At 42.8% G+C, this 144,179-nt stretch overlaps 2 protein-coding genes across 3 annotated transcripts in view; both read left to right on the top strand.

Moving 5' to 3' along the window:
- The first annotated feature begins 11,217 nt into the window (after positions 1-11,217).
- SLC6A5 (solute carrier family 6 member 5) lies at positions 11,218-71,366 on the top strand. The gene is made up of 16 exons (XM_032240985.1): positions 11,218-11,526; positions 12,928-13,461; positions 16,103-16,241; positions 18,771-18,902; positions 19,236-19,409; positions 26,408-26,549; positions 29,106-29,238; positions 38,117-38,251; positions 39,390-39,493; positions 42,402-42,526; positions 48,308-48,420; positions 49,170-49,301; positions 50,470-50,569; positions 59,289-59,389; positions 64,425-64,592; positions 66,829-71,366. Exons 1-16 carry the CDS (start codon positions 11,524-11,526, stop codon positions 66,982-66,984), a joined length of 2,391 nt encoding a protein of 796 aa, XP_032096876.1. The 5' UTR covers positions 11,218-11,523; the 3' UTR covers positions 66,985-71,366.
- Positions 71,367-82,673: 11,307 nt separating this feature from the next.
- The window catches only part of NELL1 (neural EGFL like 1), an 874,275-nt gene continuing 812,769 nt past the window's right edge, over positions 82,674-144,179 (top strand). The window contains exons 1-2 of one of the 2 annotated variants that reach the window (XM_032240986.1): positions 82,674-82,902; positions 91,065-91,193. In XM_032240986.1, the coding sequence (XP_032096877.1) occupies positions 82,848-82,902; positions 91,065-91,193 (184 nt within the window). In that variant the 5' untranslated portion in view covers positions 82,674-82,847. The remainder of the gene's footprint in view (positions 82,903-91,064; positions 91,194-144,179) is intronic. The other variant, XM_032240987.1, reaches the window with a different exon arrangement.

Here is a 144,179-nt window from a genome sequence, read left to right on the forward strand (position 1 = left end):
GTAGGGAAAAAATATTTTAGGTATATTGACTGATGCACTTTACATACAGTTGACCCTTGAATGATGTGAGAATTAGGGGCACCAACCCCCTAGCGTGAAAAATCCGGATATAACTTTCTTTTCTTTTTGAGACAGGGTCTCTGTCACCCAGTCTGGGGTGCAATGACATGATCATGACTGATCATGGCTCACTACAGCCCTGACCTCCTGGGCTCAAGTGATCCTCCCACCTCAGCCTCCCCAGTAGCTGGGACTACAGGAACATGCCATCATGTCAGGCTAATTTTTGTATTTTTAGCAGAGACAGGGTTTTGTCATGCTGCCCAGGCTAATCTTGAACTCCTAGGTTCAAGTGATCCTCCCACTTCGGGTCTATCAAAGTGCTGGGATTATTGACGTGAACCACCACGACCTGCCTGAAAATCCAAGTATAACTTTTGATTCCTAAAACCTAACTACTAATAGTCTATAGTTGATGTGAAGGCTTACCGATAACATAAACAGTTGATTAACACATTTTCATATGTTGCATGCATTATATACTGTATTCTTACAGTAAAGTAAGCTATAGAAAAGAAAATGTCAGTAAGAAAATCATAAGGAAGAAAAAATATATTTGCTATTCATTAAATGGAAGTGGATAGTTGTTAAGGCATCCTTGTCTTCACATTGAGTAGGCTGAGGGGGAGGAGGAGGAAGAAGAGGAGTTGATTTGGCTGTCTCAGGAGTAGCAGAGGCAGAAAAAGTAAAACAGGCAGAAGGAGAGGGCAGAGACAGACGCACTCGGAGTAACTTTATTGAAAAGTAACACTGTATTTTTTATTGAAGAAAACCCATGTGTAAGTGGGCTCCCATAATTCAAACCCAGGTTGTTCAAGGTTCAACTGTACTTATATGATATTTATAATTGAAGTGTTTACTAAATACTATTAAGTAAAAAATGCAGGTATAAAACATATGAATTCTAGTATCCCAATTTATAAGGAAAAAATGCATAAATAAACATAATCCACAAAGATGTTTACTAAAACATTCAGTGGTTTAAACCTTAAAACCACTGAAGTTTGGAAGTGAGTATCGTGTTTATTGCTATTACTACTTATTATTTAGTCTGTCCATCATCCCTCTTGCACTCACTCTGATAACTAATTTGCTACCCCACTCTGTATTTGGACAACTGCTTCCCCTTTTCCAGATGATTTTGATGAAGCTTCCATTCACAGCATGCTGCCTGTGCACCATGTCTGGAAGGCAGACATATGACCAACCTTGGGCTGATCAAGGTACAGAGCGACTGGCCTAAGGAGTGGGGAAGAAGCTAAAGGTGAGCATAGCGGCTGCTATTGATGTCCCAGCCCATATTACTTTGGCCCATCTGCAGGTTCACCTGCAGTTTTGTTGGACAATTTCTGGCATGCTGACAGCTCCCCACCTCAAGCAACCATTTCTCTCTGATTTTCTACCTGACACCTTTTTTCAGTGCTATAGCAACTTGCTCAACCCAACTGTAGAATGCCCACAAGTGCTGAGGATCTAATACTCTCAGGAACAGTCCTCATCCAATAAGGGATGGGAGTCTGTGGACAAATCACTTTCTAGCTTCCCTGTCCCCTGGAGGGAAAACTTTGACATGTTCCACATAGCACCTCAGAGGGACACCAGAGAGCCTGAATCCAGTTGTCCACAGAGGTAACTCACTTATTAATGCACTCATTAGGGACTCTTCTCATTTTCCTAACTCCCTCGATGGGACTCCCAAATCATCTACCTGCATCAAAGCCCCCATCTCAGCCTCCTTTCTCAAAACCTCCCAAACTGAAGTAGAGATATACAATTTTCCCTTGGATTATCATCTATGAGCATGGGAACCCAGAACTTTGAGTTACATGATACCTACGAGAGTCTGAAAACACATAACAAATGAAGCCACAGAGGCCAAGACTCCAAGAGAGGATCTTGTTGCTGTGGGCAGGCTGGATCCAGCCTACCTGAAGTCAGCTCCATTTTTACCTTGACCTGTTTATTACTTGACACCTAAGCATCAGCTAGTTTTGAGTTGAGTTTCTATTCCTTGCAATCGAAAAAGAGTCCTGATGAAGTGATTTATTTTCTTCTTTTTGCTTAGTTTTTTTCTATAATGTAATACAAAAGAACTTGTAATGCCCAAAAGTGACAGAATAGAGTTCTAGGAGGAAAAAAATCACTCTAAATGCCTTTGACAGTGTCACGTTAATCGCCCATGTGGGCGCAGCCCACCGTTTTTCCTTAGTATCAGTGAAAACAGGCCTTCATGAAACAATGGAATCATTGAACCATGCATCGTCACAGGCAATCACACTCCCCAAATGCTCCCACCATGGGCAATGACAGAGGGTCTTTCCTTTGTCAGTCCCACCAGTCACCCAGACTCTTAAATGGTTTGGATGTAGCTTCTCATTTGGCCCCAAAGCTGTGCCCAAGTTAATGACTTGGAAAAACATGTCATCATCCACATAATCTGCAGAAACCAGAGAGAGCCCTGAATCAGGCATTTCCACTGCAGTAGAAGCATTCACAAATCCTGCACATTTTGTTTTATTGCTTGCAATTGTTTAATTAAATCCTGCGTAAACAGATGAGCTTATTTACTTGGTCCTAATAGTTGTAAAATTTGGATATTGTGCATATTGACAATTACAAATATTTGTATTTATCAAGTAATATTATTTCCATTAAAAAATTTATTTATGCTAAAGATAAAACTGATTTAGTCTTTATGGAAACATACTATGGTCTTTGTTCCCATGGCTTTTTTTTTTACAGCCAGAAGTATTCACAGATTGCTGAACATCATTAGGAAAAGGAATGAAAACAAAGCACAGAGAACTGTCACTCTGTGCTTAGAGCTTGGCTACATCTTCATATACAGCTCCATGTCTGTGTTTTGAAGGCAGTCATCAAAAAAACTGGTCTAGATAAGATGAATCCAATTCTGAAAAATGTGCAATTCCTTTAGGGAGTAATTCCAGAGATAGGAACCTACATTAAGAATCAAAGTCAGAGATGTGAACAAACATGTATATAGATGAAAAGATACAGAATATAGTACTATTTATTTTAAAAATTAGAAATTGCTGGGTACATTGGCTCGTGTCTGTAATCCTAGCACTTTGGGAGGCCTAAGAAGGAGGATCACTTGAGCCCAGGAATGGGAGGCTGTAGTGTGCCATGAATGTGCCACTGCACATTCAAGTGAAAATTAATAAAATACAAATACAAATACAAATAAAAGACAAATAAAATTAATAAAATACAAAAATATGGTTTAGTAAAGACAGTAAGATGGCATATACGAAACCAAGAGGCTATTCTATGATGGTTTAAGTCGCTCATTCAAAAATACTACTGAATTATCAGTACAAGTTGAAAAGAGTCTTTAAAATCTCATACCTCACACTACCATGTGTGTACCTAGGCAACAATCTTGCATGTTCTTCACATGTACTCCAAAACCCAAAATGCAATTAAAAAAAAAAATCTCATACCTCTCTGCCTTTGAAGCATTCGCAATTTAGAACAGTGTTGTCCAGTAGAATTTTCTGCAATAACAGAAATGTTCTTTGTACTGTCTAATATAAGTAGCTGTTGGGCACCAAAAATGTAGTTAGTATGAGTAAAAAAAATGCGGCTATTAGCAACTCTAGTAGAAAAGACACCCATGGAAATAAATAATTAAAATGCACTAGGTGCTATGGAAGCTCAGAGAATGGAGACATTAACTTTGTTCATTAAAAAAAAAAAAAAGTAACCTCTGAGAGGTTGGGCAAAGATAGACATTTATTCTGGAAGGAAGAGCATTTCAGGCAGAGGGTACTGCAGTGGCAAAGGCAGAGAGTTATGATGGCCTTGGCATTTTAAGGGAGGTGCAGTGTAAAGAGATAGAAAAAGGAACCCACACTAAACAAAGAAAAAACAGGCAAAGCCCATTTCCCATCAAGAAAGATGGGCAGAATAAAGTCCTTAGAATGGCCTATTATTTCAAAAGAAGAAGAAGAAAGAAGAAAGAAGAAGGAAGAAGAAGGAAGAAGAAAAGAAGAAGAAGAAGAGGAAGAAGAAGAAGGAGAAGGAGAAGGAGAAGGAGAAGGAGAAGAAGAAGAAGGGCAAAATACATAAAGATTTGGTCAACAAATCCAGGAATACTAAGGTGTGTAGAAAGGAGTCATCTCTAAGGGCAGAGTGTCAGACTTCAGATAGTAACTTTCAAATCTGGTATCTCAAGGTAGAAGGAGCTCTTGCCAGACACCATGCTAGAAGCTTTTATACACTTTATCTTATTTAATCAATCAAAGGAATGCCATTTTATTGAAAAGGAAAGTGAGGCTCTGAAGATAAGTAAATGTTAGTAGCTACACACTGGCTATTAGCTGCCCAAGAGCACATAGCTAACAAATGGCTGAACGTGGTTCAAACTCATGTCTAATGTCTACTACTAGAGCCCTATTTTTTTTCCTTGAAAGACTAGTCAAGTGCAGTAGTGAGAAGGGCAGAAAGAGTAGAACAAGGAGTTCGATCTGTAACTGACTGTGAACAATCACATGAGATAACACTACCTTCGGACCAGCCTAGAGCCCTGTTTTCACGATATAATGTTACCCTCCACCTAGGAAGATGTTTAGACTGAAATAGAAACACCCTGAAATAGAATGCAGATCCTAAGAGATTATTCTAAAAGATTTACAGATCATTTCCAAGCTCTAATGGTGATATTCCAAGGGACAACTACCATAATGATTAACTCTGGATTGTCTGTCAAAAACCGTAGACATAGCTGGACTCCTCCAGGCCATTGTTTGAAATGGTCTTAGAAATCTGGATACCACAGATTGCTAGAACCAACAGTCGCAAATGGAGTGCCAATGTCCGTAATCCCCTAGACCCAATTTACAAGGATGCTACGCAGTGACAAAGTCACAAGGTCCTAAAGCTTGTCAGTGTTGTCTGGCAGTTCTCTACAGGTGTAAAGTGTCTTGAATTTTCCAAGTTCCACTTCGTGGATTAGCATCCTCACCATCGTACCTTTCTGAACCTTCTTCACATTCCACCAACAGCCTTGGTTAACTACATAAACTGCCTACACAGTGAAGATTTCCAACATCTGTTTCACTCTACTTGTGGGAATTCCTGCTAGGTTTGCCTCACATTGAACTTAATTCACCACCCTCCACTGCCCCATCAACTAGGACAGAAAGAGAAGACCAGGAAAACATTTAAAAAAGAGAAAAAAAGAGAATCTCATTTACCAACATTGTAGACACAATATCAATTCTCTTGTATTAGAAGTCTCCTACTTCCAATAATAAACATATTTGAGACCTGATCTCTCTTACAAGACTAGTATCTCTTATTTTTGGGTTTGGGAACTTTCAGCAGATGGATAAACACAGAAGATTCATACCTGGAAGGAGATTACTAAGTAGCTCCACCAAACATACGCAATGAACAAAGCACAACTATCAAAAGGACGATAAGAAAAGGCGGCAGAGGAAAGAGGTGAATGCATCATGCTTACTCAAAAGACATTAATGTTATTATGGAAAAACTAGAAATCAGGAATTTTCAGTTTGGTGTAATTTTAGTGTAAATTATTTTATTGTTGAGTGTATATTATAAGGATAAGGCTGGGAGTAGCAGAGCAGCATCCTATTTTCCAAAACTCTGTCCTCTGAAGGTCTTAATTATGCCCTGGTTCCACCCCAGCAGACCTAAGAGATAGAAACATGAGGACCCGAGGAAGGAGGATTAGCCAAATATTGGTAGCAGGGATCCTTAATTAACTGAATTCATTTTTCTGAGCTCTACTCTTCAGTGAAAGACAATAAAATAGGTGTAGGGATAATACTTCCTAATGAAAGTAGCCTTCTTGGTGAATATTCTTATTAATTAAAGCAATAGAATCTAGTGCTGAATTATTTTCTTAAAAATTTTTATACATATTTTACATAAATTTATAAGTATGACTAATAAAAGTATTTTTGTTTAGGTACAATCTTTCTCACCCTCCTCTCCCTGCTTTTCCTGCTTGGCTCTTCCCTGTCTCCTCAGCTCACATCAATGCCCACATTGTCTACTAGGGATCTTCGTTACTAACTTATGTGTGTTTCCACGTTTTACTGGAACACACACACACACAGAGAGAGAGAGAGAGAGAGAGAGAGAAAGAGAGAAAGAGACAGACATGGGGTTTTAGTTAGTTTATTTTACAAAAATGAGATTGTATAATACACACTTTAATGTAGCTGGATTTTCTCAATACATCATGAAAATCTTTCCTATCTCTGTACGGTTCTAATTCATTCTTTTTAACAGCTGTAAATCATTCCACACTGCAGATCCACTGATGATCTAATGTGGCTATTTCTTTTTTCCACAGGCTTTCACTGTATCAACTATGCTATAGTAAACACTCTTATACTGTGTTTTTTTAATTTTTCTGCGATAGATTCCTAAGAATGAGATTGCTGGATCAAAGGATAATATAGTTCTTTTTTCTTTCTTTTTTAAAGAGATGCTGCTAGCCTTTGTTTTAGTGTGCCAAGTGACCTTGAGTACTCACTTTTCCTCCCTGAATTGGACCTCTGTTTTCTCACTGGTAAAGCAGGCACGTGGGACTATAGATGACCTTGAATGTCCTTTTCATCTTGTCATGTACTTCTCTGCTTCTGCGCTAGCTAGCACTCACTGCCCTGTGTTTTGCTGCAGTGAAGTGAGAATCATCATTACTGCTGACTCAGGAACAAGCATCCTGCCTGTCTGAGTCTTGGAATTTTGAACCTACATTTTGCACACAGACTGATTATTTAACTGAACCACTGTTCCAAGTATGAACCCTTCTGAAATGCTATAATAAGAGATGCTTGCTTTGATTAACTTGTGTTTCCCTGACACCCTGGGTTCGGATGAGAACAGAACAGTGAGACCGATTATGAAGCTCCAAGCTTCTGCCCTTTCTTTATACTGAAATTTACCTTGATATAAACAAAAGTTGCCTCCGGACAAACTCATAGCACCTTCTGTATTTGAGCACTTTTCCGGGATGCTACTAATTTTCATTTAGTAAAGGTAAATACTTGATAATTGGACGACCAAACACTGAATGAGGAGGGCGAAACGTTGCACAATCATTACGTATTTTGTAAGGTTTTCTATTCTATGTAAGTCTACCCATGTTAAACCTTCTGGCCCGGGAAGAGAGATTTGCCTTACTTGCTAATTCTGAGGCGCTTCAAACATATGATTCCTCTAGACTGAATAAGATTAATAACAACAGCTTATTGAAAGTATGCCAGGTAGCCAACCTCAATCTAGGCACTCTGCATGCATTCCTTCATGTAATCCTCAGGTCACACTTGAGATAAGTTACTTCTTTTTTTTTTTGAGCCAGACTCTCGCTCTGCTGCCCAGGCTGGAGTGCAGTGGGTGATCTCGGCTCACTGCAACCTCCACCTCCGGGGTTCAAGCGATTCTCCTGCCTCAGCCTCCCATGCAGCTGGGACTACAGGCGCGCGCCACCACATCTGGATAATTTTTTGTATTTTAATTAGAGACAGGGTTTCACTGTGTTAGCCAGGATGGTCTCGATCTCCTGACCTCGTGATCCGCCCGCCTCGGCCTCCCAAAGTGCTGGGATTATAGGCGTGAGCCACCGTGCCTGGCTGAGGTAGGTTAGTTCTTATTATGCTCATTTTACTAATGGGGAATTTTCCCCAAGGTCACAGAGCTAGGAGGTGGTGCAGTCTGTGTGCTGAGCCCAGCTTCTTAGCACAGAACAACACTGCAGTGGAGCTGGGCAATAGTAGACAAGTGGGACAAAAATGCGGCGTGGCCTCTTGCCTATCGGCCATGCCACCCGAAACCCACACCAAGCCCTCACATCCATCATCTATGGACGTTTTAGGTGTTAACGACTCTTAGGTTAAAATCACGTAAACACAGACACAGGCTCTCATATACTCTATCCTTCATGCAGTGGATGGAGAGGAGTCAACACAGACCGGGACTCAAAGCTAGGCTCTGCCTGCTGACCCTGGAAGCGATTCTTCGCCTTTCTGTCAGTCGCACTAGTAGCTCTTCCTCGCCTGCTGCCCTGAGGACCAGAGGACCGCAGTGCCCAGCTAACGCCAGAGCAAACGCCCTTAAAACACCGGTACCTTTCCCTCCTCTCCTTCTTTAGTGGAAGCAGGGCAGCGACTTGAATGCGCTAGGCCGCCCTCCCATTCCCCTCCTGACTGGGTTGCAGCTCCCCTTTCGTGTCTCGGCAGTAACACTGGCGTCAGGACTGCCACCGATGGCCTGTTTCTCCGTAGGCTACCTCCATACAACCGAGTGGGAACGAGTTTTCAGAAATAGCGATTTATTTGCTTATCTGCAAGAAGGAGGGGAGGGAACAAAGTGATCGAGTACAAAATCAATTACTATTTTTCATCTTTGACAAAGTAATTAAGGCCGTAGTGACTGGCTAATTCAGACCAAATGGCTGCGCGGTGATGGATGCGGATTTACGGCCTGCTTGGCTGCGGCGCGCTGGGCCGGATTATCACTCCAAACAGGCGTCAGCGGAGGGCGGGGGCGGAGGCCTCGCTGGGAGGACGTGCGCCTCGTCTTCTTTTTTTTTTTTTTTTAAAATACTGCGGTTCCATCCTCTGCACTTGGTAGGCGCTCACACAGACCCAATACGCACGACTTACTGCCCCAGGGCCTGGCTTCCTGCCTCCGCACGCTCTCTTCCGCCCCCAAACCCCAACCTTCGAGCCGGGGTAGTGCCCGCCCCCGCGTTGACCTCATAGCGACCCCTCCAGGCCACTCCGCTCCAGACCCTCCCTGCATTCTCCACGCAGCCCCTCCCTTCTAGAATCTTGCGGCTGAAAGTGGGGGGAGGTGCGAAGCCCAAACCGCGCCTCCTCCAAACCCCGCAGCAATTCCTGCGCGTCACCGCCTCTGCAGAGCCTGACGCGCGGCGGGCCCCACGCAAGAACCCAAGTGCTCACTGGGCTGGGGAGGGCCAGCAGGCGAAACGTCAGGCCTGGGGGCCTAGCGGGGGCGCTGGGCGTCATTCAGGCGCCGGGCGTCATTCAGGCCCAGGGCCGCAGCTGGGGGAGGTGAGAAGGCCGGCAGGATTCCGCCGCCTCTGCTCCGACCCCTCCCGGGCTAGCCAGGTTTGCGCGCCCTAGAACAATCGGGCGCAGGTGGACGCTCCATTCGCAACTGGCCCTTTGCGGGGGCTGATCAAATGCAAATTGGGAAACTGGCCAGAACCTTCCGAAGTCGTGACTGTGCTTCGTGGAAGTTGGCCGGGGAACCGCAGAGGGAGGCCTACACGGACCTTTGTGCGCGTCTAGTGGTACCGCGCGGGCCCGTAGCTTTCTGAAGCCCGAGCCTGCCTGCCAGGGCTGCCTTCCAAAGTTCTCGCATCCGTCTTGCGCCCTCTCGGAAAATGGCGACTGTTCAGGCAGAAACTCCTGTAGGTCCCCTGGCCTCCCCCGAAATGCCGAGAGTCTGGGGGGTTTCTTCTCAGCACCAGCCGGAGCGGGAGAAGGCACCCCGCCAGAATTCTCAGCCACACCCACTCAGACGACCCTCCTCCAGCCAGAGTTCACCACAGCCCACCTTACCCTCTTAACCCTCATTCCCGACCTCGCCCTACTAGCGGGCCCCGGGAAGAGCGCGACTGACCCCCGGAAGTGGTTGGGAGCTTCTCCAGGGTTCAAAAGCTACTTTCTGAACCCCAATTTCCTCAGCTTTGCAATTGGTATCGTTTCTCAAAGGCCATTGCCAAAGCTACCTCGGATAATTCATGGATAGCTCTTGCACAATGGTTCAGTCGTGAGATATCAATAGACGTTAGCTCAAAACTGCAATAAAAAGCGACCTGAAACCCTCAAGGCGTCTCAAAAGGAGTATCTCCTCCTCCTGCCCACACCAAAAACAATGCAGACCTTGTGTCCCCAGCCAGCTGCCCTTTAGAGGGGCTAGGCGCAAGAGCCAGCCAGCGGAGGCATCCACGCACTCTCCGGCTTTCGAGAGGGGTAGGAGGGTGCCTCTCAGTGCTCCCGGCTCCCGCTGCAATCTGCCATTGCAGCCTCCGCCTGCGGCCGCCGCCGCCGCGGCATTGTTCTCCAGCCGCGTGGGGACAGCCCAGCCGCTTGCGACGGCGCGGACCCCGAGGCAGTGGGCTGGGCTGCTGGCAATAGGAAAGAGACAACGTGCTGTCTGTAGCTCCCCATCCCCGAGGCCAAGGTTCCCGAGCTAGACCGGCAAGAAAGGAGAGAAGGGAAGCATTTTGCTGACAATCCCCTTCTAGTCTCCAAACTACACCTTCTTTGTAAAGGCGCTTTCTCCTCTTATTATAGCTATTGCATTGTACCAACCAAAAAGTCCTTTTTTTTTAAATCGCCACGTCCACCCCTAATCACATCCCCGCCACAGTACGGTTGACCATCCTCGCACGGCTTTCCAGATTGCCAGCTCTGCCCTCCCCACATACCCCTATTGCTGGACATCCCTATTTGGAGGGTTTCTAAGGTCCGGTGCTGCCAAATCAGGCCTGGCTTTGGTGGGATTTTATTGAAAGTACTACAAAGAAATCATGGGTTTCCCTTAACTTTGAAAGTGACCTAAGAACTAGGTCTGTGTAGGGAATAGATTTGTTTTTATTTCTCTAAAACCTTTTCAGAGGAGCTTTAAAAATGCAACGAGAATGGTCAGTTATACTCAGAATTTTCCCTTGATTGTGTTAAGTTATTTAAAATAGGAACGGAAATACTAGATCCCAATGTTTAAGCAAAAAACAAAACAAAACAAAACAAAAAAAAAACAGGATCCCTCCAAGATTGACTGTCTGGAAGGGTAGGGATGTGACAATCTGAAGTTCACATACATGCAAGGTAGGTCCACACTTATAAAGCAGGACCCATACCTGCTTCAGCCATCGCAGAGCTGTGGGGCTGTGCGCAGACCCTCAGTCTCTTTCGGAGTAATATTTTTTGGAATTCCTGAAGATTGGGGAGGACAGCAATGGAATCTAGTAGAAGGGAAAGAGAAGACAGTGATTTAGCCCCCTCCCCCACGTCTACAGCCCGATCCACTCTGTTGGCGGCTGCGCCTTGCCTTGGGTGCAGTGGGACGTGTCCCTCCCATGTTTCCCTTAATTAGGGGGAGGCAAACTTCTGTCTTCCCCTCCTGCCGGTTTCGGTTTAGTAATCAGACCCACATGAGTCACGCCAAACACGCAGCCCCCTCCTGATGGAGTGACAACTGGTCAGCATACTCTAGGCTGTTGTCCCTTTAAAACTTGAATCCAAGGGGGTAATGATTTATCAAACTTGTATTATCAAGAAAATGTCAAACCAAGGGCACCTTGCTTTGCACTGACGCAAACCCGGCCTTCCCAAGGAGATATAGAAAGCGGCTCTCCTGCAGGAGCCAAGCCCAGTCTTGTCAATAGCGGGTTTCACCCACCACCGGTTCAATCTGTTGCCTGTGTCAGACATGGTGAGTGTTTGCTTTTGTTCTTTCAAGAGGAAAGGGAGCTGAGGGGATAGGGAGAGCAGATTCGTTTTGGGTATTTTTTTTTTTTTTGTTTTTGGAGATGTCTGTGCATTGGGTGGGGGGAAAGGGGGCGACAAGGAGAACAATTCTCGCAGCCGTAGGTATTTGTACTTGTGAGCCTCACCTGAGGTCGCAAAGAGGTTTTCTGAGCTGTAGAGCTGAAAGGTTGGTTGTGGCTTGTAAAGACGCGATCCCGGGTACTGTCCTCGGTGCTGAAAAGCCAGATGCCGGTACAGAGGCGAGTTGTTCTGGGTCCTAGAGGCTATTGAGACAAATGCTGGCTGAAGCCGAGGTACTTAGATTTGTGCAAATTGAGGAGTTCTATTTTTCGTGTTTGTGAAAGGAGGTTAGACGAGAGGCGTGCAGTGGAGGTGAATATAATAGGATTATTCTTACAGTGTAATAGTAATTATTGGTGCTAATGTTTAGGAAGCCCTGAAAGATAACACGAGGGGAGAAAGTAGACAGAAGAACCACCGCTGGCAGTTCTTTTCATTTGAAAGTAAACTGGGAAAAAGTAAACAAAAATTAGTCCTGAGTTTTGGTACTCAAGCAAGGGTAAGGTTGTGAAGGATATTAGACTCCTGTGAATAGTTATGCCAAAAAACAAAAAAACAGAAACGAACGAACAAAAAAACTTTGCATGCTCTTTTACATGTCTGGGAATCTGGAAGTGAATGCAAGTTGTGTAAGATAACAAACCTAGTTGCTACTCTGTGTCTTAAATTTAGTTTATTATCATTGTAGGGGGTTTTTAATGGTTATTTTGATCGTGATTCTTAACCTTGTCTTTGCTACCCGGCGGGAGGAGGTGGGTTATGGAGCGCTGGGACTTGCACAACCAATTTGGCCTGAAGCGCTCGAAGGTGCCAGGGCATCAGCTTTGTGGCCACAGCTTGTCTATGAGGGAAAAAGGCAATGTGCATTGTTGAGTGACAAAGGAAATGGGGCGGAAAATTAAAGAATCTTTCTACGATGGTGATGGGGATGCTGGCACCCACAGCTGTGATGTGAAATCCAAAGAAGAAGGGGAGTTCATGACTCTAGGGCTATTTCCATCACCCCTCCTTTACCCCTACAGAATTACATTTCTGCCTCTTTTCTTAGTTCATCCTCCACCAGGGAGGGAATATTAGCTTCTTTTTGTCATCTGGTTATTGACGAAACGGGCAAATTGAGAAATACGGATTGCAGTCTTTCTTGGGGGAAAAAAACCTCAGATTTCAATTTGCTTCCCCAGAGATTGTGTCTGGACCTGAGTTGCGAACGTCTCCATGTGTAGATACAGGTATTTTAAAAGCTGTTGTGACTTTGTTTTGCACGAACTTGACATTGTGTTTGCAGGATTGCAGTGCTCCCAAGGAAATGAATAAACAGCCAGCCAACAGTCCGGAGGCGGCGGCGGCGCAGGGCCACCCGGATGGCCCACGTGTGCCCAGGACGAGCCCGGAGCAAGAGCTTCCCGCGGCTGCCGCCCCGCCGCCACGTGTGCCCAGGTCCGCTTCCACCGGCGCCCAAACTTTCCAGTCAGCGGACGCGCGAGCCTGCGAGGCTGAGCGGCCAGGAGTGGGGTCTTGCAAACTCAGTAGTCCGCGGGCGCAGGCGGCCTCGGCAGCTCTGCGGGACTTGAGAGAGGCGCAAGGCGCGCAGGCCGTCCCCTCTCCTGGGAGCTCCGGGCCCGGCAACGCGCTGCACTGTAAGATCCCCGCTCTGCGAGGCCCGGAGGGGGATGCGAACGTGAGTGTGGGCAAGGGCACCCTGGAGCGGAACAATACCCCGGCTGTGGGCTGGGTGAACATGAGCCAGAGCACTGTGGTGTTGGGCACGGATGGAATCACGTCCGTGCTCCCGGGCAGCGTGGCCACCGTTGCCACCCAGGTAAGCAGGTTGCATTCGGCCTGCACGGTGTCCTGCTCTCCAGCCGCGCGACCGAGGCCAGCCAGGCAGTGGCGGGTGCACGTGTGCTGATGGGGAAACCGGTTGGCAGTGCCAGGTGATGGATGCGGGAGGCGGCTTTGGGGCTTCGGAAGCTCGCACTGCGCTGGGGTCTGCAGTTCAGGGCGAGAGGGCTGCAGTGACCCTGCCAGAGGGGCCACGACCTGCCCCTTCCCAGCCTTGGTGGTATTGGGAACCCAGGTCCAGATCCAAGAAGCAGTTGAGATAGATGATTCCATCCTTTTATGCAGACAGACTCCCCCTCCTGCCAAAGACTGTCTTTTCTTTTGAAAAATAATTTCTTAATTGAACAAAAATAGGGAGAAATTTCAGAACAAAGCCCGGTGGTGGTGACTGGGGGTGGAGGGGCAGCAGGATATAGTTTAAGTTATGTAGCCTTTACACTGCCGCTTATGCTTATTACATGAGAACGCATTTGATGAGAGGTGGGTTTACCTGAGGCTACTGAAGCTTAAGCTTCAGGGCCTGTCCTTTGCTGGGGCCCTTCCAAAACCTGGTGTCTGATTTTGCCATAAGCTTCTATTTTTTTCCCTAAAGTAACTTCCCTCAATTGCATAAGTTTCAGGCCCCACCAGTCTGAATCCACTCTTGCATTTGATCCTTTATCACTTAATTAGAGGCGTGAAAAACTCACAGGGCAAATCCCAATCCCTGGGTTTATGAATGAAGGCAACTTTTGCTGGTGGCCTCCTATCTCATATAGGCTTTTGTTTTCTTCCATTTCCCTCTAATTTCTCTCCTTCCTTCTCTGATTTCTTCTTTCTTCTTTCCTTTTTCATCCACTTCAGCTCTTCCCTTCTCACTGCCTGCCTTTCTGCCATCTCCTCTCCTTCCCTGGCTAGGGGCTATGCATATATCCAGCAGTGGGGGCCCAGACCAAAATTTGTGCCAGTGTAAGGTTTAGGGTTTATCCAGCCCTTCTATTCTTAGTCACTCTAGTGTTTACACACACACACATACACATTCACACTTATCCACAGGCCCACACAGCAGGAGCTTGTGGTGTCATTGACTTTCCCACCTGCCTTTCCTTTTGGGGTCCACACCTGGAGAAATAAACATTGACTTTCCCACTTGTCTTTCCTTTTGGGGTCCACATCTGGAGTGTTTGTCTCTGTGTATTATCTACCTCTGACAGTATGCATCCCACAGTGTGACCCCAGGTGGAGAAGAATATTTATTTCACTTGTCTTGCTTAACCTCCGCACTGCGGCAGGAGCTGGAACTCCCACCCTTTGCAGCCCTGGAAGGATTGAAGGGTGGTGTTGGAAGTGGAGGTGGTCTGTGTGTGGGAGGATTAGAGGGAGGCTGTTAAAGATGTTTGGTTTCTGAAAGTACTTATTTTCAGCCCTGCCCGTCTTTCTGATTGTGCCTTTCTGACACTCACCCTGGACCTTTCTCCCTCCTTGAGACTTCTGACAGCTGCTGCTGTGTCCTCCACAGCCTGTAGAAAAACATGAGACCTAGCAAGTTACTACAGTAGGAGGTGAAGGGTGACTGAGGAGGTGGAAACTGTGTGCAGTGGCCTGAGTCCCTGGAAAGCTTTCTGTAGTGTCTAGGTGTCCTGAACATTTTCAGAGTTTATTTGAGGTGGTCTCCCCCCATTTTTCCTGCTTTGTAGTGAGGCATTCTAGGACCAGGCACTGCCCCAAGAAAGCATCTTAGTGTGAGCTTGAAGAAATGAGCCTCAAAGATTCATAGACTGCTGGAACTGGCAAGTGCTTCAAGGGACAGTTATTCTAAGCCTCTTTTACAGATGAGACACAGAGGTTCAGAGAGAGCAAGTGGCTTGCTTTGGGTTATCCAGCTGATTAGTAGTAAAGTTTAGACCAGAACCCAAGATTTTAGATGGCTTGTCTCTTCCCATACCAATCTTTTTTGTTTGTTTGTTTTCCCGCTTGTTTCACCCTCAAATCTCCCTCCTGCCCATCTCCCTTGCATTAGTCTTGAAGGATGCTTTCTTAAGTTAGTTGACCAGGCAGGTTTTGGTTTGGTCAAGAAAGTAAGGCAGGGGCTCCGGCTGGCTTCGGCATTGCAGCTCTCTTTCTGGTCTTGGCACACACTCTAAAGAAAGAAAGGGCTGAGGAAGGGGTGTAGTGAAGGCTTTTTTGTGGGAGAGGGTTAATTAGGAAGCTGCTTGCTGGGAACTTCAGGCATGATGTTGGGGGCCTGCTTGCCAAATAAATTCTTGGTGAGGGGTCGGGGATGGAGGGACCTGCTTGCCATCACCTTACAGTTTCAAGGTTTGGGGAGAGCTGCTTGCTGGTGTGCCCTGACTGTATGATCTGGGAAAGAGGGGTTCGGGTCTGTTTAAGATGGATCTTCAGATCAGAACTGGGGGGCCTGCTTGCTGATTGACTCTCAGTGCAGGGTTGAGGGGTGAGGTCCCTGCTTGTAGATGCATCCTTTCTTTAGATTTGGGGTCCTGCTTGCTGATGCATCCTCAGTTGAAAAGTGGGGGCCTGCTTGCTGGGAAGAACCCTTAGCCGGGTGGGAGGGGTGGAAGGGGCCTGCTTGTGGACCTACTGGGGCTGTTATCGACAATGTGCTTTTCCGCCCCCAGGAGGACGAGCAAGGGGATGAGAATAAGGCCCGAGGGAACTGGTCCAGCAAACTGGACTTCATCCTGTCCATGGTGGGGTATGCAGTGGGGCTGGGCAATGTCTGGAGGTTTCCCTACCTGGCCTTCCAGAACGGGGGAGGTATGGCTTTTCCGCTCTTTCCGCCTGTGGCGGGGCGGGGCGGGCACCTGAGGGTTGGATGGGACAGGAGCGCTGAGGCAGGGCAGCCGAGAGGAGAGGCTGAGAGCAGCCTCCTCAGGCTTCAGCCCTTTACCTCGTAGGCATGAGTGCATAACCACAGGGCGGGGGCGACCGTAATCGTTCGGCAATAGATCCGGGAGTCTGTTATCTAGAGAGGGGAGCAGGCCGCCAAATCCCCCACTGACCCAGTTTTGGGGCCTGAGTCCTGAGACGAGTAAGCACGGGCGCTGGCCGTCGTGTTCAGAGAGCCGCGGCACTCTGGGCACGCAGCGCCGTAGGAGCCCGCAGCTGTCCAGTCCTGGAGCCCCGATTCAGGATTATATCCTGCCTTCCTAGGGGATTCCTTAGGCGAGCCAGGAGGTGAGGGGGAAGGGCCGGGGACTGTGCTGTCAAAAACCTCTCAGAAGTGCCCGCCACCCTCGCCTTCTTGTTCTGCTTCTTGAAGCAGAACATATTTTGGTTTTAGTAAAATCGTTCAGTGAAGATGGGTTTCTTTCATCTGCCCTAAACGGGTGGAAGGTGCTTGCCTTCAAAAGAGATGGGGAGGACACCAGTTGGGCTGGCTGCTGGGCCACTATGCTCCCTTGTACCTCTTCTGTACCCACCGAGGAGGGACCTGCACATTCACGAGCCCTCTGGCCCTCCTGACAAGTAGGCGCCCCGGGGCGGCCGCTCTCTTCCCTACCCTGGCTGAGTGACAAGTCGCCCTCTGGCAATGGGAATTTGAACCTAGAGCACCCTCCCACATCTTCTCAACTGGACCTAAGGGACAAGCAATGCACTCCTTTACCCCATAGGTCGGGCAGTTTAAGGGTTTTTGTTTTGTTTTTGTCTCTTGGATCCGCTTCAGGCAGAATTGGGTGCAGCGGAGCGCACGGGTGCTGCACCACCCGACGGTTAAAGCGCATCTTACTTAGGCCCCCACTCCCCTCCTCTCCAGCTCCAAATTAGGACACTTTGACAAGTACTTATGAGGACCGCAGAGCATTTGCCGTTGGGGGTGCCCTGAAAACACACCAGGCACTGGCCACACGAATAGAGGCACCCCGATAGGTTTCAGTCTGGTTTTCTGCAGGGCGCCCTCAGACTAGGAGGTTACTAAAGGCTTCCAGTGCCTAGGAGGGGGCTGAACACTCAGGGTAGAGGATGGGGAGGGAGTTCCAGCAAAAGAAGACTGGCCCGCGCCAGTGCCGGTACCCGGATCCATGGAGAGCGGCGGAGCGGTTCTCGGGGGAGCCAGGCGCTGGGAGGGAAGGTAGCCTGCCCGGCACTGCGGCCCTCAGCGCGGGGTGGAGGGCTCGCCGCTCCTTTTCAGGAGCAGAGGAGGACTGCACAATCCCCATCTTGATAGGATAAATCAGGACCCCGTTTTTTCTGCGCAGCAGCCCTTGGCTGGTCCTGGGGCTTCCTGGCTTGGAGAGCCCGGGGCACAAAAGGCCCCTCCACACAGCAGGAAGTGGGGAGGGGCGGCAGCATAAAGAGTAGACGCGAGAAAGATCAGTGTTCCCTCTGCTGAGGCTGCTCTTCTGCGCTCGAGCATCTCCAGTGCCCACCTTGACGCTGGCCCATGCAACAGCACTTTCTGGTTAAAACCTTTTCAAAAATCATGACCATTCCCCAAGTCCCTCCCAAACAACCTCAAAGAACGTTGAAGGGAAATAACCCTAGAGAAGCTTCAGCGAGTCCGTGGCGGCCTGCCAGGTACTATTGCCCTAGATTGGGCATTTTGAGGAATAAAGAGATGAAGTGCAAACGACATTAGGGACTCACAGGCTGAATAAGACTCACATAAAAATTATCAAGTGATCGGTGCCTGGAGCCAGGTACTGTGGGAAGACACAGAAGGGAGACTTTCTGGAGGAGGAAGCATTTGAGTTGACCTTGAAGGATGGAAGGAACTTCTCATATGGAGAGGGGTGTTGAGAAGTGTGTGATGGGGATGAGGATGAGTTTAGGAAGAAGGATGGGTATCCCCCAATGACTGTCTGGCAGAGCAGGCCCAACCCTGGTTGGCAGAAGGTGCCCAGGTAACTTATGATTTATTTAAAAAAAAAAAAAGGGCTCCTGGAGTTTAGCTTAGAAGATTTTAGGTCCTGGGAGGGCTGAGGCTCTGATAAGATTTTACCAATCTGGATCCAGTAGTGAGTAAAAGGCATGAACTGGTTGAGCTCTGGGAGTGCTTAATTTTGGGAAATTGAAATGCTATAATAAAAAAACAAAAATAATAAAACCCATCAGCACATAATCCCTAGCCATCTGCTAGTGGAGAAGAAATAAGGAGTGTATTTGCATGGGTACCCTTATACTTTTTGGAGGACAGCGCTTCAGTATCTGTGGGTGACTGTTGCTGAGACAGGACATTGAAGGGCTTCTTCAAGAATGGAGCTGAGCCCCACCCCAGAGGGTTAAGGAGGGCCAGCAGCCTGCTTTTGCCTCTCAGGTCTCTCACTTCCCACCTCTCTTTCCAAGGTGCTTTCCTCATCCCTTACCTGATGATGCTAGCTCTGGCTGGATTACCCATCTTCTTCTTGGAGGTGTCGCTGGGCCAGTTTGCCAGCCAAGGGCCAGTGTCTGTGTGGAAGGCCATCCCCGCTCTACAAGGTGAGTCCAGCCTGACTCCCAGCCTCCTCAGGCCCTTCCTTACCCTTTCCGCTCTGGCACCATGCAGCCCCGGGGAGGGAGTCCTGCCTTTGTGATTAGTAGAACTAACTCTTTCCATCCTTCATTGCGTCCTGAATAATGGCCCGAGATCACCTCTGGCATTGTTGAGTTCCTGGCAGAATGCCTTCTTATCCCTGATAGCCAGCTCACTCTGTTATTAGTGCATCCATTCTGTACAAGAGAGCCTAGGCCTAGGTCCCCACCCTGTGCCCAACTCGAAGAATTCCAAAGCATTTGAGATGGAATGAACCCCTGGAATTTTTGCTTCTGCAGGCTGTGGCATCGCGATGCTGATCATCTCTGTCCTCATAGCCATATACTACAATGTGATTATTTGCTACACACTTTTCTACCTGTTTGCCTCCTTTGTGTCTGTACTACCCTGGGGCTCCTGCAACAACCCTTGGAATACACCAGAATGCAAAGATAAAACCAAACTTTTATTAGGTAAGTTTGGAAATATCTGCTCTAGGTGTGTCTATTCTGAACTGTCCATTTATTCAACAAAATAATTGAACATATATTATGCATGCTAGGCCCTATATTAGGTACTGGGAGCACAGAGATTAAATCAATCCATCAAATATACTTAATTCTAACATTTAAGGAGCTCATGGCCCAGAGGAGAGGGTAATCAAATTTTTGTTTGCTCATGAATAGCTGGAATCTTTGTTGAAAATGCAGGTTTCAGGCTCACAAGCTAGTCTGATTTAAAGATTTTGTTGGGCTTAGAAAATTTGCATTTTTAACAAGTCCTTGTAGAATCTTATTTTGTTTCATAGTGTTTCTTAGACAAGTAGCATTACCTGGAAAGTGGTTAGAAGCCTCGCCCTAGGCTTCCTGAGTGAGATTTGCATTTTAATTAGGTTCCCAGGTGACTCGTCTGCAGGGTGCAATTTGAAAAGTGATAGTCTAACTCTTAGAGTCCAGGAGAGCCATCTTGGGGCCAGACTTCACAAGATACTGCTCAGTGCATGAGGTAGATAGACATGAGAGTGGACCCCTAGACCACTCTGATAAAAATGTAGTGTCTAGAAGAGGGCAAGCTGCTGGGGAGCCAGGAAGTGTTCTGGAAGATGTTTCAGATGTGAAATAGATTTGGACTTGAGGCCTTGGGGGAAAGTGTCAGCTTCTTGGGTCCACAGCAAGAGAGTGAATGTAAAGAGAAGGAGGGCAGCTATGTCAGAAAGTCTTTCTGGTCTACATCTCTGTCACTGACTATATGTGTGTCTGGGTCAAGTAACTTCTCTCTGGATCTGTTTTCCTGCTCTGAAAAATAGAAATAAAAATGTTCTTCTGCCACCTACCTTATGGTATTGCTGCAAGGAGAAAAGAAACGAAGGGTGTGATACAGCTGCAGAAGTCTACAACTCTACAAATAGAAGGTGCCAGTATCAGTCACTTTGGAAGCTCTGGTCATTTTAAAGGGGACCTAGAAACAAGTAGTTTCTCCTTTCCCCAGTAGCTCTGTTCCTTCTCCTCAGCTAGCTAGGTCTGTGCCGAGGCCACTTCCTGTGATCTCTGTATGATGGGCTCTTAGTGTTGCCCACCAAAACCAGCTTTTTTCATGATGGAACTGGGACATTATTTAACACTTTGAGTATGCTAAGGGCAAAAAGATGAATTCTTCCCTCTTGCAGACCCAGACAGATGCAATTCTTTCCTGCATTTTCTGTCATGAACGTGTGTTTATTTTACAGTCTCTCTCTCTCTCTCTGTGTGTGTGTGTGTGTGTTTGTGTGTGTGTTTAAAGCAGGCTAAGCATGTTGACTGGACCAGGCACAGGGGTGGAGGCCCAGGAGGCACAGAAGCCCCTGCCCCTGGCTTCTAGTGTGGTTCACTGTCACATGGGAGACATGAAAGGCAGAGCAAAGACTACACAGCTCAGCTCCTAGTCAACTGGTACAAACCATTAAAACTGTGCAAGCTCTGAGCACAAGGAGACAATGCACATTTTTCACTCTGATTGTTTCCTGCGAGTATATGACCAGACTGAGCAGGTCCTATCTCATTGTTAACCAGTGCTTTAATTTTTTTTGGTGGAAAAAAAACCACAAAACAAGGCCAATCCCCACTCTTTCTTTGTGCAACCCCTCCATGTGTCATTCGCTGTGTTATCAGCACATGAGCGTGTTCTGTTCCTGGGACCATGCTACCCCTTGCAGGGGCATTGGTCCTTTGGAATTCTGGGGTGACTTAGAAAAGGTGATGGTGGCCTAATTTGCAGAGCCCCACTGCTCTACTGGACAAATCAAGAGTCTAGACAACAGATGTTCCCAGGCTGTTTCTCAGATGGTCACATTGAGCAAGTTTTTCTTAAGAGATGGACAGATTCTTTCCTCAGCATTTCCCACCAATTGCCTTTCAGTCTCACAACCCCATAACTACTCACAACCTGTGACTGTTGGGGAAAAGGACTCATTCCAGGAGAGACGGACTGAATGGCCAGTATTGTGACCTTCATGTGCAGCGTGGAGCTGCTCTCAGTGCCGCTAGGGACACATTCCATGGAGATACCAGGCACCCATACCCACTCCAGCCCCAGAGGAAAGCCTTGGATCTGTGGGTGGGGAGAGGCTGCGTTTGTCACATCTTTCTCTTATGCAGGTTGTAAGAGGGGCTGCCGTCTTTAGGGTGACTCCACTCTCCAAGTATCTGTAATGGAGAATGACTAATCTGTGCCCTGCCAAGTGAGACCAGCGGCTTTATGTGAAAATAGGAGCTAGCTGGGTCAAGTAAAATAGGAACAACATAAATACCATTTCTATTTCTGGAATGGCTTCATTTTCATTAGAACTTTAATTAAATGATTCCTTTTCTCCCTGGTCTTTCATTTATTAATAATTGCCCAAGTAAAGAGAATCCCATTGCACAGCTTCCAATTTAGCACGATCATTATCGCTGTTCTTTGTTCGGGGTTGCTGGGCCGCAGAGCTCTCTGATGAGACGGCCCATCATTCCTTCGCCGGTGGACCTGAAGGCGCCGGGCGCTGGGAAGCATGCTCCTGCCGCCCGGTGGTGGGAGGGGATATTGCAGGAGGCTTGAGGCTGCGGAGCGAGCGAGCGGGGAGCCTGGGAGCCCCGCTGCATTGCCGCAGGAGCGGTGACCTTGTGCTGCTGCGGCGGCAGCGCTCTACAGACAGCCAGAGACGCTCCCTAGGGAGGCTGCCTGCGTGCTTCACAATTGCGACTTCGGAAGCAAGAGATTTGGTGTTTGCCCTCGTGAGAGTGAACTCTTCAGTTTTGGGTGGACGTAGTGTTTGGCAGGAGGGCGAGAAATAACTTACGTGCTTATTCACGGAACAGAGATATGGAGGGTCTTTTTTTGTTGTTTTTTTTTGTTTGTTTGTTTGCTTTTGAGATGGAATCTCACTCTGTAGCCCAGGCTGAAGTGCAGTGACGTGATCTCGGCTCACTGCAACCTCCGCCTCCTGGGTTCAAGCAATTCTCCTACCTCAGCCTCCCAAGTAGCTGAGATTATAGGCACAAGCCGCCATGGCCAGCTAATTTTTGTATTTTTTAGTAGAGATGGGGTTTCATCATGTTGGCCAGTCTGGTCTTGAACTCCTGACCTTGTGATCTGCCCGCCTCACCCTCCTAAAGCGCTGGGATTACAGGCCTGAGCCACCAAGCACGGCCTGGAGGGTTCTTAATTGTCTTCATTCAGGTCACTGCTGGGAGAAACAAAAGCTTTCTTGGTAAATATTTCATAATGATTAGGTGGGAATCCTCCTCAAACTCTGTTATTTGATTATAGAAGATGCTTTGACTAGAAAGATATTTTGAGGCCCTGCAGTGGAGATTCCCAGTCAGGGAGATTGTGCAGGGGACATTTGGCAATGTTCAGAGACATTTTTGGTTGATGCAGCTGGACGGGGAGGGCAGACGCTCCTGGCATTTAGTAGATGGAGGCCAGGTATTCTGCTAAATATCCTACAATGCACAGGGTGGCCCCCACAGCCAGGAATTATTGAAGCTGTTTTTGCAGGATTAACAAGAATTCTAGACAGAAGTATTGTTATAATTAATTATCAATCAGGTGGCGCTTTGACTCACTTCCTTGAAACCAAAAGTTGAGTAATACTACATACATTTGCATCCCCATTGTTCCTATAGATGAGATTTCTGATGTTAGAATCATAAGGCTTTTGTTTAAAATTTGCTTAAGCAGATCCTGAATTCAGCAGAACAGCTGATGCCAACCAGTTTAAAGACTCCTACCAACTTTAAATAGTGGCTCACTCCTGTAATCCCAGCACTTTGGAAAGCCAAGGGGATGGATCACTTGAGGCCAGGAGTTCGAGACCAGCCTGGGTGACATGGCAAAACCCCATCTCTACTAAAAATACAAAAATTAGCTGGGAGTGTTGGCGCACATCTGTAATACCAGCTACTCTGGAGGCTGAGACATAAGAATCTCTTGAACCCTGGAGGTAGAGGTTGCAGTGAGCAGAGATCATGCCACTGCACTCCAGCCTGGGTGACACAGTGAGACTGTCTCAAAAAATAATTCAGTTCCTCCCACAGAGGAACTGAATTAGTGTGAGAATACATTTCTTCATCTCCCTGTCCCATGACTTCACCCTGCACTCTTCATCCCACTCCAAAACCCTAGCTCTAAACTCTTTAGGGAGACGGATTTGAGGTTTCCTCCTATCTCCTTGTTCAGGGACTCTTACGATTAAACCTCTTTCTCTGCTGCAATGGAGTGTCTTGGTGGTGTATTGACTCACTGTGCCCATTGGGCAATGGGCGTATTGCAGTTACTTTATCTGACCCCAAATGCCATTAGTACAGCTATTGAGAAACCTTGGTCTAAAGAAGTACTGAAAGGGAAGGGATTCTTATGATTGTTTCCGTTTTTATCCAACATTCTAGGAAATTCTGCAGTGTGTGTGGGAGGCAGTAGGCCATTTATGGCAGGCAAGTGGGCTTGTGGGAGATTATGTTGAAGACTAGAGATGCTCTCTCCAGAGTAATACCAGCTGTAAAAAGCTATAACAATGATGATTGAGTTATGGCTAAAATTTATTGAGTGCCAGCTGTATGCCAGGCATCATATGAAGATTTTTCATTTGTGATCTCTCTTCATTTAGTCCTTACTGCAACCCTGAACAACTATGACCAGAAAATGGAGGCTTGGACAAACGGAACTCATTCAAGCTCTCAGGAGTAGTAGAATTCCCGAACCCATATTCTTGCCCACCTTGCTGTTTCACAGAGAGCATAAATTGGAAGCCCTATGCACCAGATCTAGACTGCACTGCATATACTTCTTAAAATTATTTATTTATTTATTTATTTGTTTATTTTAGAGACAGGTTCTCATTCTGTTGCCCATGCTGGAGTGCATGGTGCGATCACAGCTCACTGCAACCTTGAACTCTTGTACCTAAGCAATCCTCCTACCTCAGTCTCCTGAGTAGTTAGGACTATAGATGTACAGTACTGCACCTGGCTAATTTTTAAAAATGTTTTGTACAGATAGGGGTCTCTTTTTGTTGCCTAGGTTGGTCTTGAACTCCTGGGCTCAAGCGATCCTCCTGCCTTGGCTTCCCAAAGAGAATTATAGGTGGGATTATAGGTGTGAGCCACCCTGCCCAGTCACTTTTTGTGGTATTTCAAGACAATTTTAACTCATTTTCAAGATTTTTAAATGGAAAGATTTCGTGTAAGTTTACAGATTTTCTGCATCTTTTGCACAACATCTGGAAAAGCTTGGCCCTAATTGGCTGGAGAGTGCTCTGGTTGGCCACAGTCCCCACCACTCTCTATTAGTTTCCAGTTTTGTGCCTTCCTCATTTGTGTCATCAGCCTGGCTTCTGTGAGTGTTTGAGTTTCTAATCCCTGCTCCCTGTTCACACTGGAGTGCCTAAGTCATTGAGGATTTGAGGTCTCCAAAGGGAGAGCTTGTTTGCATCCTGGGTTGATGTATGGCCTTGACTAGCCACTGCATGCCTCTGTGCCCCAGTTTCCTTATCTGTATCATAGAGATAATGACAGTATCTTCTCATAGGGGTGGTGTGAGGCTTATATTAGCCAATGCATGTAAAGTACTTAAAACACTGCCTTAAAGGCAGTAACTGCCATGTAAGTGTAAGGTTTTGTTGTTACTGTTACTATTTGCTCCTTTACAAAAATGTCCTTTGGGATTAGTCCTGGTGGATTCTTTATTTAAGGTATTTGTCAGTTTATCTGTCAGTTTTGTGCCTTCCTCATTTGTGTCATCAGCCTGGCATTGTAAAATGGTCAGAAAGACTGCAGGTTCTTCCTATTTAAAATGACAATAATAATATATACCTTCTGGTTTTATGAGGATTTCATGAGAAAATAATCATTAAGGTGTTCAACACAGAGCCTGACATACTAAGACTCACATGGTTAAGTTCCTTTCTCCATCCCAGCCTAGGTCAGGCCTTCTCAACCTTGGTATTACTGATGTTTTGGACTAAATAATTCTTTTTTTTTTTTTTTTTTAAGAGAAAGAGTCTTGCTCCATCATGCAGGCTAGAATGCGGTGGCATGATCATGTCTCACTGCAGCCTTGCATTTCTGGGCTCAAGCAATCCTCCTGCCTCAGCCTCTTAAGTATTTAGGACTACAGGTGTGTGCCATCACACCTAGCTAAAGGACTGAACAATTCTTTATTGTGGGGGGCTGTTCTGTGCATTGTAGGCTATTTAGTGTTAGCATCCCTGACCTCTACTTATTAGATACCAGTAAGCACCAGGTTCCCAAAGTTTGACAATTAAAAATGTCCCCAGTTGAGTACCACACTGTTAGGCCTTGTTGCAGGCTCCCTGGTAGATGACGTGGTTGCTGCCTTGCTTACCCACGTGAGAGTAGAAAGCACGCAGCACGTGTATCCTCAGTACTTACTGAATGTGGTGCCAGGCAGCGGGTCCAAGGTGAACTTCTTAGTAAGCCTCTGTAGCAGTACCCTTCAGGAGGTTTGTTTATTTTCTAATTAAATTTGTTTCAGCCATTTATTCATTTTCTTTGGAGTCATAAGGATCTCGGTTTGAATCCTGATTCTCTTCCTCATAAGCTGTGTGGCTTCAGTAGAGTTACCTAACCTCTTTAAGCGTGTTTCCTTACTTTGAAAATGGAAGATTACAGCACCTCCTGCATAGGCTGTTGTGAGAATTTAAAAAGAGAATGCACGAAAAGTGCTTGCCCACCACATAGAGAGTGGTTTGTAAATGGCTTTGTCATCAGTACGAGGTGCAGTTGTGGGGACTGGGAGATCCGATGAAGAAAACATAATTCTGTGGTTCTTTTATTAATATATCTGGCTTTGCTCACTTAATACTTTCCTGAAGTTACTCTCCAATACAGTATTTGGCAAATGGTTTTAGCATTTGTTTTTAAACTGCTGCAGAGAGACACATCTTTATTTTCTGTACAGATTTCACTGTATTTCTATTCTGTCCTCTCCTAAACAGATTCCTGTGTTATCAGTGACCATCCCAAAATGCAGATCAAGAACTCAACGTTCTGCCTGACTGCCTATCCCAACTTGACAATGGTTAATTTCACAAGCCAGGCCAATAAGACATTTGTCAGTGGAAGTGAAGAGTATTTCAAGTAAGATGACTTTCCTTTTTTTTTTTTTGCCTTCTAAGAGAAATCCAGTGAATTAATAAATATTCAATTTGCACTCCAGAGGTGTGGGTGGTCCAAGAGATGAGATCAGAGAGGAAGGTGTTTTTCTCTGGTTTGGATTCCAAGAGCAGATTGTTGTGTCTTGTGCGTCTGGGAAGCAGAGCTGAATGAATGATGGCAGAAGGGGCAGAATCAGTGCAGCTATAATTCGTGATGCTGATGAAAAGGCCATTTTAAAACCTTGATCCAATGTGATCTAAGTGGACTGTCAGCTAACCAGATTATTTTTTCTTCCATCTGCACTTGGCTTCAGGGAAAGGGGCAAAAGTAAGAAAACAAGTCATGTTCAAAGTTTTAGTTTAAATAAGAAGAAACTCATTTTTTTCCTTTTTTTACAGCTTTGTGTTAGTTTTATACTTTTTATATCAGTATGGCTAGACGTTGAAGACAGAGGTTCAGGGATACTTGAAGATCTTCAGCTACCATTGGAAGATTTAGTGAAGTTCATGAAATTATTTCTTAAGGGAGATAAATGTAGACAGAGTTCATCATAGGGTACATAAACAGTGTTCTCTAGCTAAACTTTAATGCAGGGCTTGTAATTCAAATATACTCAGGGGTGTGGCGGGCATATAAATAAGTAAAGTGAAAATAAGTGAAATGATAGGGAGTGGTGGGGACTGCGGCAAACCAAAGGGGTTGCCTGTCACATGTAAGGGAGGGCCCTGGTGACCAGCTCCTCTGATCACTGCCTTGTGAAAACATGGGCCAGTGCTGCCAGAGCTTCTATTTTACAATACAAGATGGAAATAAAATCTAGATTTTTGTATGATCTCTCCCATTTTAAATGGCAGCAAAATAATTCAGATAGAAAACGGGGGTCAAATAAAATGCATAAATTGAGCCCCTGAGCTTGTGGCTTTCACTTAGATAAGAAATGGTCACTGATACCCCCACTCTTCTCCCAATTGTGATTGGTTTTCTTTCCTGTAGACTCAGAGTGATCATGGTTGTTCCTTGCAGAACAGAAGGGAGAGTTACCTAATTGATTAAATAGTCCCCTTTGACCATAACTACCAAGAGGGTATTAGGGGGTCTTTAATTCTCCCTGAGCACTGAGCACCTGAGTCTGATGATGAAATCTGAAAGACCACCAAAGCAGGTTTGCAAATCGTTTTCCCGTACACCTAATTCATGCAGTTAGGTGCACTAGAAAATGATTTGCAAACCTGCTTTTGGTGGTCTTTACTAATCCTTCGGGGCCAGTCTTAATTTCAAAGAAGAAATGTCATCAGGAGTTTCTTGGGACTTGTTTGAGGTCCTGTAATTGAAGCATGGAGCAGTTGTGATGGCTAAGTTGTGAAATTGTTGACTATTTGGTTTGCCATTTTGGTGATGGGACATGGGGAAGGTCCTTTACCTTGTGGTCCTCAGGGTTGTGCCTTAGAACCAAGTTTATTTCCATCCTTGGTCTGCCCTGAGTCCAGGTTGTGCCAGGGTTTGGGCCTGAAAGAGGCTCTGTCTGCACAGAGCTGACCATCACTGTTATGAAAAGCATGGCTATGTGCTGCCAAACAGCCTCTTCAGCTAGCCGGCTGGACCAGGAGTGGGGCTGCTGCCTGCATTTCCCTCAGCAGGCCAACACGTTCTGGACCATCATTCCTACAGTCCTGCAGAGCCTGATTGCTGGCTTGCCTTTCCTTCAGGTCACAGAAAAATGCCAACCTACAAACACAGCAACTTCACAGAGGATGTATGGCTAGGTGGTTGTGGAGTAGAAGGCATTGTCTGAATCTGTTATCAGGCACTGTCCCCCAAGCTGCCTCCTGTGCTCAGGGGTGAGGCTGCCCTGCTAGCCATTTGGCCAGGCAGGCCACGATGTCTTCATCCTCTACACAAGTTGCCAGTAGCAGCTACAGCTGACCAATGGCCTCTTGTTGGCAGCTGCTTACCTGTCTCAGAACGGGTTACTTGAGCAAGGTTTAGGCAGCCCAGCTTTTATAGTGAAGCCAACCTTGCCCTCAAGACATGCCCACATGCCCAACACAACTTGAACTACAATCCAGGGCCACATTTTTAGTCATTTAACATATGCAGTTTCCACTATGTACTAATTTTTAAAATTTAAAATCACACACATACTATTAGAATAAATTCTCATAAAAGAGTAGAGCAATACAGAAAACACACAGAAAACACTCTTGACATTTCAGAGTTTCTGTTGCACTTCTCCTGAGGATGCGCCAGTGACAATGAAGCTGACAGCCTTGTCTTTCAAGGTCATGTGCAGCCCCCCCACACATAATCAAGAGCAGGGTAAATTCAGCTGGAGTCTCTGCAGATGGCTATGGGCAAGAGCCCAGACCAGCAAATCCCCCACAGCCTGATGTGATTAGGTGCCTGAAGGTGGGGGCGGGTGGAGAATGCTGGGGTTTTGTGCAAGGCTCCTGGCTCTACTGGAGGCTTAAAGCCTGCTGCCTGTCACCTTCCTCTCTCCTTCTTTCTATCACTTCCCCTCTCCCTCCCTCCAATTCTCAGGTACTTTGTACTGAAGATCTCTGCAGGGATTGAATATCCTGGCGAGATTAGGTGGCCACTAGCTTTCTGCCTCTTCCTGGCTTGGGTCATTGTGTATGCATCCTTGGCTAAAGGAATCAAGACTTCAGGAAAAGTAAGCACTTTGATTTATCTAAGTAAGAGAAAGCTGTGGAATGCCCAGGGGTGGTGCTTTGGGGAGCAGGAGGAGCACTGGGAAGAGAGTCAGGAGTTGTGAATGCTAATTCTGACTCTGCCCTGGAGCAGCTGAGAGGCTGTGGGCAGGTGAATTCACTCCCATCTGCAACATGGGGATAATAACACCTTTCTTGCAGGGCTGTTTTAAGGGTTAAATGAGACACAGATACACAGCGCTCCCAAGGGGTGGCAGGGGTACTCTGATTAGGGATTTCCTTCCTTTCCTCTCAGGGGTGGCCACGCATTCAGCAGAAGGAACCTCCCTGATATTATTCAGTCACTTTCCCTAAACTCTAGAATTTGTGCTACTGGCTTTTTGCCTATTGGTCTGGCTGCCAGGTGAGTTATTACTTCTGCCGAGAAGCTGGCTGAAGATCTAGACTGTGTAGTGGATTCCCTCTCCTCACTGCTGCCACCATGTTCGTGGCCTTCCTTGCCTTTCTTTCAACCCTAAGCTTGACGGTCTTCTACCTGACGTGCCCCCAGAACTAAAGGAAGACGGTCCTGACCACGGAATTTTGGCTGAGCAATTACTTGGTATGTTTCGCTTAGTAATCGCTTGGCTGGGCCCTTTGGAGATGATGAAACTCCCACCCAAGCTCAATTCCAAGCCACAGAAAGAGAGGAGTTCGGGGAACTTTAGGCCACAATGGGCATTGCTGTAGGAGTCACGGTAACATTTCTTCATCTCCTTGCAGCCTTAGAAAAACCAGCTGAAGGCCGGGCTTGGTGGCTCACGCCTGTAATCTCAGCACTTTGGGAGGCCAAGGTGGGTGGATCATTTAAGGTCAGTAGTTCAAGATCATCCTGGCCAACATGATGAAACCCCATCTCTATGAAAAATACAAAAATTAACCTGGCATGGTGGCAGACACCTATAATCCCAGCTACTTGGGAGGCTGAGGTAGGAGAATCACTTGAACCCAGGAGGTGGAGATTGCCGTGAGCCAAGATGGTGCCACTGCACTCCAGTCTGGGTGACAGAGTGAGACCCTGCCTTCCCCCGAAAAAAAAAAAAAAAAAAAAAAAAAAAAAAAAAAAACTCTGTAAAGGGTTAACCAGTTATTCTGATAACATGCAATAACATTTAATTACCCCAGGAGGTATTTGCATGTTTTAGGATGAAACGAAAATGTCTTTAAGGCCCAAGGAATGAGGATGTAATGGGGGATTCTGAGACCATAGGTTGTGGAGTTGAGATTTGGTCTCATTATCCAGGCTAACGATTTCTGTGATTATGTTACAATCAACCAGCTTCCGAAGGATCGGGTCTCACAGGGAGGATAGTCAGTGCCATCTTTCACCCCCAGGCATGCTTCGAATCCCCCATTAGGCACCCAATCCTGGCACCTATTAGCCACATAGACAAAACTGTTTTTTCCCTGGGGACATGGACATTTTTTGATTACGGCTCTTAGTAGTGCTTTCCATGTCATCTAGTTCTAAAATGACTTGAGTGGTGGATTCTGGCAGGTTTGTCAGGGTTACCTACGGCAGGTGGTATGCCTTAAATCACAGAATGTGGGGAGAATCAGGCCAGCTTAGAGAGAACCAACCCAGGAGTGAGGTGACCTGTGCCTTTGTTCTGAGGACTTCTCATGGCATTTGCTATGTAGGGATATCTCTACTTGGACCGTGAAACATGGCTGAGCTTTTGATTTCCTCTTAGCTTTTTTGTTTGTTTGTTTGTTTGTTTGTTTTGGTCAATAAATGAAAAGCACATTTTCCTAGCTATTTTTAGAAGTCCTCAATTTCCTTATTTCTGTGGTGAGGGCAATTGGACTGGGTGATATCTAAGGCCCTCTAGTTCTAAGATTATTCTGTCTGAACATTTGCTGTGTGGGCTGGGGGTTTGGGAACACTTTTACTCTGGACCTCAGTTTCCCCGTTTGTAAAATGAGAGCTGAGATTCAGTGACCCCTGAGAAAGCTGCTGGCTCTGAGTAAGTACCATGATACTGGAGTGATTGTCCTTCTTTCTTTCTCTCTCTCTCTCTTTCTTTCTTTCTCTTCTTTCTTTCTTTTTTCTTTCTTTCTCTCTCTCTTTCTTTCTTCCTTCCTTCCTTTCTTTTCTTTCTCGCTTTCATTCTTTCTTTCTTTCTTCCCTTTCTTTCATTCATTCTTTCTTTCCTTCCCTTTCTTTCCTTCCTTCCTTCCTTCCTTGTTTCTTTTTTGAGATGGTGTCTTGCTGTGTCACCCAGGCTGGAGTACAGTGATGTGATCTCGGTTCACTGCAATCTCTGCCTCCAGGTTCAAGTAATTCTTCTGTTTCAGCCTCCTGAGTAGCTGGACTATAGGCGCATGCCACCACGCCCAGCTACTTTTTGTATTTTTAATAGAGACGGGGTTTCACCATATTGGCCAGGCTGGTCTTGAACTCCTGACTTTGTGATCCATCTGCCTTGGCCTCCCAAAGTGCTGGGATTACAGGTGTGAGTCACCACACCTGGCCTGGATTGATTGTTTTTCTAAGGTTACAGGGAGATGGGAAATGGTAACTTGACCCTTTGTAACAATGCCCAGCATGGCCTGAGGTTTCCTGGACTTCTTGCCTTCTGTGGGTTGGAGCTGAGCTTGGGTGGGAATTTCATCATCTCCAAAGGGCAAAGCACGCAGTTGCTCAGAGAGACTAGCCAAGTATCTGCTCAATCAAAATCCCATGGGCAAGATTCTTACTTATGGCTAGAAATGGAGACAAGGTGACCTCAACCATGATGTAAGTGCCCAGATAGGTGTCTAGTAGTGTAGGCTGGAAGGTGAGACTGCAGGGAGAGGATAGGTGAGGAGGGTGAGAACAGCACCTTCTTAATGATGTGAGGAAGGATGGCTTGTGGCTCCAGAGTCAGACCAATCTTAGTTCAAATCCTGGCTCTATCACTTTCTAGTTGTGTGACTCTGGACAAGCTATTTAACCTTTGAAACTCATTCCCTATCTGTAAATTGGGGATAATAGTGCATAATACTTAGGATTGCTGTAAGGATTAAGTGAGATATGCATGTTAATACCTGGTGTATGGTCAATTATTAACATGATCTCCTTTCATTTTGATTATTCTGAATGACTGCTGTATTGACTGGGTATTGTCCCACTTTGACATCTCCAGAGTGGTGGCTTTGCTGGGGAGATGAGAAGAGAGAGAGCTTTGTTGAACATGGTGGGCCAGGCACTGTGCTGACTGCTTCACATGCATTGGAAGCACTTTTATTTTCATTTTGTAGAGAGAGACTGAGGTTTGTCAAGGTAGAGTCAATTGCCTGAAGTCACAGAGCTTTTAAGTGGCAGTAGTGGGATTTGAACTCAGGTCTATCTGGCTTTGAAGGCTACACTTCTTTTTTTTAATTGTCACCCAGGCTGGGGTGCAGTGGCATCATCTTGGCTCACTGCAACCTTCGTTTCCTGGGTTCAAGCAATTGTCCTGCCTCAGTCTCCTGAGTAGCTGGGATTACAGGTGCCCACCACCATAGTCGGCTAATTTTTTTTTGTATTTTTAGTAGAGATGGGGTTTCACTATGTTGGCCAGGCTGGTCTTAAAGTCCTGAACTCAGAGGATTCACCTGCCTCAGCCTCCCAAGGTGCTGGGATTACAGGTGTGTGCTACCATGCCCAGCCAGCCTAGACTTTTTTCTGATACAAGACATTCTCTCCCAAGAAGGGGTTATTAAGAATAGATAGTAAATGAAGAATTGTGGAATCATCATTTGGATATAGTGGGGAAAAAATCCCCATACAGTAAATCAGAATCTGCATTTCTACCCAGTCCCTGCTGTCTTGCCGTGTGACTTTGGGTAAGTCACAGGATATATTATGGCTTCATTGTTTTCATTTGTAAAATCAAGAGATAGAATATTCTCTAGGATTCTTTTTATCTTATTAGTCTGAGCTCTTTTGGAATGGCATTGCAGCCAGCTCTTTCCACTGATTTAGAATTTAATTCTTCGTGCTAGATTTTATAGGCTTTCTGGAATAGGAAGTTTTGAGCAGGTCTGTTTTTCTTTTAGATCTGCCAACTTATCTCTCTGCTTCATTAAGAAAAGTTTCCAACCAGAGATAAGTGATCAATTTTTATTTTAAATGAAGAATACCACCAGAAATAATGAATCACAATTTACTATCCTGATGTCTGGGCTGTGCATATATTAATCATGGAACATTATTTGTGAGCCAAGGTGGATGCACAGCTGAAGCTGCTTTATGATAAACTCCTTTGTGATTGAAATCCCATGAACACTATCATTTTTATGCAAAAGAGATGTCCTCCTCCTGCAACCAGATAAGCCCAGTTCCTCTCGTTTAGGGCTTTAGGAGATGGGACTGACAGATTGCTTCCTTTGAGACAGATCTTCCTGTTTCACTGTTGGAGTCTGTTTTCCAGCAGCTAGAATTCCAGAGGCAGGGGCGATCAGCTGGCAGCCTGAAGGTCAAATGCAGCCCACCTGCCCTCTCAGGTGCCTCTGCCTGAGAGTTGTGGCAACAAAGCAAAGCTAACCTAATTAGCTCCTACAGGCCGGTGGACCCTTACCACCTGTTCAGGGGTCCCATTGAGAGGAGGATGCCTGGAAGTGTCAAGCCACCAGGCTCAGATGAGCTAGTCAGTGTCGCTCCTGCCAAGTATAATGCATTACTGTTCAAGTTTAATTCCTCTGACAATACAATGCAGAAACAGGTGCATTCTCAATCTCCCCCGACACGGGAACTAGCTGTGCAGATAGCCTCCGTGCATACCTGACTCACATTTGAGGCATTCCCAGGATTTATAAACCAAACTGTTGGCCCTCTCAGTTCACCACGATCACCATCTAAAAAACGAAGGCATCACCTGTGTGAGGCGAGCAAGTGCCTGGAGTGCAAAATTGGGAGGTGCTCCCTATCCGGTTCCCGAAGTGCAGGGCCAGCGCCTGACAGCGCCTCCGTAAATACTGTGCCCTAGGTGTCTCCTGTCTCACTTGCCTCCCCCAGTCCTGGCCCTGCCATACGCATTTCTGATCGTGTGGCCCATAGAATGGCATTCATGGAAAGAGTGGCTTTGTAGTGGGGAAGCGTTGGGCTTAAATTTTGTCTCAAGACCTTGAATGAGATATTTAATCCCATGTGAGATGCTTAACCTGGACCTCAGTTAACCTCTCTGTAAAATGGGACAAATATACCTGGTCTAGAGAGAGAACTCAGGAATGATGGTGTCTAAACAGCCCCTTAAACTAATGCCAGGCTTGGAGATTTCCTCCTCTAGGCCACTGCTGTCTAGGTCATGTCCTCTCCCTCACCTCTTCCTTCCATCCTCACTTCCCAGCAACCCCAGGTGGTCAGGGGATAGAAAGGATACTCCTTAGTTGTCCCCCATCCCATCCCTGTGCCGCTTTGTGGGGCAGGAAAGTCAGGTTAGTTAGGGCCTGCCCTTGTAGCATCTCTTCTTTCCAGTCCCACCTGACAGCTGTGAGGCCAGCCCTGAGATGTCAGATGCCCTTGGGTTTCCTAACATTGCAGGTGGAGGGGCTTCACTTCTCTTTAGACTTCAAGGGGAGGGAAGGAGAGAAGCAGGTTTGGCAGAAGTAGAGAGGAGCTGGCAGCTGCCCCTCCCTTCCATCCCTAGCACTGCAAGTTCTTTGAGACAAGGAGGGAGGAGAGACTGCTGTTCTGTGGGGCAGGGAAAAGGCATCCTGGTCAGCGGTGTTGGTGTCAGGAGTTCAGCCCATCCCTGGCAGCTCTGAACCTGTAGCCAGGAAGAGGGAGTTTGGGCTTGAATAACTGGGTTTAGAGACAGAAGTGACTTTCCCATTTCAGTTCACGGCAACACCACCCTTTCAGTTGCTGAGGCCAAAACACTTTTGGGAGTCATCCTTGACCTTCTCTTGCACTCCCCAGTAAGTCTGGTGGCTCTTCTTGAAAATATATCTGGAACCTGTTTCTCATCAGCTCCATTGACCACACCCTGGCTGGAGCCATCTCCATTCCTTGTTCCTTGCCTGGTGGCTGCTGTGGCCTCCTTACTGTTATCCCTGTAGTATTTTTGCTTACATAGCAACTGGACGATGCTGTCCAAAGTTTAGATCCTGTTACCCCTCTGCCTGAGTCCCTGCCATAGCCCCCGTTGCCCACAGAGTAAAGGCCCCACCTAGTCTGCCCTCCCCACTCCTACCTTGCCGATCTCCTCTCCCACCTGTGGCCCCTCTCTTGCCACACTGGCCTCTTTGCTGTTCCTAGGAGCCAGGCACACTCCCTTCTTAGGGCCATGTATCCAGCTGCTTCCTCTCTCTGGAATGTTCTCCCAGACATCCAGTTGGCTTACTCTGACTTTCTTCCTTAAACAATTTCTGAAGCCTACCCAACCATCCTCCCCACACCTTGACCCCGCCACCCCGCTCTAATTTTTCATTTTTTCAATCCACATATCACCTTCTAATATACCACAAATAATACTTATCGTGATTATCATTGGTTGACTATCTTCCCAGCTAGAATGGAATCTATTCAGGGCAGGAGTCTTTGCTTTGTTTACTGATAGGTCCTGAGCACTTATCAGTGCCTGGCACATATTAGGTGCTCTAAATACATATATAAATATGTATATTCATTTGAACAAGTGGAGTGACCCCAAGATATATATATATATATGAAATGGAATCTCCCTCTGTTGCCCAGGCTGGAGTGCAGTGCCATGATATCTGCTCATTGCAGCCTCCACCTCCCAGGTTCAAGTGATTCACCTGCCTCAGCCTCCTGAATAGGTGGGACTGCAAGTGTGTGCCACCATGCCTGGCTAATTTTTGTATTTTTGTAGAGATGGGATTTGACTATGTTGGCCAGGCTGGTCTCGATCTCCTGACCTCAAGTGATCTGCCTGTCTCAGCTCCCAAAGTGCTGGACTACAGGTGTGGGCCATTGTGCCCGGCTCCCAAGAATTACTTCTTAATCTCAACTCTAAACTTTCCCAGCTCATCTCCCCCTGCGAGTCCTTGAATCCATCCTTATCCCCTGAAATCCCACTCACCACCATGCTGTAGTCCCCTGCTAGCTACTCGAGTCTATGCAGGCAGTATTTGGCAGGAGTACTCTGTCCCTCTCATGAAGGCAGGTATTCCAGTTGCCCTTGGAAGGAGGACTGCAGGTGGCCCTAAACCAACAGCTGTCACCCCATGGATCAGAGAGCCCAGAATGGGCCTGGGGGGGAGCTTAACCTCACCCTCTCAAGTGTCTTTTAATGTACTTTTTGGAATGAAGCCTACCTGTGAGCTGAGGGTTGTCAGTGCTTTAAGTTGAGGACTGGTGGGTCCTAGGCCAGACTGTGAAATGGTACTAGTGTTTCCAGCACCCCGGGCCTGTTCCCCTTTGTGTGGATTGTAAGTAACACTGTACTCTTCCAACAGCCCCGTGAAGAATCTACTGTTGTTGCCACTTTGCAGGTGTGGACGTTGAGGGTCAGAGACTCAGAGAGGTTAAGTCGTTTTCCAAGGTGACCCAGCTCTAAATGCTGGAGTCAGGATTTGGACCCAGGCTTGTGAGGCTGCATATCCTGAGGTCTCACCCTCTGTTCCTCCCGCTTCTGCCAAATGCTGGTCCTAGGGCCCACTTTCACCTTGAGGTTTGATGGACAGGTATGGAAAGAAAGGTCCTCCTACCCACCCCATTCAATGAACCCCCAAGTTCTGCTAATGTTACCTCCCAAATGTTTCTTGATGCTGGTGCCTCCCTCTTCCAGCACCCAGGAGTACCCTTTGGTTGGCATTCAAGGTCTCCCATGACATGGTCTCCTCCAATGTCTCTAGACCCCCACCCCCACTCTGAGCTTCAACTTTGTACTGTGCTGATAGTGAGTGAGTAGGGCTTTGCCTCACACACCTGCCTTGCCCATGTGCTTCCTTCACCTCCCTTCCTTGCCTCTCCTCCTCTAAGTTGCACTTGTCCAGCTCGGGTTCATGAACCTCTTAGAAAACTCCCAGGTTGGGCACAGTGCCCTTCCCTGAACGTCTATCTTGCCCTGTGTGTAATTACCTAGCCCATTATTCAGACATTGTTTTTGGGTATTCTAGATTAGAAGTCCCTTCCTCTTTGTGCAGCTGGTGCCAGGCACAGTGCCCAGCTCATAGGAGGCCCTCAATAAATATTTGTTGAACCTAATAGCATTTAATGACCCGCTGTTATAAATCAGGCACCATGCTAGGTCCTATCCATGCATTAGCTCATTGAATCCTTGCAACTATCTGTAAAAAGGTGCCATTATCCCTGATTTACAGGTATAGAAACAAAGATTCAGAGAGCTTAATACATTGTCTAAGGTCACACAGCTACTCAGTGCCAGAGGTGTGATTTCATTGGAACCTAAATGTGTCTAACTCTAAGATCATGTTCTTTTCACCTTATGGGATTGCCTCACTTCGGTATGTGTATAAACAGATGGAAAGCTTAAGCTAATAGGATTCATCTCTAATGATGGAATTTTGGTGCTGTACCAGGGGGTGGGGTAGGAGTTGGGCAGGAAGAAGACATGGAGCCTCCCTCCTGCCCTCTGTGGTTCCCTAAAAAGTTGTGTACTCATCAGCTGGGCTGGGTGACATCTCCCTGCAGACTTCTCACCCTTCAGCCTTGGGTATCCCCTAAGATGCTTTATTTCTAGCTCTCTCTGACTTACCTTTGGTTCCAGTGCCTTCCCTGCTTCCCCAGCCCTGGCTGAGTTTGGGGAGAACTACCCTGATGTGCTCCTTGTCACACGCTTGGCGCTTGTGCCGGGTGGCAGCCCCACTCCTTCCCCGAGCGACGCTCCTCCTGCACTGTGCACTCCGCTGCACTGCTCCTCCCAGCCCCTCTGCCCACGGCTTTTCTAGGTGGTGTACTTCACAGCCACGTTCCCGTATGTCGTGCTCGTGATCCTTCTCATCCGAGGAGTCACCCTGCCTGGAGCTGGAGCTGGGATCTGGTACTTCATCACACCCAAGTGGGAGAAACTCACAGATGCCACGGTGGGCTTCTAATTTTACTTATAACCAGCCCTGGGGGGAATGGCCCTCTGGGAGGCTTGGGCAGCAAGAGTTAGACTTCCTCCCACGTTCCCAGGGAATCCCAGTGTGTGCTTTCACAAGCACCTGAGGATCTTGGTACATTATGCACTCAGGTAATATTTAATAAGAAGTGGACAATTGAGGGTTTTGAGATTCCTGGAATAATTGTCCTACATCTCAGGTTGCAGTAGGTGCCGAAAATGAAGAATGAAATCCCCTTATTAGCTCTGGGCCACCTCACACCACTTTCTGTTACTAAAAATAGAGTGTTGGACGTGTAGTTTTGCTGGTGGAAAAATAAAGCACTTAATGTAAACCACAAGCAATTCTATTTAAAAAAATATTTTTACCGGAACCCTTTAAAGGTTCAGACATGTCTGAATACATTTTGAACACCCACACAGGTCTAGCACAGCTTGAACTCTCTCTTTGCATATTCTGTATAGGCACATCTAACTCTAAAATTTCCAATTCAAAAACTGCAAATGAGAGGGTGATTGTTGAAGGGGAACTGAATTTTCTCACTTTAAAGAAAACTCTGCTTTTCCCGGGTGTGCTAAGAATGCATAGCTAGGATTGAGTTTGATTGCACATGAGGGAAAGTCTCCTCTTAATGGCAGGTGACACTATAAAGTCTGCAGCGGCATAGAGGTTGCTTTACTAAGATTGAGGCTACAGAGTTTCAGTAATTTACTACCAGTTGTAATCTGTAGAAATGTCAGTTAAAAAGGGTTTTTATTTTGCATCCATTAATATATTTTGCTGTTGTAAATTATTATTCTCTGAGATTGTATTGACCTAAAGGAAGGACTCTCCCTTCCGTTTAGCTTTACAGGAGCAAAAATATGAGCATGATATGTAGTGTAGTTTATTGAGTTCCTCACCTTTGATAGAGGAAGCTGAAATCTCCCGGGTAATTTACTGCACGTTTGGTTTCCAGCACAAGTGAGTTATGTTCTCATTGATGTCCATGTCAGGAGTCATCTTGTCCCTGATATTTCCTCTGGAAACATGATATGGCACTGGGTGTGTGAGGCTCCTCTCCCCCGGGGCCAGTCTCCTTCACGGACCTTGAATCTCCTTCCCTTTTCCCTCCCAGGTGTGGAAGGATGCTGCCACTCAAATTTTCTTCTCTTTATCTGCTGCATGGGGAGGCCTGATCACTCTCTCTTCTTATAACAAATTCCACAACAACTGCTACAGGTATGTAGAGGGACTACAAGATCTGGGTGTAGCTTGTGAGCAGGACAGAACAATGGACTGAGTTATTAGACACCTGAGGCCACTTCCTCACATTTCATAGGCAGAGCTAGAGATTTGCCTCTGGCCTAAGAGAAACCATCTGCTAAGACCTAGCCACTAACTCCTGAAGGCCTGGGCCCTAATTTACACACCTGACTCTGACACACAGTGGGGGCTCAGTGGCTGTGTATAGGACGGAAGCAAGTTTCTCTGGAGGTCACTGTGTAGTCAGCTGTGTTCTGTGATAGTCATTTGTGAATTACCTAGTCTGCGGATACAATGGACGGTGCCTTCACATGGCCTTCCCTCTGTGTGGGGCTGTGTCCTAATCTCCTCTTTTTTTTTTTTTTTTGAGATGGAGTCTTGCCCTGTCACCCAGGCTGGAGTGCAATGGTGCGATCTCGGCTCACTGCAACCTCCGCCTCCTGGGTTCAAACGATTCTCCTGCCTCAGCCTCCCGAGTAGCTGGGATTACAGGCACCCACCACCACGCCCAGCTAATTTTTATATTTTTAGTTGAGACGGGGTTTCACCATGTTGACCAGGCTGGTCTCAAACTACTGACCTTGTGATCTACCCACCTTGTCCTCCCAAAGTGCTAGGATTACAGGAGTGAGCCACCACGCCTGGTCACTCTCCTCTTCTTATAGACACCAGTCACAAATGTCACAGTGGATCAGGGACCACTCTAATAACCTCATTTAACTTAATTACCTCCTTAAACATCCTATCTCCAAATATAGTCACATTCGGAGATACTAGGGATTAGGATGACAAAATATGAATTTGGTAAGTGTGGGGGAGTGGTAGGAAGACACACTTCAGTTCATAATAGCCTTGAGTGACAGACTATGGTGTTTGAACTTCTTTGGTCACAACTGCTCATTAACTGTTGACCCAAATTAGTCTGAACACCATTAAAGGGTGAAGCATTGCTATCTTCTTTATTAGAAATGAGGCTGTATGATATAGCAGAAATAACCCAGGCTGAGAGTTAGAAAAGTCTAGATTCAAATCCTGGCCCACACTATTAATTAGTCCAATACCATCCCCTGGCCCTCAGTTTCCTAATCAGTAAACCAAGGGGTCAGATGAGGGGGATCATTTGCTGCACTCTTGCTCTGTGCTAGGCTGTGCATAGGACAGGCATCATCTCATTCTGTCCTTACAACAGCCTATGACAGAGATAGATGCATTGCTGCCATTTCAAATCCGACTGAAAAAGAGGCGAATTGCTCAAGGTCATGCCACTAAAAGGCAGGAGAACCAGGATTTCAGTGTAGCCCTGCAGCTCCATCTAGCTGTGACCTCACATTTAAGTCCAGGATGACTGAAGGTAGGCTGGGAAAGCCTGGCCATCTTACCAGCGGAGGACTCTGTGATGAAGCAGGAAGGCAGGGGCACTGGGCTCTCTTCCCTTCTCGGCCTTTTTGGCCTTCTTAGCCCTGTGTGTCCCAACCCCAGGCTACCCTCACATTTTAGGGACAGTTTGCTTTCCCACTGCCTTCTCTTCCCTCACATATAGTTCCTGTCCTGGAGTTGACTAAGACCCCATCTCCTCAATTTCTCTTCTGATGGACAGATTCACCCCATCCCTGGGATAATGTCTTAATTTGTTCAGATTGCTCTAACAAAATGCCATAGACTGAGTAATTGTTTTTCTTTCTTTATGCATTTTTTGCTTTTATTATTTTTAAATGACACATAGTAATTATGCATATTTATGGAGTACAGTATGATATTTTGGTACATGTATGCAATGTGTAATGATCAAATCAGGGTAATTAGCATATCTACCACCTCAAACACTTATCATTTCTTTGTGTTGGGAGCACTGAAAATTCATTCTTCTAGCTGTTTGAAAACATAAATTGTTAATATAGTCATCTTTAGTGCTATAGGATGATTTTTTTGTTTTTCAAGATGGATTTTTGCTCTTGTTGCCCATGCTGGAGTGCAATGGCACAATCTTGGCTCACTGCAACCTCTGCCTCTCAGGTTCAAGTAATTCTTCTGCCTCAGCCTCCCAAGTAGCTGGGACTACAGGCATGTGCCACCAGCTCACTTTTTTTTTTTTTAATTTAGTAGAGATGGGATTTCACCATGTTGGTCAGGCTGGTCTTGAACTCCTGACCTCAGGTGATCCACCTGCCTTGGATTCCCAAAGTGCTGGGATTAAGGCGAGAGCCACCACACCCTGCCAGGATGATTATTAATATAGGCATCCTATAGTGTTATTGAGCACTAGAATTTATTTCTTCTGTCTAGCTATACTTTTGTATCTTTAACCAACTTTTGGCTATAAACAACAGAAATTTATTGCTCACAGTTCTGGGGGCTGGGGGCACTCCAAGTTCAAGGTGCTGGAAGACTCTATCTGGAGGGCTGCTCTCTGTTTCAAAGATGACACCTTGTTGCTGTGTCCTCATAAGGTAGAAGAGGCAGTCACACTCCCTTCAGCCTCTTTTATAAAGGCACTAATCCCATGAGTTGGCTCTGCCCTCATGACTTAATCACTTTCTAAAGCCGCCACCTCTTAATGCCCTCCAATTGTGGATTAAGTTTCCTTTAATGAATTTGGGGTGGGGGGATTCAGATCAGAGTGGATGAGTTGAGACCCAGTTATATAGAAGGTGGAGTCAGAGCTTTGGCCCAGAGATCCTGGATCAGGGCTACTAGGGGAGATCTTTTGAGCCTTTTGGTGCTTTTTAAATGAGCCCAAGGAAGTCTGTGGTCAGGATGTGAACATCCATGTACATGCCTACACGTGTGCTGACAAACACGTGGACACACATTTGTGTGTTCTTTCCCTTGTCCCTTCCCACTCATCAAGCACACCTAATGGACAACTCTGGTCTCTTCCTTCCAGGGACACTCTAATTGTAACCTGCACCAACAGTGCCACAAGCATCTTTGCCGGCTTCGTCATCTTCTCCGTTATCGGCTTCATGGCCAATGAACGCAAAGTCAACATTGAGAATGTGGCAGACCAAGGTACATGACAGTTGTTATCCTGCTGTTGCAGGGCAGGTCCCAGGCTCATGCCACAGGCTCCTAATTTATACTATGCTGAGAAGTTGGCCTTCTGGAACAGGATAGAGGGTGGAGGAGCCCCAGTCCCTCTTTACAGAGGGACCAAGACAGGCTCAAGCAGGAAGCTCACTGCAGAGTCAGAACTGGCTGGTCTCTAGCTAGAGGGATTGCTTTTAAAGCTCTCTTTCCTTCTCCTCTCATCTCCTTCTTCTTCCCTTGCCCCTCTTAATTTAGCTCCAGCCTATAGAAGTAAGGGTTATACCTGTTAGGTACGAGTAGAGAATTGATTAAGCAAACCATTGCACCAGGAGCTGATGTGGGCAGAGGCTGCTGTAGGATGACTTTCCTTGCAGAGGGCCCTGTCAAAACCAAGGCTTAATGAGAGAACTGACTTCAGAGGAGCATTTTCCTTACAAAGCACTTTTCTGATTGTTAGGTCAAATGTGCTTTCAGGGCCTTCTGCTTACTTAGCAATGCAGACCTGCAATGTTTTTCCCAGTGGGTAGAAAGGTTGGATTGTGCTGGGTGGGTGGAGACACATGTGGGATGAATGTTTACTCTCTACCCAAATGGTCTTTTTATTAATGGCTAACATTTGTATGGTGCTTTCAAGTTTATAAAGAGCTTTCATTTTTATCTCATTTAATCCATATTACTAGGACTGCATTTTGCAGAGAGAGTGTTCAAGATTTTTGTTTAACTCTTCACTTTTACCCAGCCTGGTTCCACAAAGGACTTGTATATTTAGTAGGTTTCAGTGATCAAGGACTTTCATTGTGTCTATTGTTTACCGTTATGATCTCATTCTCTAATCACACACTTATGGGATGCCTTGTGTGTTGGTCCTGTGCCTGGTGCTGTGGGGCATGACTGTGGCCGACACCCAGAGGTGTGCCTGTGAGAGGCTTGTCTGGGCAGTTATCTTCCTTCAAGGAGCTGACTGCAATACTCAGATAATGACCTAGATGTGGTGAGAGAACTAAGCAATAGAAATGTCACCTTTTTGAATGCTAAGATCTCTTCTGGCTCCCCAAGGATAATTCATTACTGCTCCAGTTCATGCTGATGGTGCACCAGGGACCTCAAAGAGTTAAAGAGCCAGCATGTTCCAGGGGTGCAATTATCTCTCCCTGGAGGGAGTGTGAAACCTGAGGGGTGTTTGGTTCTGCAGCAGTGCACTAAATTAGAGTGGCCCCAGGAGATAAGCAATGGCTCTCCCTGGTAGAGAATTCTCAGATACCCTGGGAGGGAGGGAGGGAAAGTGAGAGAGTAAGAAGGTTTTGTCATTAGAAGTACCCGAGTCACTTCCAGCTGTCCTGTAACCTCATTTTCTCCTAGCAGAGTGGCTGGAGCAGATATGTTCTGTCCCATTTTCTAGTAGATCTTAGGTGTTTTACTTTTTGTGACATTACTGAGTTCTTTTGGAACCAGTGGCCAAGCTGCTAGAGATAGTGAATCTGAGATATAGACCAGGTTAGTAAACGATTCTGAACTCTTTTCTGCTCCAGGAAAGGGATTTGTGGGGAGATATTGCAAAAATGCAAGTAGAATTTTGTTTTTCTGGTATGTAAAATGCAGCCAACAATTGTCCATGATTGTCTCTGAAATTTCTCCTTTCCAGTGTTTTTTAATTTCCTTTGATTTTAACAAGGATAAGGGCACTTCTAACAGGTTCTAACCTGTTGTGTTAATACTTGTTTCTTGCATAGGGACAGTGGGCCTCATCTCCCACAGGAGAGGGCCCATGAGACCTCCCAGACCCACTGGGGAAGCTTTCCTGCTCATCTGAGCCTGCATGTATTTTTATATGTGCTTTACAGGCTTGTCTTACTTGCCCTGATATAGTGGAGGCTCTGCAGAATACAGGACAGAGATTTGGGGTCAGTCCTGCGTTAAACCCGAGCCCCACTTCCTCCTTGCTGGGCAACACTGGCATATAAACATTCAGGACATTTTTGGGGACCCAACATCGGTAACTAAGTTTTGGTCTTTAATCAAATAGAGGGTCTCCTTAATGACCTAACAGTATTTGATATTTGATTTAGTTTATAACTCCCTTCTGAAAGAGGCATTTCTACCAAAATTGTCATCCTACACCTTGGCCTTATCAAAATTTTGAGGGGTTGAGGATGGGATTGGGGAAGAGACCAAGTTGTCTTTTGCTTTTATGATAGGCGTAGGGAAGGGGGCGTGTTCTTCTATGGGAAAGCTTCCAGGGAAGTTAGCCTTTCAGAGCCATCTCCCCACCATATGCATATCTACCCATAGAGTGGTGAATCATGTTCAGAATCTATCCTGAAGCCAAACAAAGATGTTTATCCAACAACAGAAAGGCTGAGTTAGACCAATGTAGATAAGCACAAATGTGCATATTTATTTAGCGTTCCCAGGTGTAGGTAACTCTCAGCTAACCAGAGCACTAGAAGTACTGCCTTGGTTCCCTTGCCCCATAAAATAGTTCAGATACCTTGCTCATCAAAATAAGCATTGGCAAACAGCGTGGACACCCCACTTCCATGCAGCCAGCCATCTGTCTACCACCTGTATCTCAATCCTTCTGCCCAAAGGCACAGAAGTCCAGGTGGCTTATCCTCAGAGTACTCGTTCAATTTGTAATAGTTATCACAGCAGAGCGGCTACCAAGCTGTGCAATGGGCCTTGATGTATTGCACTGACCAGAGCCCCTTGCTGTGTCTTTAGTTGCACTCTAGGATAAAGGAGGCGCTCATGGTAGAATCTCTGGGGACTCTGCTCAAGTTTCTGAAATGCAGAGCCCCTTTGGTTCCGTTTCACAAGAAGATTAATAACAGTCTCTGTTTTCTGAGTTCCTAGTATGTCCAGGCATTGTTCTAAGCTTTTTACTTGTGTTGATGCATTTAATTCTCAAAGAAGCTCTATAAAAGTAGGTACTATTATTATTTCCTTTGTGTGGATAAGAAAAATAAAGTTTGTCTAGGGAGAACAAGTGACTCCCCTAAGTCCTCAGCTAGTAAAAGGCACAGCCAAATTTTTTTATTTTTTTAGACGGAGTCTTGCTCTGTCGCCCAGGCTGGAGTGCAGTGGTGTGATCTCGGCTCACTACAACCTTTGCCTACCAGGTGCAAGCGATTCGTCCATCTCAGCCTCCCATGTAACTGGGACTACAGGCACCTGCCACCACACCTGGCTAATTTTTGCATTTTTAGTAGAGACGGGGTTTCACCATGTTGGTCAGGCTGGTCTTGAACTCCAGACCTCATGATCCACCTGCCTCGGCCTCCCAAAGTACAGGGATCACTGGCGTGAGCCACTGTGCCCAGCCACCACCAGTTTTTTAATCCATGGGGAATAGAGCCTGTACTCTAGCCACTGGCCTCCCAGTGGGAGAGTTTGGCCTCCATCAGACTGGCCATTTTTTTTTTTTTTTTTTTTTAAAGATGGAGTCTTGCTGTGTCGCCCAGGCTGGAGTATAGTGGCACAATCTTGGCTCACTGCAACCTCTGCTTCCCGGGTCAAGCGATTCTCCCGCCTCAGCCTCCTGAGTAGTTGGGATTACAGGTGTGTACCATCATGCCTGGCTAATTTTTGTACTCTCAGTAGACATGGGGTTTCACCATGTTGGCCAGGCTGGTTTTGAATTCCTGACCTCCTGATCTGCCTGCCTCGGCCTACCAAGGTGCTGAGATTACAGGCATGAGCCACTGTGCTTGGCCCATATACTCTTTTAAACATCTAATGATGTTATTCCCTAGATGACTTAATTGCCCATCTGCCTTGGGTAAGTGGAATCCGCTGTAATTTAGCTTGCAAATAATGCCTTCACCAGGGGACTTTAGGGAGGCAACTGAAATGGAGCCAGGCTGAAATGATTTTTAGAGGAAGGAAATGATTTTGAAATCATTTCCTTCCTCTAAAAAAGCAGTAAAGCCCAAAGGGTCGAATCCTGTTAAAGTAAGCAGCTGAGGCTCTCTGGTAGTGGCCATTCAAGACCTTCCTGTCAGCTTTATCGGCCTGACTGTTGCAAGAGCATTAAACTGACTTCCTTGTTGTTCTGCATTTGAGACCTATTTTGAAATTTAGTTTAATACAGATGTTTCTTTTATGTTCACATAGGGAGCCTTCAGAGACTGGCTCTACAGTCTGTTCGATAAATGCATAAAGCAGGGGTATCTCAGGCATTTGAGGCTTTATATTTTAAATACCCCAAGGCCTTAGGCAACATTAGGAACTAATAACCTGATAAATTCCAGTTTAAAAAAGTGCTGTTATGCTTGAGTTATAAAAATTCTAGGTGCTGCAATTTCTGGTTGCAGACGTGTGCTGGCTGTGGATTATCCCAGTGCCCACGTTCACTTGCCTCTGCCCATTATCAATCAGTTTTCTGCTTACAGGGAAATTCACAACTACTGTGTCTTTAGCCACTCTTGGTTACAGTAATCTTCCCAGTGAGGCCATGAAGCAGGTAGAATGGCTGGCAGGGCTTTATGATAGCAGAGAAAACTGCCGCTCAGACATCCCCACCAAAACCGCATGAGGTGTTCTAGAGAAAACCTGAATCAGAACAACCAGCTTCCAAGTTCGTAGTCCACACATAATAGAAGATAATAATTCTGTGAATGTGGATGATGTGGGAGGTACTGGGCTCAGTGTTTTACTTGGGTTTTCTCATTTGTTCATTGTAACCACCTTGTGAGGTACTATTTTTAGCCCCATTGTACAGATGGACAAAATTGAGGCTTACAGAAATTAAATAACTTGTCTAGGGTTGTACAGATGGTAAGTCATGAAATCTGGATTTGGACCAGATCTAACCCTTAGAGACTAAACCCTCTTACATGATGCTTCATGCCCTGGCCCCCGCTGCAGCTAACTACTGATGTAGCCCCATTTATACCAATAGGGCAAGATCTCCAAAGTGTTAGATTCGTATTTTATGTGAATGTTTTCTCCTGGAGGACTAAATAGGAGGAAGGGTAGTTAAAGAAAACAAATCTAATGCATGCCACTCTTAACACCTAGCTGATGGGTTGCTAGGTGCAGCAAACCACCATGGCATACGTTTATCTATGTAACAAACCTGCACATCCTGCACATGTACTCCAGAACTTAAAAAATAATAATTAAAGTAAGAAATAATGTCATTCTGGTCATGTTTCAACTTTTAGAGCAGCAATTCTCAAACTTCAGCACTATTGACATTTGAGGCAGGATAATTCTTTGTTGGCAGGAAGCTGCCTTGTGCATTGTAAGATGCTTAGCAGTATCCCTTGCCTCCGCCCACTAAATGCCAGCAATTGTCCCACCACTAACCCAGCTGTGAGAATAAAAAATGTCTGCAGACGTTGTCAAATATCCCCTGGGGTGCAAAATCACTGCTGGTTGAGTACTGCTGCTTTAAAGGGTAATTAATTATAATCCCTTTAATTCATCCAACACAAAGACGGAGTTTGTAATTTTATGTACATGGGACACAGCCTAGCCGTGGAGTCCAGTAGAGTTACCTCTGAATCTCTGCCTAGACACTATTTTTAGGCCCCTCCTGTAGGTTCTCCTGGCTGTTGACCGAATTCCCTTGGTCTTTCCCTTCAAGGAGCCTATGGTCCAATTGAGGAAATGGATAGAGATGAGTAAAAAATAACCAACAATGGAAGCGGCATGTAAGAAGTAATAAACGAGGATCTCAGCAGAGAGATGGCCCTCTGGGCTCTGGGAAGAGGGGCCTTGGGTAGGGCCTGCCTGCAATCATCTGTCTGTTTCTTCCAGGGCCAGGCATTGCATTTGTGGTTTACCCGGAAGCCTTAACCAGGCTGCCTCTCTCTCCATTCTGGGCCATCATCTTCTTCCTGATGCTCCTCACTCTTGGACTTGACACTATGGTGAGCCCCTTTCCCATCAGTCTCTATCCCAGGCTCCTTTTGATGACTCCCCTTCTCGTTCCTGGGTTCACCCTTCATGAGAGGGGTTGGCTTAGGGGTGTCTGAATGCTTCTCTCAAGAGATCTAGAGATGGTGAAGTGCCTTTGTAGGGCTCAGGGTCACCTTGTATTTTGGGTGTTCATGTAACGGTGCAAGGGAGTCATCCTCTCTCCTTCCTTCCCTCTTTGTTCTACGTGGCAGCTTTTAGCCTGTGTACTTCCTGCCTTCACATCATTTTGCTAAAGCAAATTCTGTAGGGCTGGATAAAGCATAATATGAAGTCAATTTTAGGGACATTGTTTTGGGGAGTCAATTACAAGATCCTGTTGACAGATGCTCAGAGTTTGGTCCTTGGGTGCAAAGAGGGTTTTTCCTTAAGCAGAAGAGCAAATGCGAGGTAAACTGGAGGAGAGGAATTTACATTTCATGAATACAAAGTGAAACTTAAAATGTCCTAATGGGTGAATATGAATGTAAGTCTCTGGGGGCTGCAAGTGCAGTTTTTAAAGCTCACATCCTGCTTGGGTTCTCTTGGCTGCCCTTGTGGGTTGGACCCCAAGGAGGCCTTTTAGACCCATTGAGGGAATGCTGTTCTAAAAACCAAACCTAACACAAATACAACTCTCCTGGATGGGACACGCGGAGGGCTTTGTGGTACCTTCTGGGTGATACAGTTTGACTCAGATGTTCATTTCCTGACACGGTTCTAGTTTGCCACCATCGAGACCATAGTGACCTCCATCTCAGATGAGTTCCCTAAGTACCTCCGCACACACAAGCCAGTGTTTACTCTGGGCTGCTGCATTTGTTTCTTCATCATGGGTTTTCCAATGATCACTCAGGTAAGCTGCCTCCTGGGCACAGGCTTGGGGTGGGGGCAGGTGGGTGGTAGGCCAGTGGCTATCTGTCCTTCAATCCATAGCTCTTAGACCTTATTAACAAAGGCAAATCACTGTCATTTCCATGTAGATGGCACCAGTTCATTAGGGATTCTGACTGCAGAGGGAAATATGTCATCTTGGCTACCAGTGATGCTTCTAGTATCTTCATAATTGAGATGTAGCCTTATTGAGCCAACAAGACAGGTGTGTCCTACTTTAAGAAAATAGAATACATGGCTGGGTGCAGTGGCGCATGTCTCTAGTCCCAGCTACTCAGGAGGCTGAGGCAGAAGGATTGCTTGAGGCCAGGAGTTCAAGGTTGCAGCGTGCTCTGATTGCATCTGTGAATAGCCGCTATACTCCTGCCTGGGCAACGTCGTGGGACCCCACCTCTAAAAAAGTAAATAAAAAATTAGGAATAAGAAAACAGAATACATGAAAATCTATATTTACTAACCAGATACATTTTCTGATGATTACTGTCATGTATGAGTCAACAGCCACTTCAGTTTCTTCTAGTCCTGAGTGTCTTGGTAAATTGTGTTAGCTCACTCAGGATATATATTGCTTTTGTTGTCTCTGTGGCCTTGAGCAATTTAACTACTCTGGGCTTTAATTTAGTCTTCTGTAGAAAAGCAGATTGGAATGTGAGGGTCTTTAAGCCTCATTTATTGCAGGGAGATGTAAAGAGTGAGGTAGATACATGGGGATGTGTGAGAAACGCCCAGAGACGCCTAAAGGTCGTTGGAGGGTCAATCAAATGCAGATACTTAGGTGGAAATGATCAATTGCTTAAAGCAAAACTGAAGCAATCTGGCTGTTTACACACATACACTTCTTCAGACGTTGACCTTTGCCTTCCAAGAATATGATGTTAAATCGCTTTTTTTGGTGCTTGTTATATTGATCAGCTCAGAGCCTGTAGAGGAACTGCTTTGCTGACACAGCAAGGCCCCCAGCTTACATGCTGGACCAGATGTAGGTTACTGCGACTGAGAGGAGGGGAGATGCATGGATTCCTGTTTGCACCTGACTCTTCTCAGGATTGAGTGAATTGGCTGTTAAACGTGGGAAGAGACAGCCCCGCTCCAGGACGCATTTGATATTGGTTGTTTCTCTCTCCTGTCAGGGTGGAATTTACATGTTTCAGCTTGTGGACACCTATGCTGCCTCCTATGCCCTTGTCATCATTGCCATTTTTGAGCTCGTGGGGATCTCTTATGTGTACGGTAAGGAAATCACTGTGCCTGTTGCTGAGGTGGTGCTTGAGTGTTGGTAAGGCAGTCATGGCAAGGAGATTTTCCATACTTAATAATACAATACAAGGATTAAATTGCAACTATTTAGGAAACGTAAGAGAGCTGCACCTTTGTTTCCAAAGTTGCCTCAAGACCACTGTGATCCAAATTTAATAGAGAAACAAGAGCTGGCTGATGGTAAAACTCAGAAATCTTTGCATCAGAAATTCCTAGGACTCAGACACCCCTTTGGGTATGGTCTGGGTGGGAACAGTTAATGCCTGTGAACAATGGCAGATCAGGGAAGAGGAGACTACTTTGCAGGTGTGAAATTATTTCCTGGTCTTCAGTGCCCAAGCAGCTTGAATTGAGGGGTAACTTTGTAGCTGGTCCCTGGGTAATGTAGTGAGAACAGAGACTACTCAGCTCACAGACCCTTAGGAAACTTTATTAGCATCATAGGAGACTGTGATGCAATATCTTAATCTCAGATTTTTCCAGAAATAAACTTCCAGTTGTCTTACAGTGTAGCCTTCCCATCACAACAGCAACTGGTATGCTGTATCAATGGGGCCATTATCAAGAACAGGAATGGTGAGCTATCAGATGCCATCTCTACCCTTTGTGTGAAGGTGTTCGTCCTTGGGGTTTCAAGAGTTTCTCCTGGTCCCTTGTTATGTACTGTCAGTCAGTTCAAGAAAGTGCTGTTTGATTCACTTCCTTCTGCTTGGAAGCCTGCTCAGAACTGTCCCTAGGCCTCACTAATATAAAGGCCATCATAGCAAATGTCAGGAAGGCGAACATTTCCAGTTCAGACTATCTAACTGTACTTCAGATCCCAAAAGAGAGAGCAACATATTCTAAGCTAAAAGGAAGTGCAAGATATTATTTGGAATGCAGGATATGCTTGAGGGACAAATGTACCATCTGGAGCCCAAAGGAAGAGGAGTCTGCAGAGCTCTGCTCTTTTTTTCTTTTTTTCATTATTATACTTTAACTTCTGTGGTACATGTGCAGATCTTGCAGGATTGTTACATAGGTATACACATGCCATAGTGGTTTGCTGCCTCCATCCCCCTGTCACCTACATTAGGTATTTCTCCTAGTGTTATCCCTCTCCAATCTCCCCACCCACTGCTATCCCTCCCCTAGCCCCCCACCCTCCAACAGACCTCAGTGTGTGATGTTCCCCTCCCTGTGTCCATGTGTTCTCATGGTTCAACACCCACTTATGAGTGAGAACATGTGGTGTTTGGTTTTCTGTTCTTGTGTCAGTTTGCTGAGAATGATGGCTTCCAGATTCATCCATGTCCCTGCAAAGGACATGAACTTATCCTTTTTTATGGCTGCATAGTATTCCATGTTGTATATGTGCCACAGTTTCTTTATCCAGTCTATCCCTGATGGGCATTTGGGTTGGTTCCAAGTTTTTGCTATTGTGAACAGTGCCACAATAAACATATGTGTGCATGTCAGCAATCCCACTGCTGGGTATACACCAAAGGATTAGAAATTGTTCTATTATAGAGCTCTGCTCTTTAAACTGGAGGCCCAGCAAAGCTCACCTCCAGGTGTCCCTGTTACAAGCATCTTATTTTTAATGTAATGGTTAGCCTCCACCCAACAGGTGTTTGACAGCTTCTTGCTTTTCCTGAAAACCCAAAATGGGGTGGAGCGGGAATCAAGATGGAAAAAGGAAGCCTCCTGTGTAAACCTCCTGGTACTCCAGAAACAGGATGATACTTGCAGTCAATTTTGGGCATTGGTGGACGGGGAATTTGTCTCAGATTAAAGATCACATTCCCACTGCAGGGAGAGTTCAGTTCCTGGCAAGAGAACTGGGCAGGTATGCCAGCTGTCCTGATGAGATCAGAGAGCCAGCCGCCAGCACTTTTGGCTGCTAAGACAGCCTGGCTGCTGCAACGATGCTGTGATTGAAGACCTGCTGTCGAAGTTAGGGTGAGGCTTCAAAGGATTTCTACCTGAGCAGAGAGTGGTAGAAACCCAGTGAAATCCACCACAGTGAATCTTAACTTTGTGCCCAGAAACCAAAGGCCTTGCCAGGACAGGCAAGAAGAAGCCTCCAAGGTCCTTCTTTGGCAATGCAGTCCCTCATGGGTCCACATGTAAGTTCAGGTCACCAGATATCTGTTGGCAAAGTCAGGAAAGCGCTTTATGTGCAACACTGGCCCAACTGCAAATAACTGTCTCATTTACATCTTCTGTTACCTATACCCTAACTATTGATTGCCACAAAGGGTATGTTTGCGTAGTTCTCCCTATAAAACAGGGCTGTGCAGTATGGCTTAAAACATCATTGAAATAGAAACCTTTTATTATTTCTGTTTTTAGGAATTAAATAAATAGCTTTTCCTCCGCCGCCCTACAAATCTAGCCATAGGTTTCTTAGTTCTGAAGGGAAAAATAAATCCTGAGTGCTTTCGTCCCTGGGCTATGTTAATTTTCCTTGGGACCACACAAGGAATCCCCTGGTTTCTAAGTAAGAGGTCTGGTGTTGGGCTTGCCTCCAGAATCAGGTTGACTCTGTGCTGGACTCGGGTTGAGCCTGACTTCTGCAGTGCCAGGTGTGGGTGTGTGCCTCTGATTTGAATCTGGATGGATTCTAGGAGTTCAGGAAGAAAAGTTGAAATAAGCTAACATGACTGTTTGAGGTAAAAAAAAAATAAGTCTGCACAAATCTGTAATTTGTATCCCAGAAGACAGTGTATTCTTTATTGAGATAATGAGGCCCCAAACCAGTGCAGGGTTCATTTAAAATAGTAGAACATAAACCTGTGAAGGGTTAAAATGAACCTGACTCACCTGGTGTACTACCTTCCTAGCCAGAATTAAAAAAAGAAAGCCAGGGAATTGAAGAGATTTGTGTTTTCTTCTTGTTTCTAATAATCTCTAGATTCTAGAGGATATCATTCAAACATTTGAAATATGGTAGGTATCATTTTCAAGTTTTATTTATTAGATTGAAACAGTTGTTTGAATTTCTTTTCTTTTTTTTTTTTTTTGTTTGAATTTCTTAAGTCAACATGTCTCAGTTGCCAATAGCTGGCTTTGAGGTATCCAGGTTTAAAAGAAAAACTCCCTGAGTTTTGTGTAGAAGTGGTCCCTTTAGCAGACTTTCACCTAAATAGAGACATTTAAAAAAATATTTTCATTTTCCTGGAGCCAATACAAGGGCCTCCTGGCTGGAGGAACAATGCGATTGAACAGCCACCACCAAGGTCCCCTGCCTGCTAACTGCCTGGCTCTCCATGTGTATTTCCCCAGCCTCAGTGTGGAGCGGTCTTGATCTGTTTTCCACGTCAGCCAGTTCCTTGTTTCACATACCACCTCCCAGACGGCCTCTCCACATTCTTTTATTTTCTTTTATGTCCCCACATCCCCCTTTAAAAAAATTTTTTTTAAATCTACATTCTTGTGAGAAATGTTAGATTCACAGCAGCCAATAACTTTTGCTCGATGGACTCTCTGTCTTCAGTTCTTCCCCATCCTGCTGGCTGAACTCAGAAAGATTTTTCAAAGTACGAAACAAAAAACAGAACAAAAACAAAACAGGACAAAAACAAAGTATCCCCCCAAACTCTACAAATTCAAGCTTAATTTATATCTCTATGAGCCCCCTCCCTGAGCTCCATTTTCCCTTATGTTTTTATCTGAAATATCACTGTATACACCACCAATTTCAGAGTGTAGCGTTCCCTAGCCAACTAGTTGCTGGGACTTAGTACACTATAGGAATGAGCGGCATTAGCTCACTAATAACTCACACAGGTAACTGTGTGTGAGTACATCATGTGGGCTCTTAAGAATGTGGAGAGGAAGGGATAATTTCCTATATTCAAGGAACTTGCCAACTAGCTCTCAAGGAAGAGCACGCACACTTAAGACACTGAGGGGTGCATCCCTGGCTGTGAGCCCTTTTGCTGCCCAGAGATAATGGAGGGTCAGAGTAGTCAGAAAAACCTTGGAGGTGGCATCTCAGAGATAAAATAATATAAGAGAAATAAACACTGGGACTTAGGGAATGTTAAGCTGAGGACCTTCACATTAACTACAAAAGAATAACTTGGGGATTTACTTGTCCAAAAGTATACACAATACTGGAGACATAGTTTGTCGGACATAGTACTAAATGAAAATATACTGTCTCTTGTTAAAAAAAAATATGAATTTCAAGATGGTGGCAGGAGAGCACTAAACCAGGTGTGGTTCTTCTCTGAGCACACAGAACTCTGTGCTGAGATGGGAACCACACCTGGCCACCCAGGAGGGAGAGCAGCCCCATGAACTGTATCCATACCAAGGGCATGGTGTGGTTTAGAGAGGCAAAAGCCACAGAGGTGCACAGGGGTGCATGATTGGCTGGTTAAGCAAGTCCTTGACTCCTCAGTTCAGGACCTTTTGGTCATGTGGAGTTTGTCATGGACCAGTTTCGGAGCCTCCTATCTGTTTGAGTCTAATATAATGGCCACGAGTTCACCACCTTTTTGTCTCCCCTGCTGTTTTTTTGCTAATTCAAACTCATTTTTGAGAAGAAGCTGCTCAGAGCCTTTTTGAGGCCTGACTACTTAGTCTTTTACCCCTCCAGGCTCAAGGTAATGCAGCAGGCAAGTGCCTCTTGCCCATGCTCGAGGTTCCACGAACAATTCCTTTCTCATGGTTGAGGCCTTGAAGGCAAGATGGATTTGGATTAGGGGAAAGGAGAAAGCAGGCAGAGGAAGCCATATAAACAGAGGCCTAAGATGAAAATAGCTGTTGACTCAGAGAAGGACTCAGGTGGGGACTTGGATGTGGGCCAGGGCCTGGGTGCTGGGAGTGAAGCAGAGGCTGGAGAAACTGGGGAGCTTGACTCAGGAATGGGCACGGTGCAGGAGGGTTGCCCCATGGTCCCTAGCATCTAGAGGGCCAGCCCACAAGTGGGCATGACAGGCAGAGCAATCTTAAGATCTGGAGCTAATCCAGGGCACAGGCCACATGTCCAGAGCCCTCCTGTGAGGCCCCGGAGGGCGGGTGGCAAATGACTTTCCAGGGTCTAAACTGGCCCTGGAACCTAAGCCTTTTCGCTCTTGGTCCCAGGACTGCTTCTCTGCATTAAGCTGTCTCTTGCTGCAAACTGAAAACAGCACCCATGATCCATCCCTTCCTACAGCTTGGGGTCCAGCTCTTTATCCCCCCTCGGCGAGCTTGAGCACTGTTGTCATGATCCCCTCCTCTTATAGGAGGCTGTTTATGTGTAGTCCTTGGGTCTAACCTTGAGCCTTATCATATCAGTGCCCCATTCAAGCCACACACCACCAGCTCTTGGGGATGGTTTCATGAATGGGAACAACATGGCAACAGGATTGATGCTAATAACAGAAGTTTTCAGAATCTCTTTTTTTAGAAAAAGAACTGGACCTGCTATTGGTGCTTTACATATGATTTTGAGGCCCTCAGCTTTTACTTCTATTTATTTTATTCTCTCCCCTCACTTATACTCAGAGGGCCTAGTGTTCAGAAGCTACTCATTTGAAGCTGTGTAATAAAAATGAAAGGAGGCTAACAAATCCAAAGATGATCGGATCGGCTGCTCAAAACATGCAGTTCTTGACTGCAGACCCAAGAAAGCAACCTGGAGTGTCCCGGTGTCATGGATTGACCTCTCCGGAAAAGCCCTAAGAGTTCATTCGGCCCAGTCTCCCCAGTAAACAAAATCTTGGGAGACTGTCTCACCTAAGGCCACACCGTGAGTCAGTAGCTGAACTGGGGGTCAACTCTTGGACCTTAACTCCCAGTCCAGTGCCCTTTCCACTGTGCCATGTGTGTACTGACTGCTGTCAGACTTGCCTTAAAGTAGAGCAGGAAGCTCAGCTGCAACCTAAGGCATTTTAGAGTGAGCTGGGAAAAGTTGCCTTGGGTGAGTCCTCATACTATTCCCAGCACAGGTTCCTCGACAGCAGCCCTGAGGCTTGGTGGCCCTCCATGATGGCTATTGTCAGGAGGCCTGGAAACTCACTGTCAAGAGGGGTGGCTGACGTTCTCAGTCTGAGCTTGGTGGGAAGTAAAAGCAAATGTCAGGAGCAGAGGGTCGTGAAGGGTCTCAGGATCCATTATTTTGATAGTGGTGTCTGGAGTGGAGTTTTTCGATTAATTTTAAGACTGAAGTACAACATACATACATGATACATTTTTCATTTATTTATGATTTTTTATTAGATGCTGACAAGTTATAATTGTATCTATTTACAAGGTACAAAGTGATGCTATGTGTTATACACTGTGGAATGATTGAATCAAGCTAATCGACATATCTATCACCTCAAATACTTATCATTTATTCCTCCTGTCTAGCTGAAATGCTGTATCCTTGACTATCATCTCCCTGTTTTCCCCAGTCTCTGGTAACTACGGTTCTGTTGTCTTCTATGTGTTCCTTTTTTTTTTTTTTTTTTTTTTTTAAGATTCTACACATAAGTGAGAACATGCAGTCTTTATCTTTCTGTGCCTGGCTTATTTTACTTAGCATAATGCCCTCGAGGTTCATCTATGTTATCACTCCTGAAATAATTTCCTCTCTTTAAAAAGGCTGAATGGTACGTCATTGTGTATATATTCCACATTTTCTTTGTCCATTCATCAGTTGATGCACACTTAGGTTGATTCCATTGATGCTGCAATAAACATGGGAGTTCAGGTATCCTTTGGACATACTGATGTCAAATCCTTTGGATATACACCCACTAGTTGGACTGTTGGATCATGTGGTATTACTAGTTTTAGTTTTCAGAGGAACAGCCATAATGTTTTCCATAATGGCTGTGCTAATTTACATTCCTACCAACAGCATACTAGGGTTCCCTTTTCTCCACAACAGCATGTATCTTGAGTGTACAGCTCAGTGAATTTTCAACACCCAAATCAAGATATAGAACATCAGCAGGGCCATTTTTTTCTTCTCTCTCTCTCTCTCTCTTTCCCCCTCCATCCCTCCCTCCCTCCCTCCCTCCCTTCCTTCTTCTTCCAGAGTTTTGCTCTTGTTGCCCAGGCTGGAATACAGTGGCATGATCTCTGCTTACTGCAACGTCCACCTCCCGGGTTCAAGTGATTCTCCTGCCTCAAGCTCCCAAGTAGCTGGGATTACAGATGTCCGCCACCACACCTGGCTAATTTTTTGTATTTTTAGTAGAGATGGGGTTTCACCAGGTTGACCAGGTTGGTCTCAAACTCCTGACCTCAGGTGATCCACCCACTTCAGCCTCCCAAAGTGCTGGGATTACAGGCTAGAGCCATCATGCCTGGCCCAGCAGGGCCATTTTTTAAGCGTCTGAATTGAACTATTCCATTCTGCAGAAGGAAAATTCCAGTCTCTGCTTTCTAGCCCAGCAAGAGATTGTCTTTGTACATCACATCCATCCTTCCCCACTTCCAAGTAGTAGAAAGCAGGCATTGAAAATATAGGACCAGGAAGGATCAGTGGGGACTGAGGTGGGGGTGGTGGGGGACACTGATCGGATGAGGGCAGCTGGTACAGGTGGTGGACAGGGAGGTGATGGCAGAAGGGGGAGAGGTGGCCAGTGAAGGCAGGAAGAGGAGCGCCCAGAGACTGAATTCACCTGCTCTTGTGGAACTCAAGGCAAAAGACCCAGAAATCTAAGGAGGCTGGGAAGGCCTGAGGTGAGGAGGAGTAAGGGACCAAGGTCTAGAAAGAAGGCCTGAGAATATGCAAGGAGTTTTCTTGATGGGAGGAGGAGTTGTTGGTAAGTCCCTGTTGACCTGCAGATACCCACTTTTCACAAAAATGATGGAGGATGAAGGAATGATGAGTTTTTAAGCTGAGGCCATATTGAAGTCAGAGCCGCTGACTATGAAGGAGCTTGCACTTGGACACTGTACAGTTCCCTTCAACATCTCAGTCCCATAGTTCTGGGAAGGCCGCACTTCTGATGAGGTCATGAAAAAATGCAAGAAACTGCCCAATTCGAAAATATTTCTCAACAACTTTTTCTTTAGAAGGGTGGTTTTAAAAACCTTCCTAAATCAAGAGGGTGCAGGGATGGTGGTTGTGTAGGGCTGCAAGAGTAACTGTCTCCTCTGTTTTTACTTTAGTGAAGTTTATGAATGACCAAGAAGACAGCAGTCATTTGAGTTCCAACAGAGTGGGCAATGGACACTTGGAATTTATGTTGGCTTTTGCATGCTATCATCATCTTGCACAGAGCAAAGATAAACAACTCATTGGAAGAGTGTCCTTGGGAGGGTGGGAGATAAAAACCAGTGTGCAGTGATTCCCTCTCTGAATTCCAAGGCTTTCGGAAAGTAGTCTGCTTAATGACCACAATCTTCACTGGTGTTGCCAGAGTTGTCACTAAGTCTCTCAGAAAACAGCTGCACATGTGAGATGTCAGGTTGTGGCAGTGCTGAGAGCCGGGGCCAGGCTGGAACTGAGCTTTTTAGATGTCACCGCGGGCTGACATTTTTGAACCTCACTACAGAGCATATTTAATATCTACTTAAGTGTTCAATTTGCCTTAATCTTCCTGGCAGCGAGTCATTTGTCTGATGGTTCCCTGCATGCTAGGGGTCATGTTGATACCGGGCTGGGGCCAGCCCTAGCCAATGGTCCTGGAGTGAGGGGCTGTAGTGCCTGTCCTGCCCCCACCTCACCCTCCTACGACCGTGCCTTATACCTGTTCTCTGCTTTGTTTATTTGCAGGCTTGCAACGATTCTGTGAAGATATAGAGATGATGATTGGATTCCAGCCCAACATTTTTTGGAAAGTCTGCTGGGCATTTGTAACCCCAACCATCTTAACTGTAAGGATTGTGCATGTTGTGTTGTGCAGATAGCACCTTGCATACGTATGTGGTGTTTTACGTTTGAGCTGTGCAGGCCTGTGTGTGAACCTGAAGCTGGTGGGATGGGTGGTGGTCTTGTCTTTCAAATGAGAAAACTGAAGTTCCGAGAATTGAAAAGACTTGCCTAAAGGTGCCTAGCAGGTCAGGTGCAGAGCTGGGACTCATGCGCAGGTTTTTGGAGCACCCCTATGGCACATTTCCCATTGTATCAGTCTGCTTTATATACTAATAGTAGATTACAATCATAGCTACGTTTCCACGTGCTAACCACGCTGTAGGCTTTGTTCACAGTGCTTCCTATGTATAGCCTCATCTCTCCCTCACAGCAGGTCTTCACGGTTGGCATTATAATTATCTCCACTTTATAGATGACAAAACTGAAGCCCAGAGTTGATGTGACTTGCCTTGCATTGTGCATCTAATAAGTAGCAACAGCCAAATACTCAGGTGGTCTGGCTCTAGAATCCATGCTCTTAATCGCTGTTCAACACAGCTTCTATACAAGAAATACAGCATTAAACTTTTATGCTGATTTTTACGGCTTTTGAGAACTACCTCATCATCTTCAAGTGTGATGACGACATTTTGGGATCATCTGACATTCACCTTCTTAAAGATCAGAGCCTTTCACGTATCAGAAAATATGCATAGGGACTTACATCATTTTGTCACCTTTGTTATTGTGCTAGAAGCTGCCAGCTTTGCCCCACTTCGCACTGCAAACACAGCAATTCCTCCTGTCTGGCTTGTGTACGTGTAGTTTTGGGAATGCTGGAGGATGTTGGCTGTAATTCCCAATGAATCCAGGAGGTGGCACTACAAACCAGATTAAGACCTTCATTTATTACTCATGGTACCAGTTTCGCTAAAGGAAAGCAAGACAGTATGATAATAAAACTGCAAAGGGAACGTATTTTCTCTTTATTTCTTCTTTCCTTCCCTCCCTCTCTCCCTATCCTTCATGTGTTTTAATCAGAACATCTCAACTTCTTTCTGAAAAGCTAGAAACGTAAACAGAAAAATCGTTCAGCATGGATCTCCCTTTGTGTTGACACAAACATCATACTGAGGCTGACATGTGTACCCATATTTTAGCGTCTGAAATTTGCCTGAAAAGTCCCACCAGATTTGAGGCATGAGAGTTGAAAAGGGTTGAAAAGGGTAGGCTCTCGGTCTCTTGAATTCAGGACTGGGGTGTATATGAAGAACTCAGATTTACCTAATCGGTGGGGTGGGCACACAGACTCTCAGGCCTCTGGTGTCCCATCTCTACTACGCTTTGCCATCTTCCCCAGATCCTACCACTCATGACTTATGCTTGGCTGAAATTAAGTTAGAACCTGTTCTAGATTCTCTCTTCCTTTTCTTCCTGCCCCAAAGATACTATGCTTCGGAGGATTTTATTATACTCTGGAGAAACATTTTGCATAGTAATAATCAGCACTGCTATTTGCTGTGGTCTATATGAGGCAGGCATTTTATCATCATTGTTTCTAAAGCTTACGACCACTCTGCCTGCTGGGTGATTCCTCTCTCATTTTACAGATGTATGCACTGAGCCTTGGAGAGGTCAAGGAACTTGCCCAAGGCCACTAGATTTGGAGGTGACGAAGCCAAGCATTGAATCTGGGGCTGTCTAAGCTTCAAGCCAATACCTACATGTTATTTCTAAAAAGCTAGTACTTTCATCTTCGATTAGAGTTTGGCCAGTTTGGATTCAAATAGTCCTAATCATTTTTGTGAGCAGAATGTCAGAGAAGAGGAATCTTAGGGGCTTGCTCTGTTTTTTGAGAGAGTTCTTCAACTATATTGTGCTTTATTTGGTTTCTAATACAAACCTTATGACAGAAAGCTGTGGAGAGGTGCCAGAAAATATCCTGAACCAGATTCCCCTCTGTGTTGGCTGGGAACTAGGAACAAGTCAAAGGGGTCAACTCCATCATCATTGTCCACTGATGTTTCTCCCTCCAGCACTTTCTCTGACTGCCATCCTTGCTTTGCCAAAAGAAAAGTACCTTACTGGGTGGCTAAATCATCATCTCTCATGGCTAGTCCCAGCCAAGGACAGGATTTCGTCAAAGTTAACTTGGCAGAGGGAAATTTATGGCAAAGGACACATTTGCACAGATAAGTTTGATGTGATATTTGTGCAACTGGAAATGAGTGTCAGAGGACTTAGCCCAACACTTACTTTTTGCTATCTGCCCTTTTACAAAATGGATTTTTGTGTTGTGTGGGAATAGACTAAGATTATGGGTTTAAATTATTTTGGAGTCCCTGAAATGAAATTGATCATTTTTATATATGCCTTCATGGATTTATAGAGCTATAAATACTCTCCATGCAATTATTGTATACATAGTCAGATCACATTACTGAGTTATATATACATATAAGCAGATGTATTGCTATTTATACAGTAAATGAAATGGAGCAGCTTACCATAATTGCATTAGGCCTGACTTCCAATAGACTGGTTAATGAAGCTTATAACTCTAGGGACAAATATTTAAAAAGGGGCCTAGGGTAGACATCTCTTTCCGTAGGAGACTTTTTTTCAACAGTTGTCTTTGGGCTTATGTTGCTTTGAATCAATATATTGAATTATTGTTGTACCAAAATAATCACTTACCCCAGCTGCTTGGGCTTTGCAGCAACAATACAGACACCTTACATTCATCTAGCACTTCACACTTTCCTAAAACACTTTCATGTAATATATTTCCTGGCAAAATTCCTTCCAATTTCACTTGGGCAGTTATTTTGTGGTTTAAGTTAGGAAGAGAAGGGTTGGGAGAAGAGGAAAGGACTTATATGGGTCAATTATTCTAGGTTGATGTTGCTGTAGGCAGGGTGAATACAGGGAGCCATACAATTTTCAGGGAAATTTCTCCCCAAATGCTTGAATAGAGAAGTTAGAACCTTGGCTCCATTTTTTTTTTTTAAGTTGTCTCTATTTTCTTTTCCTTTTCCTTCCTTCTTTCTTTCTTTTCTTTCTCCTTCCTTCCTTCCTTCTTTCCTTTCCTTTCCTTCCTTCCTTCCTTCCTTCCTTCCTTCCTTCCTTCCTTCCTTCCTTCCTTCCTTCCTTCCTTCCTTTTTCTTTCTTTTTTTCTTTCTTTCTTTCTTTCTTCTTTATTTTTTTTTCTCTCTCTCTCCTTCCTTCCTTTCCTTCTCTTTTTCTTTTTCTTTTTTTTGTTTTTGAGACAGAGTCTTGCTCTGTTGCCCAGGCTGGAGTGCAATGGCACGATCTCGGTTCACTGCAACCTCTGCCTCCTGGGTTCAAGCTATTCTCCTGCCTCAGTCTACCTAGTAGCTGGGATTACAGGCCTGCGCCACCATGCCCAGCTAATTTTTTGTATTTTTAGTAGAGATGGAGTTTCACCATCTTGGCCAGGCTGGTCTTGAACTCCTGACCTTGTGATCCACCCACCTTGGGTTCCCAAAGTGCTGGGATTACAGGCATGAGCCACCATGACTGGCCTGGATGCCTTTATTTTCAGCACATGTATTGTTTTCTTTTTCTTTAGCTGAACTGGTCAAGTCTTCAGAGTTTTCATGGCTGTTGCTAACCCAAGTGTGCAGTGTTAGGAATTACTGGGCAGAAAACACATCATGACCCCTCTTAGAATCGAGGGGGGACTCATGAGTAAATACCACATTGTCATTTCCAGAAAACCCCTGCGTTTTATACACAGAGTGAGATATATCCATTTGATAGCAGGGAAGTCTGAGACACAAAGGTCCCTCAGCTAATTAGTGGTTGGGCCAAGATTAGCTTGCCGTTCTCTGGGCTCACAGCTCACCATGTGGTGATGATGCCTGTTCTCCTTGAGTCATTTAAGAGGAGCTGTGCATCCCCTCTCTTTGTCCCACAGCTTATTATGGGACCAAACTTCCAGCTCAGTCACTGCCTGGGGACCACTCTGAATTTCACTCAGCCAGCGTTAGTGGCAGTTCCTGGATGTGGGCCATTTCTCATTCCAGAAGAAAGCAAAGTAGAGTCAATTTTTTAAAAATAAAATTACATAAACCTAATGGGTCTCCCTTCTTCTCTCCTTTCTTTTCCTCTTTTGACGGAGTCTTTCCCTGTCAACAAGGCTGGGGTGCAGTGGCATAATCTCAGCTCACTGCAGCTTCTGCCTCCTGGGTTCAAGTGATTCTCCTGCCTCAGCCTCCCCAGAAGCTGGTATGACAGGCACATACTACCACATCTGGCTAATTTTTATATTTTTAGTAGTCTTGAAGTTTCACCATGTTGACCAGGCTGGTCTCGAACTCCTGACCTCAAGTGATTCACCTGCCTTGGCCTCCCAAAGTGCTAGGATTTCAGGCATGAGCCACTGCACCTAGCCTGGGTTTCTTTCTTATAACAAAAGCTTGATTATTACCCATTATAGAAAATACCGGCTGGGTGCAGTGACTCACACCTGTAATCTCAGCACTTTGGGAAGCTGAGGCAGGTGGATCACCTGAGGTCAGGAGTTTGAGACCAGCCTGGCCAACATGGTGAAACCCCGTCTTTACTAAAAATACGAAAATTAGCTGGGCATGATGGCGCGTGCCTGTAATCCCAGCTACTCGGGAGGCTGAGGCAGGAGAATCACTTGAACCTGGGAGGTGGAGGTTGCCGTGAGTTGAGATCACACCATTGCACTCCAGCCTGGGTGACAGAGCCCCCCACCTCTGTCCATTTGTCACCTTGGTATATATCCTTTAAACTTGTCTTCTCTTCCTGACTGTATGTATATACATGCACACACATTGCTCTGCTCCCATTGTTTGGCAAATGCAGGGTCAGCAGCTCAGTGTGTGTCATTTCCATCTCTTTGAAATTTAGTCTTTTCATTTGAAAAATGGATTAATACTACCACTCTTTCATGGGTATAAAATAATAGAGACGAAAGCATCAAACTCATAACAGGGGTTTAGTAGTGTTGAATGCATGAATAATTCACGCCACCACCCTAACACGTGCGTCACTTTTCCTTTCCAGTTTATCCTTTGCTTCAGCTTTTACCAGTGGGAGCCCATGACCTATGGCTCTTACCGCTATCCTAACTGGTCCATGGTGCTCGGATGGCTAATGCTCGCCTGTTCCGTCATCTGGATCCCAATTATGTTTGTGATAAAAATGCATCTGGCCCCTGGAAGATTTATTGAGGTAATTCTATCTACCTCTTTCCCTCCCAATTCCTCCCAAGGGAAAGCCCCTGAAAGCTCTGCATGTTAAAAAACAAAAGATTTGGTAAACTTATTCAAGAGGGAGACTTGGTGATGAAGTGATTACAGCTGCCACCGTTTCTATTAAACTCATTTTTATTATGGATGATTCCTCTAATGGAGGGGCTCAGCCAATCTGCAAGCAGAACTGTTATTATGCTAGTCCTAAGTGCGGTTACAGCTCTGGGGAATAAATGATCTGAAGGTCTCCTCTTCCCTGGAGTTTCCTCCTCCTTTCCCCTTACCCACAGTTTAAATCTCAGTGCTTTGTTTTTAACCACACATCAGATTCCCCCTTCCCTGATGCTCCTCTCTGTCTAAGTCTCCTTCCTCCCAAACTTGTATTACCATTAAACTTAAAGTCACTACCTTCTCCTGTTGTGCCTCTGTTAGGGATTGCTGAGGGTCTCAGTGGATTAAAATGTCTCTATTCCCATAGCATATAGTGAGAATTTCAGGACATGGCTTGTATGAGGTGAGACTTGTCTTTCTTTGTCAATTGATCCCTTGCCAGACCCATTTCCCATCTCTAAGGAAAAGAATCCCCACTGTCAGTCCAGAGTGAATGAGAAGGGGACTGCCACTTGTGCCACCAGTGAAGTGCCATCAGGTTTTTGTTATTTATGAGGAATAACTTGCTAACATGTGCTAAGAATCGCTCAGCCCTTCCTCGGTCTTGAGTATCCAGGAACCTGGATTTTGGACTATATCAGGGCTGCTTAGGGTTTGCTCCAGTGACCAGCAGCATCCTCCTTACCTGAGAACTTGTTGGAAATGCACATGTCAGACTCCAGGCAGAAGACTCCTACTGAACCAGCAGAGTGTTGGGGAAGTGGAACCCTGGCATCTACAGTTTAACAAGCCCCCCAGTTAGTGAAGCATTGGATTAGACTCAGGTGATAAAAGGCAGAGAACAGTTTGGGCTTTGCTCTTGGTCAGCTGGGTTGAAAAAGGAATGAAAAAGGACCAGGCCTCTGGAGTATCCCAATGAGGCTCCAGAGGGGAGACAGAAGATGGAAATCAGGCGTGTGGTACGTGCACAACACAAAAGTCTGCTGGGTGGTGAAGTTTTGTCTTCATTAGACTAACAGTGGAGACAGAATTAGCCAAAGGAGGTATAGGAGTCTTCTTACTGCAAATGTATTCCAGTTCCCAACCTCAGGAAATTCTGTTATTTCCTTGAGGTAAATGACTGGCCCCATGGGCCTCCAGGGATGGTTCACTCCTGCCCCACGTAAGCCTCCCCACCAACTGACCCAGAAATCTCTTTCCCTCTGAATAGAACCTGGTTTAGCCTCTGCTACTTTTGTCTTAGGCTAAAATTCTCTAAACTGATGAGTTGGCTATATAAATTTAATATGGTGGATTTGGGACACAAAGGTTACAAACTGATGATTAAGGAGAGATTAACAGCTATAAGAACCAGCTTCACTTTAAAAGGTAATAAACATATAATTGTTCCCTCTTATGTAGTTAGAAATATGTTTTCTTTCCTTTTTCTAGAAAATATTCCAGTCAAGTTATGTTTTCCATAAAATTTCAGCTGAAGGATTAGAGACATTCCCATTATTTTTAGCTTGCCGGCAAGAACCCACACTGCTAAACCAAGTCAGAAGCGTGTATTTTGTCAACAGATAATTAAAATCTTTGCTCACTCTTGGCGATGTATCTTTGGGGTTGGATTTTTTTCTCCTGGTCATTTATATCCTTCTGGGAAATATGCTAAACAAAATCCAATTATTTTGATGTAGCAACCCACTGTTGAGACTACAGAGCAAAAGTAATCGAGCACATGTCTTTTGCAGACTATGTTTGGCAGTGAAGAGAGAATCTTGTGGATTCTCTTCATTTGGAGGGAAAAAATGCATAATTAAAACCTGGGCCCTTTATCCTCTATTACTCTTGTGCAAGGTGAACACAGAGCAATTGCAATATTGCTTGTAGGGTGATGTAAATAATTTCAAGTGACCCAAACTAAGTGTCCTCCTTAATGTCTCTGGCCTAGTTAATTCATGAAGGCTGATCTTCTTAACTGTCTCTCTTGGTAGAGGGCCTCTTGGGTCATGCAAGGACTCTGGCCAAAGTGGTCATAATCAGTTTGGGGATGGGTGGGTTATCCCCAAGGGAGGAAGGTGTATTACTTCTGTGACCATGTCTGTCTTTGGCTTCTTTTGCAGAGACTGAAGTTGGTGTGCTCCCCACAGCCAGACTGGGGGCCATTCTTAGCCCAACACCGCGGGGAGCGTTACAAGAACATGATCGACCCCTTGGGAACCTCTTCCCTGGGACTCAAACTGCCAGTGAAAGATTTGGAACTGGGCAGCCAGTGCTAGTCCAGTGGTGTGGGATGGTCCAGACTTGATCCTGTTTTTCCTCTCTGCCTCCTTTTAACGTTTTCAATAACTTTCCTCCCATCTTTCCTCATCTTTTCCCCTACATCTTGGTTCACGTCCATGCATGAGAGTGATTATGTAGAAAAGTAGGCATAGCGTTGCATGCTGTAGTAAAGAGCTAGACAGACCACCTGAAGCGCTGTTTGCCTGTGCCCATGGTGACTGTTTCTGGTCAGGTTGGTCCCCTGGGCACACGTTTTACCCTGCAGGGGAGGATCAGTTAGGTGAGCGCTGGTAGGTATGCGTGGTTTGGTCAACAGAGATGTATCCACGTGTGATGTCATGGTGGGGGGTGCCAGTAAGGCATATATAGAATGGCAGAATTACAAGACTTAATTTGGGCTTGAATGAAACTGAGCAATGTAGTGATCTTGTTCAGACACAAAAAGTTCAAGACAGTCTTTATTTTCAGAGTCAGCAGTGGTCAGAAAATGTTTCGGATGTAAGACAAGACCATTCAATTTGGACACCACTGAGGTGATTAAGTTTATATTTCCAGTCACCACTGGGGATCTGTTTCCTTCATTTGTATCAGCCATCCCCAGTAACCCCTAACTCAGACACTACAGTCTACACATTGTGACTTTGATTGAACTGTCAGTTCTCTTTCCTCAACTGTCTCGTTTTTGTTTTAAATAACTACGTTGGTGAGTTCTTTTGGTTATTTCTTCCCCCTCTGCCCAAGAAGCCATCACAGAAGGTGTGCCTCATTTTGTACGTCCATAGTGGAGCTCCATGCTAGTTTCTACATGATATTTAAGACCACGGTTCAATGTCATGATCCTGTGTTTCTCCTCTAAATGTCTTTCTACAAGCTGTAGATACCTTGTCTTTTGACCTCTGGGAAAACAAGACTTATCCTGGTTTTGTCTATATATTATATATATAGGACACGAGCTCTTAAAAGACAGATAACTTCTCAATTTTTACGCTTAACTTTTTCATTCACAGTAATGCCAGTTGTGGTCCTAGAGAAATCAAAGAACTGGAGAGTTTAATAGAAAGCAACCACAATATTCACTGCACTGGTAGCACATTTTAGGACATGGTATTTATAGAACTTTCTGATAAATACAGCTTAGGTAAGTAGCAAGTGAGCCAATTAAGACTATAGCTTTTAAGACTACATTTAGCTGATTCAGTTTTAAGAGTTCCCTATTCGCAGTACTCATTTTAACTGCACTCTAATGAGAGCAGATCATATGTCTGCAGAAATTGGTGAATTGTAAGCTTTATTATCTTCTCGTATCCTGAACATGCATATATGAAATTTTTAAAATGTGATACATGTTCATGTAGTGTGTACTTGTAGTGGTGTTTTCTGTCCTTATAAATATCTTATGAATTCTATAGAAATGGTGAGTTTAGTGTAGTGTAGTCTGGGGATTTTATTTTCCCTTACAGTAATAATATCTAAACCTAAAATTGTTTCCTTTAGGGGAGATCATTTCAATCATTTTCTTCATTTGTCTTCATAGTACAGGGTCTCAGGCAAAGTTTTCAGTTCAAATTTTGTATATTGTTGTGACATTTTCATCCTCTTTAACAGCAATGAAACCCAACAGCAGACTTTATTGTAACATTTTCTTTAAAAAAGATTTGTTAAAAAAAGTCTCAACTCATTTTACTGAGCTCTCCCTTTTCTAGGACACGTATCATTGCCATTTGCCAACATCAGTATGAACTTCCAGTTTTTAAGAGTAGCTTGTGAAAGGTTTTAGAACAGGAAACAAAGATGGGTTTTGAACTTTAGGTTTTCATGTCTTTTGTCTGCAGTGTATATTTGTTCTCCCCTCTCCTTCTCCTCCTTTCCCCCCCTTGTCTCCCAAAGCTTGAACTTGCTCGATTCTATCACAGAGACTAAACCCTGAGCTTCCCCTAAACTTAGCTTTAGGAAGCTGAGGTGTGGCCTCATCTGTCTGCCATGAACACAGGCTTCTCCAAATAAGCCATATTGATGAGATGCCCTCAATTACTGTAGCAGATGTTGCATAATGGTACCCAAAATTATCCTCTCCAATTGATAACTGGTAAAGTGAGAGGAGCCGAGAGGAATAACTTAGGCCTGGAAATTATCTGCAGGCTTTCCAATTTGAAGGTTGAGAAAAAGAGCGTAAATCAATTAGCATTATCTCCTGGGACTGGTATGTTTGTGTCAGGATGAATGGTTTTTGGCTTTCCTCTTGCCTCTTGGCTAAAACTCGAGTCTGATGCTGGATGCCGACCCAATTTCTGCTAATTATTGCCTTTGTGATTAAAAGAAGGTGGGTTGGGGGGGTGGTTCCCACAGATGCTGCCAGGTTTGTTTTGTACAAACTGAAAGTTGACTTAATCGTGAGAATGCAGACCTTGTCGCTAGCTGCGTGTTTTGTATTTGGGGGCATTTACATTTGTGTTAATTATGATTTGTCCAGGTAATACACAGTAGCTGCTCCCTTAGTAGCTTCCCCACTCCCCACCTTTCACTATGGTTTTCAAATTTTCCCTTTGTTTTAAAGGGACATTCTGAGGTGAAAGGTTCCAAACTTACCTGGAAATGGTTGCCTTGTAAATTTAGCTTGTCTAATGGATTGTTTCCATGCTATTAAAATGTACAGTCAATTGGAAGAAGAAAATGAATAAAAATATAATGAATAACATTGTTAGAAACTGCCACCTGAAAATTTCCCTTCAGACTGGGGAAAAAACCAAGTAGCTGAGGAAAGACTTCCATTGGTTCACTGTGTAGAATGGTGGAGCATTTTCTACTTGTGAGATTATTTCATAACATCAACAAATGCCAGAAACTCATTCAGAGAAAAAAAGCCATATGTGAAAAACAGTAACCCTGTCATATCCTTAGAGGAGAAAAAATGTATATTTCTTAACAATTGATGTTGTGACTTCTTATGCAAATGTTTGTCTTGCATATTAGTAACTTTTATTATCTTTAGGCCTGTGTTTGTCAGGTACAAATGTGTCTAGTTCTGTTTTATTGTTTCTTTTTCCTTTGTATTTATGTATTGCATGAGGTCTGTGGTCAATGCAAAATCTTGATGGCCTCAATGTCTTTGAAATTTCCAATGTGTTTTTAATATGTAAGAAATGTGATCAACTTATATTTCAGTGAGCAGCACTTTAAAGAGTTTAACATGATGACCTTTAAATGGATAGGACTTGGGTTGTTTTTATGCTAATGTTGCATTGGAGTTGAGTTTTCCTTCAATTACATTCTTGTTTTCTTATCTTTGCGTCTCTCAGTGCTTCCTGTCCACCTTTGCTGTCAGCATGGTTTTCCCATGCCTAAAAGTAAGATTTTCTTTTCTCTTTGTTCCTTGGCCGTAGGTCATTGTCTGCTTCTCAGAGGCTTGCACAGTAACTGTTGTTCAGCGTAACGTGAGATGGTAAGATCACACTGCTGTTGCACCTCGATTTGAGTTGTGACATGCTTCTTGGAGGCAGATGACTTGAGAGAGGACGTGCTGTGTGGCAGAGTGTTTTGCAGGACCAAAAGGCCAAAGCAACAGATGAGCATTTCCTTCTCTTTCATACTGGGTGTCATGCAGAAAACTTCCAGGCTGGGAGCAAATGTGTGGGTGATTCAGCTTTGACACTCATTTCCCCACAAAATGGCCCTAGGATTTGTGAAAGGGAAGTGTTCCATCTTTCCCGGATTTTGTTTCAATTGTCCAGAAAGGCCAAGTAGTTTTGAAATGTGGTCTTTGGTCAGGTCACCTCTCAGTAGCCTGCAGCCAAACAGAAAGTGTTTTCAGATTGGGTATTCATCACCTCTGAAAAGCAGGCAGTGGGTTGACTTGCCTGCCATGGATTAAATACATCTTCAGGTAACCATTTGCCTTATAGGTGTATTTCATTGTTAGGATGATTTTTAGTAATTGAGTAAACACTGTTTTGTCTCTCATTTGCTCGTCTTTTTGTGCACTTTATTATGGACCAGTAAAGGTATACGTTAATTCTTACATTGTGTACTTGGCTAATGTCCTAAATGCAGGCATCTTTTGTGGGTATTGTTGCCCATGAATAAATATATGTTCCCTAATCAGGTCCTTATATTTTTTCATTAACTATACATGAAGAAAATATATTATGTTACAAATGATGCATCATATATATATATATCTTACAGAGTACATATTATATACTGCACATTATTCATTTAAGAAGTCATTATTCTTGAGGCCCTACCTCAAATTTTGTATTTATGTAAAAAATGCAATTTATTGTATTATATATTTGCCTATTATATACTGATATAAATTAGAATTTATCCTAATAATGTGTGAGTTCACAAAACCCTAAATAAATGTTAGTGTTTAAAACATAATGATTATAGTATTGTGTCTGTTCAAAGCCATTACCCATCATCCTTCTTTCTTAATAAACAGCCTTTAGGTATCCACAAGATTGATCTATTTTGTTGTGCAAAACCTGGAACAGCCATGGAAAACTGCCCTCCTGGGAAAACGAGATATTGTGCTGCTGCAGAAACAAATATCAATTATTATATTTTTAACCATCAGAATACACTATTGTTTGCTGAATTATTAATCACTCTCATGGTGGGGAGAGAGAGAGACTGGAGTAGGAGAAAGAGAAGAAAAAGAGAGAGATCTGAGTAAATCTGAGATCTGAACAGAGAGACTGGGCAAGTTAAAACATTCTGTATGTTTTAATGATATTTTGTCAGTCTTCAACTATATTTCAAATTAGCAAACATTTTATGTAGTTCCTGCATTGTGGTAGGCCACAGGCAAAATGGAATAAAACAGTCCCAAATCTTAAGGAACTCAAATCATACTAGAAGGGAAATCTATTTCTAAAAAACAATTAAACAAATGTCATTTCTTGCCTTCTGAGTGGGTGGAGACCTCATGTTCCCTATTCAGAGATGGGGCCCTAGGGTCTGGTGTCATGTTCTCTGCTGTCTGATCAGGTCAGCCCAGTGGCTTGACTCTGTCCTCCTCAAATGAGCACAACATACTCATGCTCTGCTTCCATCTTCAGCTTCAGTGTTGGAAGGCTGCAGAGATGATCTAGGCTAGCCTCACTGGGAAAGAAATGCCCTCACAAGCTGATGCTGAAATCCAGATGCCAAGAGCACAGGTGTGCAGCCTGCAGTCAAGCTCCAGGCTGGGAAAAGTCTATGGTAATAAGAGCTCTATATAATACATTCAGGACTGGCCTTAAAACTGTACTTTGTCAGGTACACAGTGCGGTAAACATGAAACTTAGTGTAATGTCTTATCTTCCCAGCAACGGTGCTCCTGAAAGGGCAAGAAGTGCACTCTGCAGAGGTTGGTGCTGACTCATCATCTTCTATGTCCTTCCTGAGATTCTTTTGATCCTTGTGTGCGTGTGTGTGTATGTGTGTTTATGTTTTTAACTTTTTATCTTGAAAAATTTCAGGTATACATAAAATTGGAGAGACTAGAAAAACTCCCATGTCTGCATCACACATTTTCAACAATTACCAACTCATGTCCAAGTTTATTTCATGATCTCTCTCCCCACCCTGAAATTGTTTGCCTAGAGTATTTCAAAGCAGATCCCAAGTACAATGGAATTTCAATTAGAAATGCTGTTATGTTTTTATAACCTTTCTAAATATTTTTTTCTTTAAGTGGGGATAAGGAGGAATAGGGGAAACTTAAGAGCTAATCTTTTACTTTTTATAGAGATGAGGGTCTCAGTATATTGCCCAGGCTGGTCTCAAATGCCTGGCCTGAAGCAATCCTCCTACCCTGGCGTCCCAAAGTGCTGGGATTACATGCATTAGCCACCTTGCCTGGCCATCTTATGATCGTTTTGATATTGTAGATCATTTAACTCATCCTCATTCTTTTCCAGGACACTTCTGCCCACAGATACTTGTAGGATTAAGAGAAAATAATGACTGAAATATAGTATGGATCAACATTGAAAGAGAATCACATTTTCATTATTATTCACTTATTTATCTTCACGCTATGCTCAATGTCTTATTTATGTGTGTAGTATCTGAGAGTTTGTGACACATAGTAGCTACTTAATAAATACATTTAAAAAATTGAATAAGCAAGTATTGAATATTAGTTCTATACAAGGAACAGAGCTCAGTGTTATAATGTGCAAGGAAAATGTAAGACTAGGTCTCCTCCCCCAGGCTACTTACAACAAGTAGGGATTTAAGACACAGATGCATATTGCCATAACACAGTAGAAAGTACCAAGTGCCACAAAAGGATTTAGGACAAGAACATGCTGAGGAAGAGAAGAGGAAGAAATTTCTCTGGTTAAGAGGATGGGCAGCACTTCATGAAACAGGACATTGGTACATGGTGGAGAATTTTGACAATCAGGAGGGTATTAGAAAGAGTTTTCAGATGAATGAATACAAGTGAATGACAGCATGGGAATAAGAGGCAAAAGTGAATGGTGGACAAGTTTGGAAAGTGTAGTATATGCTGATTGATAGTCAACTACCTTCCATGCCAACATAAAGAGTTCAGACAATTACCTGACAGGCCACAAGGAGTCATCAAAGTTTACTGAATAGTGGAGAGAGATCTTCTAGCAGAGGCAGCCATTGTCCAGAGACAGAGCATTGCCCTGGGTTCAAGTGCCAGCTCTTTCCCTTAATAATGCAATCTCAATGCTCTTATTTGTAAAATTGGAATAATTATACCCATCTCACATAGTTGCTATGAGAATTAAATTAAAATTGTAGCTAAAATTGTTTTATAAACAGTAACATCCTTCCAAGCCCTTGGGAGTTGATTTTAAAAAAAGAAAAAAAAAAAAAAAAAAAAAAAAAGAAAAATCAGTAACACCCCATGTAAGTGTTGGATATTTACTGTTAGAGCCAGATCTGTATGTCTGGAAAATTAACCCAGTTGCAGTGTTGAGGATGGACTGGAGTAGGTAAGAAATCAGCTTTCTGAAATCCTGAAATTTCTGGAGTGAATTTTAGGACACTAGGTCACACATCTCAGGATCTTTTGGAAGAGCATCTCCTTTCTGACTCCTATGACTGGCACCATTAAATTTTATGTTTAAAAATTTGAGCAATCAGCTTGGAGATGAAAGCAGCCAATAGGAACAGATACAGCAGTGAGACCGGAGCACCAGCCTGGTGACTCTTCTCCCAGGATTTGTCATGTGAGTTGCTGGATCATGGCAAAGTCTGGGAGTCCATGGGAGATGCTGGAGTATGTGGGGGTCTTGGACGTGGGCTCAGGGGCCTCAGGATAGCCTAGGTATTTTTATTCCATAACTTGATTTCTCTTGCCTTCTCATTTCATCAGGAAACAGAGGCAGAGGCATTCTGCGATTATGCAACATATTCACTTGCACGATTTGCCTCCAGGCTTCCGGTCATCTCCATCACGTGGCACTCACTGCTGGTGTTCAGGAGAGGTGCACAGAGAGAGGTTTGGGTCTTACCTGCTAAGGTTGTATGAATTTGATCTTTCTGGGCTTAGGGATTTGAGATAAACCATATTTTTTTAAAAAATCCCTCTGTCTCACCTACTCAAAAGTGGAGATTACTGTTAAGCACAGGCCCATGACAGCCTCACTGTGAACCTCCTTTTTTGTTTGTCTTCTTGTGAGTCCTTCTTATTTCTATACACAGGCTTGAGATGAGGACAAAAATGACAGGGAACTTGCACTAGGCCAGTACTTATATTTTATGAAGTTGGTACAACGTGAGGGAGTGTGGGGGAGAAACTGGTAACTGCCTTTGAATTTCTGTTCTTCCCTTTTTTAGTAAAACCTCTGACTTTAGCCAGGATTGTTGCCACCCAGCCAAAGCATGACATTTCCTGGTTCCCTTGCAGCCAAGTATGGCAGATTGACCTGGCTTCACTTATTTATCACCCCCTCTGCCCCTACCACCCATGAACCACACAACCTTGCTATGTCCTCATCGTGGGTGGACTGTATGTCTTGCCCTTGATTTGGGGCTTGGTAATTCATCTGTGCTTTGGCTAATAGCATGTGAACAGACGTGGCAGTGTGCCAGTTTTGAGTCTAGACCTTAAGAGGCCTCACCTATTTCTATCTGCTCTTTGGTGTCTCTTTGGGCCATGAAGAACAGATCTGGCTAGCCCGTCAACCCAAAGAACATGAAAGGCACATGGGACAGTCAGTCAACTGAAACACAGACCTGCAGTGAGAAATGGAATCAGCCCAGCCACTGTAACCTGAAGTAGGACTGTCTGTTTGAGACCAGCATGGATGAACTGAACCCTAGCCAACCTGCAGATAAGTGTTTAGTGTTGTATGACACTGAAATTTTGTAGTTGTTTGTTATGCAGCAACAGCTAACAGATACATATGGAGTGGCCCTTTGACTAGGTTCTGCCCAAATATATACAGAAATAATACATGAGACTCCTAGGCATGCTCCTCTCTTCATTCTCTTCCAAATTTTGCTGTCTGGAATGTGGATATAATGGCTGGAGTACCAGCAGCTATACTGAACCATGAGGACAAGGACTGCATTCTAGGGATGGTAGACTCTCCAACTCTAGAATTCTTTTACTGAAGAGAGTATTAAACACCTAAGTTATTTAAGTTACTATTGTTTGCGAGTTTCCTTGTTATATGCAGCCAGATAGAATCTTTATGGATATAGGATATAAAATGAACACTCTTGGCCTTTTATCCCACTCCCTATTCTCCCATCCCTTGTGGAGGAAGGTGCCAGCCATTGGTCCTCATTTTTCAATGAGGTCTCTTTAGCTTTCTCTTTTCATCCAGATCAGTGACAGCAGATGGCTGTGGCAAGGTCTAGCCTGGAGGTAGGGCAGATGGCCAGTCTGTTTTGGCTTTCACATAGGCTACGCTCTTCCAGCACTGTCTCCACATTAATAAAAGTGATGCTTTAGCCTCCTGCTAACTGATATCTTGTTTCTCAACTGGTTCAGAACTCAGGCAGGGAATTGGGCTGTTATGAAACTGACTTCGCAGGCTTCATCCCAGGAGAAATAAATAGTAAAGTTCAAACGGCCTGGGCTTGGGTCTCAGCAACTTACTTGGTCAATGGCTCACCTTCCACATTCCTAAGATGGGTATAATAATGCTACCTGCCTAATTGGGTTGTTTTATAAGAATAAATCAGTTAATCCTTGGACAGTACTTCGAGCAGTAACCACTCATAGTTACACTTAAGAAATGTAGCCAATACTATTCTGGCCAGGGTGAGGGTGAGGCCTGTTTCTAGGGCCTCTTTGAAGATAGTGTGCCCAATTTTTAATGGTTTGTTGGAATGGACATGTGATTATTTAACATTTAATAAAACCTAGATATGTGCACACCTTTGTTCTTGTCATCAGAAACTTGAAACTCATCCAAATTCTTGATGTTTATGGATTAGAATGGTTTCATCCAAAGAATTATGAGATGTCTTTATCTGTATGTCTGTATGTTTTTCTACCTATTTTCCTACAGATCTGTACCCAGCTTCTTCTAAAATGTGTTTGAAGCTATGAGACAAAAGGACACTAGATAACTTAGCAAAATACGGATCCCTCTAATTTGGATGTCATTGAAGTAGACTGTGGTAATTAGAGAAGAAAGTTTTCATACAGAGTTTATATATCCACATAGAAACACAGGTTCACAAATAAATACATTCATTCAGCCTCTTTTTATAAATGCACGTGCATTTCGGGAAATGAAAATATCCACCCAAGTCAGGCTTGCACAGTTGCAGAGAGCACTGGGGCTGTTGGGTTTGTGAAGGAAACTTGGGTGCTTTTGCGCTTTCCTCAACTCCGCCAGCAAACTGGCACCTGTGTTAGTTTCCTACGGCTGCCAAGACAAAGCACTACAAACTGAAAGATGTAAGACCAGAGAAATGTAATCTCTCACAGTTCTGGAGATTAGAAATCTGAAATCAAGGGTTGGCAGGACTGTGCTCCCTCTTAAGTCTTTAGGGCATAATCCTTCCTTGCCTCTTCCAGCCTCTGGAAGATACCCCATGGCTTGCAGCTTGTCTTCATTTTCTGTTACTTTTAACAGAATACCAGAAACTGGGTAAATTTTGAAGAAAAAAAAAATCGATTTCTTACAGTAATGGAGATTGAAAGGTCCCAGGTCGAGGGTCTGCATCTGGTGAGAACCTTCTTGCTAGTGGGGACTCTGTAGAATAGAGTAGCACAGGGTGTCATGGTGAGGGGCCTGAGCATGCTAATGTGTTCACTGATGTCTTTCTTCCTCTTCTTATAAAGCCACCAGTTCCCCTCCCATGATAATCCATTAATCCATTAACCCATTAATCTATTAATTTCTGCCCTCATGATCTGATCACCTCTTAGAGTTTCTTTCAATACGGCCACTTGGGTGTTAAACTTCAACATGATTTTTGGAGGGGACAAATAGTCAAACCATAGCACGGCTATAACACTTTAATCTCTGCATTCACAGTCACTTGGCATTCTCCCCGTGTCTCTGTCTTCCCATGATGTTTTTCTCTTCTTATAAGGATATCAGTCATATTGCAATTAGGGCCTATAATAACGACCTAATCTTAACTTATTACATCTGCAAAAACCCAATTTCCAAATAAGCTCACATTCACAGGTACCAGGGGTTATGACTTCAACTTATTTTTTGTGGTACAGGGAAGGTATACAACCCAGTCTATACCAGGGCTACTTTCTCATTTTCTCTTGTTTTACAAGGAAACTTGTTAAGTGTCCACAATGTGAAGGTAGTTGTGAAGATAGTTAGGCTGGGTGGACAAAGAAGAGTGGCTTCAGGAGGGGAATTTGTAAGGCAATAAACACAATAGATGATTTCTTGTGCTTGGAACTGCTTTCAGTTTGCACATTCAAAAGGGAGTCCTTCTTACTCTTCCTCTATGGGATCTGCTGCCCCACATAGAGTCATCAACAGAGCAACAATGGGGGACAGAGAGACAAGGCCTTCTGACTGTTGCCATGGTGAAAGCCAATAAGAAGTGTTCATTCTCCATGCTGCTTCCTGGCAGAACATCCATTGATTCATTCATTCAATGACATTTAATGAGCTCCTAAAATGTGCTAGGCACTGTTCTAGGTGGAAAAATACATTGGTGAACAAGAAAGACAAAATTCCTATTCTTAAGAAGCTTGCATTATATTGGAGGAGACAGACAACAAATAAGTATATAAATCACATTATTTTAGACAATATGATAACACATAAATCATATTTTAGACAAGAATTCTAAAAATATCTAAAATATATAAATCATATTTTAGAAAATAATGAGCACTCTAAAAAATAAAGCATGGTAAGAAGGCAGAGAATGTTGGGAGTAAAGTGAGAAGCAGATTCTTTAGGCAAGGTCTCCTCAAAGGGTTGACATGTGGGACTAGATTTGAGTCATGTTAAAAGTTAACCTTCCAGGTAGAGGGGACAGCGAGTGCAAAGACCATGAGGATGGTATGAACTTGGAATGTTTAAGGAACAAAAAAGCCCACCTGGAGTGAGTGAGGGGCAGAAAGGGGAGAGAGGGACCTGTGAAGAGAAGCAGGGATGATATAAGATGTTTAGATTTTTCTAAAATATGATGGAAAACTCCAAGAGGAATTTTAAGCAAGAAAGTGTGACCTGATGCATATTACGCAACACAGACTATGACTACTGAAGGCAGGGGTGACTGAATCACACAGGGAAAGAACAGAGGCAGAGAACAGCACTGAGACTACAGCTGTAGCCTATGGAAGAGATAATGATGGGTTAGAGGAAGGTGGGAGAAGGAGACCTGGTGAGAAGGGAAATTTGATTTGGGATTATTTCTTTAAGGTATACTGACAGGGCTTGATGCTTTGTATGTGGGGGCACAGGGCAAGTCAAGGAGGACCCTGAGTTATTTAGTTGGATCACTTGGTGAAGGCTCATGTCATGTCCTTAGAAGTCAGCAGTGAGAAATTTAAGAGAAGGGAAATTTCAAAAGTCCTTATTTGGCCATATAGCTATTTGTCATGATCATTAAAATATTTTTTAAAAAGCTTTGAGATATAATTCACATGCCATACAATCCACCCATTTAAAGTATATAATTCAATGTTTTTTACTACATTGTGAATACCTGTGAGAGTTTTACATCCATCACCACAATCAAATTTAGAGCCTTTATATTACCCCAGAAATAGCCCCTGCATTTTTAGCCATTACCCCCTAATCCTCCCTAACCCCAAGCCCTAGACAACCACTAATCAGATGTTTTGTCTCTATAGATTTGCCTATTCCTGACTTTTCATAGAAATGAAATTGTATAATATATGGTCCTTTGTGACAGACTTCTTTCACTTAGCATGATATTTTCAATGTTTGTCAATGTTGTAGTATGTGAATGCTTCATTTCTTTTTATTGCTAAATAATGTTCCATTATATAGGCATACCACATTTTATTTATCCACTTATTTGTCAATGGACACTTGGTTTCTACTTTTTGGCTATTTTGAATAATGCTCTAAACACTTATGTACAAATTAGTATATAGACATAGGTTTTCATTTACCTTCTGTGAATATCTAGGGATAGAATTGCTGTATCATACAGCAACTCTACGTTTAACTGTTTAAGAACATTTTACATTCTAACTGGCAGTATATGAGAGTTCCAGTTTCTCCATATCCTCACCAACATTTATTATCTATTTTATTCTAGCCATCCTAGTGGGTGTGAAGCGATATCTCACTGTAGTTTTGCATTTTCCAGATGGCTAATGATGTTGAACATTTTCTCATGTGTTTATTGGCCACTTGTATATATACCTTGGGGTAATATCTATTCAGATCTTTTGCCCATTTACCTGGCCTTTTATTGTCTTGTATTATTTAGTTGTAATAGTTTTTTAGTAGACACAAGTTCCAATCAGATGTCTTACAAAAATACTTTTTCATTTCATGCATTGTCTTTTTACTTAATTGATGGTGTCCTTTGAAGTACAAATGTTTTTAGGTTTGATGATGTGACCATATTATATTCAAGATGTCTAATAGGCAGGTAGATATGTAAGCCTGGGGTTCAAAATAGAGGCTGGGGATAGAGATGCACATTTGAGAGTCATCCATGTATAGATATTATTTAAATCCGTGAGGTGGGATGAGCTTAACAGGGAGGGAGGAGGAAGTGTGGCTGGAAGGGAAGGGCTGAGGAGTGAGTCCTGGGGCTCTCCAATACTTAGAGATCAGGAAGAAGAGGCCATACTGAAGGAGAGGGAGGACTTGGGATTTGGCATCAGGTAAGATGTTTCAATGGGGCTTCCACTAAGCACAGGTCTCACTGTACCATCTCACCATCAAGCATATACATAGCCATGTGTACCTTCATTGTCACTACAGAAACTTGGTGGGCCCATTCTATGAAGGTAACCTTAGCTTAACAGGCCTACACACTCAAAATCCCTCACTTAAGGATTGTACTTATAGGAGGAGACTGCAGTACTTAGTTATCTAGGAAAGTTTTATGACCTTGTTGAGATTAACTTGTGTTACTGTTAATGGATGTTATGCTGCAAAGCTATGACAGAACATGTGTCTTGCCTTTTTTTTAATGGAACAAGTAAAAGTCCCATCCCACAGGACCAGCTAATCAATTACACAAATACTTTAAAGATAGAGAGCTCCAAAGATCTTACCCATACCACCTTTTCCCCTTGCTGGGATGACTGTACTTTTAAGGATTCTGGGCTTTCTGAAATCAATAAAAGGGCCTTGGAAACAACAGTCCAAAGCACTTAAGGCTGTTCCTGCTAAGGTGTACTTAAAGAATGCAGAGGAGAGAGAGGAAATGGTTCTTACAACACAACATGAAGTATGGTGGCCTTGTCCACAAAAGCCAAAAAGTCTTGGGAAATCCTATTTTCTTTAAGATGTGTCATTTTAATGTTAGCTTTAAATGCAACACGCTCCAGGTGGAAGAAAAAACATGTGGACTCCATTAACGAAAATAGAGTCAAGCAGACAGATTTCCTCTGGGCCTTAGTTGAATCTGAGCTGGAGTCAGCTGACATCAGTTTACCTCTTAATCATTCAGCTCAGCTTCTGGATTGCACAGCAGACTTCTTGAGTTGGAATTCACCTGTTTGTTCGCTTTCTTTTTCATCTGCCAAAGGACCACAACATAAAGAGCCAAGTGGGACAGTGGCTTGCACACAGAAATATCTAGAAAAATAGGGCAGAGACCAGAAGAGCATGTTAGTGAAACCTTCTCTTTTTATAAGCTGCGCTGCTAATTTTGTGAACTTCCCTGGAGTACTGGGGTCAAAGTTGTGTAGGGGTTACGGATACACGAAGTGAAAGTGGGTGCAAGAAGTGAGAAGGGCACATTCTTATTAGTGAAGAGGATTCTGAAACGTTGGAATTGGTTTCCAGGAAATGAGGGAGGGCTGTTTTGAGGTTTCCACGGACTCCTCTGCGATCCCTGTTGTGAATAACAAAGGGATAGTGGTGGTGAGGTGGGGCAGGGGTTCAGAGAGACTGGGAAGACTGAGCAAGCCAGGTAACTTTAAATTATGTGGGCCTCATTTGGCATAAATTAGAGGCTGTCATTTCAGATTTCACGACTTTACATATCCAGTTAAAAATAACATTCCTAGATGTTAGTGGGACAATTAGGAAGTGGGACAGAAGTCTCAAACCTGTGGGATCTTCATAGGGAAGGTCAGGTCCTGAAACGGTCGCATAGAGGGGAGAGGACGCATTCTCTTCTTGCCCATAAGTAGAAACAAAGCCCAGCTTTTCTCTCCAGAGAATGGTGTGGTGGTGGGGGAGGGAAAAGAAGGTGGAGGTCCCGGAGAAATTGCAAATGAGGCCAAAATGTGACTATGAAAGAAGAGTGGGCTTTTGATGATACCATTAAGAAAATCAGGCAAGAAAAAAAAAAAGATGGTTAGGAATTACCCCTATGTGGCAGCATCTGCCCTGCAGAATGAGGTTTGCAAATAGACTTCCCAAACCCCAGCCACAGCTCGCTCTGCCTAGAGAACCCCTTTTCTGCACCCCAACTTCAGCGCCCTCTTCCTGCACCCCTAAAGAGGGTACTCAGTCATAGGGGTTCACCCGGAGTGCGGAGACAGAAGGTACAGGTGGTGAGTGGGGATTCAGCCATCATCCCCCTCAGGTCCCTCCCCACCCAGCTGACAGGGCGAATCCCGAGTAACTGTTTTCCGAGGGGCCGTGCGCGCTCGGTGGCGCCGCCTCCGTCTGGGTTCCCCTGAGGAAAATTGCCCACCCGCGAGGGTTCGGCGGCTTTTCCACTCTGCGGGGCTGAACTGTGGCAACTTCGGCGGCCCCCACCGCGGTGCGGAAGCAGAGACCACAACCGCGGCTCGGCGGGGCTGGAGCGCGTGAAGCCGTGGGGGTGCCGTGCGCCTCGCGCTCCCTCCTTTCGGCCGCAGGTCCCGGGACTCCGACTTCGGTGCTCCGGATGGTAGCGGCTGCCGCGCCAGCAGTCCAAATCCTAGCAGTTCCGCGGGCGAAGGAGGCGAACTGAACAGGCCCCCAGTGCGGAGCGCAACCAGCCAGAGTAGCCAAGCCCGCGCTCGCTCCTGCCCCGGCTCCCAGGCGAACGCAGCCGCAGCGGGGGCCGGGCACCGAGCCCCGCGCCTCCGCCGCCGCCCGCGGTGGGGGCGGGCTGGGGGCGGGGCGGCCGGGACTGCCTTAGCGGGCGCGTCCCGGAGCGCAGCACCCGGCGCTGCGTAGCCACCTCCCCCGCAGCCCGCTAGCAAGTTTGGCGGCTCCGAGCCCGGCGCGCCTCAGGATCCGGGCTCATTTGTTTCCACCTAGCTTCGGTTCGCCCTGCTAGGCGGGGACCCTCGGGAGCGATGCCGATGGATGTGATTTTAGTTGTGTGGTTCTGTGTGTGCACGGCCCGGACAGGTAAGCAGTACTGGGGCGGTGAGAGGGATCCGGGAAATGGGGGAGCCCCGCCGCTTCGCCCAGAGCGCACAGCTGCGTGGGGAGACGGAACCGAGCTCTGCGCTGGCCTGGGGAACGGCAGTAGCGTGGACAGCTTCCTGGGGTCTCTTTGCCCTGCTCGGAGTGACAGGGTGAGAAGCGGGACTCACGGGCTTGAAGGTGTCCCCGCTGAGTGCCCCTTCTCGGGGGACGCGGCCTCGGGGACGCTGGTGTGAGGGGCGCGGCCGAGCGGGCGCACCCTCTTGCAGCTAGTAACCAGCTTTCCGGTCCCAGGGAGTCGAAACCCGCAGCAGGGCTGGCCTGCGACCTCCAGGTCCCCAAACTTGAAAGGCGCTGTGGAAACTGCTCTCGCCGCCCCCGGCCAGGCTGGGAAGGGGTAGATGCGGGAGTCGCGCCCGTAGAGGGAGCGCTTCCGGCTGGCGGGCGCGGCCCGGGCCTGGAGGGCGCGGCGCGGCGACCGGAGAGAGCTGCGGGAGAACCCTGGGATCCGGCGATCTCCTCCTGTCCCTTCCTGACTACCCCTGAGAACTCCAGGAGTATTCTTCTCCAACCCTCTTGGCTCGCAGGAGATGGGCGAACAATTATTTGGGGGAAATGGAGCAGTGGAGACAATCTGGGGAAATTTTCTCAAGCTCAAACCAGTTTTCTCTTGCTATAATCGCAGGGTTGGGGTGGGGAGGGGGAACAAGGATGATGCGTGAATCTGAAGTCCCCACTTGGTTCTGCCTCCGGAGACGCAGTTGTGAGGACTCTCAGCGCGTCTTCCTCCTTCTGCTTCCACCAGCTCCCTTGCCCACAAGTCCCCTGGGGTTCGGAGACAGGCTTTCAGCCGCTTTCTTCAAAGAGCTAGTAGTAGACGCGGGGAGACTGGGGTGAGGTGGGGTGGGGTGTGATGTGGTAGAAAATTGGCAAAAATAGGGCCTGTCAATTGGGGGGAGTGTCGGCGGTTTGCAGTCCTACCCGGCCATCCTCCGTACGCGCTGCTGACTTCGCACCCTAGAATTTGTGTGGTCATCCTCTCTCCCTTTACTCTCCCCACTTTACCACCCCTATTTCCTTCTCTAGAGGCGTGGCTTTCTCTAGGCCAAAGAGCGGAGAGGGCTGAGGAGGGGCGTCTGCCCTTGGTTGTTTGGCCCAAAAGTTCCCTCCGCTTGCGCCCAGGCGCCCCTCTTTGGCAGTTAGCTCGCTGGAAGATATAGCGTCTAGGAGCTGAGAGGGCCCTTCCAACTTCCCCAGGACTGAGCAGGCAGCGGCTTTCGTCTGCTTAAGAACGTCGAGTATGGATTTCTCCAGGGACAAAAGAAACCTCCCGTTTCGTTCCTGAGCTTCACAGGCTGCGGAGACGCCAAGGCTCAGTCTAGCTTAGAATAGTTGCTTCTTGAGTTCAGGCCCATCAGGACTGGTTAATCTTTTAAAACCAGAACATGCTGAAGGATTGCGCGAATCCCAGGAAGATCAGGACAGGCAAGGCTAGTAAGTGCAGAGCGTGGGCTACCAGCCCTGAGCACGAGAGTCTGGTGCTCGTGGACATCTTAAAGAGGAACCGCAGACAGGGTGAAACTAGATAGGGAGGGGACTACCCGTTAGTCAGTTCACATCCCTAAGTGCACATCACTATGGAATATGCCTAAATTCTTTGTTCTCATGACTCCTTTAAAAAGTCGCCAAAGTACCCTTATCACAGAATGGAACATTTTTCAGGGTTCATTGCTTGTGGAGGGGATCTTTAAGAACAAGATATTTTCCCTCTTTCCACTACCAGTCCCCTTTAAATCTTGTAAAATTCTGGTTGTAGGGGAAAATTCATTCATGTTTTTATGCATTCAACAAACGGTGTCTTGCTGGGTGCCAGGATTTCTTATGCAAACAGAAAATGACTTAGTCCTTGACTTCTAGGAACTTACAGCATAGTTGGGAATCTAGATGGAAACTGGCAGGCATTTTAATTTTACAGATTGATGGGGGGGGGTGATGGAGAGGTAGGAGTATAAGTCTGTATTAAGGAAATATGGAGGAGGGACAGTTTGAATTAATTCTGGGGAGGAGTGGTGGTCATGGATTTGAGAGTTGTGCCTTCAAGGCTTTGTAGGGAGTTTTCCAGGTGGACAAAGTGGGAAGGTATTCTAGGATGAGGGAGCAGGTTGAGCAAAGGCAGGGAAGCATGGAAGGATCTGGCACATTGGTTGTGGCTGTTACCTAGGGAGCTTGGGTTTTCAACGCCACTTGACACTACTCGAACACTAGACGCCACATATTTCTTCTACACACATTATCAGAAGAATCAGAGAGACGGGGAGTGGGGTGGATTACCTCTCAATTTGTACACTTAAAATATCTTGTAGCTGGAGAGGATATAAGCAGTAGCTTTCTGGGGGCAGCCCCTTTGATTTTGTCCAGGTATCACCATTTCCATATCACCCATTCACCCTCTCCTTAGATAACAAAGGCTGACTTGTGATTAGTTTATCAGGATCCAAACTGCTGCATGAAAAGTTTCTTTGTCAAGTGTGACAATTGTTGTCTGGGCTGTTAACAGTCCTAGATGAAATAAACATGTGGTTCACTTAGTGCCTGCTCAGGTATCACCGCCTTTTAAAGGAACTGAGTAGATGATATCAGGCACATTTTAATTAAAGCAAGACTGCCGTGCAGACACAGTGCATATGAAAAGATCTAAAGATAGGGGTCATAAGGAGTTGCTAAAATCTGCCTTGTTCAGAGAACTTGTTTTAAGAGTGCAAAGCGGAGTCAAGACGGGAGGTGCGGTTCTCCAGTTTTTGTTATTTCTGGTTGAGAAATAATTCAGAGATTTTTCAGGTACATCACTAGTAATGAAAATTTAAAAGGCTACAATAATAGAAGTAATAACACACTATCTCTATGAGTTTTCTCCAATGCTTTGGCAGTGTTAATAATCGAAAACTCAATAATTATTCCCCCATTGCTTTCCGGTTTTGGTCACCACGGTAGAGGGTAAAGGGAGTACAAAGCCCCTGCTGACCAAGTGAATGTTTTTTGCTGCCACCTGCTGGAAAGGAGAGATTTTCTTTCTTTCTTTCTTTTTTTTTTTTTTTTTTTTTTTTTTGAGGACTTTGGCTCTTGTTCCCCAGGCTGGAGTGTAATGGCACAGTCTGGCTCACTGCAACCTCTGCCCCCTGGGTTCAAGCGATTCTCCTGCCTCAGCCTCCCGAGTAGGTGGGATTACAGGCATGAGCCACCATGCCGGGCTAATTTTGTATTTTTAGAAGAGACAGGGTTTCTCCATGTTGGTCAGGCTGGTCTCAAACTCCCGAACTCAGATGATCTGCCTGCCTTGGCCTCCCAAAGTGCTGAGATTACGGGTGTGAGCCACTGCACCCAGCCAAGAGATTTTATTTTTGAAGGAACTCTCTGGTGGATCATTAATTATGAATTGAATAATGGAGCTGTGAATATGAGCCCCCAGCCTCCAAGGATCATGTAAAATATTGGCCAGCTTGGAACAGGCGTAGAGCATATTCTTCAAGAAAATTGCTTTTGGAGTATTAAGGACCTTTTTAGGTCCCCAGAGGTCCAAATCTGGTTAAGTGGTTGTAAAATTCTGTGGTTAAATGAGCTCTTGGAGCATCATTCTAGCATTATTTTAGTCTGCATGGTCCGGAGGAAAACAGACAGCGTCCACCATGGACGAGGAGCGGGAGGAAATTTAAAGTCAGCCAGACCCAGGAGGATTTGCCTGGAAGCCTATGCCTGGGACCCCAAAGGTGAACTGAGTGGGCTGTGGGCCTGAGCACTCCCTGGGTGGGGGTGAGGAGCAGCCATTAGCAGCAGCAACAGGTATCTTTTTTAAGAGTGGAGGTTTCTGAATCTCAGAATCAGGCCTCAAGTGCCTCTGTGACATTGACATGCTGCCTTCCAGGTTTTAAAAATATTTCTTCCCCAGGAGCTTTTTCTCTTGCTTAATTGGAATTCCCAATCTCAGCCATTTGTAGAGCCATTATGTCCAAAGTAGAAAACTTCAATAGAGTTTCCTAGGAAAGGGCAGGAGCTCCATGCTTGGACAAGAAGCAGAAACATTAATTTTTTTTTTTTTTTTTAATGAGACCAACAACACTCACACTACATAAGGTTCAGGAGATCCCATGTAAATGCTGCCTTATTAATAGGCTTTCTGATTCCCTAGGCAGTGTGCAAAGTGCTATCCTTTACACATCCTACTATGGGCAGGAGACATTTTCATCCTGATGGGGACCAATTAAAGGGAGATAAGAAAACTGTATGCAGAAGCCTAATTGATTTCTTTTTTGTTGTATTGTTTTTATGAGCTGTTTTCATAATAAAAGCAATACACTTAAAGCCAGAGAAGTTCCTTCACTTTTGAGTTGTGGGTGGGGAGCTGGGGAGTGAATATAGGTTTCATAAATGGATTTTACAAGCAAACCTAGGGTGAGAGGCCCTTCTAGGTCAGTTGGGCATGGAGAGGGGTTGGGAGAAAAGGGGCCATCTGTATCTTTTGTATGATTCCAGTGGAGTTGAGGACCAGGGAGCTGGAGTGGTCTGGAGAACTGGTCTTATTAAAGACAGAGCTGGGTACCACCTATGTGCCAGATTGAGCTGTTGAAGTATGAATATAGTTTCCCCTGAGACCTCATGAGTCTGTTGTAACAGGTACCAGTATCTTTTTACACATGGTCACCCAAACCATGGAATTTTCTTTAGCATGAAGTATGAAGACACCCGTGTTAGCACTGATATAGAGTACTGGAGTTCTGAAGTCTCTGCTTCCGCAATTGCTTCAGGGAGGCAGGTATTAACATTCCTATTTTGTGGATGAGGAAAATGAGGCTCTGATACGTGAGTGAGATATTTAAGGGCACAGAGTTAGTAGAGGGAAGAGACTGGACTGAAACTGGCTCTCAGTTTAGTGTTGTTTCCACAATACTTTCTGGATTGAGGGAATTATGTTCTCATTTGGGGGGTGAGGATTCAAGGACACCATTAGGGTGTTCTGATAGTTCTACAGAGTTTATTTGGATGCTTTTTAGGTTTGTCCAGTTAATTGCAGGGCCCTTGGTCTGGGAGATTTGAACACCTTAAGGATGCTATCATAGAAGGTCTTATAGTCCCTGTATCAGTCAATATTGCCATAATAATTCTGTGTAACAACCCAAAACTCAGCGGCTTGAAGCACTGAGTTTGTGATATGTGCTTTTGGTTTACATATCTGTAAGTTGTGTTTGGTGCTGGCTCATCTAGGCTACATTTGGCTGGGCTTGGTTTCAAACTCAGGTAGGCCGCCAGCTCCACATGTCTAGGTCTCCTTGGACTAGTGGGCCAGCAGGGCCATGTTCTTCTCATCATGATGTGGAAGTAGAAGAGAACCAACCCCACCACACAAGCATATTCAAGCATCTTCTTGCATAATGCTGCTAACATCCCAATGGCCAAAACAAGTTACATGGCTGGCCTCAAAGTCAAGAGATGGGGAGGTTTGCTCCCATTCTAGTGGAAGGAACTGCAAAGACATACAACAAAGGCTGTGGATATGAGAGGGGTAAAGATTTGAGGCCAATAATTCAGTCAACCACTGTCTTTTTAGAAAGTTTCCTTGGCTTGCATGTCATCCGTCATCTTATGCTATCCCCAGATGTACATATTGCTCTGAGGTCATTGCACACAAAGTATTGATTGTGCACCAGATCATTAGATAATCAGGTCCTGAGTTCAGAGCCTCTCTGCCGTCTGTCCAGCCCTGTGAAAGGCACTTGGGCAACAGGGGTGCTTTCTTCTTCTTGCATCTGGTGAAGGGCACACTCTCCAGACCACTCTCCAAATTCCTGGCCAGAGAAACACCAACTTAGAGGTCCTCTGAAATTTAATTTCTGCCTTTAAACATAAACCTTAAAACCCTGCAATTATATCTCAGAATAACATCCAAGCTCCTTGTTGTGGGTAACAGTCCTTATATGATCTGGCCCTTCTCTCTGTTTCTTTTTAGCCCCTTCCCCTTCTCCTTCCTCTTCTCTTCCCCTTCCCTTTCCCCTTCCCCTTCCCTTTCCTTCCCTTTTCCACAGATTTTCACTCTGGCACCAGGCTGGAGAGCAGTGGTACTGCAGCATCTACTTCCTGGGTGCAAGTGATCCTCCTAAGTAGCTGGGACCATAGGTGTACGCCACCATGCCTGGCTAATTTTTTGATTTTTTTTTTTGTAGAGACATGGTCTACTTATGTTGCCCAGGCTGGTCTCAAACTTCTGAGTTTAAACAGTTCTGCCTCAGCCTCCCAAAGTGTTAAGATTACAGGTGTGAGCCGCCATGCCTGGTTGGCCTCATTTTCTACTTCTCTACCCCTGGCCCATTCAGTTTCAGCCACGCTGGCCTTTTTTCTGTTCTTGGGACATTCCCAGTTTGTTCCTCATTTGTATGTACCCTTCTCTACAGTGGAAAGCTTCCTCCCACCTTGCCTTTTCTAGCCATTCAAGTTTCAGCTCAAAAGAACCGTTTCGAACTCTCCTTTCTAAAGTAGGGCCCCTATCCAAGTTGCTTTCTATCCCATAACTCTATTTTATTTTCTTCACGGCATTCATTGCCATCTCAGATTATTGTATTCATTTGTTTATTTCTTGTCCTACACCCACCTAACCTGCAGGAATGCGTGCTCCATGAGCACATCGCCAGTGCCTAGCAATGTGTGTGCTGTATATAAGCACTCGTTAATACCTGTTGAAAAAATTATGAATAAATGCAGAGTGAATGGAAGGAAGACATCTTTGGGTAAACTGGTTTCACAACTGGCTACATTTGGAAGAGAAAACCTTAAATCTTCCGTTCAGGGGACAAAGGGAAGCCTGATAGAAACTGAGAAGGCAGTTACATACACTTTATCTGCCTTGGTAATAACAGGTTTCAGCTCCAAAGAGGCCTTCCTGACCAACTGTCTGTTGACAGAAGCCTAGCAGGTCTTGTTTTCTAACAGGAAAAGAGTAAGAAAAGTGTAGATTTCCTTCTTCAAGGCTGTAGGACTAGGGTTAAGGTGGGAGGACAGGCAAGGTTGTGATAGCTTATGATGTCCCAGTGAACATTCACGCAGTGGGTGCAAGCTCTCCAAATCTTGCCTCAGTGACTGCATTACTGTCAGATGAGAGGTGACAGCTGTTGCTGATTAAAACATTTCCAACAGCACAGTCGGAATTGCACTATTGAGATGATAAGTGTAGTTAGACACAGCCTTTATGAATGGCTTAAACACAGTCCCTCAGAGTGCTCACTAGCCCTATTAATACTTATAGTTGGAAATCACTTTGCAATCATGAATGAATCATTCCTCGGAGCACCCCCTGGGTGAGAGGCATCCAGGAATCGTCTTAGATGGAAATATATATCCATTATTCTAGGGATTCTCCTTCCTGTCCAGTCCCTCTGCCACCCTTCTTCAGCAGGGACAGGGTTCCTTTCCATTTTCTTCCTCTTCAGCATAGGCGGTTATGCCTGATTAATTAGGGAACACTTTGTGGAGGTGTTTACTGGTGGTGGTGGTGTCATATTTTGCTACTGCAGCTGTCTCTGAGGCAGGTGGAACAGGACCTCAATCTGGTAACCACAGTCATCACTTCTGTAAAGCCTGGAAACCCAGTTTCTTTATAACTCACCAGACAGCAAAACCTATCCTGAGTTGAACTCATTTCATGGCAAGACTTGATCTAAATTGATATCAGCCTATTTATAATCTTTATTTATGCCAATTAGAGAAGTATGTTTTTTGCTTCAGAAATATTGTATTTGATTATAGGTGATGAATTAGATTTTGCTAAAAATGTTACCTAGAATATAGTCTATAGGCCTTATTACCTTTCTAACATATGGCACCTTCTGAATTCTGAACTATATTTAACCCCAGGGGTTTTGGATAAGAGATTATCAATCTGTAATGGGGAGTGGGGTTGGCGGAAGGAACAAAGAAACTACAGTATTAGCGGGGTAAGAGAGCAAAGATTTGCTTTTCTTTTCCCTCCATAGACAAAGACTCCAAGCACTCATCACCGGCTTCCTTGTATTCCCTGCCACTCCCTGACCCTATAACCTCTGCTTCGTAATGCTACTAGCAGTCTACCTTTTAAGCCCAAACAACTCTTTGTTCCTTTCCAGTGGTGGGCTTTGGGATGGACCCTGACCTTCAGATGGATATCGTCACCGAGCTTGACCTTGTGAACACCACCCTTGGAGTTGCTCAGGTGTCTGGAATGCACAATGCCAGCAAAGCATTTTTATTTCAAGGTAAAGGCACCTCCTTTCTTGCATGGTGACAGAGGCTGGGGAGGAGGGTCTGTCTGGGGAAGTGCTCATCTGGTGTGTGTTTTTCTGGAGATTGCCTTTGCTGTTTCTTTTATGTTGCTATTCTGAGTGTTTAGATATGCAGGGGGTATTATTCTGAGGGTAGGAGGGAGGTATTAGAGGTCATGGTGATGAAATATTTGGTTTGTCAATGAAATATTTACTTGATGATTTTGGTGAGGATCTAAAGTGGAATGAATTTATAAAATACTTGAAAGCCATTGACCAGTCATATTATTGTGACGGGATATTTCTCTAGCTGTTATCTATATCTTTGCCTGTACTTATACCTATACCTTTATTTACATCTTTCATCTAGGGGATAGGCCATAAGGATGGAGGAAAACTTATGTTCTCCTTGAGGTAGAGCTTACTCAGTTCTGCCCATTATAAGCTTGACTACAATTCATTAAATCATTCAGCAAGCATTTATAGAGAGAATATGGTGTGGTTCTTAGAAGCATGGTGTTTCTCGCAATTTTGGAGGCTGTGAAGTCCAAGAACAAGGCATCAGCAAATTTGGTACCTAGTGGGGGCTGGCTGTATCTGCTTCCAAGATGATGCCTTGTTACTGTGTCCTGTGGAATGCTGTGTCCTCATATGGTAGAAGGGATGGAAAGGCAGAAGAACAACTAGCTGGTTTCCTTTCTAAAGACACTAATCCATTAATGAGGGCAAAGACCTTATGATTTAATCACTGCCTAAAGGCCCTACTTCTTAATACTAATGCACTGGGGATTAAATATGAATTTTGGAGGTACACAAATATTTAAATCATAGCAAAGTGATATGTCAACAGATACTTAAATGGATAGAAAGCCTGGTATAGGAAGGGGTGGGGTGTCTCAGAGCATTCTGAGCAGAGGAAATAGTATGTATAAAGGTAAGACAAAAACCAACAAAAAGACTTTCACATGGCTGAATGGTGGTGAATGTCTGGAGGGGTAGATAGGTGCTAGGTTACATGGGACACTGTTGGAAGAGCTGATATTCTGCAATGTGTGGGTTTGGATGTACTGATGATTTATGGCTGGTGTCCATTTCAATAGATGGGATGCTTATCAAATTATTTTTGTAATCTTTTTTTGAGACGGAGTTTCACTCATGTTACCCAGGCTGGAGTGCAATGGCGCGATCTCGGCTCACCGCAACCTCCGCCTCCTGGGTTCAGGCAATTCTCCTGCCTCAGCCTCCTGAGTAGCTGGGATTACAGGCATGCACCACCATGCCCAGCTAATGTTTTTGTATTTTTAGTAGAGACGGGGTTTCACCATGTTGACCAGGATGGTCTCGATCTCCTGACCTCGTGATCCACCCGCCTCGGCCTCCCAAAGTGCTGGGATTACAGGCTTGAGCCACCGCGCCCGGCCTGTAATCTGTTTTAAGTTACATGTTTTAAGTACAAGGTCAGTCAATGACTTTGTACTTTACTCTCAGAGAAGTGGGGTCTTTGTAAAGGTTTAAACAGGGAAATGAACTGATCAGATACCGTAGTATGGCAGCCTGGGTATATCTCTATAAAATATCTGGCAGGGTACTTTTTTTTTTTATTGCATTTTAGGTTTTGGGGTACATGTGAAGAACAATGCAGGATTGTTGCCTAGGTACACACATGGCAGTGTGATTTGCTGCCTTCCTCCCCTTCACCTATATGTGGCATTTCTCCCCATGCTCTCTTTCCCCACCTCCCCACCCCCCATCCCTCCCCCATTTCCCCACAACAGACCCCAGTGTGTAGTGCTTCCCTCCCTGTGTCCATGTGTTCTCATTGTTCAACACCCGCCTATGAGTGAGAACATGCAGTGTTTGATTTTCTGGCAGTGTACTTTTAACGCAGGCTTTTATGATGATAACAAAAAGATTATTTTAGCATGACTCAACCAACATTATGGAATGAGATTTACATATTTACTGTGCAGATAACTTAAGACTTGTTAATGATATATAGCAAATCTACAGACATTATGTAATGATATATAGCAAGACTATGGACGTACCAATTTTCACTTACTCCTTACTAATGAATTGGTGAAGTATATAAGCTGGGTATGGTTAAAAAACTAGACTGAATCACTTTCTTTTTGCGTTGTGCAAGATCTGCTCAGCCACTGTTGAGAGTCCATGCCTTTCTTGATCTGAGCAAGGCTGCTCACACTTTGTCAACAAAGTTGCTATGAAAACCTCGCTGGTCTGTAAGCTTCAAGAGGGCAGGAGTCCTGCTGAACTAGATACTCCTAGATCCTCAGGGCCAACTATTGTGCATGAAACATAGTAGGTGATTAATAAACATTTCAAATGTAATTAAAATTTCTGCTTTACTATGTACCTTATAAAAAGCTTACTGCTTGCTTTAGTTACTACTATTCATTCATTCCACAAGTGTAGGTCCCCTGGGCAGGAACTCTACTCTCTAATCTGTGTATTCTCTGTTTTGGCAACTGTCTCTGGGATGTCTGCCAAGCTACAATAACTGAGAGATTTCCAGCTTCTTTGGTGGGAAGAGTAACTTCTTTATGGAACTTTGACTGAAAAGGCCTTTCTCTTATATCTGCTGTGATTATATTGGGCTCACCTAGAAAAATCAGGATAATCCCCCCCATCTCAAGACTAGTAACTTAATCACATCTGCAAATCCCTTCTGTCATTTAAAGTAACATATTCATAGATTCTGTCAATTAGCACCTGGACATTTTTGGGGAGCCATTATTTTGTCTACCACGAAGTCTGCCCTCTAGATCCCAAAGATTTGTGTCTGTCCCATGTGCAAAATACATTCACCCCATCCCAGTATCTCAAAAAGTCTTAATCCATGATAGCATCAACTCAAAGATTGAAATCTCCCCTAATCTTAGCTGAAAAATTCTACATCTCATTATCTAAGTAATCTAAATAAGATATGGGTGAGACAGTGGGTATAATCCATTTTTGGGGAAAAAAATTCTCTCTATTGTGGTCCTGTGAAACTAGAAAACAGTCCAAAATACAGTGGTGGGACAGGCATAGGATACCGGTTATCCATATTTCTGTTCCAAAGGGAGGAAATGGAAAGAAGAAAGGAGTCATTGGTCCCAGACAATTGTGAAATTCAGCAGTGCAAACTCCATTGGGAGACCTGACTCTCAGCTTTCTCTCCAACTCAAGGAGATTGCCTGAGTTCTGCCTTCCTGTGCTACAGCCTGGAAACTCCCTGAGAGCAGTAAGCTATGGTAATTATAGGGCTCATCTCTTTTGTATCCCATCTCTGAAGGATCACTGCCCTTCATTGACTGATGGCTAGTGTCTTGAAAACTGTAGTTTCATCAAATATTCACTATAAATCTAAATTAAAATGAATTAAAATTATATAAAATTGAAAATTCATTTCCTCAGCCACACTAGCCATATTTCATGTGTTCAATTGCATAATATGTCTAGGGGTTACCATATTGGACAGTACAGATCTGGAGATGCTCAGAAATTTTACTGTTTCACTACAGCTCTGTTACTATAGGCAGGCTTCAAAAACCCTGTCTTTTAAGGTTAATGTGTGATAGCAACTATCAAGCTATTTAAGCTATCTCAAAGTACTTCCATTTACTTATTATAAAGTGGGGGTAATAATAGTGGTTGTAGTGAGGATGAAATAATACATATAAAGTGCTCGAACAGTACTTAGTGGTGAGCACTCATTAAACTTGAGTTTGTACATTTTAAAGTAATGGGGTATAGCTTTGGCCTTTTTTCCCTCATGTATATCATCTACCTTGTGTGTTTTTGATGTCATATTTTAACCCAGAGGTAGATTAGGTAGTGGAAAAAGCAGAAGATTGGGGAGGGGCAGAAGATTAAAATTAGCATTTTTTGTTTTAATTTATTTCATTCTCACTACAATGATATAAAATAGGTACTATTATTGCCTCCTTTTATCAATGAGTAAATGGAAGTATATTGAGGTAGTATTTAAGGGTGCCAGTAGATACATCTCTAAATGTCTTTAAGCCTCAGTTTCCCTGTCTGGAAATTGGATGAATAAAGAGACTGAAAAGAACTCAATGACCACATATGGGAAAGCACTTTCAAAAGTGCAAAGAGTTAAAAAAACAATTCATTGTTTTCCTTCATTTATTTTTTTTCTCCTAATATTTCACCATCTAATGTCCAGCTGTGAATTGTGTGTTCAGAGAATGAAAACCTTCATTTCAATGCTAGCCTATTAATAATATTGATAAATTTAAATAGAAAATTCACTTAACTGGAAACATTTCTGCAGTACCAACTCCAAAGCCTGGTAGGATTTATTTTGGGGTAGCCAGCTTTTGAGTTATCTTTGTTACTGCTGTCCTTGTAGAGCGCAAAGAATTGAAAAAGTAAGATTTTTATTTTTTTTTTTGCTTGAAATAAATTTTTTAGGGCGTTAAAAGAAAAACTTTAGACAAATTAAATTTAACAGAATTTAATTGAGCAAAGAATGATTCGTGAATCAGGCATCCCCCAGGACCAGAATAGGTTCAGAGAGACTGTCACTGCCGCATGGTTGGAGAGGATTTATGGACAGAAAAAGGAAAGTGATGTACAAAAAATGGAAGTGTGATACAGAAACAGCTGAAATTCATATAGCTTGGTATTTGCCTTGTTTGAACATTTGGCCACTGTGGCTGAAACTCGGTGATCAATATAAGATGACCATCCTGGCTAAGATGGTGAAACTCCATCTCTACTAAAAATGCAAAAATTTAGCTGGGCGTCGTGGCAGGCGCCTGTAGTCCCAGCTACTCAGGAGACTGTGGCAGGAGAATTGGTTGAACCCATGAGGTGGAAGTTGCAGTGAGCTAAGACCGCATCACTGCACTTCAGCCTGGGCAACAGAGTGAGACTCTGTTGAGAACTCTATACATTTCACTATATATAGAGAAACTTTCAGGTGGAATTTACATCGAGGGAGCTTTAGGCTAAACTTAATTTAACAATTCTCCCCTTTTAGTCCCCTCTCAAAATTGAAAAGGTGACCAAAACTTTAGGCATTGAAGTGACTCTGTCATTGTCTTAAGTATATTTAGTTGGTCTCAAATATCACTGGGAAATAGTAGAACATGTGAGTATAGAGGCTTCAGTTTTTGTTTGTTTGTTTTTGTAGAGGATAAAGTAGAGGAGTCCTATTTATGTTGGAATCTCCTGTTTTCAGGAGAGAAAAAAAAACACCTGGTCTGTTTTGGTATATATCTTTTTTTTGAAGTTTTAGTTTTTATTATGTTATGTTTAGTTTGAGTGACTTCATTTTTGTTTGATCTGATCTGGTCTTTTGGGGACTAGTATATGAGTTTCGTCTAAAAGAAGGCCTCTCCCATAATTTTGTTTACACTTTTAGTAAGATTTTTTCTTATTATTTAAGTTTTATGAGTACATTATATGTATATATACACATATGGTATTGAAATATTTTGATACCAGCATATAGTGTGTAATAATGGTCAAGTATTAATTTAGGTGAGTGTGACCAAAACTTAGGGCTTTAGTGCTATTTTTAGTTATTATTTTGAGTTTTTGGTCTCAGTATGTTATTTATAGGTTATGGTGTCTTTATGACTATCCATTTTTGTTTTTTGAGATATTGTAGTTTGAGTAGAAGAGAGACTATTTTGACATTTTATGAATGGCTATGTGTAAACATTTAACATTTTTGAGAGAATGTAGTGTGCCAGGGAGACTATTATTATGAATATTAGGAAGATAATGTTAAGAATATGGACTATGTTTTTTAGTTAGGGTCTTTATGAACTAAACTGATTTTTGTTTTGTTTTGTTTTTTGAGACAGAGTCTTACTCTGTCAACCAGGATGGAGTGCAGTGGCACGATCTCTGCTCATTGCAACCTCTGCCTCCCAGGTTCAAGCAATTCTCCCACCTCAGCCTCCTGAGTAGCTGGGATTAAAGGTACCCACCACCACACCCAGCTAATTTGTTATATTTTTAGTAGAGATGGGGTTTCATCATGTTGGCCAGGCTGCTTTCAAATTCCTGACCTCAACTGATCTGCCCTCCTTGGCCTCCCAAAGTGCTGGGATTTCAGGCATGAGCCACTGTGCCTGGCCTAGTCTAACTAAAATAGGTCAAAGAATGAGTTAGATAGTCTATTTGTCTTAACTAAGTAGTCTGTATTATTAATCCCTTATAATTGAATCCCTATAATGCTCAATGTATGTTTTAATGTGTAACAAGAAGTGTCACTAACTGTATAGATTTTTTTCTGTTTAATTAGTAGGCAATTTAAAGTACATTATTTTGTTTAGTATACTTTTAGTAAGAGAATTTATAGAAGTCTGTTGTTTAACCATAGTTTTTGTAGTAGAATTTGTTATAGAGGCTACTAAGAGAGACAGCTTTTTAATTTTTTAAATTAAAAATTTTTGTTTATCTTTGCTTTTAAAAATAATTTCAACTTTTAGATTCAGAGGGTACATGTACAGATTTGTTACTTGAGTATACTGTGTGATGATGATGTTTGGTGTATAATTGATCTAGCGAGCATAGTACCTAATGGTTTTTCAACCTTTACCCATCTATCTCTTCCCCCTCTAGTAGTCCCCACTGTCTGTAGCTGCCATCTTTATGTTTATGTTTACCCAGAGTTTAGCTCCCACTTATAAGTGAGAACATGTAGTATTTTATTTTCTGTTTCTGCATTAATTTGCTTAGGATAATGGTCTCCAGCTGTATCCATGTTGCTGCAAAGAACATGATTTCATTCTTTTTTTATGGCTGTGTGATAGTACATGGGGTATGTGTGTATAATATGTATATTATATATATCACATTTTCTTTATCCAATCCACCATTGTTGGGCACCTAGATAGATTCCATGTCTTTGCTATTGTGAATAGTGCTGCAACAAACATATGAGTGCATGTGTTTTTTGTTAGAATGATTTATTTGCTTTTGGATATATATACACACATATATATTATATACTCAGTGATGGGATTGCTGAGTCAAATGGTAGTTCTGTTTTCAGTTCTTTGAGAAATCTCCAAACTGCTTTTCACAGTGGCTGCACTAATTTATACTCCCATCAACAGTGTGTAAGTGTTTCCTTTTCTACAACAGATGCAGCCTCATGAACATCTGTTGTATTTTGACTCTTTTGAACATCTGTTATATTTCGACTCTTTAATAATAGCCATTCTGACAGGTGCGAGATAGTATCTCTTTGTGGTTTGGATTTGTATCTCGCTAATGCTTAGTGATATGGAGCATTTTTTCATATGGTTATTGGCCACTTGTATGTCCTCTTTCTTCTTTTGAAAAGTGTGTGTTCATGTCCTTTGTTCGCTTTTATAAGGTTATTTGGTTTTTGCTTGTTCAGTTATTTAAGTTCCTTATAGATTCTGGATCTTAGACCTTTATTGGATGCATAGTTTGCAAATATTTTCTCTCATTGTGTATGTTACCTGTTTACTCTGTTGATAGTATTTTTTGCTATGCTGAAGCTCTTTAGTTTGATTAGGTCCCACTTGTTAATTATTATTTTTGTTGTGATTGCTTTTGAGGCATTAGACATAAATTTTTTGTCAAGGCTGATATCCAGAATGGCATTTTCTAGGTTTTCCTCTAGGATTTTTATAGTTTGAGGTTTTACATTTAAATCTTTAATCCATCTTGAGTTAATTTTTGTATATGGTGAAAGGCAGGAGTCTATTTTCATTCTTCTGTATATGAGTGGTTGGTTATCCCAGCACCATTTATTGAATGGGGAGTCCTTTCCCCATCACTTATCTTTGTCTGCTTAATAAAGATCAGATGGTTGTAGGTGTGTGGTTTTATTTCTGGATTCTTTATTCTGTTCTATTGGTCTATGTGCTTACTTTTGTACTAGTACCATGCTGTTTACTGTAGGTTGCTGTACCCTTATAGTATAGTTTGAAGTGGGGTAATGTAATGTTTCTGGCTTTGTTCTTCTCCTTAAGATTGCTTTGGTTATGTCAGCTCTTTTTTGGATTCATATATATTTTAGTGTAGGTTTTTTTTTTTTTTTAATTCTGTGAAAAATGACATTGGTAGTTTTATAGGAATTGTGTTGAATCCAAAGATTGCTTTGGATTGTATGGTCATTTTTAATGATAGTGATTCTTCTAATCCATGAGCATGGACTGTTTTCTCATTTGTTTGTGTTATCTGTAACTTCTTTTAGCAGTGTTTTATAGTACTCTTCATAGAGAGATTTGACCTTTGTTGTTAGATATATTTCTAGGTATTTTATTTTATTTTTTTTGTGTATGTTATAAATGGGACTGTGTTCTTGATTTGGCTCTCAGCTTGAACGTTGTTGTTATATAAAAATGTTACTGATTTTTGTACATTGATTATCTATCCTGAAAGTTTACTGAAGTCGTTAATCAGTTCCAGGAAGCTTTTGGCATAGCCTTTAGGGTTTTCTAGCTACAAAATCATATCATCTGTGTAAAGGGATAGTTTGAATTTTTCTTCTCCTATTTGGATGCCTTTAATTTATTTATCTTGCCTGATTGTTCTGGCTAGCAGTTCCAGTACCATGTTGAATAGGAGTGGTGAAAGTAGACATCTTTATCTGTTCCAGTTCTCAAGGGGAATGCTCCCAGCTTTTGCCTGTCCAGTATGATGGTGGCTGTGGGTTTGCATAGATGGCTTTTATTATTTTGAGGTATGTTCCTTTGATGCCTAGTTTATTGATGGTTTTTTATCATAAAAGGATGTTGGATTTTATCAAAAGCTTTTTCTGGGCCTATTTAGATGATCATTTGGTTTCTGTTTTAGTTCTCTTTATGTAGTGAATCACATTTATTGATTTGTATATGTTGATTGTACCCCAGGAATAAGGCCTACTTGATCATGATGAATTAACTTTTTGATGTGCTACTGGATTCTGTTTGCTAGTATTTGGTTGAAGAATTTTGTATCTATGTTCGTTAGGGATATTGGTCTATAGTTTTAGTTTTTCATTGTGCCTTTGTTCTTGATAACAGGGTGATGTTGGCTTCATAAAATGAATTAGGAAGGGGTCCTTTCTGCTTTGTTTTTTGGAATCGTTTCAGTGGAATTGGTGCCAGCTTTTTTTGGTACATCTGGTAGAATTTGGCTGTGAATCCATCTGACTTTTTTTTTGGTAGATAGGTTTTTTTTTTTTTTAAATTACTTATTCAATCTTGGAACTTGATATTGGTTTGTTCAGAGGTTCAATTCCTCCTTGGTTCAATTGTGAGTGTTTCCAGGAATTTATCCATTTCTAGACAGATTTTCTGGTTTGTGTACATAGAGATGTTTATAGTAGTCTGTGAGGATCTTTTGCATTTCTATGGGATTGGTTGAAATGTCACCTTTGTTGTTTCTGATTGTGCTTATTTGGATATTATCTCTTTTTTCTTTGTTTATCTAGCTAGTACATCATTGATCTTGTTTATCCTTTCAAATACCCAACTTTTGTTTTCATGGATTCTTTGGGTGGGCATTGAGTCTCTATTTCTTTCAGTTCTTCTCTTATTTTAGGTATTTATTTTCTTCTGCTAGCTTTGGGATTAGTTTTTTCTTGTTTTCTAGTTCTCCTTGGTGTGATGTTAGATCATTGATGTGAGATCATTCTGATTTTTAGAGGTAGGCCTTTAGAGCTATAAGCCTTCCTCTTAACACTGCTTTTGCTGCAAAGGGGTATATTTAAAATTATCGCCATATTTATTTTAAATTATGGCAAAAGGTTGTTGTAAATGATGTCTATTTAGAAGACGGTAAGCCTTTGGTAATGTTTTTCATTTTTTAACCTATTATAGGTAATAAGGAGTGGACTGATGTTTTGTTTGTGCCCGACTATGAAGTAATAAAAATACTATTCAATTTTTTGGGCCCACATTTCAGCATTTATTCTTATAATCTAACACTGTAACTGTAACTTTAGAAAAATTACATTTAACAAGGTTTAAGTAAGCAAAGAATAATTTGTGAAGTGAACAGCCACCCACCACCCCCACTCCAAACAACCAGAATAAGTCTAGTACTATCACGTGGTTGGAGAGGATTTACGGACAGAAAGAATAAAGTGATATACATAAAACCAAAGTGAGGTATGGAAATAGCTGAATTGTTTACAGCTTGGCATTTGCTTTATTTAAACACTGTTTAAACAGTTGGCTGCCTTTGGTTGGCTAAAACTCAGTGATTGGTATAGGAGCATGTTACAGTCTGTTTACACATCCAGATAGGTTTCAGTTCACTATGTATAGAAAAACCCCTAGCCCAAACTTACAGGGGGGCAACTTTAGACCAAATTTAGCAACAAATTAGAGATGATGTGGGGAAAAGAATGAGTGGCTATGAGTCAGCCTGGCACAGATCTTTAAGTTGAAAACCATCTTAAATACCAGCATTAGATTTTCAAAAATCATTTTGGAATACCTCTGCTTTGCTTTGAGTGGTACTTGGAGGAAGATCTGAGAGTTTGAAACTATACTTCTCCTTGACTGACAGTGTCTTAGTGTTAAGTAGTTGGGAGGATGTGTCATTGATGGTTCATTTGTAAAAGTGAATTAGAATATGCATGAGTGCAAATTCTTTAATATGTTGCTTTTTTTTTTCCTGCCAAGGAAGTCCTGTCTTTCAGGAGTTCTGCTTCAAAAGAGTTTCTAAAGGAATAATAGATAGTATCATTCAAGTAGCTTGTTTTATGTGACAAGATAGAACAAAGGCTAATGTAGCTGCTTCCAAGGGAAGATTGAGGAATTCAGTGCCTATTTGCATCCTAGGCTTTGAGCTACCTGTTTTGGAAGACCTTGATAAACATGGTAAAGATTTCAGCCTCAACTAAGTTACAGTTGAAAATGGCAAATATGACCTCTGGTACCCTAATTCAGAATGAAAGAGAACTGGCTTATAGTCAAGTGTGGATAAAGTCCTAAGAACATTCAAGAAAGAAACTTCTTACTGGATAACCTGGGAAAGGGTCCTTGGGGGAGGTGGTACCTGAACAGACCTTAGAAGATGTACAGGAATTAAATATGTGATTTCTTTTTCATGGGAGCAATGCCCATGTGCAATCATTTTCACAAAACAGTGCTTGAGGCTTCAGCTATATATCTCTTAATGCTCAGAAAATCTGAGTAAGGTGGAATTACCCAAAGGGTTTGTTTGATGCCAATCTTCCAAATTTCGTGCCATCCACTGTTGCCCAAGTCTGAATTGTTTTTTCTGTTGGTTGGATGAGCCTAGTCATTAATTACCTCTGGGAGCATTTACTAGTCAACCTCACTTTGAGTGGAGTGATTTAGTATAACTTTGCATTTAATCAATTAGCAGAGTGATTCAATTCACATACCAGTATCTCCCAAATATAGGTATTTTTCCTCTTGCCAAATGAAAAGCTCAAGCTAGCTGTGAGAGTGGAGTGAGTTTTGAAATCCCTCTCCGGGGCAAATTAACACCTGCACTGGCTTATTCTGGAAAATCATTAAATGGCTTTGTGACTATCATAGAGCAAATAAACTCAGTGTTTATTCTCCCGATCTGTATACTTCTACCAGCTGCACTAAAATCTATTCTCTCATTCATGCTCCTTCTGCCATCAAATAGTATATTAAGGAAAGCAGAGATGGAGAGATACAATAGTGAATGCAAAATCATAAGAATTCTTTTAGAAACTGTTAAGATATATGGGCCAGTTTCATATGAACAAATTAACCTGGGGCAAATTGCTTTATCTCTTGAAATTTGTTGCCTTCACATATTGAATAATAACGATAATGTCCAAGGTAGAAGATTTTTAAGGATTAATTTAGATAAATTCATTGTGTGAGAAAAAGACGTTTATTTTATATTAAAATTTCTTTCAATAGTTTTTGGAGAACAGGTGGTTTTGGTTACATGGATAAATTATTTAGTGGTGATTTCTGAGATTTTGATGCACCTGTGACCTGGGCAGTGTATATTGTACCCAATGTGTAGTCTTTTATCCCTCACCCCATTTCTACCCTTCGCTGCAAGTCCCCAAAGTCCATTACATTATTATTTTCCTTTGCATTCTCATAGCACAGCTCCCACTTATAAGTTGTAGAATATAACAGAGAAATTTGTTCTTTTTGTTTAGTCTTGCTTTGGATACACAGAGTCTTTCCTGGCTTCATATGAGTTTTAGGATTTTTTTTTCTAGTTCTGTGAAGAATTATGATGGTATTTTGAGGAGATTACATTGAATCTGTAGATAGCTTTTGGCATTATGGTCATTTTCACAATATTGATTCTACCCATGAGTGTGGGATGTGTTTCCACTTGTTTGTGTCATCAATGATTTCTTTCAATAGTATTTTGTAGTTTTCCTCATATAGATCTTTCATGTCCTTGGTTAGGTATATTCCTGAATATTTTATTATTTTATGCAGCTGTTGTAAAAGGGATTGAGTTCTTGATTTGATTCTTGGCTTGGTCATTGTTGGTATATGTCAGTGCTACTGATTTATGTACATTCATTTTGTTTCCTGAAACTTTACTGAATTCACTTATTAGATGTAGCAGTTTTCTAGATGAGTATTTAGGATTCTCCAGATATACGATCATATCATTAATGAACAGCAACAGTTCGTCTCTTTCTTTACTGATTTGGATGCCCCTTATTTCTTTCTCTTGTCTTATTGCTCTGGCTAGGACTTCCAGTACTATGTTGCATAGAAGTGGTGAAAGTGAACGTCCTTGTCTTATTCCAGATCTCAGGGGAAATGCATTCAACTTTTGTCTCATTCAGTATAATGTAGGCTGTGGGTTTGTCATAGATGGCTTTTATTACCTTGAGGTATTCCCTTCTATGCCAGTTTTGCTGAAGGTTTTTATCATAAAGTGATGCTGGATTTTGCCACATGCTTTTTCCTCATGTATTCAGATAATCATATGATATTTGTTTTTAATTGTCCATGTGATATATCACATTTATTGGCTTGCGTATGTTATTCCATCCCTCCATCCCTAGTATGAAACCTGCTTGAACATGGTGTATTACCTTTTTGATATGCTGTTGGATTCAGTTAGCTAGTATTTTGTTGAGGATTTTTGCATCTGTGTTCAGGGATATTGGTCTGTAGTTTTCTTTTTTGTTATGTCCTTTCCTGGTTTTGGTATTAGAGTGATACTGGCTTCATAGAATGATTTAGGAAGAATGCCCTCTTTCAGAATAGTTTTGAAAGATTAATGTCAATTCTTCTTTGAATATTTGAAATAATTTAGCTGTGAATACATCTGGTCCTTGAGAGTTTTTTGTTGGCAATTTTTAAATTATTGTTTCAATCTTACTACTTGTTATTGGCCTCTTCAGAGCTTCTGTTTCTTCCTGATTTAATCTAGGAGGGTTAGATTTTATCCGTCTCTAGATTTTCTAGTTTGTGTGAGTAAAGGTGTTCATATATCTGTGATATCAGTTGTAATATCTCCTGTTTCATTTCTAATTGAGCTTATTTGTATCTTCTCCCTTTTCTTGCTTAATCTTACCAATGGTTTATCAGTTTTGTTTGTCTTTTCAAAGAATCAGCTTTTTTTCATTTATTTTTTGTATTTTTTGTTTCAATTTCTTTTAGATCTACTCTGATCTTTATTTTCTTTATTATTATTATCATACATTAAGTTCTGGGGTACATGTGTAGAACATGCAGGTTTGTTACCTAGGTATGCAAGTGCCATGGTGGTTTGCTGCATCCATCACCCCATCATCTATGTTAGGTATTTCTCCTAATGTTATCCTTCTGCTATCTTCCTACCCACTGCTATCCCTCCCCTAGCCCTCCCCAACCTCGACAGGCCCCAGTGTGTGATGTTTCCCTCCCTGTGTCCATGTGTTCTCATTGTTCAGCACCCACTTATGAGTGAGAACATGTGGTGTTTGGTTTTCTATTCTGTGTCAGTGTGCCAAAAATGATGGTTTCCAGCTTTATTCATGTCCCTGCAAAGAACATGAATTCATCCTTTTTATGGCTGCATAGTATTCCATGGTATACATGTGCCACATTGTCTTTATCCAGTCTATCATTGATGTGCATTTGGGTTGGTTCCAAGTCTTTGCTGTTCTGAACAGTGCTGCAGTAAACATACCTGTGCGTATGTCTTTATGACAGAATGATTTATAGTTCTTTGGGTATATACCCTTCAGTGGGATTGCTGGATCAAATGGTATTTCTAGTTCTAGATCCTTGAGGAATTGCCACACTGTCTTCCGCAATGATTGAACTAATTTATGCTCTCACCAACAGTGTAAAAGCATTCCTATTTCTCCACATCCTCTCCAGCATCTGTTGTCTCCTGATTTTTTAATGATTGCCATTCTAAGTGGCATGAGATGTTATCTCAAGGTGGTTTTGATTTGCATTTCTCTAATGACCGGTGATGATGAGCTTTTAAAAATATGTTTGTTGACTGCGTAAATGTCTTCTTTTGAGAAGTGTCTGTTCATATCCTTTGCCCACTTTTTGATATTTTTATTTTTTTTCTTGTAAATTTGTTTAAGTTCCTTGTAGATTCTGGAAATTAGCACTTTGTCAGATGGGTAGATTACACATTTTTTTTCCATTCTGTTGGTTGCTGGTCCACTCTAATTATAGTGTTTTTTGCTGTGCAGAAGGTCTTTATTTTAATTAGATCCCATTTGCCAATTTGGCTTTTGTTGCCAATGCTTTTGGTGTTTTAGTTATGAAGTCCTTGTGCATGCCTGTGTCCTGAATTGTATTGCCTAGGTTTTCTTCTAGGGTGTTTTGGTGTTAGGACTTAAGTTTAAATCTTTAATCCATCTTGAGTTAATTTTGTATAAGGTATAGGGAAAGGGTCCAGTTTCAGCTTTCTGCAAATGGCTAGCCAGTTTTCCCAACACCATGTATTAAATAGGGAATCCTTTCCCCATTGCTTGTTTTTGTCAGGTTTGTTAAAGATCAGATGGTTGTAGATGTGTGGTGTTACTTCTGAGGCCTCTGTTCTGTTCCATTGGTTTATATCTCTGTTTTGGTACCAGTACCATGCTGTTTTGATTACTGTAGCCTTGTAGTATAGTTTGAAGTTAGGTAGCATAATGCTTCCAGCTTTTTTTTTTTTCTTAGGATTTTCTTTGCTATGCAGGCTCATTTTGATTCTATATGAAATTTAAGGTGTTTTTCTCTAATTCTGTGAAGAAAGTCGATGGTAACTTGATGGGGATAGAACTGAATCTTTAAATTACTTTGGGCACTATGGCCATTTTCATGATATTGATTCTTCCTAACTATCAGCATGGAATTTTTTTTCCATCTGTTTGTGTCCTCTCATTTCCCTGAGCAGTGGTTTATAGTTCTCCTTGAAGAGGTCCTTCACATCCCTTGTTAGTTGTATTCCTAGATATTTTATTCTCTTTGTAGCAATTGTGAATGGGAGTTCACTCGTGATTTGGCTTTGTGTTTGACTCTCTGTTTGTCTGTTATTGGTGTATAGGAATGTTTGTGATTTTTGCACATTGATTTTGTATCCTGAGACTTTGCTGAAGTTGCTTATCAGCTTAAGGAGATTTTGGGCTGAGATGATGGGGCCTTCTAAATATATAATCATGTCATCTGCAAATAGAGACAATTTGACTTCCTGTTTTCCTAATCGAATACGCTTTATTTCTTTTTCTTGCCTGATTGCCCTGACCAGAACTTCCAATACTATGTTGCATAGGAGGGATGAGAGTAGGGATCCTTGTCTGGTGCCATTTTTCAAAGAGAATGCTTCCAACTTTTGCCCATTCAGTATGATACTGGCTGTGGGTTTGTCATAAATAGCTGTTATTATTTTGAGATACATTACATCTATAGCTAGTTTATTGAGAGTTTTTAGCATAATAGGCTGTTGAATTTTGTTGAAGGCCTACTCAGCATCTATTGAGATAATCGTGGTTTTTGTCTTTGGCTCTGTTTATGTGATGAATTATGTCTATAGATTTGTGTATGTTGAACCAGCCTTGCATCCCAGGGATGAAGCTGACTTGATCATGATGGATAAGCTTCTTGATGTGCTGTTGCATTCAGTTTGCCAGTATTTTATTGAGGATTTTCATATTAATGTTCATCATGGATATTGGCCTGAAATTTTCTTTTTTAGTTGTGTGTCTGCCAGATTTTGGTATCAGGATGATGTTGGTCTCATAAAATGAGTTAGGGAGGATTCCTTCTTTTTCTATTGTTTGGAATAGTTTCAGAAGGAATGGCACCAGCTGCTCTTTGTTCCTCTGGTAGAATTCAGCTGTAAAACCGTCTGGTCCTGTACTTGTTTTGGTTGGTAGGCTATTAATTGCTGCTTCAATTTCAGACCTTATTACTGGTCTATTCAAGGATTTGACTTTTTCCTGGTTTAGTCTTGGGAAAGTGTATGTGTCCAGGAATTTCTCCATTTCTTCTAGATTTCCTGGTTTATTTACATAGATGTGTTTATGGTATTCTTTGATGGTAGTTTGCATTTCTGTGGAATTGGCGGTGATATCCCCTTTATCATTTTTTATGGCATCTATTTGATTCTTCTCTCTTTTCTTCTTTGTTAGCCTGGCTAATGATCTATTTTGTTGATCTTTTCAAAAAACCAGCTCCTAGATTCATTGATTTTTTGAAGGTTTTTTTGTGTGTGTCTCTGTCTCCTTTATGAACTGGATTTTTTTAAAGGATGATTTTAAATACCTAAAATTTACAATTTAATCTTTCTGTCAGCCTTCCCATACATGAACTATTTTTGTATTCTTTATCCAGATGAGGAAATTGAGATGCAGAAGGTTCTAGTAACTCATTTGTCATCACAGATTAGCTGTTACGGCAGACATAGGATTTGAATTTAGGAAACTATGCCTGAGGAGACTGTGGCTTAGACTTATTCCTCCTTATGACTGTTTCCCCTACTTCATGAAAGTGAAAAGGAATAAATAAGTGCGAACTGATAAACAGCTTCTCTTAAGAGACACTAAAGGACATCTGCCAGTATGTCTTTTGACAGATATTTTAAATTAAGCGGGACAGATGGCTGTCTTGTCAGTTGGTAAATTCCATTTAATGGAATTTTGATAATTCTTTTGCTCGGAGGAGGCTGCTGAATACCTAGAGATGAATATCTGGTAGTCTTTTTGGGTGCTTAAAGAGAATGTGCAGGAACATCTGAATTAACCATGGCACCACAATTTGATAGGTGGCTATTTCAGTGTAGTCTTTGTGGACATTTGACATGGCTTTCTTGAGAAAGCATTGTGGGAGAATTAGATCTGTATTGAATACACTGTCTTTCATGAATGCTCTGATTCTAATTGGGATTTATCTTTACATATTGGGGCTAAATTCTTTTCTGTGGGAACACATCTCTGAAATTAATTAAGTCAGTGGAAAAAATATGATTTGATATGCAAATATTTTACTTAAATACAGCTTTCCATGAATGCAGCCAATGCATGAAGTAAAGCACATGTAGTGATAAGCTAGGCTGGCTCCATTCTCATGCTTACAGTCGGTTAAAAAATAAGGCACACAAACTGCCTGGCAGCATGGGGTAGCAGAGCAGGCATGGGGCCATGTGCCGGGGGCCCAAAGGTCTAGCCTTGGCTTTTTCACTATTGACCCCTGGGTATATCACTTACCTTTTCCTGGCCTTAGCTCTCAGTCAAAAGGTTTTATATCTTGGCAAGGAACTATTTCACAAAACAAAATTAAAATACTCATAGGCATAAAGGATGCTATTAGCAACAACCCTGTAGCTGTCTCTCAGGGTCAACCCATGTTAACATTTTGTCATATTTGCCTTGAACTTTAACAAAAAATAATTGCAAAGTAAATGGAAGTTCCCCTCCTGGTTCTTTTCCTGTATCAACCTTGCTAGAGGTCACTACTAATGTGAATGATAGCATTCAATCCATGTGTATGTACGTATGCATGTGTGCGCATACCTACATATTACCACATTTATATGTGTCCATATACGAGATAGAGAGTAAAGAGGGCTTATGTCTAGTGGCAAAATGTGCAGCCTTTGGGGACAGACTGCCTAAGTTCAAGTCCTAGCTATGACTCTTACTAGCTGTCTAATCTTGGGCAAGTTCTTTAACTTCTTCACTTCATTTTTACCATTTGTAAATAGAGTGTCTGTTTTATAGTATTGTTCTGTGGATTAAGCAAATTAGTTAGTATAATATTAATATTGGGTATGTAGCAAACATTCAGTTAGTGTTAACTGTTGCCTTGTGCAGTTTACAAAATTATCTAAATGGCATCATACAATATAGATTCTTCTGAAAGTTATCATTTCACTCTCTTATTCTTTGGAACACATTTAGATCTAGTTCATTAGTTTGAACTACTGCATAATATAACAACGTATTCATCCATTTGCTATTGATGGTAAGTTGGCTTGGTTCACACTTTTGACAAACAATACTGCAATATGCATCTTCATGCATGCCTCCTTGTTCATGGTTTTTAAATTCTTAAGACACATACCTCACCACAGAGAGAACTCTTTAGGGAATCCTTAATTGTCCAACAACTCATTTGTCCAATCCTATGCCTGGTCATCCCAATGATGGAGATACACTACATTATGAGGCAGCAGATAGTATTTTTGGATAACTCTGTTAGAAGTAATTTGAAGGAAGACTAACTTTAATTTAATGCAATGGTCTTATGTTTATCTCACCTAAGTCACTTTAGTCATGTTGGCCACATTTTGGTTCCTTACATACTCCAAGGTTTTCCCTGACTCATGCTACCATTTCTGTTTGCCTTTTGCCTGGAAGACCTCTTTGTCTTGACACAGTTCCTTTACACAAGGAACTTTACAAAATAGTTTCTGTTCCTTGTAAATAGAGACTCTATTTACAAATGGGAAAAATGAAGTCAAGAAGTTAAAGACCTCACCCAAGATTACACAGCTAGTAAGAGTCATAGCTGGGGTTTGAACTTAGGCAACTTGTTTGTTTGTTTTTCTATATCTGGCTTTTATTCATCCTCTCTTTTTAACTTAAATGTTACTTTCTCAAGGACTGTCTTACCTTTGAGGGTCCCCCATTTTGTTATCAGTCACTGCTTCCTGGTTAGTCCTTCAGAGTTCATTCCATAAATTGAAATTACATATTTTTTGGGGTCTCCTTTAATTTTCAGCACCCAGTAAATAATAAATAATTCCATAAGCTCTACTTGTTTGTTTTCCATTATAAATCAGTATCCAGCACAATGTGTGACACTCAGTGCGAGTTCATATGTTTATGTTAGTGTAGCTCCTGTCACAATATTAATTTGTAGTAAACTTATTGTGGGCCAAAACCCCAAAGAAGTTTGTTTGTTTTTCACTTGTTCCTGCTACTCTCTGACTTCTCCCTTCTTGAGCTCATGAAGTTAGTTTTTTGGACCCACATTTATATCCTTATGTTCATTACCATTAAATTTCATTACTATTTATAAAAAGAGAGGGTTGAGTTAAATAACTAAGGTAACTTTCTGCTTTTAAAAATGAAATTGGTTATTGCAGAGCAGGATTATCCAATAGAACTTTCTGTGGTGATGGAAACGATCTATAACTACACTGGCCAGTCCTATAGCCACAAGCCGCATATGGCTATTGAGTACTTAAAATGTGACTAGTGCAACTGAGAAACTGGATTTTAAATTTTATGTAATTTAAATTATTTTAAATTTAAATTTAAATAGCCATGTGCGGCTAGTTACTGCTGTATTGGGCAGTGCTATTCTAGGAAAACAGTATAGAATTTTAAAAGATGAAATGGCATGTATAGTATATGGGAGAAACCAACAAGCAGATAGATGGCCTGTTTAGGGTCAGGATTTTTTCATTCATTATTCTTTTGTTTATTTAATAGATTAAATATTTTTTTCTTTTACTGAGCATCAGCTATGTGCTCAGTACTGGGTACTGGGATATAGCTTTGAAGAAGACAGTCATGACCATTGCTCTCAAGGGGCTTCCTGTTTCAGGTATCAAACCTAAAGAATTTCTTCAAGGTAAGCTCTGAGCTCCTGGCAAAATGTGTTGTTAGTCTTCAAACTGGATTTCTGTGCATAGTGTTTTTTATATCTATAATCTTGGTTATTCTGGATTCTAGAACTTAAGACTCTAGAACTCAGCCCCAGTAGGATGAGGAGCTAAATGTTTATGAAGAAGAAAGAATATTGGCTTGGATCTTTCAAAGACGAGGGAATTTATGGTTGTATCATTCAATATAGGCTGGATTGCACTATAGCTAATGCCAAGGACTGATTTGTTTCTATATGTTCATTATGGGACATCTGGAACTCCTGGAGCAAGTGGACAGGGCACCCCTTATGTAAAACATTGCTAGTGTTTTGACAGAAGGAAAAGAGAGCACGATGAAGCAGGAGCTGGCCTTGAAAGCTTCTTCCAGAAGTACATCCCTTTTGCTAAAAGCAAGTTCCATGGCCAAGGAGGGAAATGGCCTCCCCTAGGAAAAGGCAACAGATATTTGTGAACAATAATGAAGTTAACTGTAGTCCTCTCTTCTCATCACAAATATTTGGTTCAATTTCTTTTTAATTGACAAAATACACTCTCTTCTGGCCTTTCTATAGGGAGGCCAAACAAATGTCCTGTTTAATCATGACAATAGGATCATAGCTCAGGATCTTGTGATATATCTTTCTTGGGTATTTATTTTATTCTCTTGCTTCAGGTATCCATGTAGGGAAAAAGCAGATTATCTGCTTCTCATGTTAAATATTCAGTTTTAGAACATGGCCAAAATATTTAAATATACTATTACACACACCCACACACACACGCACGCACGCACGCGCGCACACACACACACAGAGTTTTGGAAAAAGGAATAATGGAGGATACACAATAGTTACTTCTAGAAAAATTTTGGGATTTAATGGAACAGATATTACAAGGATCCTTACCTTAGAAATTGAGCATGTTCTTTAGCTCCCTGGAAACAGATCTCTAGTTCATTGTTTTCCATGGCTCATGGTTTCACTTTTTTGGAGTCCTTCCCTTTCCGTTACAGTCTTGAAAAACTGTCAATTCACTCTTTACCCATAGAAGTTGGAAGCATGAGGATTATTTTATTTCCTAAACAATCATAGAATCTTTTAGTCTAAGATAGTGTGGCTCTTTGGCTGTGAAATAAGAGTGAAACTTGGTCATTTTTATCATCTGTTTAGTTCCAATTAGCCATGGTACGTACCAGGAACCATACTCATAATTAATTTGGAGCACCACAAAACTATCAGGATTTCATGGAAGAGCTAGTTAGTCACTTTTCCTTATCTCATCCAACTGAAAAGATTCACTGTTACTACCTTAATTTGTTCAGATGCTTTAACAGTGGATGGGACATCTATTTCCTTGATTTAATCCTTGCCTCAAGGCTGAGTTATTTTTGTTTGTTTTCTTTTCAAGGCTGAGATTTAATTGGCCTGCCCAAAGTCTTTTTCAGGCTTATTTTTTATTGTTGTAGATGAGAAAAAGTTGTTGCTTGTAATACTACGAGCCCTGGAATTTCTGGACTCCATTCCTTTCATTTATTAGATGGCCAATTCTTTTCCGTCCTTTTTTTTTTTTTTTTTTAGCTGGAGCCTTGCTCTGTTGCCTAGGCTGGAGTGCAGTGGTGTAATTTCAGTTTAATGCAATCTCCATCTACAAGGTTCAAGCAATTCCCCTGCCTCAGCCTCTCAAGTAGCTGGGACTACAGATGTGTACCACCATGCCTGGCTAAGTTTTTGTATTTTTAGTAGAGATGGTGTTTCACCATGCTGGCCAGGTTGGTCTTGAACTCCTGACCTTGTGAACTGTTTGCCTTGGCCCCTCAAACTGTTGGGATTATAGGCGTGAGCCACCGCGTCTGGCCTCTTTTCTGTTCTTGTCTTGTATTAGTTTGCAAGGGCTGCTGTAGCAAAGTATTGTTGACTAGGTGGCTTAGAAAACAGAATATGCTTTTCTCCATTTTTGGATACTAGAAGTCCAAAATCAAAGTGTTGGTAGAGTTGGTTCCTTCTGAGGGCTGTGAGGGAAGGGTCTGTGATGGGGCTCTCCTTGGCTTGTCTTCTATTTCTCTTCAAATCATTTTCCCTCCAAGTGCATTTTTATGTTCAAATTTCTTCTTTTCATAAGGATACCAGCCATAGTGGATTAGAGCTCACCCTATCAATCTCATTTTAGCTTCATTACCTCTGTAAGGCCCTACCTCTAAACAAAGTAAATTCTGAGGAATTGAATTCAAATTAAACATATGAATTTGGGGGGTGGGGTGGGACACAGTTCAATGCATAATCACATCTTTTTCTCCTAGTCTTTCTCAGTTGCAGCCAGTAGTAACCAAGACACACTATTAACTTTATGTTTTCCAAGCTCATCAGGTACATTTTTATCTTCCAGTTTATTTTAGTTGACAGCTTTAGCAAATGTTTCATCGTTGTAAAGTATGAATCAAAATCAATCTAGCTTCTAATAATAGAGTCTCCTTTCTGCCTACTCCGTGGCTCCAGAAACCAATGTCATGTGTCTGTTTGTTTTTTGGTGGTTGTTGTGTTGTTGTGGTAGCACTGCACTTCCTGTACCAATTTTATATCAACAGAAAGACTGAATGTTGTTGCAACAACCCTCAAATCTCAGTGACATACAATATCAAGAGTTTATTTCTTGCTTGTGATACATGTTCATCATGAATTGCCTACCTTTCTCCTACACATTTTTCACCCCCCTGGGATTCATGCATCTGCTATTAGGAAGCTTGCCGTTGCTGTGGCAAATTGTGGTAAAATAAGAAAGGTGAAGCATCCACTGACATTTAAAGCTACTTCTCAGAAATGGTATATGTTAATTCTGCTCAAATTTCATTGGCAGAATTAAAATATACCATTTCTGAGAAGTAGCTCAGAAATGGTATTTCTTGGCCAAAGTAAGTCTTATGGCCAAGGCTTAGGTTAAAGGAAATGGAAGGTACAATTCTCCCCTAGGGAAGGGCAGCAAATGTTTGTGAGCACTGTTAGTCACAGTCTAGCACAATACACTATTTTAGTATTATTAGAAAAGTTCAGGGAGATAGTAGACAGAGTTTAACAACTTGACACTAGGTGAGTGGGAAGACCAGGATAAAGGGTAAAGAGAAGGACTTTGGCTTTGGTGCAGAGATCTAACTGTAGTTAACACCAGAAGAATCTATCCTTTATCAGATGCTTAACAAGTTAACATGTCAGGGCTTGAAGAGTTCTTGGCAGTGGGGAAGGGTAGACAGTTGGTGCAGGCTTTGTATTCAGGACTTCAAGTTGCAGCTCTGTCACTTAGTAGCTGTGTACACTTTGTTATGTTACTTGACCTTTTTGAGTCTCCATTTGTTTTTGTTTTTGTTTGAGACAGAGTCTTGCTCTGTCACCCAGGCTGCAGTGCGGTGGCATGATCTCAACTCACTACACCCTCTATCTCCCGGGTTCATGCGATCCTCCCACCTCAGCCTCCCAAGTAGCTGGGATTACAGGTGTGTGCCACCATACCCAGCTAATTTTTGTATTTTTAATAGAAACGTGATTTTGCCACATTAGCTTGGCTGGTCTTGCACTCCTGACCTCAAGCTATCCACCTGCCTTGGCCTTCCAAAGTACTGGGATTACAGGCATGAGTCACCCAGTCCTGAGTCTCCATTTCTCACCCCTTAAAGGGAATAGTGCTATCATCCACCTCACAATAATATTTTGAGTAATATCTCTTTATGTAGTAGTTGTATAACATTGGGCAAGTTAGTTATATATACTTCAGTTTTCTCATCTGTCACATTGAGATAATACTAGTACATACTTTGTAGGGTTATTACAGGATTTAGTGATTTAAAACATTTAAACCAATGCTTGTGGTAAATCCTCAATAAGTGGTAATTATTCTTATTGTAGTTAGCTGAGGCAATACATATAAAGCTTTTAGCACAGTGCCAGACTCACAGTGAGAACATGATAAATAGGAGACAATCATTTTCTGCACTAACCCTTTATTAAGAAGTGCAAGTCTAAGAAGCCAGAGTCAGAGAAATGAAGGAGAGAAGTAGGGAGAACAAATACAAGAGAGTTTGTTACTGAGCAAGCCACAGTTGCCTGGCGAGTTGATTACTCAGTCTCTGTATCAGTTTGTTCTCACTTTGCTATAAAGATACTACCTGAGACTGGGTAATTTATAAAGAAAGGAGGTTTAATTGACTCACAGTTTTGCATGTCTTGTGTAGCCTCAGGAAACTTAACAATTATGGTGGGAGGTGAAGGGGAAGCAAGGCACATCTTACATGGCAACAGGGGGAAGAGAGAGAGAGAGAGAGAGAGAGAGACAGAGTGAGAGAGTGAGTGAGTGAAGAAGTGCCACACTTTCAAACTATCAATTCTCGTGAGAACTCACTCATCATCATGAGAACAGCATGCTTGGGGGAAAGCATACTGTTTTTATTATTATTATTTTATTATTATTATTTTATTATTCCCCCATAATCCAATCACCTTCCCTGACATGTGGGGATTATAATTCAAGATGAGATTTGAGTGGGAACATAGAACCAAACCATATCATTTGCCCCTGGCCCCTCCCAAATCTCATGTCCTTTTCATATTTCAAAATCAATCATGTCTTCCCAGCAGTTCTGCTAAGTCTTAACTCAGTCCAGCATTAACTCAAAAGTTTAAGTCCAAAGTCTCATCTGAGATAAAGCAAGTCCCTTCTATGAGCCTGTAAAATAAAAAACAAATTAGTTACTTCAAAGACACAATGTGGGTACAGGAGTTGGGTAAATGTTCCTATTACAAATGGGAGAAATTGACCAGAACACAGAGACCACAGGTCCCAAACAAGTCCACAATCCTAAAGGGCACTCATTAACTCTTAAAGCTCCTTTGACCTCGTGTTTCACATTCAGAGTATGCTGATGCAAGAGGTGGGTTCCTAAGGCCTTAGGCAGCTGCACCCCAGGGCTGTTTTCACAGGTTGGTGTTGAGTGTCTGTGGCTTTTGTGAACATGCAGCGCAAGCTGTTGCTGGATCTACCATCCTGGGGTCTAGAGAATGGTGGCCCTCTTCTCATAGCTCCACTAGGCAGTGCTCCAGTGGGAACTCTGCATGGGGCTCCAACCCCACATTTTCCTTCCACACTGCCCTAGCACAGGTTCTCCACAAGGGCTCTGCCCCTTAGTAGAATTCCACCTGGACATCTAGGAGTTTCCATACATCCTCTGAAATCTAGGCAGAGGTTCCCAAACCTCAGCTCTTGGGTTCTGCACACCCACATGCCCAACACCACATGGAAACTGCCAAGGCTTGGGGCTTGCACCCTCTGAAGCCACAGTCCAAGCTGGACCTTGGTCCCTTTTAGCCACTGCTGGAGCTGGAGCAGCTGGAAGGCAAGGTGCCATGTCCTGAGGCTGCACAGAGCAGCTGGGCCCTGGGCCTGACCCACGAAACCATTTTTCCCTCCTAGGCCTCAGGCCTGTGATGGGAGGGGTTACCTTGAAGATTTCTGAAATGCTATGGAGACATTTTCCCCATTGTCTTGGCAATTAAATTCAGCTTCTTGTTACTTATGCAAATTTCTTCAGTCAGCTTGAATTTCTCCCCAGAAACTGGGTTTTTCTTTTCTACCACATGGTCAGCCTGCAAATTTTCCAAACTTATAAGCTCTGCTTCCCTTTTAAACATAAGTTTCAATTTCAGACCATCTCTTTGTGAATATATATAACTGAATGTTTTCAGAATAAGCCAGGTCACCTCTTAAATGCTTTGCTGCTTAGAAATTTCTCCCACCAGATACCTTAAATTACCTCTCTCAAGCTCAAAGTTCCATAGATTCCTAGGGCAGAAGAAAATGCCACGAGTCTCTTTACTAAAGCATAGCATGAGTGACCTTTAACTCTAGTTCACAACAAGTTCCTTATCTCCATCTGAGACCACCTTGGCCTGAACTTCATTGTCCATATCAGTATCAGCATTTTGATCAAAACCATTCAACAAGTCTCTAGGAAGTTCCAAACTTTCTCACATCTTGTTTTCTTTGTCTGAGCCCTCTAAACTGTTCCACTCTCTCCCATTACCCAGTTCCAAAGTTGCTTCCATATTTTCAGTTCTCTTTATAGCTGTACCCAACTCTGCTGATACCAATTATTTGTATTAGCCCATTCTCACACTGTCATAAAGATACCTGAGACTGGGTAATTTATAAAGAAAGGAGGTTTAATTAACTCACAGATCCAAATGGCTGGGGAAGACTCAGGAAGCTTACAATCATGGCAGAAAGCAAAGGGGAAGCAAGACACGTCTTACTTGGTGGCAGGAGAGAGAGAATGAGGAAGTGCCATGCTTTTAAACCATCAACTCTTGTAAGAACTCACTCACTATCATGAGAACAGCATGGAGGAAACTGCCTGCATGATCCAGTCACCTCCCTTAACATGGGGATTATAATTCAAGATGAGATTTGAATGGGGACACAGAGCCAAATTATATCAGGATGTTATTAAAGACACCGTATATAGTCACTGCATCTCTATAACAGTTCATGCAGTAAGGGAGGAAGGGAAAAAAATTCATCTGTTGATTCCCAACTACTATTGGTCCAAGTTCCCTACATGAAGCATCCACTTCCCCAGACTTCTGGGTTGCTTGTGCCTGGATGTCATATGAGTTCTGAGATATTTCCTGTGTCAGTGGCATCAGGGAAGCCCCAGAGCTGGCATGAAGGTAGGTGTCATGAAGGTAGGTGAGAAACTGTCAGAGCATGCATGTGAGCAACAAGAGTATCTGGATATAGTCTTCAAGGCAGGCTGCAAGTCTGTGGTGATATGGTGGCAGCAGCAATCTGGTGTATCACCATGGGAATTGTGTAAGCTAATGAGAGGGTCCTCTCTGGCTTGAAAGCAAAGAAAATGCATGAATCTGGGGTCTTATATAAACATACTCACCTTTAAAGCCCCATCTTCTCACTTTGTATGTGAGGAAATGGGTGCTAATTTGGAAAAAGATTTATTTAGAGTTATACAGCTTATTAATTGCAGAATAAAAATTAGGATCCAGGTCTTACTAAGAGTATGTTTTGACATTTCTGATCTCTAGGTTGCTAGTTTTTATTTTTCTTTATTTTTCAACTTTTATTTTAGATTCAGGCTGTACATGTGCAGGTTTGTTAGCTGGGTATATTGTGCGATGCTGAGGTTTGGAATATGAATGATCCCATCACCCAAGTAGTAAGCATAGTACCCAAAAGTTAGTTTTTTAGCCCTTTCTTCCTTCTTTCCCACTCCAGTAGTCCTCAGTGTCTATTGTTGCCATTTTTATGTCCATGTTTCCCAGTGTTTAGCTCCCACTTATAAATGAGAGCGTGCAGCATTTTGTTTTCTGTTCCTGTGTTAATGCATGTAGGATACTGGCCTCCAGCTGCATTCATGTGGCTGCAATGGACATGATTTCAGTCTTTTTTATGACTGTGTAATATTCCATGGTGCATTTATACCACACTTTCCTTATATAATTCACCATTGATGGGCACCTGGGTTGAGTTCATGTCTTCGCTATTGTGAATAGCATGGTGATGAACATGCGAGTACATGTGTCTTTCGGTAAAACAATTTTTTTTGGGGGGGATATATACCCAGCAATGGGATTGCTCGGTCAAATGGTAGTTTTGTTTTAAGTTCTTTGAGAAATATCCAAACTGCTTTCCACAGTGGTTGTACTAATTTACATTCCCACAAACAGTGTATAAGTGTTCTGTTTTTCTCCACAGCCTTACTAGCATCTGTTGTTTTTTTGGCTGTTTAATAAGTCATTCTGACTAGTGTGAGATGATATTTAATTGTGGTTTTGATTTGAATTTCTTTTTTTTTTCTTTTTTGAGATGGAATCTTGCTTTGTCACTAAACTGGAGTACAGTGGCACAATCAGCTCACTGCAGTATCTGCCTCCTAGGTTCAAGCAATTCTCCTGTCCCAGCCTCCCAAGTAGCTGGGATTATAGGCGCGGGCCACCATACCCAGCTAATGTTTCTTTTTTCTTTCTTTTTTTTTGGTATTTTTAGTAGAGATGGGGTTTCACCATGTTAGCCTCGATCTCTTGACCTTGTGATCCATCTGCTTTGGCCTCCCAAAGTACTGGGATTACAGGCATGAGCCACTGCACCCAGCCTGCATTTCTTTAATAGTTAGTCATCCCGAGCATTTTTTCATATGCTTTTTGGCCGCTGGTATGTCTCCTTTTGAGAAGTGTTTCTTCGTGTTTTTTGTGCATTTTTAAATGGGGTTGTTTTTTGCTTGTTCAACTTTTTTTTTTTTTTTTTTTTCTGAGACAGCCTTGCTCTGTCACTCAGGCTGGAGTGCAGTGACATGATCTTGGCTCGCTGCACCCTCCGCCTCCTGGGTTCTAGCAGTTCTCCTGCCTCAGCCTCCTGAGTAGCTGGGACTAGAGGCATGTGCCACCACTCCTGGCTAATTTTTTGTATTTTTAGTAGAGACAGGGTTTCACCATGTTAACGAGGATAGTCTCAATCTCCTGACCTTGTGATTCACCTGCCTTGGCCTCCCAAAATGGGGATTACAGCCACCACGCCCAGCCTCACCTGTTCAATTGTTTAAGTTCCTTATAGATTCTGGATCTTAGCCATTTGTTGGATGCGTAAGTTGTGAATATTGTCTCCTATTCTGTACATTGTCTGTTTACTCTGTTGATAGTTTCTTTTGTTGTGCAAAAGCTCTTTAGTTAAATTAAGTTTTACTAGTCAATTTTTGTTTTTGTTGTAATTGTATTTTAGGACTTAGTCATAAATTCTTTTTCAAGGCTGATGTCAAGAGTGGCGTTTCCTAGGTTTTCTTCTACAATTCTGGTAGTTTGAGGTCTTACATTTAAATCTTTAATCTATTGAGTTAATTTTTGTAAATGGTGAAAGGTAGGTGTCTGATTTCATTCTGCATATGGCTAACCAGCTATCCCAGCATCATTTATTGAATAGGAAATCCTTTCTTCATTGATTATTTTTTTCAACTTTGTTAATGATTATATGGCTGTAGGTTTGTGGCTTTATTTCTGGGTTCTCTATTTTGTACTTTTGGTCTATGTGTCTGTTTTTGTACCAGTATCATACTGTTTTGGTTACCGTAGTCTTATAGTTTGATGTGAGGTAATGTGATGTTTCTGGCTTTGTTCCTTTTGCTTAGGATTGCTTTGACTATTGGGCTCTTCTTTTTGGTTTCATTTGAATTTTATCATAGTTTTTACTAATTCTGTGATAAATGACATTGGTTATTTGATATGAATAATGTTGAATCTGTAGATTGCTCTGGGCAGTATGGCCATGTTAATGATGTTGATTCTTCTAATCCAAAAGTATGGAATGCTTTTTCAAATCTTTGTGTCATCTCTGATTTCCTTTAACTGTTTTTGCTGTTCTTGTAGAAATCTTTCCTCTCATTGGCTAGCTATATTCCTAGGTATTTTTTTTTATGGCTATTGTAAATGGGATTACATTCTTAAGTTGGCTCTCAGCTTGAACATTATTGGTATATGTAAATGCTACTGATATTTTTTTAGCATTGATTTTGTGTGATGAAACCTTGCAGAAATAGTTTATCAGCTCTCATATACTTTGGCAGTGTCCTTAAGGTTTCCTAGATACAGAATCATATTGTTAGCAAAGAGATAGGTTAACTTCTTTTTTGGCCTATTTGGATGCCTCTTGTTTTTTTCTCTTGTCTGATTGCTCTGGCTAGTACTTCCAGTACTATGCTGACTAGGTGTTGTGAGAGTGAGCATCACTATGTTGTGACAGGTCTAAGGGGAATGCTTCCAGTTTTTGCCCATTCAGTTTGATGTTGCCTATGGGTTTGTCATAGATAGCTCTTATTATTTTGAGGCGTGTCCTTTTGATGCCTAGTTTCTTGAGGGTTTTTATCATTAATGGATGTTGGATTTTGTGGAAAGCTTTTTCTGTGTCTATTAAGATGATCATATGGGGGAGGGATAGCACAGGGTGGGGGAATTGGGGAGGGATAACATTAGGAGAAATACCTAATGTTGGTGATGGGGAGATGGATGCAACAAACCACCATGGCATGCGTATGCCTATGTAGCAATCATGCACAACCTGCAAATGTACCCCAGAACTTAAAGTATATAAATAAATAAATAAATTCTGTTTATGTGGTGAATTACATTTATTGATTTGAATATGTTCATATATTGCTAGTTTAATTCTATCTGATCTTCATCCATCCATCTTTTAATCTGTCCATACATTCTTCCACCCACCCATCTCCATGCCTTAAAGATCTCCCTTATATCTAGTGCTGGGCAGATATTTCCCACACAGTAATAGAACACTAGGAGAGAATAACTGTGAGTCACTTTTTTTGCCTGACTTTTTGCTATCTTCTGCTGTGGTGGTTGGGAAGGGAAGCTATCTGTGGTGCTGAGCCAGTGGGGAGGAAATTGGATGCACTCAGGATGCCTGATAGGTGGATGACTGAGTTTGTCTGGGCTAAGGGAAAGGGAAAGCAGCTGTTCCATCTCTGACTTGAGCTCCAGTGGATTGGCTGTAGCTTTGAAATGTAGAGAGAGGATGGATTTCCAAGGAGGACACTTGGCTTTGCTTAATCATATAGGACTTTAGACACAGCTTTCCCATTGAAACAAATCATCAAAGAGGACTGATGGCTCACTAACTGCAAGGCACCACATAGGAACTGTGAATTACAGGCAGATCCAAGTTTGAGTCCTGTCCTTTAGGAAATGAAAGTGTATTTGGAAGATAAGCAAATATGTAAAAGATTATTAATATTATACCATTAAGTTAACAGCCAACAGTATTCTGCTGTCTAAGAGAGAGCTGTTGTATCTTAGAGATCTTAACAGTCCATGAAGAAGCATCAGTGAGCCTGTGAACTGCCTGAAATTGCATGTAAATTTTGTGTGTGTATGAATTTTATTGGGGAAAGGGTCTATTTTTGTATGATGTTATCAAAGATGTGTGCAGTCTGTCACAAATTTAGGAAGTCCATTGTATTTCATTCTCATATCAATCTTCTTTTTCACATGAGAAAGCCAATACCCACAGAGGTTAAGTGGCAGCATCGGTACTTGAACCTAGACCGCTTTGGCACCAAACCTTAGGCTTGGCTCATCTTGCTGTGGTGCACTCCTGCAATAGTAGAGGAAACTGAGGCAAGCAGTGCTTGGTCCATTCCCCCAGCTTTGATTTGCACCCACAAATGGCATGTGATTGCAGCTGATGCTTTGAACAGAAGTCTGTGCTTCAGGATGAAAGTCAGCAAGGCTTGGGATCATTTAACCTTGAGAGCAGCATACTGAGGGTGGCATGCTTCTTAGTGGATACCTGAATGTGTAAGATGAAGATGACGGCAGTTAGTTTCCCCTGACTTCACAGAGGCTGGGTGAGGTGTGTAGTTTATACCGAAGGAAGAAGAACTTCCTGACTTCAAAGTGGCTACTGAGTGAGGGATTATGTTTTCAAAGCAGTCAGATTTGGATCTGTCTTGAATAGTTTTGTCTAAGATTAGGGGAAGGATACATAGCTCTCTGAAGGTTTTTTTTGATTACTGTTCTTTTCTGTTGTTCTAAGTGTACTTTATTCTGATGTCCAGAAGCCAGTGGAGAGTTAAGTGGTATGTGTGAGTTGGGATTCTATGATAATTTCAGCTGCAGCCCCAGAAGGGGCATTTGACACCTACACTACTTAACATAGCTGTTCACCTTGAGAAACACAGTTCTGCAGACACCTAAGGATGTCTGCACTTATATGAGTTACCCAGGGTTTCAGATACCCTGTGAATGTCTTGACATCTTGACAAGCTGCAAGGCTTTAATGGGCTTAAAGCACTTTGGAAATTACCTGCTGAGGTTCTGTTGCACAAATTAAGACCACATGGGAAATTATTATGTTGGGCTTACTTGGCTGTTGCCTGTGGCTGAATGAAAGAAGGGGAGAGAGTAGAAACCTTTGCTTCTAGCAATAAAGAACTGGAGCTAGGTTAGGTAGGTTAGGTTAGAGAGGGCATCACTGTGAGTGTGTGCATAAAAGGTGTGGAATTGTGTGTGTGAGTGCATGCCTATGGCTCTTTGTGACTGTGCAGATACCCATGTGATTGCATGGGCGTGAGTGTGGGGATGTACCCAAGTAAGGGGCTGTTGGGATTATGTATGGATAGTAATTAAGACCTAGGTTTGAACGCCAGACTTATCATTTACAAGCTGGGTAGGTTAGGTAACTTACCTTTCTGCACATCAGTTTTCTCATCTGTCAAGTAAGAATAATAATAACCACCTCACAGTGTTACTATAAAGATGAAAATAAAAACGATGTATAAACAATGCTAAGCATATGTCTGGGATTAGCAAGTGTTGAGTAAATCACAGCTGTTGTCATTTGTAGTGGGAGCAGGTATGCGCAGATGCATGTGCTCAGGATGTGCATATGTGTGTGTACACACGTTGGCTTTGTCCTCAGCTGTCTAAGCAGACTCTATGACTAAAGGGCTTACCATCATGCAAAATCGCTGGTGTGTTCTGTAAACCAACTTTTCTAGAGAAGCATTTCACAGTGAGGTTTCTCTAACAGAGTCCTCTGGGACCCATCCTTTCTAGGACTTGCCTAGCTTTCTCCTGGGCTTGTTCAGGGTTTTCATGCTGCCTTTTGGAGTCTTTTTTCTCACTAGTCATCATTTTTTGAGTCTTTTCTCTCGGTGGAAGGAGGAGGCATCCAGGAATGGGTGATCTGATTTACACTGGGCCCACTTGCTACCACCTGAGACCTAGATAGAACTTTGCCCTCTCTTCCTGTTCATTCTCTTTGTTCTTATGCTTCTGGATCTGAATAAATGGGAGAAAATATTTGAGTTCCTCCTGTGTTAAGCTCCACCTTTAATCCTCACTTCAGCTTTTCATGGCCTCAGTTGCCTCTTTTACTGCATGGATTTTGCCGTTTTGTTCTGCAGTAATAGTTTGGGGTCCACTGTTGTTTTCCTGATAGGGTAACTATGATCAGAGTCTAGCTGGGGAGGAAATATAGATATATGTGTAAAGATAATGAGCATTAATGGTGTTCCTGAATGACTCCTAGGTGGTGAGTGCTATTGGAAGTCTGAGGATTCGGAGATCACTTGGGGCTGGCAGGATCCTGGAGGATTTGCAGAAAGAGTGAAAAAATGAGTAGGGCTGGGGAAGGCATATGAAGCAGCAGGGGATATACTGTCAAGAGACAGTGTAGATGCCAGTTTGACATGAGTAATGAGTTCATGTGACAAGACAGAGAGAAAAATCCTAGAAAGTTAGATTGGAGCTTAGCTGTACAGTTTTAAGTACCAGGCTTTGGAGCTTATCGTCGGGGAAGGCCTGGGATTTCGTATCATTTAGACCTGAGTTCTTTCATTAATTCTTTCAGTAAGTCATTTATTGAAATGCCAGGTACCATTCTAGGTTCTGGGGATACAGTGGGGAACACAAAGACCAGCCTCTACAATTACAGAACTTATATTTTAGTGGATTCAAACCCTCACTTTGTTGTTTTCCAGCCAGGTAAACTTCAACAGGTCATTTAACCTTTCTAAGTCTCAGTTTCTTCAACTGTAAAATAGGGATGGTCATATCTAGATGAAATAATGTAAATAAAAGGGCCTGATAAAAGGCTGCTATCCAAGTGTGTTAGCTCCCTTGCTTCCTCTTCTTCCCTGCCATCTCTCTTCTACCTTCCTTCCATAGGTTTTGGAGTAATTGGGTCTATGCTACATCTGTGCTCTGTCGTACCTTCTAACATTCAGTTACAATTTAGCAGTCTCCTTAGGCACTTGGCCTGATGTATTTGCCTCCTGGAAGTGACTTCAAATTAATGTAGATCAAGGCAGTTCATCAGTAGTAGAAATTAACCTATAAGTGCTTGGGAAGTTCTCCAGGACAACTGCAAACTCAGAGCATAGTCTGAGCTTAAGCTGGATCACACCTCCTAGATTAGGAGCTTAGGCTGGGAGGAGCAGGAACAGATGCAGATAGGGAACAGAATCAGAGAAGGAGAGGATGGGAGACAAGAAGAAATAAAAAGGCCCCAGGTCCAGTGGGAGATTCTAATGGGTAAGTGTGGTCCTTATATAGAAGTTTATTTTTTCCTCTTGTAATTGTTGAGTGCCTACCACTGTGCAGTTGTTGAGGCTGCAGCAATGACCGAGAGAACAAATTCCCTTATAAAGGTTGTACAAAATCAGAAGAGAGAGAAAACAAACACACAAACAAGTAAACTACAAGATAATTTTGAATAGAGACAAAGGCCGTTCGTTCATTTTTTTATTCAATCAACAAAATTTTGAGTGTCTATTCTTTACTCGTTATTGTTCTAGGAGATGGGACTATAACAAAATAAGGGACAGTCTTTACCTTCATGGACTTTGCATTCTAGTTTAGACACAGTCAGTTAACCAGCAGGCAAATAAAGATATAATGAGACTCTGTTAGTGGCAAGTACTGTGAAGTAAAATAAAGGAAGGCAACAGAGTATAGGTGATAGGGATGTTTTTAGACAAAATGCCTAGAAAAGTCCTCAAGAAGTAGTTAATATTAGAGCAGAAACTTGCCTGAGGTGATGGAAGAAACCATCTCCTACCCTGAGGGAAGGACATTCTGGGTAGATGGAACAGTGAGTATGAAGGATCCAAGCTTGGTGAGTTTGAGGAAAATGTAGACGATCATGGTGACTAAAGTAGACAGGATGAGAAGGGGGAGTAGCAGGAGTTAATGTCAGAGGTAAGCAGGAGACTGATCATACTGGGCCTTGGAGGGTAGGGAGAGAAGTGTAGACTTTGTTTTCCGTGGGTGGGAAGCAGTTGGAGGATTTTGAGCAGGGCAATCATCTATGATTAGTATTTTTGAAATATGGCTGCTTTTGTGTAGAAGATGAAGAATGTAACTAGAGAGACCAGATAAGAGGAGAGGTTCAGGAATCCAGGTGAGATGATGGCTCTGATGAGGATCATCATGAAGGATATGGTGAGAAGCATTCAGATTTGGGAGATATACACATATCTGGGATATACAGATCTATATATGTATATATCCCAATATATATATCTCCATATATATATATCAATATATGTGTATATTGGGAGATTCATATACATAGATATATGTACATATATATATATATCTTGTAGGCAGAGACAACAGGATTTACGATGGATTGGATATGGAGTATGAGGAATCCTGTGGAATCGAGGCTGCCTTTGTGGTATTGCCATTGGAAAGACTAGGGGAGGTGCTGGTATCATTCAGTCATCTAAAGTCATGTTAGATTTGAGAAATTCGCTAGATGGCCACAAGGACATGTCAGAAAGGCATTAGGTAAAACAAGTCCAGGGTTGAGAGGAGAGGCTGGGCTGGAGGTGTATTTCTGGAGTTCATCAGCACGAGAGTGATGTTTGAGGCCAAGGCGGTAATGAGATTATTTAGGGCAGTGTCTCTCAAAGTGTAGTTCTTGGAGCAACAACAGCAGCAGTGGCCCCTGGGGATTTGTTAGAAATCCAGTTTCTCAGGCTTCTCCTAGAGTTACTGAATTAGAAACTCTGGGGGTGGGGTCTAGATGAGTTTTAATAATTCCTCCAACCAATTCTGGTGCTAACTCAGATTGAGTATTGGGGAGTGAGATAGAGAGGAGGTCTAGACTGATCCCAGGATCTCTAGCAATTGGTATCAGGAAGAGAAGAAGGAGCCAGCAAATGTTACTAAGGAGAACCAACTTGGAACTTCAAAGGAAAACTCAGAAAGTGTTTTGCAATGGATGCTAAGAGTTTAAAGTGGTGAGCAGTTGGGTCAAATGCTACTGAGGGTTGAGGGAGATAAGGACTAAAATTTGTTCAATGGCATTGGAAAGATGAGGATTGTATTTGTCTGTTCTCATGATACTACAAAGAACTACCCAAGACTGAGTAATTTATAAAGAAAAGAGGTTTAATTGACTCACAATTTTGCATGGCTGGGGAGGCCTCAGGAAACTTACAATCACAACAGAAGCAAACATGTCCTTCTTTACACAACGGCAAGAAGGGGAAGTGCCAAGCAAAGGGAGAAAAGCCCCTTATAAAACCATCAGATCTCGTGAGAACTTAATCACTATCATGAGAACAGCAGCATGGGGGTAGCTGCCCCAGTGATTCAATTGCCTCGAGGCAAACTGAAGGGGCTCCCACTGGTCAGTGTGGAAAAATTTTATTATAAAAAAGCAACAATTATTATAATTGATAAAAATAACTTGCTGTAAAAGTAATCCATGAATACATGATAATGCTTGAAAAGAATGTGACTCTGGGCTGGTTCTTTAATGTCTTGTGCCTCAGTTTACATGTGTAAAACAGGTAGATAATAGTAGGGTGTACCTCATAGTATTTCGGTAAGGATTAAGGAATACAGTGCCTGCACAGAGATTAGCCAGTGATTGAAATATAATGCTTAAGTGTCAGCCATAGTTAGCATTATTATTATTATACATCTTCTACTAGCATCATTATTAGTAATGTTATTCTATAATGGTAATATTAGTGGTTACAGTCTCTACTATTAACATTATTATTTCCAAGGAATATTCTACAAGATTGTATGGTAAATATTCCAAGTACAACAATGGTAAGTGGGGAAAAATCAAGTATTTACTGAGAGCCACTATTACCTAGGCACTGTGTAATGCTCAGAGTTGGAACCATCAGGAATTATAGTTTATGTTTATACGTGGATTTGTTTAATCTTGTTCTTCCATACTAGAAATAAGGGCCCTGAGTTTAGGTTCCTTTAAGTTGTGGTGTTCACTGCTATATCCCAGTAATTGGTATAGTGTTCGTTAAGTAAATGAAGTAGTGAAAAACACCCAGAATCATCTATGACACAGTGTGAGAAAATGTATAGAAGATTGTAAGATCACAACAAATATTCTGCTGTGAGTTAGAGGGTGTGTGTGTGTGCACACCTGTGCATGTGTGTTTTCCAGGGAAGCGTCTCAGAAGAGGATGCTCCAGGCCCTGGTGGGTGGGGGAATTTTCTTCAGGTTGAGAGCAGGCAGGAGGCGCTCTGAGCAGAGAAGCAGTACTTTACAGTACTTTTACAGGAGTGCTCAGTGCTGAGTGGATGTATGGAACAGGCACGGAGGTGCTGTCAGGTCACTGGGTTTGCTGGTTTTCTGGGGCACAGGGAGTGCAGATGATGGGGAATCACTGATGGTTTTAAGCAGGAGCACTCCACTTAAGACACAGGATCCTGGGAGAGACTGGTTTGAGCTGCTGTGGATCAAAATGTGGGTCACTTTGCTGTTTGTATTCATGTTAGAAAATTTGATGTTTTCAGAAAGACTTTTTCTTTCTTTTCTTCATTCTTTTCCAATGAAAATGATTAATAGCCTGGGCTTTGAACTTGGACCTGGATTCAAGTCCCAGCTTAGGGAGGATTAGCTTCATGACCCTGGATCATGTCCCCACATGTAAAGTGGGAGGGGGGAAATACCTTTTTCCCACAGTATTGTGAATCACCAGTGAGGTAATGCCTGGGGGAGAACTTTTCCGGCTAGAGGACAAGAAGCCAGATTTGAAAGATTATACCTATTTCTTTGTTCCTTAGGGGTAGCAGTGTACTTGGTCTTTAACCCCAGGAAGTGGAGTCAGACTTGGCTTAATGTATTCCTCAAAAGTGTGTTTCCTATTGGAGGAGCAAGCAAGTCATTGAGGTATCAGAACTGGGAGCAGAGATACAAGTAGGGCTCTTTTAGCACCTTAGAGCTGAGCTGTACTATATAATTGCCACAAACTACATGTGGCTATTTAAATTTAAATTGATTAAAATAAAGTTAGAAATTCAGGTCCTCAGTTGCACTAGCCACATTTCAAGTGCTCAGTAATCACGTTATATTGGCTTCTGTGTTGGACAGCACAGCTGTCTTTGTAGAAAGCTCTATTGGACCCACTGCCTGACCAGTAGCAGGGAACATGGCAACATCGATCAGCAGACTCTGCTAAAATCATGGTGGTTTGGCAGCACCTTCCAGGACCTGTTGACATTGTCCAGTGAGGCCTGCAGAGAACAGAGACCTTGGTGAAAGTGAACTGATGAACCGTCAATGTTACTATGTTCTTTGTGCTGTATTTGCAGATGGGCAGGATACACACGACATTGTCAGGTTGCATCTTGGAAGCCAAATGCTCAACATAAATGAATACTGTCTCTTGAGACAGAAAGTAGTGAAATGGCCAGAAAACTCAAGTGGTGTGGAGGCATGGCTTTTAAAAGATTCACTCAGAGACAACAAAACAGACAGTAACCAAGATACTTTACCGTCCATTTTTATACTAGGAGGAAGAATCAGAGAGGCAACTGTTTATTCACTCAAATATTTATCGAGCCACTACCATTTGCCACATACTATTCTAGTGCCAAAGTTCAATAATCAATAATCAATCCCTGTCTTGGTGGAATCTACATTTCAGTGAGGGAAGAACAGTCAATACTTACTGAGTGCAGACCACAGTCTGGGCACTTTTCTAGTCCACTCAATCCTCATAACAGTCCCCTCAGATGTACACTATTACTGTCCTCACTTTTCAAGAATTTGGTAACTTGTCCAGGGTCACTTGCTTGGAAGTGGCAGACACTGGTCCTGGCTACCTGGCTTCCTAGTCCACACTCTTGATCTTACCCTGCATTTTACTGCTACTCCCCAAACTAGGAAAGGAGAAAGTCTTCCTGGGTGAAGACAGACTGAGCACAGTCCCTGCCATCTCTGGGAGCAGGAACCCCATGTTTAGGACAGGGGCCCTGTAATCGGCCTTGCATTTCCCTGGTCCCAGGCTCTTGCTCTTCTCCATTGGGCCATTTTCCAAACCTGAAGAATCCTGAAGTTTTTTCAGCCTTGCAGCACCATTGAGGGCACAGCAACTTCCATGGTTGCCCCTGGCCCTGGAGTCCCTTAGATCTAGGAATCCTCCCCTCCTTGGTCCTCAGTGGGGAATCCCCTTAACAAATTCTTGCTGATGATGGGGTCCCAAGTAGAAGCATTTGATTTCTTCAGCCTTAAATAACTTTTCTTAATGTTGTCATGATGATGGCAGGAATATTAGTGATGTCAAGAATATTCTCTTTCTAGTACTTCCTTGCTTGCAAAAAAGAAATTTAAATCTACTTTTTCTAATATTTTATTTTTTTGTAGAGACAGGATCTTGCTATGTTGCCTAGGCTGGATTCAAACTCCTGGATTCACAGTCCCCTTGAGGGACTGTGTTAAGAAGCAAAAAACTTCTCTTCCTGCGTCCACAAGGGACGTGGTTTCAAAGGCAGGAGCTTCCCAGCACCATGCCTCCATCTGCACCCCCATCCGGGAACCTAGAGTTCTTTGACTTTTCCCCTCCTGCTAGGTGGGAAATCCAGATGTGCTCCTTGAAAATCCAGGTGTGCTCCTTTGTTTAAAAAGCCGGCCTAAAGCTCTGGGAGGAGGGGCCTCTATAGCCAATCCAGTATCAAAGTCAAAGATCAATCACTCCAATGGCAGTTTGAAAGAACTCCTCTCATTGGATGAGAACATAAATGGGGCGGGAGTAACTTCAGGAAGCTGAGTGCCTGCGCCCTGCCCTGGTTACAGGCTCAAGTAATCCTTCTGCCTCAGCCTTCTCAGTAGCTGGTACTACAGCTGTGCACCATCATGCCCAGCTCTAATGTTTTATTTTCTGTTCCCTCTGATGTTTCCTTCCTGCTTTCTGCAGATTTAGCTTTTTTCTTTTTCAAAGAGCTTCAACCTGGTTCTTAGTTCCTTCTCTGAACTGACATGTTTTCTGAGTTTTTCCCTCTCTCCTTTACTGCTTTCTTTCCCCCCACTTCCTGTTTTAACTTCAAAAACAAAACCAATTTTTAAGCTGACTCTAATCCTCCTTGAGTTTCTGATGTTCTCATTGTAAAGTCCAAATAGTAGCTTTCTGTGCACATCTTAATTCCTGACGCCTTCTTGCCCCTCATGGTGTTTTCTCCTCTGCCTCAATGCACATCTGATTCCTAATCCGTGTTCCAAATATAGACCTTTTAGCTTTGCCTTCTAGACCCTGGGCTTATGCTGTTGCCATTTGTCTTTTCTCCTATCTCAACTTAAGAAAGTGTCACATTGTGTCACCTGGCAGAAGGGCTTCTATTCCTCTCTAACTGCTCACAGATGATGCCATTTTTTCATTGTGGTTAAACTGACTTCCAGGTCTCTGAAGTCTACAAGCATGATCAGGATTTATTTAATATCCCTGATTAGGATAAAAAGGGCAGAGACATTTTAGAATCTTCCCTGTCAAGCCACCAAGAACATCACGGCGTTTCTTTTAATCTCTGAATATTCCTAAGAATTTTTGAGAGATTAGAGCTTCCTTCCTTAGAGAGGGATTGCTAGTGGTAGTGGGCTCTTCAGAGAAAATGTCGATGAGTCACTCAAACTCACCAAGGTTAATTCTATGATGGAACACTCCAAGTCTGTATAAACGTCTCTCAATTTTCAGAATTCTGGTACCGTGTTTCCACAGAGATGAGATGGGGTATTTGTCAGGGGAACAGATGAATACATAATTCTGTGCTCAATCAGCCACCCCTTCCTCCAAAGTCCCAAGGGAAATATATGACGCAGTCACGCTTCTTAAACTTTAATATGTATATGAACCTTCTGGGGATCTTGATAACACATGGATTCTAATTCAGTAAATCAGGCATTCTGCATTTCTAACAATTTACCAGAAGACACTGATGCTGCAGGTCTGTGGACCATACTTTGAGCAAAAAGGGCTAGAGAACGAGAAACCAGCAAAGGAACGTTGATATTATTAGCTGAAGCTTTTCTCCCATGCTCTGGTGTATTCCTCTATTAAGGTGGACTTTGCAGTAGGAAGGACTTCTTTCTTCAAGAGAAGATTGTTGTTTATACCTAGGCATCAGCCAGGCTCTTGCTTGGGTCTGTTGGGAATGAAGAGCTGTGGTGGACACATCCTCCCAAGCTGGAGAAGTTGCTGGGCTATGTCTTACCTTAATGGTTATGGGTAAGGAGGAGAGTTCAAAGAGGTAGTTGGGGGAAACCAAGAGGAAAATGACTTAAATCCTTCCGAGCAAGAGCAAAAACTATAATGCCTTTCCTCTAGACTCAGGGATCTTGGATCCCGTGGGTCTACTCATTACCTCCCCTTATGGCACATTGAAAATTCCATCTGTATTAGTTTGTTCTCACGCTGCTAATAAACAAATATCTGAGACTAGGTAATTTATAAAGGAAAGAGGTTTAATGGACTCACGGTTCCACATGGCTGGGAGGCCTCACAATCATGGCAGAAGGTGAATGAGAAGCAAAGTCATGTCTTACATGACAGCAGGCAAGAGAACATGTGCAGAGGAACTCCTCTTTGTAAAACCATCAGATCTCATGAGACTTATTCACTGTCAGAAGAACAGCATGGGAAAGACCCACCCCCATGATTCATTTACCTCCTGCTGAGTTCCTCCCATGACATGTGGGAATTACAGGAGCTACAATTCAAAATCAGATTTGAGGACATAGCCAAACCATATCACCACCATTTGCCCCTTGATATCCCTAATCCACAGCAGTGCTTTTTGGAGGTGGAAGAGCTGTGGCAGGTGGGATAGGGAAGAGCTCTTTGTATTCTATTCTTTTCACCTAGAATGTCTCTGTGTGCACATTTTCAATAGATACCTACATCAGGTAATCTACACTGAGCTAATGTAGCTTCTAGCCAATCTATAGTCAAAGACTCTAGAAGGCTCAAAGGGCTTGTAGAAATTATTAAATCCAGTGACTCTGGCCAGGGACGGTGGCTGGCATCTGTAATCCCAGCACTTTGGGAGGCCGAGGCAGGCAGATCGCTTAAGGTCAGGAGTTCAGGAGGTCAGCCTGGCCAACATGGTGAAACCCTGTCTCCACTAAAAATATAAAAATTAGCCAGGTGTAATGGCGCACGCATGTAATTCCAGCTACTCAGGAGGCTAAGGTGGGAGAATCCTTGTACCCTGGAGGCGGTGACTGCAGTGAGACAGAGTGAGACTCTCTCAAAAAAAAAAAAAAAAAAAGAGATTCAGTGACTCTGAAACCTTTCTGACTAAAACCTGTTTGTGCAGGGAACAAGGCTCATCAAGACTAATGGCTTATCTACCAAACCCAACCGTACGTTCTAGACATGAGTTGTAACAATGAGATTACTGTTTGCTTTTCCTTGTCTTTTCTTTATTTTCTTTTGCAATTTTTCTTTTGCTGTACATCTTCTTTAGCCATCACCCAAAGCTAGGAATGAATCAAATTTGAGCTGTGAATCTTTGCTAGGTTTCCTGCTTCAGCTCTTGCCTGCTTTCCTCTTACCCCACAGACCTTTATTTCCCTATGACCTTTGCTGGCTTGTCCTCAGCTTTTATATCTTCAGATACTGTGCTGAGTTCTGTCTCGTCTTCTTCACCTCTTCAGGTGTTCTCTAGTCCCATGGCTTCAAATATCATCTGTACGCTGATGACACTCACGTTTATATTCAAATATCATCTGTACACTGATGACACTCACGTTTATATTTCTAACTCATACCACTTCCCTGAAAGGCAGGGTTAAATATCCAACTGCCAAGTTAGCATCTCAAACATAGTATGCCAAAACTGTCTACTCTCCCCGCCTCCCTGCTCTGGACACCTTCTTGCCCCGATCCCAAGCCCTCTCTATCTTACTAAACAGTTCCATCATATACTCAGTTACTCAGGCCCAAGATTTAGGGGCCATTCTTGAACACTTTTATCTTTATGTTCCTCATCTAGTCTATTGATTAGTACCATCTCTACCTCCAAAATTATTATCTTGAATTAGATCACATCTCACCATGTCCATAGCCACAATCTTATTCCAAGATACTGTCATTTCTTGCTTAGAAAATCACAGTAGCCTCCTGACTGGTGTCCTCTCTTCCACTTATGCACCTCTGTAGTCCATCCTACAGTCCATCCAACACTCATATGCTTAAATCTCTCGAGTGACTTACTGCTGTGATTAAAATGAAGCCAAAACTAAAGACTTTTGCTGTAAAGTTTTACCTTATCTGACTCCTTTCTATTTCATCCATATTATTATACAATTTCTCCTCCTTGCTTGCCATAATCAGACCAATCTTCTCCAGTCCTCTCACTATCTGAACATGCTATATATTGCTGTATAATAAACTACTCCAAAACTCAGGAGCATACAATGATAAGCATTTATTCTCTCTTTTACATGACTGCAAGTTGACTGAATCAGCTAATCTAGGCTGGGCTTGACTGGAAGGTTCAGCTTCAAGCTGAAAATATGGTTGTGCTTGGGTCTTTACAGTAGTTTAAGCTCAAATCTGCTCCATGGGTGGTCCTTCTGGAGCCCAGGATGATACAGCACCTATGCAGGGCAGACTCTTCTTTGCAAGGCAGTAGCCCAAGACGGCAAGCCTATTGCACAGGCACATTTTAAGCCTTTGCGTATATCACATCTATTTATCCTCCATTGGCCAAAGCAAATTCATGTGATGAAATACAACATCAGGGGCCATGGTAATATATTCTGTCCACAGTGGGAGTAGGAAGGGAATGTATTTGCTGAATGACAATCCAGACCAGACTTGTTCTGGCCTCAGATGCTCTTTTCCTTACTGTTCCATCTGCCAGGAATACAGTTACCCAGATCTTCACAACTCTGCCACTCATTACTTCATTTATAACTTATGTGTTACCTCCTCAGAGACATCTTTGAGGACTTTTGCCTTGGCTAAAGAAGCCTTCTCTATACCACATTACCCTATTTAATCTTTTCCATCACACTTTTTTTTTGAAACCAGATATAACATCATTTACTTGTTTTGTTCATGTGTTTATTGTCTGTAATCTTCCGCTAGAATGTACAGTTTTGAAGGACAGTACATTGTTCACAGTGTTCCAGTGCCTAGAACACAACTTGTCATATAATAGGTGATCAGGAAATATTTGTTGTTTGGCCAGCCATCTAATTTTTATATGCCTTAAAGCCCAACTATTGAAAATTATAGGCTTCACACATTGATCCAAGTATGTATTACCATACATGGTAGAGTTAACCAAATGACCCATTACAATCTAAATGGATAATTATGGAGCTTATTAACATCATTTTATAAGCAGTCATAACAACAATTGAAAGCTATGTTCAATGAAGATAGCAATGATATTAGGTGTTCTTCCTCAAAATTGCTGGTGCAGGTGTTCATACACAGTAGGAGCTTTGAATGTTGCCAAGCATTTGAGTCCTGAATAAATTAAAAGCACATTAATTTTAGTTGACTGTTAACAAATTATAGTAGCCCACTTAGTAGATTACTAGTAAGTAATCTTTGGCTATATACAAAATTACACCTTGAAATGGGATGCCATTTACTCATGCAATTAATAAAAGGAGCTTTGTTTTTACATCCAGTTTAGACCCATCAAGACAACGCTTGTGGTCTGCCACTGGGTGTGGGCCACACTTGAAGGGTTATTGATCTGGTGCAATGCCATAATCTTGTAGATGAGGACATTGAGGCTCAAAGCAGGGAAGTGACTTGTCCAAGAACACATAGGAAGTAATGGCTGGACTATGAAATTTTATTCTTGTCCTCTGACTCTGAGCTTAGTGTTCCTTCTGCTTCTCCGTGCTGGACCTCCATGTAACGTGAAAATATCTTTGCAAGGAAAAAGAATTTCTTACTTGTCTAAAGTCTGTTAATTCTAATTATTTAACTAATGAAGAGATGGTGAGGTGAGCAAGGAGAGAAATTATCCTATTTAAAAGGAAGGAAATTGAGATATTGAGGAGCCAGTCAGTGGCAGACTCCCACTAGAATCAATGTCTTTTGGTGAGAGAAGACGTCTGTAGTCATCTGGGCTGTAGTTGCAGGTAGGAAATATCTTTTGACAGTTGGCAGAGGGAGAAGCACAGGGTCTGTTGGACCTGTGACCTTATTCCTTACTATAGTTCATGGAATGAAGTTCTTTAGAATTATTACACAAAGGTCTCCAAGCTTTTCAAGAACTCTAAGGTGACATGGACTGGTGGAAAGATGTGACTTGGAGTCAGACAGGTTTGGGTTCAAATCCTTCTTACTAGTTCAGTAATCTTAGGCAAGTAACTTAACCACTCTTAACCTCAGACTTCTAATCTGTAAGATGGAGATATTGATATTGTCCTCCCTTCACGTATGTAGAAAAGAAGTGAAGTATGTGGCATGTAGAGGCACTTAATAGATAGTGGTTATGATTATTTAAAGTGGAATTGATTGTGGCAGATTACACACACACACACACACACACACACACACACGGAATTGAACACTGCCCTTTTCTCATCCTGTTGTTTTTGCCAAGTGTGATTTTCAGATAACGGACACTGAAGGTGAAATCTTATTTACAAGATATATTCTCTAGATCATTTTTGGACTGTTTTCTGGATACACTCACCTTTATTTTTATATTGTTTATTTATCCGTAGTGGTTTTGGTAAGTGGAAATCTAGGTTGTGTACAATACACTGCTTCCTAGGTGGTTTGTTCCTGGTTCTACACCATTATATTCTGAGGCTGGAAAGAACCTTGAAAAGACCTTTGTGCCATCTCCATGGCTGAAGTTAACACCTTGCGCACACTATTCCAGGCTGATAAAACCCTTTCATTTTCTTTGCTCTCAAAAGGAGAGGTTTTTGGTGGTGACTCGTCAGTTAGCTGATTATTGTTCTGTTCCCCTTTGGCTCACAGATGTGTCTTGTTCACAATTACATGCCTGACTTCCTTCTTATAGAACATCTGGCACATGTAATAATTTTGTGGAACAATTGAGTTTGCCTCAGAGTAGTGGGTTGTGCTGACCAGGAAGGCAATTGAATGTATTTAAATAGTGAGAAAATGTTAAGTAGTCTGTGTGGCCAATGTCTCTGCTTCGAGGTTCTGTGTATAAAGATGTATCAGTGTATGGTTATGCATGTTTGGAAATATTTTATATGATATGTTTTATTAGTAGAAACAGAATGTGCTGAATCTTTTGAAATATGTATCTAAACATGATTTCTTCAGCAAGAGGAACATGTCTTGGTCAGCAAGATACTAGGTCATTTAGGTATGATGAAAGGAAGAGCTATTCAGTTTGGCATCCTTTCATTCAAAAGAGAGAAAAGGAACGAGATGGAATTCAGATGTCTTAGTTCATTTTCTGTTCATTATAACAGAATATTTGAAACTGGGTAATTTACAAAGAAAAATAATTTATTTCTTCAGTTATGGAGGCTAAGAAGTCCAAGGTTGAAGGCTGCATCTAGTGAGGGCCTTCTTGCTGGTGGGTATGCTCTGCGGAGTCCTGAGGTGGTGGCACAAGGGCGTCACATGGTGAGGGGGCTTAGTGTGCTGGCTGAGGTCTCGCTTCTTCTTATTAGGCTACCAGTCCTACTCCCAGAATAATTTATTAATATATTAAACCATGACTAGATTAATCCATAAGTGGATTAATCAAGTGGATTTTCTGTTCCTGAGTTACTTTACTTGGAACAGTGGCCTCCAGCTCCATTCAAGTTGCTGCAAAATACATGATTTTGTTATTTTTATGGCTAAATAGTATTCCATGGTGTGTGTGTGTGTGTGTTTGTGTGTGTGTAATTTTCTTTATCTACTCACAAGTGAATTAATCTATTCAGGAAGGCAGAACTTTTATCACCCAGTCACTTCTTAAAGGCCCTACCCCTCGATATGTCCATGTCTAAAATTAAATTTCAACATTCGTTTTGGAGGTGACAAAGGTTCACATCATAGCATAAGGCATTTATGTAGAGGGCAGTGCTTGAGGTCATGGGATTATATGGGGATACAAGTCGATCTGGGTATCAGAGGAGAAACCTGAGTTTGTGAGTTGTAGGCCTTCTTGAGTATGGCAGCTGTGTGTGGTTTCCCTTGCTTGAGCTATAGTTGGGAGTTGAATGTCCTCAAGCTATGTGTTCTCATCTGTTCTGTCTGTTGGCATCACTGCATGAAGTAAAAGCTTGCTGGGGAGGTGGGGAAATTTGTACTTTTAGGGGCTTTCTGATGGGTTAGAATGCAAAACTCCAATTACTTTCTTTACCCTTGCCATAGCTAACGAGGGTTGAGCCTTTACTAAGGGTTAGTCCTCCAACATATTAGTTCAGATGCAAAACCTTCATTCTGTAGCCAAAGTTTTTGTCCTCCTGTTCCATCTGCAGTGGAGTTAGGTAACCCAATATTCCCTCACTGAGTTGCTGTTGTCCCTGGGATAGAATCACAATTCTTAGGTGGTCTGTGCTGTATGGTTCCTGTCTACATGTCCAATAGCATCTTACCACTCATCTTTCTGCTCCCTGTACTCCAGCCACATAAAATAGTTTTCCATGACTCAATCCATTAACATTGTTTATCACTCCATTAATTTAGGTTTCTTTAACATCTCTCAGCATTTCACTCTTGCTGTCCAGGCTGGAGTGCAATGGTGCGATCTCAGCTCCGCCTCCTGGCTTCAAGCTATTCTCCTGCCTCAGCCTCCCGAGTAGCTGGGGTTACAGGAATGCACCACCACACTGGGCTAATTTTGTATTTTTAGTAAAGATGGAGTTTCTCCATGTTGGTCAGGCTGGTCTCAAACTCTTGACCTCAGGTGATCTGCCTGCCTTGGCCTTCCAAAGTGCTGGGATTGCAGGAATGAGCCACCATGCCCAGGCTGTTTTGTAGTTTTTCATATAGAGGTGTTGCACATTTTTTGTTGGATTTATTCTTTTTCTTTTGGAGTTGAGGTCTCATTCTATTGCCCAGGCTGGAGTGTGGTGGCATGACATGACAAACTACAGCCTGGAACTCCTGGGCTCAAGAGATTCTCCTACCTCAGCCTCCTTAGTAGCTGGGACTACAGACACATGCTGCCATACCTGGCTAAGTTAAATTTTTTTTTTTTTTTTTTTTAAGAGATGAGGTCTTGCTACATTGCTCAGGCTGGTTTTGAGTTCCTGACTTCAAGCAATTCTCCTGCCTCAGCCTTCTGAGTCATTGGGATTACAGGCATTAATCACTATGCCCAGGTTTTTGTTAGATTTATGTTTTAATATTAGATTTTTAATGCTAATTTAAATGGTATTACACTTAACTTTCATTATAATTGTTTATTACATTTCATAGAATTGCAATTAACTTTTATATATTTGCCATTCTTCTTGAGATTTTGCTAAATTCACTGAATCCACCAATTTTGATAGTTTTTTTTAAAAACATGGCAGATTCTATAAGGCTTTCTTCATTTACAATCTTGTCATTTTTAAACAATTGCAGTCTTACTTTTTCTCATCTTTTATCTTTTATTTCTTTTCTTGCCTTATTGCAGTGATTAGTACCTACAGTACAATGCTGAATAGAAATGATGCTAAACATTTTTGTTCCAATTTTAGTTGAAAGCAGTCAGTATTTCATCGTTAAGTCTGATGTTACTTGTAGATTTTTTTGTAGGTACTCTGTATCAAAATGAGTTGTCATGTATTCCTAGTTTGCTTTAAATTTATAAAATTTATAAATTTATAAAATAAAATCTTTAAGAATGGTGCATTTTGTCAAGTGCCCTTTTTGCATCCATTGAGAATATCTGGCACCAACTCTAGTTTTAGTTAGCTTTGGGAGTAGTCATTTCAACAGCAGGAGCTGTAAGGCGGCAAAAATTTATACACCTCTTTTGTAAAGATGGCAAAGAAAAACGGTCTTTTCTTTCAAAATTTTCTCTGTTAAAGTTATAACTGGCGAGACCACACAATTACTTTTCACTCAAATTATTGTCCTTGAAGCAGAAAATTTCAGATATGGCCCATGTACCAGAAATTACCATGATTTTAAGATCTTATCATTAACTATGTCTGTGTGAAGTAGAAGAAAAAGGAAAAAATGGGCACCATGCTTGAATTAGAAGCTATAACATTAACAGATGACACACACACACTTTTTCTCATTTGATTCAATTTTTCCTACCAGAAGAGTGATCTCAATACAGTACAGTATAAAGCAAACAGTATAAAAAAAAATTAGCCCTAACTTGGTTATAACAGGAAGAGATCCTCAATGTGCTTTAAACAAGTCCTAATCCTGAGCCAGATAAATCTCATCCAAAGAAATAGAACAAATTTGGTTTTGGTCATCCAGCTTCTATCCTATAATCTTAGAAACATCAAGGAGAGTGAGGGAGGTACTGATGGCTCCTACACTATCTGTCCTTATTATTTTTAACAGAGAAATGTTGTATTCCACAAAGCATAACATAGCAGAGCCTAGTGATCTTAATATCTCTTCTTGGTAAAATTCTGAATTGGAAAGAATTAAACAGATGGGAGCGTTTAAAATGATTGACTCTGCTGGAGCTAATTCAAGAATATACTCATATGTCACTTTTTCCTCTTGACTTCTTGAACCCTGAAAGGTAGAAATAGTTCAGTTTGGTCTTTGTGCCCCTACATTAATCACATTTGATTCTAGCTCTAACTGCATATTTTCTTGTAATTTGTATCTTTAGATGCCAGCCTCCATTAGACCACCACCTCTTTAAAAACCAGGGCCAAGTCTATTCTCTGTTATATCCTGAGTTTAGCATAGTGGCTGGAACTGTGAAGGTGCCCAATAAATATTGGAGTGATAAATGAGATGACAGAACTTACATTTTTAAATGAATCTTATGTACCAGCCAAACCTTTTTACTTGCAAAAGATCAATAGCCAATTCAAAATGGCTTAAGTAAAAGGGAGAAATTTAATTAACTTTTGTAACAAAGTTAGTGTTAGATGTAACCTGCATCCTCCTGAAATAAGGTACTCCAATGATGTCATCATGACTTAATCTCACTTTCTCTCCATCTCTTTGCTCCACTCTGTTTTGGGCTGGCTATATTTAGGCAGGCTGTCCCCATAGGAGCAATATGATCCCTAGGATCCCAGGCTTATATCATATTTTCTCAGGAATTCCAGTTGGAAAATGCCACAATTTTTTTTTTTTTAATCAATAAGGAGAACAAAACTTCTGGAACTGTGTCTCATTGGTTTGTCATTGGGGATATACACATCCTTAGGCCAAATATGCGATCAAGAAGGTGGACAGTGCTGATTGACCAGATCTAGGCCCCATGCCTACCCATGGAGTTGCAGTGTGGAGTCAACACCTCCATCATATGGGCTGGAAGTGGGTGAGTGGTGGTTCCCCAAAGGAAAGTCACTAAGTAGTTACCAAAAAAGAGGGAGTATATGATAAGCAGGAAAAATAAATTCGGGTACCTCAGGTTCTGGACCAGGTTATCTATTGCTATCTCACCGACAAGTTGACTTTGATTTCAGTAGGGCCTTTAATAGTCTCTCAGAATATTCTTTGGGTGAAATGGTTAAATGTGAGCATGTTGGTAATATAGTTAGGCAGATTTATAGTTTACTGAACAAACATATCCTAAGAGTGTTGATTCATGAATTGATGTTGACCTGAAGGATGAGCCCCAGGGCCATGTTATGTGGTTTTCTATAATACTTTTTGGGCTGACATTTCTCATCAGCAACTTGCATGAAGACATCACAGGTGTATTTGTCAAATGTTTAAGTCAACTGCTCCTAGAATTTTGGGTTTCACAGTCTGGTAATGTTGTAGAAAAAATTATTTAGGAAATGATGCAGGTCTCCAACTTTATATTTTTGCCAAGGAAGGATATACATATATTAACTGTAATCTGTTCATTTCACTAACATTTTACTAAGGTAAGATATTTGAATATCAAAAAAGGAAGGATATGATGTCATAAGAAAAAATAGTGAGTTCAAAGAAAGGAAAATTGGCTGCCTTATACTGACATTAAAATAAAATAATGTAATGGATATAACACAAACAATTGTAACATCAAAATTCAATTTTCAAAATTACAATGAATCGAATTTCTGTAATTTTCTCTCTGAAGATTTGTCATTTTGGAGATTCGTATTTGACAGTGCATCATAGACTGGAACCTTAATGTTAGTCTGTGGATTTGATTGTTGTTTAGACTTAGTGGAAGGTTCAGCTTCATACAGCTTTGCTGACAAAAATAGAAGAACCACACTCTTAATGCTGTTTTATTCAATTCAAATATTTTGCGTTATACAGAGAGTGATTGAGAAACAAATCCTCCAACCCCAAGCCACATACACATACATCTCTGGACTGACTCACCTCAGCCATTTCTGCTCCCTCCTTTTCCCCCACAGGTCAGGGAAGAAGCTGTGGTGTCTGGCAGTGAGATGTGTGATGTGGGGGGCGCTGTTACTTAGAGGGCTGCTCTCACCTGGGTGCTCAGGTAAAAACCCAGCTCATCTTGATTGAAGCAGGCAGAAAACTAGCTGAGAGAATGCTGTCAGCCACCAGCAGCCTGGAACCTGTTTGTAGTCTCCTGTTTGGGCGATGCTGCTGGAAGCGATGAAGAGCTGAGAGAAATCGCTCCTTCACTGAATGTTAGAACCAAGCCTCTCATTTCATTATCTCCATGGGCTGTAACCAGAAACCAAAACTGACAGGATAGAATTTCACAGGGGTTAATATAAAGTTCTTCCAAGGGATCCAGCACCTCAGCTGTACAACAACAAGCCTGACTTGAGAGCATGTCATGTAAAAAAAGACCTGCTTTTTTTTTTTAATTTGTAAAATTTTTTAATTTTTAGACAGAGTCTGGCTCTGTCACTCAGGCTGGAGTGCAGTGGTGTGATCTCAGCCCACTGCAACCTCTGCCTCTTGGGTTCAAGGAATTCTCCTGCTTCAGCCTCCTGAGTAGCTGGGATTACAGGCATGAGCCACCATGCCAGGCTAATTTTTGTATTTTCGGTAGAGACGCGGTTTCACCGTGTTGGCCAGGCTGGCCTTGAACTCCTGATCTTAGGTGATACACCCGCCTTGGCCTCCCAAAGTGCCGGAATTACAGGCATGAGCCACCACACCTGGCCAGACCTGCATTTTTTAATTGAGTCAAGCTTAATATGATCCAGAAGAGCCTATGTCATCTATCTTAGGCCACCTTAATAGGGACATAATGTCCAGATCAGGGGAGATGATAGTCACACTAGAGCAAAGTTATTGATATTTTAGATCACATGATTCTTTTTTGATAGGGTCTTCTTGTACTTTGTGCATTAGCAGCATCCCGGGTCTCCACCTACTCTCTGCTGGTAGATTCCCACAGATGTGGCAACCAAAATATCTCCAGATACTGCCAAATATCCCTGAGAGAGGGGGGAAATACCGCTAGTTAAGAACCATTGCACTAGACTCCATAGTGGAGCTTGTATTTAGTTCTGGGCAATGCATTTGTGAGGAAAATTCACAAACTGGTAAAGCCCAGAGGAATTGCATGGACCATGGTGAGATGTATGAACACCATATCACTAGTATGTTGGAGGAAGAAGAGAACAGACTCTGGTGATGGTGGTGGCAGAGATAGATATTGGAGAAGGATATCCCAGCTTTATATCCTTCCTTCCTCCTTCTTTCTCTCCCAACTTTTTTTCTCTATAACTTTTTCCTTTGTTTCCTTCTTCCCCTTTCTCTCTTCTCTGGTTTCATTTTTGTTTTCACATAGTTTTTTTTTTTTTTTTTACATAATTAAAAAATTATGTAAAATAGTATCACAATAAACCTGATTATGTATATAGAACTTGAAATTTGCAATTTTAAGCATTTTTAAGCATGCAATTTGGTGACATTAATTACATTCACACTGTTATGCAATCATTACCATTATTTCCAAAATTTTTCATCACCCCAAACAATTCACTCAGTTATATCTTCCTGCCCCATCACTGAGTATAGAGAGACTTCTCCTGGCTGCTTTGCTATATAATCCCCCACCTTGGGTAAATCCCACCATCCATGCTCAGTAGGAATGGTGAGACTCAGCGTTTACAGCC

Source organism: Sapajus apella, unplaced genomic scaffold (genome assembly GCF_009761245.1).
Source record: "Sapajus apella isolate SASKATOON/1434 unplaced genomic scaffold, GSC_monkey_1.0 scaffold47, whole genome shotgun sequence".
NCBI classification, from domain to species: domain Eukaryota; kingdom Metazoa; phylum Chordata; class Mammalia; order Primates; family Cebidae; genus Sapajus; species Sapajus apella.

Bases quoted from the DNA above. Each gene is read 5' to 3' on its own strand.
- SLC6A5 (XM_032240985.1), top strand. The intron at 26,550-29,105 runs GTAAGATGACTT...TCCAATTCTCAG, and splicing joins GGAAGTGAAGAGTATTTCAA to GTACTTTGTACTGAAGATCT. The intron at 42,527-48,307 runs GTACATGACAGT...TGTTTCTTCCAG, and splicing joins TGAGAATGTGGCAGACCAAG to GGCCAGGCATTGCATTTGTG.